This window comes from Adiantum capillus-veneris, chromosome 13 (assembly GCF_014529385.1).
Source record: "Adiantum capillus-veneris isolate H3 chromosome 13, ASM1452938v2, whole genome shotgun sequence".
In the NCBI taxonomy this organism is placed as follows: domain Eukaryota; kingdom Viridiplantae; phylum Streptophyta; class Polypodiopsida; order Polypodiales; family Pteridaceae; genus Adiantum; species Adiantum capillus-veneris.
Genome location: NC_140943.1, coordinates 34,132,008 through 34,276,186, shown reverse-complemented (window position 1 = coordinate 34,276,186; position 144,179 = coordinate 34,132,008).

Here is a 144,179-nt window from a genome sequence, read left to right as displayed (position 1 = left end):
TGGTCTCATCCGGCATGGTGCATACAATTGGCCGTTCTCCCGAGCGAGGAGCTCCTTGCTTCCCCACTCTATGTGCTCCATAGACCATAACTCCGGACATGCCAAAGTGGGTTTTGAAGAAATCTTCAATAACAATGGCAAGAGAAGGAGGTGTCTCTAACTTCTCTTCGGGAATTCCACGAATAACAATGTTCTTGGAACGTCGCTCCCGTTCCTTCAACTCCTCCACATCCACATTCTCAACATTCTTTGTTTGAACCATAGCTTGCATGAGTGAGGAATTAGAAACCACATTGCTACCACATACATCAGCCCAAGACTTGTTTGTGCATACATTTTTCATGTTGCATACATCCCGGCTCATAGTGTCAAATTTCTCCTCTTTCAATACATGGTCATGCTCTACTTTGCTCATCCGCTCCTTCAAAGCATTCAAGTCCACAAGAGAGCGTTTACATTCCTTGACTTCCTCTTCAAGTTGCATCAAACGTGTTGTTTGCATCTCAAGTGTCCTCTTGAGATTCTCATTCTCAACCACAAGTACCCTTAGTGTGCCATTCTCCATTGCAAGTGCTCGTAAGTCTTCGCCTTGTTTGTTTACGGTCTCTTGCAATGATACCAAGTATGCCATGATCATGGTTTCCGATGTCGTTGGTTGGGTGGTTGTGTTTCTATCTCCACACTTAGGAGATTTTGGATCATTTTCCACAATGGTTGTGGACCTTGTTGAAGAAGAAGAACCCTTGCGAGTGCCGGAAGACATTGTATGTAAAATAGGAGATGAGAATCAATTTTGTTGAACCTGTTCACTTTGGAAATGCTGCTACAGAAATGCCTTCCATAAATCTGAAAATTTCTATCTTTACATCAATGCGTAGAGGACTTTGTGCTCTTCAATTGAGGCTATAGATCACCCAAATCGGAGTTCGGATGAAGAAGTTATGATCAAAAGAGTGGACTGCTGTCTACTAGGTCAAAAAACGGCTGCCGTGAGAGATAGAGAGAGAGAGAGAGAGAGAGAGAGAGAGAGAGAGAGAGAGAGAGAGAGAGAGAGAGAGAGAGGGGGGGGGGGGGGGGGGGGGGGGGAGAGAGAGAGAGAGAGAGAGAGAGAGAGAGAGAGAGAGAGAGAGAGAGAGAGAGAGAGTCAATGTTCGCGGAAAATCAATTTTACAAACATGCAAAAAATTTCAAATAAGCGAAATTTTTTTACAATTTAACTTGAAATTTTGGATTTTCTTTTTCTTCCCTCCCTTTAACCAGCGAATTTGATTTTTCAACATCAGTGTTCACAAAATAAGTGATAAAATCGGCTCAAGGCTAAGCAGAGGTACACTGCCCAGACTGTTTCCAATAGTCTTTTTAAAAGTTTTTGGAACAGAGAGAGAGACATTTCTCGAGTTCTTAGGTCACCTGGAGGGTCCAGAGACGAGCATGCACGTGTGCATGAGAGAGAGAGAGAGAGAGAGAGAGAGAGAGAGAGAGAGAGAGAGAGAGAGAGAGAGAGAGAGAGAGAGAGAGAGAGAGAGAGAGAGAGAGAGAGAGAGAGAGAGAGGGCATCAATGTTTGCGGAAAATCAATTTTACAAACATACAAAAAATTTCAAATAATCGGCATTTTTTTACAATTTAACTTGAAATTTTGGATTTTATCCTTCTTCCCTCCCTTTAACCGTCGGATTTGATTTTTCAACATTAGTGCTCCCAAAATAAGTGATAAAATTGGCTCAAGGCTAAGCTGAGGTACACTTTTTTCAAACAGTGGTCCACATGGTAGAGAGAGAGAGAGAGAGAGAGAGAGAGAGAGAGAGAGATGGCATGGTGACGACATCAAGCTTCCAAAAACTAAGAAAACTCTTGAAACAATCCCTGTTAGCGTGGACTGTTTCAAGAGGTCCCTTCATCAGCTATGACTACAAAACATTTGATGTCTAAGGACATTCAACTGTAGACTTCTAAATAATCTTGTTAGAAGCTTCCTTAAGTCTCTTTAAGGACTACTTCCTTGGAAATCTAGAAGGGTCTTGGAGTTTTGTCTTTTATATTTAGTGTAGACCTCATCATCTCCATAAAAACTGAAGAGCCTGCTTATAACTTGGGTTGATCAAAATCAACCTACCCATTTCTACAAAATTTCAACTCTTTGTTCTGTAAACATATTTTATTCTTTGTGCCACAAGGTCCAATTGTGACACAAAGGATCTACACCTAACTACATACACTCAAATAAGCATTGATTATCTGTCTCAATCTAGATAGCACAAAAAAAAGTGGCTAATTAAGATAAGAATTGTGCAGTTTCATCAAAACCAGTTTCTATCCATATACCCTCTACCACAAAAGAAAAAGCCAAAGTTGCAACACAAAGAAAGGGGCAAACAAAAGAAAGAGAAAAAATGTTATAGCTCAATGCATGAGGCTTCTGGGCCTAGGTGTGTATTATAGCTGCTCTTTCTCATGGGCGACCATGAAGTTAACTTTTTGATCGATCCTATTTTGCAAAACTAGACTCAACAATTGGGGAGGCAACAAATAGAGTTCACAAGTGGTTGCAACGTTGATAGAATTTCACATGAGATGTTGCTAACAACAAAGCCCAATGCTTGTGAGAAGGTCACTCAGTTTTTTCTTTGCTCGAGAATGTTTGTTCGCCGTTTGGTGAGACTCGCTTTAGAGCACATGGAACTATCACCAAGGATAGAAAAATGGATGGTGCATTCACAAGAATTTGGCTATACACTGCAAGTGGATGACTCTAGGGCATTCTTAATAGATGTGCTACTGCATTGATGCTTTGAGATACCATAGATTGTGCAACCTAGTAAGGATCCACTCCTACTTTAGCTTGAGGCTCTATCAAAAGCTCACAATGTACTTTGATGGTGCCTACAAAAGGGTAAAAGAAAGAGCATCTTCACAAATTTCTATGTTAGATCCTTTGGGAGAAAGGATTTTTTGCAAAGGTTTCTAGTTGGAGGAGGCTCATTCTATTAAAGAGAGATGGAGTATCATGCTGCTCTGATCTTGGGATTTCCGTGGTTCCTCTATTGATTAATAGTGTAACAAATGGTAGGTGTATGGGCTTGTAAGAATGAAAAATAGCTACCAAAATGATGGAATTCAAGTCTTTGATGAGGAAGTTGAAGAGTGTGCAGTTTCACTTTGTGCCAAGAGATAAGAAGAAGCAAACAAATGCTTTACTTGTAGAGGAGTTACAAAGTGCTACAATAGGAGTAGTCATAGTCAAGGCCCCACTATTTCAAGGCTAGGAAGAACTACAAGATATTTTCTACTTCTAAGAAGATGCAAATGAGTTGAAATGAACAAAGATGGTTAGCTAGAACGGTCACCAAATATTGTATGGTGAATGATGATTTGTATTGCAAAGAAAAGGATGCATTATTTGAGAAAGTACCTTCTACTAAGAAGATTAAAGGAATTCTAGGCATTTTGCATGAGGGAGTATCTGGTGGAAATTTTGCTCAAGAAATTACTAGTGGGAAGATTCTCTAAGCTGGTTTTGTTTGGCCAAGTCTACATAGAGATGCGCAACACTGGTGTCTCACTTGTGAAGTCTTTCAAAAGGCTAGACCTAGGATGCTATCATATGAGAAATAGTGTCCCATCATTGCTTATGGCCCATTTTAGAAAAGGGGCATTGATGCAATAGAGATGGTATTGTGCACACATGCCAAAAAAGAATATTTCATCATGGGGATTGACTACATGATTAGGTGTGTTGAAGCATACTCCACTAGAAGGATCACTGCCAAAGATGTGGGTGACTTCATCTTTGAGTGCATTTGTTGTAGGTTTGCCTTTGGAGATCCTATTTGATTGAGGGCAGGGTTTCAAAAAGACCTAGCGGGAGAATTGATGAAGAAATTGAAGATTAAATGTAGGCACTCTAGTCCTTATTATCCTCAATTTGCAATGGGCTAGGTTAAAAGGTGAATGGTGTAATTTGTAAACCTAACACAAAACAAGTGAATATGAACCAAAAGTCTTGGTATAATGCCTAGATGCAACACTCTAGGCTTACAAGACATCTTTTAGAACATCTTTGCGGTACACTTTATTTTACTTAGTGTATTGACAAGAGGCTCTTATGCCCATAGAAATAGACATGGCAAACCTGCGAGTTTTGAAGGACTATCATGGGGATAGTCAAAAGAACAAGGTGGAGCAAGGAATCATTGATTTGGAGAGATTAGAACTAGACAAAGCATAAATTTTTTAGCACTATGCTACATAGGCAAAAAAGAGGCAAAGAAAGTTCAACACAACAAACTGACAAAGAAGAACATCAAGGAGGGCTCCCTTGTGCTATGGTATGACAATTGGTTTGCCCATAGAAAGGACAATAAGTTTTTTCTGAAATGGGAAGGGCATTTTGTGGTGGTACAAGAGTTTCTAAATGGAAGCTACAGGCTGGATGAATTGGATGGGAAGTTGCATCACATTCTAGCTAGCAGATGGTGGCTAAAACCCTACAATTGTAGATCAGAGCCACAGATTGAGGAGTTTGCTAACACTGCTTTATGTTTGGTACATGGCCATTTAGAATGGGACATAGGCTAGAGACATGAATGTCTCCAGACATCAAGGGAGGACTATATGATGCACGCTTTTTCACAACCTCCCTAGGAGCAGTCACTTGTGCATAACTAGGAGCCACATTTTAGAAAAAATAAAAATAAAAACTCTCTAGCTTGAATCTTGGAGTTTGTGGCACTATGCGAGATGCAAGTATGGGTATTAGAATTCATGATGTTTTAGGTAGTCAAGGGTTCTTGGGGGTAGGATTGCTTGGTGATGCTTTGGTTGATATGTATGGTAGATATGATGAATTAAGCAAGGCACAAAGGTTTTCTTGAGAAGTTCATTAGGAAGAGGATGGCGTCCAAGAGGGCTTCTTTATTATCCATGATATTATGGAGGTGGCTAATGTTTGATAGATATGTGCAAACCATGTCTCCAAGAATGGTGGGTGTGTAAGAGAGATGTAAGAGTGGTCAAAGGTGTACTTCCCCCCCAAAAGTGAAGTGGCTAATTTTTTGATTTTTGTACTTCCATAACTTGTATGTATGATCTCCAATTTGAGCAGAGATTTTAAATCCACAATCTACACGCTACATGATATGGTTTTACCTGCTAGCTTTTAAATTTCTTTTTTTTGGGGGGGGGGGGGTTGGAATTCAAATAAACTAGTTGTTTTGCCTATTTGAATTTTAAAACTATCATTTGATTGCTTTCTTAATACCAGAGGTTTAACTCCATTAAATTTCCAAATAAAGAGGTCCTCCTAGACCTCATCATCTTTCTAATGTTTCAATCCTAGAGGTTATCTTTTAGGAAACATTGATTTTGAAACATGCCATTTGCATGTAATAAGCGATCTGTAAACCCTCTTTTCATAGAACAAAGGAGAAACCTCCCTTTGAATTCAATCATTGTACTCGCATGGTGAAGATATATGGCACTGCATGAGCTTGATTGACATTGCAAAGATGTGAGAGAAACTCAACATTTCTTGACAACATGTACATCAAATGGGGTGTAGGGATCCAGAGCGCTTGACAAGGTTCTTGTTCAAGAGGCCATCTCTAAATTGCACCAATGGTGGGATCTATTCATCTACTCACTCTTTTTCCTTTCCTTTCCTTGATACATTTGAAGAGTTAGAAGGATTATCTCTCTCTCTCTCTCTCTCTCTCTCTCTCTCTCTCTCTCTCTCTCTCTCTCTCTCTCTCTCTCTCTCTCTGGAGCTATGGTCTATGGATCATATAGAGTGGGTAAGCAAGGAGCTCCTCGCTCGGGAGAACGGCCAATTGTATACACCATGCCGGATGAGACCAAGCAAAAGATTATCCTTGATAATAGTTGGATCTATTTGAGGGATAAATGTTTTGTATGTGAAGATCGCACTATTAAGCAACAAAATATGCATCGCAAGGCATATGAGGAAAAGAATAAGAAAAACAAGGAGATCTCTCATGAAGAAAATGTGCCCAAGGAGAAGGCAAATCCCTCAAGAAAATAGGGATGCGTGACCTATGAGACCGAGTTACAATTGAAAATATGCTTTTGGAATTGTAATGGATACCCATGGAATGCGGGGTTTGGCATGATGAACTAACAAGCAAAGCCAATGTTGTACTTCTTGTTGAAACTTGGGAGCATGATACACAAAGGATTAACGGCTTGGAGAATTACAATATACATTCATTGATGTGGTCAAAGAATCTAAAGCAACAAAGAGGACAAGGAGGGGTAGCATGTATGGTTAAGAAAGGATTGGAAGATTTTGTATCAATTGTGTAAGATGACAAATACAAACGTTATGTATGGCTGGAAATTATGATACCAAAAAGAGCACCAATTTTTGTAGCCGGTTGCTACATTCCTCATCATGATTCCCCCTTTTATGCTGGCATGGATAAAGATCAACCATTTTTTGATTTAGAAGAGGACATTCCTTATTTCAAAGGTGAAGGTGATGTTATTGTATTTGGGGATATGAATGCTCGTACAAAAACATTGCAACATGATACCCAACAATTTGATATGCCATAGATTTCAAGGGAATTGGAGGAAGTTCACTTGTATGATCGTTCTTCAATGGATGAGAAAGAGCCGGATCACTATGGAAAGTTACTTTTACACATGTGTAATAGCATGGGTATGCTCATTTCCAATGGTGTATCTTGGTGGAGTGGAACCAATGGATTTACATGTAGGAGACATAATGGGGACATTGTGATTGACTATATGCTACTCTTCGAAGCCATCATGTATTGCATAAAGAGTTTTATGTTTGGCCAATGGACCCCGGAATCTGACCATCTCACCTTATGTATTGACCTCTCATGTGGAGAAGCAACTAAGCATGATAATCTTAGCCAGAGGAAAGAGAAATTATCACTATGTATGAATTTCAAACGGGCACCAATGTACATTGAAATGGTTGAGCAAAAAATATGGATGAAGAAGCTTCAATATGATGCACCATTGGAAACTAAATGGGAAGCTTTCAAGAAAGTTATTTGTTCTTGTGCCAAAGAATGCTTTGCTATAAAGTATCTCCATGGTATCAACAAAGATAGATCACACAAAAGGTGGTTTTATAAAGAATGTCAAGATGCTCGAAAGTCCTTGATAAAGCTTGATGCAACTATGGATAAAGACAACTATCAAAGTCATTTGCGTAAATACAAGGCATTGATTCAAAAGAAGAGAAGAAGATGGAAAGTAAAGCACCAACTTTTTCAAGTTTAAGAGAAGGCACATGCATGTGGAAGATTTTGGAGAAACTTGAGGGGCAGGCAGGTTGAGAGTTTTGGTAACTTGAGTCTTTTCGATATGTACACACATTGTAGGCAATTATATGAGCAAGCAAATGCTGAAAAAATGCCATTTTATGTTTCACTCCCATATATGCCGTCTTTTTTTACTATTGAGGATGTATGCGGTGGGCTTGAAAAGTTGGCCACTCGCAAAGCTGGAGATCTTCAAGGTATCAAGCCAGAGATGATCAAATGGCCGGGAGATTTTACCCATGAGTGGATGTGTGATATGTTCAACCTTGCACTTCAACATGGTATGCCTTATGATTGGAGTAATAATTGGGTTAAACCTTTGCATAAAGGAGAGGATGTAAAGAATGTAAACAACTACCGGAATATAAAGATTGGGTCTCTTATGGCAAAGTTGTTTGGGTGCATAATGGAGATGAAATTGAGTGATTGGGCTGAAGAGAATGACAAGCGTGCAAAGGGACAATCGGGTTTTTGTCAATGCCTTAGCACCATTGATCATCTTGTCACTCTTCGTGTTCTCATGGAGAAAAAGCGGTTGAAAGGCAAGTGATTGTATTGTTGTTTTGTGGACTTTAAGAAAGCCTTTGATATGATTCCACATAACAATTTGTGGAGAAGGATGGAAGAACTACAAGTGTCAAGTGAGTTTATGCTTGCGGTTTCTCGAATCTATGAGAAGGTGATTTTGTCAATTACGCATGGGAAGAGAAATTTCAAAATTTTTTGTAAGCATTACTGGGGTTAAACTAGGATGTCCGTTGTCACCAACTCTCTTTGGTCTATGCATCAATGCATTGGAACAAATGGTACTTGACTTTATGCAAGAAAAAGGTATTGAAGAGGTCACTATTCGCAATGCGATTATCATGCTTTTGTTGTATGCGGATGATGTAGTGCTTCTAGCACACACTTTAAAAGATGCACAAAAGCTTATGGTTGTCCTTGAGAACTTTTTCTTGCATAGTGGGCTGATTGTGAATGAATCCAAAACAAAGGTTATGCTTGAGAAAACTAACCATAAGGAGAATCCATGCATTGTGTACAACAATGAGACACTTGAAGTTGTTGAGAGCTTTAAGTACCTTGGCCTCGAGGTTCCGTCCAATCACAAGTGGAATGAATGTGCTATGCATCATTTGGAAGCGGGAAAGAGAGAATATTATGCATTTGAGAACATGTGTAATGCGGGAAACATCAAGTGTTGGGTTCTCAAGAAGTATCTTTTTGATGCATTGGTGAACCCGATTGTTCTTTATGGAGTTGAAGTGTGGGGCGGGAGCATCTCAAAGTCTACTTTGAAAGGTTTGAGAATGTCCAAAAGTGTTTTCTTACAAACTCTCTCCAATTGAAGACACAAACACCATATATGCTCCTACTTCTTGAGTCAGGATGTCTTCCAATTGAGGTTATGGGCATGGAAAGTGTTGTGGAGTACATGATAAAGATGCGTCAAAACCCCTCACATCGACTTCCTACAATTGCATGTGAAGCAAGCAAAAAAAGTTTAAAAGACGCATAAAAGCAAGATCTCGAGCACGGGATGGATGCAAGACATAGAAAGAAGTGGTTTGGGAGATGGGATGCATTACACATGCTACATGATGCTTCAATTGAGTCCCAAGTGAATGAAGCTTTTCTACAACGCCAATGTATTACGGCTTGGGAGAAATCCGGTGGGTCATGCTTCATACATTACACCACCCATATTGCCCCCAACTACAAAACCTTGTTCTTCGCTGAAAGACGAAACCATACTCACACTTACATGCTTGAGCCTATCCCATCGTCGGTGATACGCACTATCGCAACCATTTGGCTTAGCTCCCATTTCCTTCAATGCGAGATAGGGCATTGGGGCAATGGAGAAGAGTCAAATTGACTTTGCACATTATGCTCACTGCAAGTTCAAGAGTCTGAGTACCACACACTACTAGAGTGCTCAGCTTTTGGTCACATCCGACCTTGCTTCTCTCACAGCCTTTGATTAATATTGTTTCCATTGTTGCTTCAAACATCTTTATCGTTGTGGTTGCAACTTTCCATCAATCATGTGTCGAGCGGCTCATCGAGGAATCCACGCATATTCTTGTAGGTGCATGTGCATGTGTGTGTATTTATGTATTGTAGAGGTGTATATATATATATATATATATATATATATATATATATATATATATATATAGAGAGAGAGAGAGAGAGAGAGAGAGAGAGAGAGAGAGAGAGAGAGATGACAATCTGACTAGTTTTTGACAGCCCAAAGAGAGAGAAATGCTACAAGAGAGAGAGAGAGAGAGAGAGAGAGAGAGAGAGAGAGAGAGAGAGAGAGAGAGAGAGAGAGAGAGAGAGAGAGAGAGATGACAATCTTACTGGTTTTTGACAACCCAAAGAGAGAGAAATGCTACGAGCAAGAGACATAGATAGATAGATTTTATTATCGCCCTCGAAGGTCAAATATGACCTATGGGACCAAAGTTACATGTGATGTAGTATGTGTATGGCTGATGAGTGACTCTCGATGCTCAGAAAACTTTGGTGATGAGAGTCGCAATGGAGAGCCCACACTTTGGCTAGGAGAGGAAAGTGTGTAGGTCTAAGTTATGGTTGAACAAAGATGAAGATGATGGTAGCACACAATTTTTTACAATGCTTAACGGATTTGCAATACCTCACAATTCAAAGCATCACTGTTTATCACAAGCTCTCAATGTTGGTGTGGACTCACCAAATTATTCTAGTAGTGGCAACGGCAATTTTAAGGAAATGATTTTTTCCCTTTCACTATCTGCAATGGGCGCCTATGCACATCTACACACATGTATATATAAGCATGCAATCCTATCTACAATATTCAAGCATTGAAGCCATTGTAAGAAACACATATATAAATTATCATACTGGTTTAGGCCCACTTGGTGAACTATTTAGAATTCTCTCTCTAGACTAGGAATTCGGTGCATGATTATGAGGGCCAACACTGTATTCAATGAAGTTTTTGCTATTGTAGGAGCTGACACCACCAAGTCTAGAAAATTCATCTTTTCCAATGCCTTCCACCTTCACTAAACCCTTGTAAATTCTACTCTCTCTCTCTCTCTCTCTTATCTCTCTCATAAGACTACTAATTCCACCCCTGCACACCTAGCTAGGCAAGGGCCACCCACAATCACACCCCAATCACAAGGCCTTTGTCTAGGCTTTTGAGAAAATGCTGAAAATACCACCCTCTACCACTTTATAAGAGGGGTCATTATCATTATAGAAAGGGAGACACCGATAGACAAAAGAGGTAGACTCAGGAGCACATCATATGCACGCAAGGGAGCACATGCACTCACACAAAAATTATGGAAGTAGTAGAAGTACTCCTGAGACACCCACAAAACACCACCACAAAGGCACCATGGCCACTCTAGGGCAAGGAGCACCAACGCCATCATATTCTTGAATTCTCCTAGCATTTGCCATTGCTCATGATACTTTGAGCGGCCACATTGTCATGGTGTTTCTCATGTTAATCTTGCTGCTAGCCCAATAATCCTAGAAACTCTGAAGATTTCCATGCACCATATGGTGGTCGCACCTCATCACTGGCATACCTTGCATTGGGAGCTGTCTCCTTTTGGATGTTTGTGTCATCTCATTATCATTTCTTTAAAGTATCACTAAGAAACAAAAAATTTATTATCTCATGAATTTGTATTGATTTTAACTCTCTCCCTAGCTCTCCTACTTGAGAACATGTTCACCGGTGACCATTTGCATTCTGGTGTAGCTAAAGTGAGTCTAGACTGGAAAGGCAAAAAGTAGGGCGATGCGTTTCTACACGTGCATTCCGAGGTGGTAAAGTAGGTACAAAGGTCAAGGGCACGTGGATGGAAGTGATGTGTGTGTATTATGGGGTTGTTTTGGCCAAGGTGCTTTGTTATAGGGCCTTTCAAAGGTGGCTCATCACAGGGTTCAAAGTGTTGAAAAATAGGTGTAGGTGGATGGTTAGAGCATGAGTGGAGTGATAGATCTAGAGTGATCAATTTATGGAGCATGTCAATCTTTTCAAATTGGCAATAAGAGCTCAAATGGCCAAGATACAAGCCTTCAAATTTTTATTCGGGGCTAGTTCTGCTCCATTTTGGTTGCCTTTGGAAGTGTACCCTCATGAGTTTTTTTGAGCTTGCAAGGGTTTTCAGAGATGGCAACATATGGAGCTAGCTAGAAGTGACAAGGCCTCAATCAAAGTTGTCAAGGATGAGATTCACTATTTGAGGCATGAATTTTGTCTAGAGTTCTTTATAGGAATAAATCCAAAGTGGATGTTATTTGAAGATGGCCTTCTACCAAAAAATTGAAAGAGCTTTAGAAAATTTTCAGATCTGTAGGTTTTTATTGATGTTACCGATTTGTGGATTTTTATTGATGTTTCGTTAAAAATTATGCACGTATTGTTGTTCCTATGATGGACCAATTGAAAGCCAAGGGGAAAAATTTTGAATGTAGAGAGGCTCGACAAATTTTTGATGATCTCAAGGTCGCATTAGCTATAGCTTCTAGACCCTATGAAATTGTTTGTGCTAGAAACACATGCTAGGAATTGTGCTATTGGAGCACTCCTGTAGCATGAGAGAAGCCCAATTCTTATTTGAAAGCAAGAAACTAGATTTTACAAAGTATAATTAATTTTCTTGCAAAAGAAAACTCTGTGTAATAGTGCTTTGAAAAAATGGCAACATTATTTATATGGGTCTCAATGTGTTTCTAGGATCTGTGCTATTGGAGCACCTTTTGCAGCATGAGGGAAGCCCAATTCTTATTTAAAAGCAAGAAACTTGATTTTTCAAGTATAATTAATTTTCTTGCAAAAGAAAACTCTATGTAATAGTGCTTTGAAAAAATGGCAACATTATTTATATGGGTCTCAATTTGAGATTGTGTTTGACCATGAAAATTTAAAATTTTGTACACAACAAAACTAATTTGGAAGGTCAAACGACCAGGTTGGTTGAGATTCTTCAAGAGTATGAAGCAAAGCTTTGGTGTCGTAAAGCACGATACAATGTGGTAGCTCAACACAATTCTATCTATAGAGACTTGAAGTGAGTTTTGGATATTCTTAAAGGGAAAACATGAGAATGACGAAACATACTCCAAAGTGTGGATCCATGTCCAAATGAGGGAACCTTCTCACTTTAATGCTGACAATGTCTTTTTTTTCCTCCACACCCAGTTCTCCTTTATTAAGTGATGAGATGCAGATATGGAAGAATTTTTCCATAGATGATGGCTACCTACTCCACAAGGGGAGAGTTTTTATACAAACCAACACACACACCTGGAACCAAATTCTTTACAAATGTCATGGTAGTCCTAGTACAAGGAACCCATGCACTCATACATTGACAATTTTACTGGCCAAGTTTATAGGTGTATGTTCAAGACGAGTTCAAGACTATGCCTTGCATTGACAAAAATGTCAAGTTAATAAAGGAAAGTGCTTGAAAGAATGAGTTCTCTTACACTCTCTGGAGATGCCCAATGGATAATGGGAAAGTATCTACATGGATTTTATTGTGGGTTGGGTTTACCAACCATTGTACGAGGTCATGACTCGATATAAGTGGGAGTAGATTGGTTGACTAAACTTTACAAATCTATTTCAACCAAGACATGCTAAAAGCATAGATTACCAAAATAAATCTAGTTGTGAAGATTATTTCCGTATTCTAGAGTTTTCTTATAACAATGTAAAGCATGTGATGCCTAGTTTTAGTACTTTCATGCTTATGTATAGTTTTCAACCTAGATCACTAGGTATGGTAGGGTTGGCAACTCAAAAACTTTAGTAGGTCAAGGAGTTTATCCAAGATTAATGGATATGTTGAAACTTGCTCCTCAAAATGTTTGACAAGCACAAGATATATAAAAAACAATGTAGGCAAGTAACCTTCATGAAAGGGAAAGAGGTATTTTTATGTGTGTCAAAACATTCAAAAAGTATACAAACCAATCCAACACCTAAATTATGTGCGAGATATTGTGGGCCTCTTAAGATACTCAAGCGAGTTGGAGATATGGCATACAAACTCTCTTTACCTTTGCACTCTAGTATTCATATGGTCTTTCATGTAAGTCATTTACATAAATGTTTGGATAGGGATCACAATGTTATTCATCAATAGATTTTGGTTGATTTCATTGAACTTTCAACCCAACTATATGAACAAGAGCACATTCATGACTATCATGATTTATATACTCGTCATCATGTGTGTTGTCAAGCATTCTTGAAGTTCTAATCAAGGTGCCACCTGGAAAAATATTAGTGTTTTTATGAAGAAACTGCCTACTTTTGTTTTTGAGGATAAAAACTATAAGGTGCTCAATGGGGTGATTGGGGTGACTTGATAGTTAGCCTTGCTTTATTCTCAAGTTCTATTGATGACACCATACTCCAATTCAATGAAGCAAGAATACGAGCATTAGAATAGAGGAATTTCTCTGTCCATCACGCTCATGGATGTAAGGGTCATACACCACAAGCCAAATCAATAAATCAAAGGCTATAATGGGAGCTAGTTCCTATATCGCAAAAATAAAATCGTGTTGACATACCTAGGATCTGTAAACAACGCCTCTTTTCCCACGCTTAAGAAGCATGGTGCCATTCATAAATTCCTAAATGTAATATGAGACTTATCCTTGACTAACAAATAGACTTGTAAAAAGTACCCAACTAATTGGATCCACCCATTTGTAGACATAGTTCAGTTTGAATACGACTCTCTCACTTTCCTCACCAATTCTCATGTTTTTTAACTACTACCACATTGTTTTACATGTACAATCAAGGTCTCTTCATTAATTACAGCCACAAGTTCTTTCCTACAACCCTTCAAAGATCACACAAACATTTCTTATTAACACGGTCTAATGAAGACAATCCTATATTTTTACAAAAAGAATTATCTAAATTTCATGAGTGTACCGCTACCTACAAACTTTCTCTATCCATCCAACAAAGCCTTTACAAAGGTTTTCTTGCTCGCTAATCATGAAGATAAAAATCAAGAGTTTTCCTATCGCTAACCGCTAGGGATACTCACTCACCGCGAGATGCAAACAAGTGATGTTAACCACAACTTATTCTCTACTAACCATGGTATTTCCTTGCTAATTGCGAGATTCATGTGGCAAGAGAATTCATTATAGATAACTTCCTTTGCTATGCATAACTTTCCACAGTGATCAAACAGTCTAACTTCAACTTAATTTATGATTTAAACACATGCTTGTCTCTTGTGATGATAATCAACACTTGGTCATCAAAAAGTACACCTAAATCGCAAAAAATACACCTCACCTTGAATTTGACCAAAAGTCCTCAAAAAAGATAAAAATACATCAATTTTTGGAGCAACTTAAAAGAATAACAGTAAACATTGTAAAAAAGACTTCAAATTTTTGAACTAAAGTCAATGTAGAAAGTTTTGTAAGACAAAAAAGTGTAAATATTCCTTAAAAAATTACACAACATTCCATTAAAAAAACAATCACATCCTTGAAAGCTTACAATTGAAGACTCAAGCCTTTCAACTACAATCCTTAAAATTTTTTCATCAAAATTTTTATGGTTTGTTGACAAAGATGACCAAACTTCTTCAAAGAGACCATAAACAAGAATTTTCATATCCTCCAAGTTTAGTTTATTGATACGTAGTTTTCTATTTTTTGTTTTCTTGTTCTTAGCCACCTTGATCACCTCAAGTAGTACTTAATTGTATTTGCATCTTCTCAAACTGCTTTGTTTCAATGAACATCAATTGAATACAAATTTGCAATACACTTATATCGTAGAATACACTAGTATGAAGATTTTTGTTCATTTGTTGTGTATAAGTATTTTAGGATTCAAGTTTTTTAAATTCTAGAAGACAAGAGTACTACAATCTTGTATTCCAAAATACAAGTTTTAGCATTTCTCTATTTTAGAAAACAAGATTGTAACAATTTTGTATTTTAGAATACAAAAGTACAACACAAGTGTATTCTACAATACAAGTTTGTAACCCATGTGTATTTTGGAATACAAGTTTGTAGACAAGTGTATTCTAGAATACAAGTTTGAAGTACAAGTGTATTTTGGAATACACGTTTGTAGCATAAGTATATTCTGGAGTACAAGTTTGTAGCATAGGTGTATTTTAGAATACAACTTTACTTAATCTTGTATTCCAAAACACAACGAGAAGGTTTTTCTCTTTCTAGAGGTCATATCTAGGTATGTCTTTTTCATCTCCATCTCCATCTTCATGTTCTCCATCTCCTTGTTCGCTGTGTGAGTTTGCTTTATCTTCACATGTGTACTTTGCATGGTTGTGTACAAATCGTTTTTGCGCCCGCACGTGAAGTTTAAAGGTAATTTTTGGGTCTAGAACTTGGATAAACACATCCAGCATTGCGAGAAATTCTCCGAAAGTGTCTTGGGGTTTTACGTCCCTTCTGGAGCTGTTATGCCCTCAGAATTTTGTTTTGAGCATCACAACAGAAGATAGTTTTTAGCCATACAAAAAAAACTTGCTGTGTATCTTACAGAAAACATGTATTGGTGTGGAGGTTATAATTACACGTGCATGATGGATTGTAGATACAAAGAGAGATATGTTTTGGCAATCTTGTGCAAAGAAAGTTTCCATTCGTTGTTTGATACATTGGTTGTGTAGATTTGTGTACACATGGTGCGGATTTATTGTTATATGCATAAGGACACAACAAGAAAGCAATTGTGATTCTTCTATTCTTGATGTACTTTTTAATGAGTATAGATTGGATGGTATAAACTAATCTCTTTGGCCTTCCTTGGTCAAACAAGTACTTGTTGTAAGAGATTTGTGAGATTATGTGGTTGGCTTGGAGATTGAACCGTTGAGTGTTGCTCTAGCCACTCCGCAAAGAGATAGTGTGAGTACTATTGTAGCACCTATTGTTGTTGAGACACTAGAGCAAGGGAGATGTAACTAGCATAATACACTTGCTTTTGGTATCATTTTGTTAACATAAAAAGATCTATGTGCCATAACTAAAGACATACTTTGATTTTCTCGCTTTAAATACACATAGATTCTTAATTTTCTACTTAAGAAAGCCTTGAAATATGAGGGATTTTTTAATCTTCTTTGTTTGATTTTTTTGCAAATTTTATATCCTTCTTGTTGTTTTTAAGTATATATTTTTGGTTTGGCATGCTTGATAGAAAGAATTTATGGTTCTTTTGTCGATGTTTGCAACTTCTTCTTTGTAAAGCCTTCTCCTTCTAGTGATGCTCATGTTTTTAAGAAGCAAAGAAGAGGTCAAAAATCTAATCTCGCTAATCATTATTCATATTCTATAATTGGTTTAGGTCATACAAGTTCACTCACTCCCTCACGTAGTAAACTTGCTCCCATCAGTCCTCACTTTCAAGCACTTAGGATGCGTGTGTCAACCGCTAGAGCAAATTCTAGAAGACAACTGCTTCCACCTCCTTTAGCTTTTGAAAGTGGTGCTCCTCGATGACATTTGTTAGTTGCTCATCAATTTCTAAAACAAGCTCAAGGTAATGACGAGACTTTACCGATGGTGCCTTTATAGAGAGTCATTGTTCTCCCTAGAGGTACGCTTGCTACCTCTCATAAACAAAAAAAAGCATCAACTCATGATGTTCAAATCCTTTGGGAGCATGCACGACACAAGAAGCCTGAAGGTCATGCTTGGTCAATTTGAGTAGGAGTTTTATGGGCACAATCAAACAATTATTGAACCTCTTATTTCTTTATGTCATTCATGATAAAGGTCCTAACGATGAGGAAAGCGTTTTCAAAGTGGTAGGTTATCTTGTTGATGTCAGAGAAAATACCTCGCACAATATTTTATATTGTCTTCTAGAAGGGAAAGAAAAACAAATTGTGAATGACAAAGAGAAGAAATATGCTTTCAAACTTGCTTCATAATTTTAGTTTTTTGTTTTGTTTATGAAGCTTTGTTGCAAAAATAGAGATAATGTTGTTGATTAACTTTTTGAAAAATTAGATGATCACAAAGTTTATGTTTTATTAATTGGTCAAATTTTGATGTGATTATGGGAATGTAATTTTTTTGAGTTAAACATGTGATTTTAAATTCGTCAATTCTCCATTGTTTTCAAAATCATTCATTGTTAAATGAAGCATGACATAGAAATTTTAAGATTTTTTAGCCATAATTTTTTTGTAAAAAAACTTGCGAGCTTAGCTGCTTATTTTTTGAGTTTTTTGGGCTATTTTTGGGTTTCTTTTGTGGTAATCAAAACTAGACCTCATGCCCTGTTGTAACTTTTGATGACCAAGTGCTAATCACATTCTTGGTTAGTTTCATCCTAAGAATCTTGTACTAAGGTTAATCTATGTATGAACAATGCAAAAACTTGAAAATTGACTTATCAAGTTAGGAGCAGGTGCAACAAAAACCTACAATTGAGGGTAGCCTCCAACAACCTTATTCTCTAGTGCCACAAATTACGGATTCACCAAAAGTTCTAGCATGTCAACATTAGAACTACACATAATATCTTCCTTGTTGGGGCCATCTCTCAAGCAATACACAAAGAAGATAAAAGGTATAATACTAGAATTAATCAAAACCACATGTATGCTAGTTACAACAAGGAGATATATTATAATCCATTCATAAGATTACATAATAATATGACTCTAATGCAAGTTTTATGCATCCATTTATCTTGAAACACCTCCTACTGCCTACATAACATTATGTTGGAAGAAAATCATGCTTCACAATCCACATCCAAGCTATCGGGAAGAGAGTATCTAGGGAGGAGTAATAACAACATGGAGGTGATTGTGGTAAAGAAAATCATACAGAAACAATGGTCTCTACTCCCTTATGACTAGTACATACACCCACATACATGCATGCTTCACTAATCCTAAATGTTCCTTCATATGCTTACTTTTATATGTTTTAGCTTAGGTAGAAAGAAAACTTAATCTTAACCTCATATTATTTTGAGGATATAGACAACAAGGAGATTTAATTGAATTGTTTATTAGCTTGTGGCTAGGTTCTCTCCTAATGAAGAGAAGTACTAGGATGGGTGACCTCCTGGGAAGTTTTTGCTGTTGGTAACTGTGTCTTGTGCACACAATGACAACAATGAAGCCTTCTTAGCCTCATTTCCAGGTATGCCAAAGACTATGCCTTGGTCATCACCTTAGTTTGTCTCCTTGGAGGGAGTTGAGGAGGGGGGAGATGAGGGACATGGTGTGATATCATTGCCGTCCATAAACTTTATTGCAAAGTTCTATTGCTCCTTCTCTTTTACTGTTCTATGACTACTTTCTATCTCTTTGTATAGGCTTTCCAAGGTGAATTATTCTTGGCGCACAGTTTAAGACCTTTTTCTCGTTCATGTACCACTAAATTTGGCTGGGGGCTTGTCATTTTTCAAGCTTAAACCCATGAGCTAACAAGCCAAGTATCAAAATTCATACACAATTTATACTTTAGTGATAGAAAATCTTGATCATAACGAAAATATTTTGAGTAGAAAATATGTTTGAAGAACAATAAATTTTAAGATTCCTATAATAAAATTTTATTTTAGTGCACACTTTAAGATCTTTTTCTAGCTCATGTACCACTACCTTTGGCTGGGGGACTTGCCATTTTTTGAGCTTAAACCCACGAGCTAACGAACCAAGTATCAAAATTCATACACAGTTTATCCTTTAGTGATAGAAAATCTTGATCATAACCTATTTTAAAATTTTATTACCTTTGAGCATAAAAGCTATTGTAGCAGCAATGAAGATTCCTATAATAAAATTTTGATGCCATTACCACAACAACGATAAACATTCATGTAGCAACTTCATTTGTGAGGTCTAGTATCTTTCTTTTGTTTTCTTCATCATCATTGTCTTCATGTGTTATAGATTTTGAAAGCTGGGTCTAGATCCTATGTGTTGTCCCTAAAATAAAGTAGTATGTTGTGCACCCTGTAGGCATGTAGCAATGATATCTGACACACATGCCTCATACAAGAACATATATTTCACACGAGTGTTTGTGGTCAAACAACTCCCATGAATAGATATAGATAGGTTACAACATGGAATCATATTTCTATCATCTTCCTCCATTTCTTGGAGCAAATGTAAGAATGTTTGAAAGGAACAAAAACACAAATAAAATTTTTATAGAAATAGTAAGCTACCTTTTGAATTTATTCTCCCTAGTCAAAAACTCTACCATGTCACCATGAAATTCAACTTTCTTTCATTCTTTCATGGTTTGATTTTGTAGATAGTGAAAACTATTTTTTGGCTATTCAAAATTGCCATAGAGAGCTACCTCACCCTATCAATTCACTCAAACAGTGTGGTTATCCTCACCCTTTCACTATACATAGGGGTGTGTGAGATAGGGGACTTTTCCCATATCTCCTTAAAAACCCTCAATTAGCTAGTCACTAGGATAAAATAAAAAAGAAAAGTATATTATGGCCTCTTTGTGTGTAAATATTTCATCGTATATAGGGCCTAAATATAAAGATTTTTCATAATCATTTTGGTATTTATTTAAATATTTCTACCTAAGTGTACGTTATTTGTCTATGTATGCTATGTACATTGACTCACCATTACCACAGTTTTTCTTACCATTTTGTATACTCTTTATTCCATATAGAAATATTTTCATGCAAGCTTCTCTTATTTTTGGTGTAACTCGATCTCAAAAAAAATCCAAAAAAACTAGTTTTATTTGTGTGTATATTTGTTTGCTATTGTGATATTTCCCTTCCTACACCTATTCTCTTTTACTCTCATACATTAGAATATAAAAAATATTCATCTTTTTATGGTAGCCTCATAATGAGAGAGATTTACTTTTAAAGTTGACCCCTTTATATTTTTCCACCTATATTATTTATATTTTGACATGTATATATTTTTTGGACCCCTCAATATTTGATTTCCTTAGTTATACTATTCACTTATATCATAATATCAACAATATCTTCAATTGTAGATCCATAAAATAAGGTCAAGGATATGTGGCATGCATGCATGCTTTATGGAGGGCTCACTCTTGGAGGCATTCAAAAGAATCATCCAAAAAGGGACCCCACAAGGACTTTGTGTAGTTGTAAAAAACTGTTGGGTTTTGCAAAAATTTTAAAGTTCACTTGATATCCAAATTTGAAAAGGTAATAAAGACAAGAATTGTAGCTCCTGAACTGAACTTTTGCCTCAAATTTTTCCATATTTTTTTGAGCTACGAACTGTGAGCTATGAATTTATTTGTGGACCCCAGTTTGCCCATGCCATGCAACCACACTCCCGCTTCCACTTTATCATTTTCCTCTTTCACACTCGCTTCTCCACTCATCATTCCCATCTCTCTCACCTTTCCTCTTTGCACCCTACACACCTTCTCCTTAATCTTAAAGAATAAGAGAAACCATGGTGAACCTATGCCTCCTACACACATGTCCATTCCAAAATTGACCACCTAGTCTCATTTTTCTTCCTCCAAATTACCCATATCTAAAAAAAAAACCACAAAACTCAGCCTCTTCTCTTGAAAGACATCAACATGGTGATTGACTACTCATCTTCAATTACCTTGGCTCCCAAGGAAGGTCAAGAGTGGAGAAAAAACGTACCGTCAAAGCTAGTGGACCGTCAACAAGCGTGGAAAATTGGCCCTACTCAAGACACTTGGAGCATCAACATTGTAAGAAATCCATCTTTTCTTACCTCTTAAGAAATTCTCTTCCTTATGTATCCTACATGGATACTCCCATTGTAAATATCCAATTCCATTTGTAAATTAATAAAAATACTAACTCTACTAATCTACTAACACTAACCCACTATGAAAAGTCCTATCACCTCCATTTCTCTCCTCTCTCGTTTATTCATCTATCCCCAGCAACTTCTTGATAATTCGAAGCAAAAAACATTAGATAAAGTGCTGAAAATCTAACCCAACCATGGTTAGAGGGGTTCTTAAAGGCCACTCTTCTTGTTGCGTGCCCCGGACCGCCTCAATTGGTGCCCTCACCACTGAGGAATCAACTTGTGTATGTTTTTGTGTAGGATCAATCTTTAGAATAGTCAAGTAGTTTGCATGAATCATGAGAATTTGTATGTTCTTTTATTCCCATTGCAAGGCAAAAGGTGCACATAATTGTTAGTACTAAGTTGCAATTTCAATGAGTAGTTTGTAGAATTTTGGGCCCTCTTAGGGTTGCCGAGATAAACGCTTCAGTAAATCCTTTTATTTTGCCTCTCATTAGGTATGACCTTAGTTTAGATGTCTATTATTTTGTTTTGGTTTAAGCATTGGGTCATGCATAGACCATGTATAATGGCCCAGGAATAGAGGTTTTCCCTTCCATTTCACTCTACACATTTAAAAAAACGTTGCAATTAGTAGAAAGATCCATTTTCAACAACGTATGGTGTTCATGTTTGGTGCTCAAAGAGTATGATGAATTCTTGCATCACCAAACCATTTCATCCTGCCTCTTGTTGATTATCATAGATCATTTGATGTGCATATTTTTATTTTGTTGTAGAACAAATTGCGATTTAGAAAACATTATTGTGTAAATATTTTCAAGAAAGAAAAACAAAAATGTGTTGTCACTTTGAAATTTATTCAATGGAGGCCCAACGCCAAATATCCTCTCTTTTTTGGAGAGCCTAGTGAGGATGCAGATTTTTTTAAAGCAAATTTCAAGATGTCTTGCCATATCAAGAGGATAGTAATTGATCAAGAACGTGTAAAAATGTTTGAGGTGGTCCTTAGGAAAGATGCTAGCACTTGGTTTGACTCTTTGCTTGAGAAAGTTAAGGGGAATTACACGAAAGTTGTGAATCATTTCAAGAGATACTTCTGTGATCCCCAAAACACTCAAAAACTATGGCAAGACATTGTTTCTCATAAGCAAAAAGATTTAGATGACTACTACTTGTACAAGTTTCTATGTTTTTGGGCTCTATGGATACGAAATATTACCAACCTTGGTGATGGCGCAGAGTTTCTAAAGAAGGAGAGGTTCATAGCTGGACTCTTTCCTAATCTTAAGGTAAAGGTGGAGGTGGATGCACCTGCCACCTATGATGCAACTGAAATTAGAGCTTCCAAGAAGTATAGGAAACTCAAGTGCCTAAGGGGAGAGGTAGGTCTTAGACCCAAAGGTAAGTCACAAGCATCGACATCTAGGGAGCTTTCTAAGGTAACGGTTGAAGTGATTGAGAAGTTAAATGAATCTTTAAGCAGCATGTCAATTCACCTTGCACAAGTTGTAGGTCCAAAGGCACAAGCAAAGAAGTCAGAAGAGAGAGAGCCACGACCTAGGAGTGTCTTGCAATGTTGGAATTCGGAGAGTCTAGACATGGGATGTATAATTGTCCTTGGCCCCGTGGGGAGCCAGGGAGACCTAATTTGAATTACCCAATGATGAATGTAGGTGAAGGAACTGGTCAACAACCAAGGCTTCTACAAACACCAAATGGAGCATGACCACCTCCACAAGGGATAGAAGGAGTTTCAACTTTTCCAGGTCCAAATGTACATGTGGTAGACATGACAGATTCAAATGAGGTTAACATGGAATCAAATGGAATTAAGCATGGTCGAGGAAAGGGTAAGGAGAAAGAAGGAGCTACATCATAAAGTGACCATGGACAAGAAAAGAAGGCGAAGGAGACCAAGGAAGCTAAGAGGACTCGATGTCGTATCAACCTCCAAGACTTCCCTCTTGGACATGGTATGGCTCCATACAACTTCTTGGAAGACATGAGAGGTAAGGGTCCTGATATCTCATGGCCTCAATTTTTTGCATTATGTCCACAAGTTAGGAGGGATTTAGCAAAGGCAATTAGCACTAGGAGAAAGGTAAAAGAGAGTGTGCTTGTTGTAAAAATTGCACAAGCTGAAATGAATGGGGATATTACACCTGTGCTAGATTGTTGCATCAAAGGAAGATTGGTTAGGAAAGGTCTAGTGGATGGGAGTGCACAAATTTGCATCATGACAAAGGGACTCATGCAAAGACTAGGCATGCACATCCATGAGACACCTGAAATCAAAGTGAAAATGGCAAACAATAGCAAGGCTAGGTGCACAAGCATTTGTAAAAATGTCTTTGTGGAGGCCTTTGGCAACAAGAAGGCAGTGTATTTTTAAGTTATGTCAACCAAGGGAAGTGGCTATCCATTTATCCTAGGAAGACCATGGCTAATGAAAATGCAAGCTTTGTAGGATTGGAAAAGTGGAAAGTTGCTTTGCAGGAATGACAATCATAGGAAGGTTGTCTTTGACATGGAGGAGCAACATCAAGAGGAGCTCCATGAAGAATCATCACAAAGTGAGATAGAGGAAGGCTGGACTGATAACACTTCAAAAGAAGAAGGTAGCGGTAGCACTACGGAAGAGGAGTCTTCCATCAAAGTCATGGGGGTAAGGTTTAAGCCAAGAAACCAAGAAACCTCTTGCCCATGCTTGGAGGAGGTAGGTACTCAAGAGAACCAAAATGTGGAAGATGAAGGAATGTTAGAAGGTATGTTGTTTACAGCACTTACAAAGGATGAAAGAGAGGAGTTCAAAGGTGTGTTAAGGAAATTTCCTAGGCTTTGTGCTAAAGACTACACTGATGTGTGTGGAGTAGATGTTGTTCAACACAAGATTGAGTTGAAGCCAGAGGCCACAACTAAGGCTCAGAAGCTACGAAGGCTAGGAGTCATCAAGGAGCAGGCTTTACTCAACGAGGTAAGAAAGCTTCTAGCATGAGGTTTCATTTATCTAGTGGAGAATTCAGAGTGGGTCTCTCCCGTTGTTGTCACTCCCAAGAAGAACGGCAAGTGGAGGGTGTGTGTGGATTATCGTCCACTCAATGAGGCAACAAAAAGAGATCACTTTCCCCTCCCATTTTAGGATGAGATACTAAATGAGGTAGATGGTCATGAGAAGTACACTATGTGTGATGGCTGCTCAGGTTACTTTCAAATAGGGATTGCATTGGAGGATCAATTGAAAACAATCTTCATCACTCCTTGGGGTTGTTATGCTTTTAAAGTCATGCCATTTGGCCTGACAAATGCTCTTGCAACTTTCCAACGCTTCATGAACATGGTATTTCAAGCATTCTTTGGAAAGTCCATTAGGGTTTAAAATTATTGCATCTACAAAAGGTAGAAGAGGGTTTGAAAAAAATCTACGACATGGGAGGTCACAACTCAATCTCGACAAATGTCACATAGGTGAGGATGAAGTGATCTTGCTAGGTCACAAGGTTTCCTATAACGGCATTGAGGTGGATTCTTCAAAGGCAAAGGCTCTTATTGAGTTACCATCACACAAGAGTCTTGAGGAGGTCATCTCATTCATTCAAAAGGTGAAGTATATGTCACGCTTCATTCACTTAGCTTCAGAGCTTCTTCACCCTTTGCAAAAGTTGACACAACAAGTAGAATTTGCATGATCTGATGAGCTTGAAGAGTACTTTTGTAACATTAAAGTCATTTTTTCAGAGCTACCTACACTCATGCCTCCTTACTGGGAGTACACATTCTTTGTTAGCTCCAATGTTGGGAAGGAAACAATTGGGGCTGTTTTATTACAACAAGATCCACACAGTACCAGAATGTGGGCCATGTACTTTGCTAGTAGGATCATGAATGCTTTGGAGAGAGGCTACACAATGGCAGAACTCATGATACTTTCTCTCATGTTTGTGGTTAGGAAGTTTAGATCCTACTTGCTACCAAAACCTTTTATAATTCTCACTGCAAAACATTTATTCCCTTGGGTGTCATCTCAAATGAATTGTAGTACTAGGATCTCAAAGTGGATTATGCAGTTGCAAGAGTTCCATTACTCTTTCAAGGTAGACGATAGTGTGCGTGTACAATTGGCAGGATTTCTCACTTATAGGGTACAACCGTACATGAGAAGGAGATTAAGGTGCCTGAAGTAAAGACCCTACCATTGCCACCACCAAAAAGTATTCCTAATGATTTTACCTTGTTCTTTGATGGATCTTTTTGACGAGCCACAGGAAAAGTAGGGGGAGGGCTAGTGTTTCTCAACCCCAATGGACAAGTGATCATGAAAGAGAAGGTCAATCTACCAAGTTCAACTAGCAAAAATGAGGCAGAATACGACACACTACTTCATGGTTTAAAGATATGCATTGGCCAAGGTATACAATGTCTCATGATAAAGGGGGATGCACTCCTCATTGTGAAGTAGACCTTAGGCATTTGAGCATGCAAAAATGAAAGCTTAAGGACAAAATTTCATTCCATTTGTAGGTTGTTTAATCAATTTGAAGAAGTGCGATTATATCATATTCCTAGGAAACAAAATGAAGATGCTAATTTACTTGCACAACAAGCAGTTGCATGTGTTGAGAAAGAAGTACATGTCATCATGGTGGCGGCTGCTGTGAAGCAACCGAGGTACCACAAATTGGAGTCATTGGCTCCCATTATTGGCTACATTTTGGAGGGTGAGTTTCCACAAGACTTCACAAAATCTCACAAGAGGAGACCCATGAAGAAGACAAGCATGTATCTCTTCCTAGAAGGCTCACTCTATCATAGAGGGAAGGATCAAGTGTGCAGAAGAGTACCAACTATCGAGGAAATTCCAGTCATTCTCAAAGGTTTGCATGAAGAGGCATGTGGTGGTCATTTTTCCCAAGAGTTAACTGTGAAGAAGATTTTGCTTGCGGGGTATGTTTGGCCAAGTCTGCATGTGGATGTCCAACATTGGTGTAAAAGTTGTCACAATTGTCAGGTAAATGGAAATAGAAGATTGGTCCAGGGTCCAAGGAAAATCGTGCTTGGAAATGGACCCTTTGTAAAGTGGGACATTGATGCTATATGTCCTCTGCCTATGACAAAAAATGGTAAACTCTACATTCTAGTGGCTGTAGACTATATGACTAGGGGGGTGGAAGCACAAAGTGTGGCAAAGGCCTAAATATAAGGATTTTTCATAATTATTTTGGTATTTGTAGTATGTGTTATTTGCCTATGTATGCTATGTACATTGACTCACCATTAGTAATTACCATAATTTTTTTTACCATTTTGCATACTCTTTATTCCATATGGAAATATTTTCATGCAAGATTCTCTTACTTTTGGTGTAACTCAGCCAAAACAAAAATCCAAAGAAACTAGTTTTATTTGTGTGTATATCTGTTCACTATTGCGATTTTTCCCTTCCTACACCTATTCTATTTTACTCTCATAAATTAGAACACAAAAAATATTCATCTTTCAATTATAGACCCACAAAATAAGGTCAAGGATATGTGGCACGCATGCATGCATTATGGAGGGCTCACTCTTGAAGGTATTCAAAAGAGTTATCCAGAAAGGGACCCACAAGGACTTTCTGCAGTGGAAAAAAACAGGCCGTTTTGCAAAATTGTCAAAGGTCACTTGCTCTTCGAATTTGAAAAGGTGATACATACAAGAATTGTAGCTCGTGAGCTAAACGTTGCCTCAAATGTTTTCATATTTTTTTGAGCTACAAGCTGTGAGCTATGATTTTATTGGTGGACCCCAGTTTACCCATGCCATGCAACCACACTCCCTCTTTCACTTTATCATTTTCCTCTTTCACACACACTTCTCCACTCATCATCCCCATCTCTCTCACCTCTTCTCTCTGTACCCTACTCACCTTCTCCTCAATCTTGAAGAATAAGAGAAACCATGCGGAACTCATGCCTCCTACACACATACCATTCCAAAATTGACCACCTAGTCTCATTTTTCCTCCTCCAAATTACCCATATCTATAAAAAAAACCACAAAATTCAGCCTCTTCTCTTGAAATACAGCATCATGGTGATTGATTACTCATCTTCAATTACCTTGGCTCCCAAGGAAGTTCAAGAGTGGATAAAAAAATTACCATCACACCTAGTGGACCGTCAACAAGCGTCAAAATTGGCCCTACTCAAGACACTTGGAGCATCAACGTTGTAAGAAATTCATCGTTTCTTCCCTCTTAAGAAATTTTCTTTCTTATTTGTATTCTACATGGATACTCTCATTGTAAATTTCCAATTTCATTTGTAATTAATAAAAATACTAACTCTAATAATCTACTAACACTAACCCACTATGAAAAGTCCTATCACCTCCATTTCTATCCTCTTTCTTTTCTTCATCTATCCCCACCAACTTCTTGATAATTCTAAGCAAAAAAATTTAGATAAAGTGCTGAAAATCTAACCCAACCATGGTTAGAGGAGTAACCCTAGCCCTCAAAATTGCTATAAAAGGAGGGTGTAGCTAGCACAAAAGGGGAGAAGCCATAAGCAAGAGCACTATGTTATAGCTTTAGAAGCCAAGCTCAATTTCTTGAGAAGGAGCTCTTGAGTGGAATCTCATTGGCTTATGCACATACATGTGTTGTATTAGGGGTGATTAGCAAGGGAGCTCTATACCATTGTAAGAGAGAGTGATCATTTAATTGAGAGTAGGAAGCCTATATTTCTCCTACAAGTGTAAGCCCAACATTTGCTGAATCAAGGAGGGTGGATTTGGACTAAGCACAGCTACTTTGTCTCTCTTCCAATGTGAAGTCATGGACCACAATAATGTGTAAGTGTCTTGGTGTTTTATTCAGGTTCTTGATAGGTTGTCTCTGGGTGTTGTTATTAATTTATCCATAAATCCCATAAGCTGTAAGAGGGCGACAGGGTGGAGAGGACTCCCCTGGCCTTAAGACAGTGATTGGGGTGGCTTGTCTTGTGATGTGTTGCGGTGTAATCTACTCAAACTATGTTGAACAAATGCTAATCTTAGTTTGATTAATCATGACAAATTTGTAAGAAGGTATTAGTGCAACAAGCACCCCCTTCCCCCTGTTAAGTATGGAGCCTGATTACCCTTGTAATTTTCTGTGGTAAAAGCGCACATTTGTAAGGCCCCCATTATGAGGAGAAGCCATCGTGCGTGAAGGAAAATCACTCACCGGAAACCAAAATTTTCACGGACAAGAATCAGGGGCAACTTTAAAGGCCTCGAGGGCAGAGGCCCCCGAGACTTTTTTTTTCCGTCGGAATATTCTTTTTCGCCGAAATATTATGGTTGGCCGGCGACCGGAAAGTGGTCGGAAAACAACCGGTCGGTTGGCCGGTGGCCGGTAGTCAATGGCCAACAGCCGGTGGTCGGAAGTCAATGACCGGTGGCCGGTGGCCGAATTCAAAAGCAAACTTGTCTTCTCAAGGGCGGCCACACATGGGCGGATTGGAGGGTCCGATTTGGACTTATTCGCACAAGGGCGGATACACATGGCTGTCTCTCATAAGAGAGGGCAGCCCTTTTGGCCTATAAAAGGAGGCCATTTTTACACACATTTCATAGTGTGAAGTTGATGCAACAAGGTGAGTGTGAGGTGGTGAGAGTGAAGCAAGGCGGGAGCTCCATTAAGGGTATAATCCCTTTGTAAACTAGTTCTTGTTTTGAAGTACTAAAGCCATTGAGTGGCTGCTTTCCCGTGGACGTAGCCCACATTGGGTGAACCACGTATATCGTGTGTACTCTCTCTCTTTCTCTCTCTACTCTATAATCTCGTGTATATAAATCTGTCTCTCTCCATTAAGTAATCTACTCAATTATCTATTTAGCTACGTCTTATTTCCTAACAACTGGTATCAGAGCAAGGTTTGCTCGTAGCTAAATTATCTCAAGGAAAGAATTCCTTGAATTGAGTGGGAGTTATGGCGGAGGAAGGGAAGCTCAAGATTGAGAAGTTCAACGGCAAAAACTACCAACATTGGAAGATGCAGATTGAAGACTATCTCTACCAGAAGGACCTCTATTTGCCACTAGGCGGTCTTGCGAAGAAGCCCGCAACAATGGCAGATGAAGCATGGATTGTCCTTGATGGAAAGGCACTGGGAACAATCCGGTTAAGCTTGGCCTCAACGGTGGCCTTCAATGTTTCGGAGATGAAGACCACGGAGGACTTGATGAAGTCACTTGACGACTTCTACGAGAAACCATCGGCATCCAATAAGGTATTTCTTATGAAGCGCTTGTTCAATCTAAAGATGGCAGAGAATGGTTCAGTTGCAGAACACCTAAATGACTTTAACACAAACATAAGACAACTTAGATCAGTGAAAATCAATTTCGATGACGAAGTGCGAGCTCTCCTTATACTATCATCTCTACCGAATAGTTGGGACAGCCTTGTGATGGCTGTAAGTAATTCTATCTCTGGCACAAATACTCTTAAGTTTGATGATGTTGTGGGTGTTCTCCTAAGTGAGGAAATGCGAAGGAGAAGCACAGGAGAATCATCAAGTGCTGCACTATCAGTGGAAACAAGAGGAAGGCCTAAGGAGAGGTTCAAAAACCAAAAGGGTCGTGATCGCTCAAGGCGGAGCAAGTCACGCACAAAGTCAGTTCTTGAATGTTGGAACTGCGGCAAGAAGGGCCACGTCAAGAAGGATTGCTGGTCCAAGAAGAAGAAGGAGACAGAGTCTCAAGACAACAAGCCAACATCGGAGGCGAATGTGGCAGGTAAAGTAGAGCAAGATGCTCTAATTCTCTCATTAGACAATGTGTCTAATTCCTGGATAGTAGATTCCGGGGCTTTATTCCATGCGACACCACACAAGCAACATTTCCAAGACTACACCAAAGGTAATTTTGGGTATGTATACTTGGGAGATGATGAAGCTTGTGAGATTGTCGGCAAAGGTACAGTTTCTGTCAAAACTGCTAACGGAAATGAATGGAAGCTTAAAGATGTTAGGCATGTTCCTTCTCTTCGCAAAAATTTGATCTCTACAGGACAATTGGACGATGAAGGTCACAACATTGCATTCGGAAGCAAACGGTGGAAGATCTCAAAGGGATCTTTGGTGGTTGCCAAGGGTGAAAAAGTCGGTACACTTTACTTGTGTACTGTTAGCACGCAACCTTCAGCTTGTGCAGCAACTACAGAAGTTGACAGTGCAGTGTGGCACTACCGACTTGGGCATATGAGTGCCAAAGGAATGCAAATCCTTCAAACAAAGAAGCTTCTTCTAAGTTTGAAAGAAGTGGACTTAGAGTTCTGTGAAGATTGTGTTTATGGTAAACAAAAGAGGGTAAAATTTCAAAAATTAGGAAATGAAAGAAAAAATAAAAAACTTGAGTTGGTTCATTCTGATGTGTGGGGTCCTGCAAGTACACCATCACTGGGTGGCTCATTGTACTATGTAACATTCATAGACGATGCGACTAGAAAAACATGGGTTTATGTCATGAAGAATAAATCCGATGTATTTTCCATATTTCAAAGGTGGAAAGCCTTTGTGGAGAATGAAACAGGTACCAAGGTTAAATGCCTCAGATCCGACAATGGAGGCGAATATTGCAGCCAAGCTTTTGAAAGCTTTTGTGCTAGCAATGGCATTTGGAGGCAAAGGACAACCCCAAGGACACCTCAACAAAATGGGATTTCGAAAAGGATGAACAGGACAATCATGGAACGAGCACGAAGCATGCGGCTACATGTAGGCCTACCGCTTGAGCTTTGGGCGGAAGCTGTAAGTACGTCTGTGTACTTAATCAATCGGTCACCCTCAACGGCATTGGATGGGGGAGTTCCACAAGAGGCATGGATAGGTAAACCGGTGAATTATGCATTTCTCAAAGTGTTTAGGTGTGAGGCTTTCATGCACATAGATAGAAGTCTAAGATCAAAGTTAGATGCAAAGTCCAAAAAGTGTTTCTTCATTGGCTATGGAGAAGGAGACTTTGGGTATCGCCTATGGAATCCTGAAGATGGTAAAATCTTAAGGAGTAGGGATGTAATTTTTAACGAACAAAATATGTACAAAGATTACTTGGAAAGAAAACAAACAAAAGAAACAGGTGATGAGTACATGGAGCTTGAGGACGGTGAAGACTCAAGGACTGCAAACGGTGACAATGTGCAACAACGTCAACCAAATGAGGAGCCTCAACCTATTCCCCGAAGATCTACAAGAGCAAGTAGACCTCCAGAAAGGTTTGTTCCTTCCTTCAACCATCTCTTGATCTCAGATTCTGGAGAGCCGGAATCATATGAAGAAGCTATGCAACATGAATCCAAAGAAGAATGGACGAAGAGCATGCAAGTGGAGATGGACTCACTACATCGCAACCAAACATGGGAGTTGGTTGAGTTGCCTAAAGGTAAGCGGGCACTTCAAAACAAATGGGTGTACAAGCTAAAGGAAGAAGAAGGTGGAAAGAAAAGGTACAAGTCTAGGCTTGTAGTAAAAGGTTTTTCTCAAAAGAAAGGTATTGACTTCAATGAAATATTTTCTCCTGTTGTAAAAATGAACTCAATTAGGCTTGTCTTAAGCCTTGGGTTGCTCATGATCTAAATCTCGAGCAAATGGATGTAAATATGGCATTCCCTCACGGTGACTTAGAGGAGGAAATCTACATGCTTCAATCAAAGGGGTATGAAGTAAAAGGTAAGGAGAAAATGGTTTGCAGATTAAAGAAGAGCTTGTATGGTTTAAAGCGAGCATCAAGACAATGGTACTTGAAGTTTGATCGATGGATATTGGATCATAGATTCACAAGATGCAACTCGGATCACTGCGTCTACACGAAGAATTTGGGAGATGGGAAATTCATCATCCTAATGTTGTATGTTGATGACATATTGATTGCAAGTGCTAACATGCAGGACATCAAAGACCTAAAAGAGGAGCTGTCCAAATCTTTTTCAATGAAAGATTTAGGTGCTGCAAAGAGGATACTTGGTATGAAAATATCAAGGGACAGGACGAAGAAGACAATAAAGCTATCTCAAGAAGATTACATCAAGAAGGTACTAGAAAGGTTTGCAATGCAAAATGCAAAACCAGTTTCTACACCTTTGGTTGGTCATTTTAAATTAACAAAGGATATGTGTCCAAAGACACAAGAGAAGATAGCCTATATGTCTAAAGTTCCATATGCTGCAGCGGTAGGTTCTCTAATGTATGCTATGGTCTGGACAAGGCCAGACATTGCACATGCAGTGGGAGTTGTGAGTAGGTTCATGGACAACCCAGGTAAAGAGCATTGGCAAGCTGTGAAGTGGATACTTAGGTATCTAAAAGGGACAACAACAAATGCTTTGTATTTTGGAGGAACTGATATTTTTCTAGAAGGGTATGCTGATGCGGATATGGCAGGTGACAAAGATACTCGAAGGAGCACTACTGGCTATGTGTTCACGGTTGGAGGCACAGCAGTAAGCTGGGCTTCAAAGCTGCAGAAAGTGGTTTCACTTCTGCCACGGAAGCAGAGTATGTAGCAATGACGGAGGCAAGCAAAGAAATTATGTGGCTTCACAGATTCTTAGAAGAGCTTGGATTCAAACAAGACAATTGTGTCTTGTACAGTGATAGCCAAAGCGCTATCCATCTTGCGAAGAACTCAGCCTTTCATTCAAGGACAAAGCACATTGAGGTGAGATATCACTTCATACGCACTCTTTTGGAAGAGGGACAACTAAAGCTAGGAAAGGTGCATACAAGTGAAAATCCTGCAGACATGTTTACAAAGGTGTTCAACAAGGAGAAGTTGAGCTTTTGCTCATCTTCAATCGGCATTCAAGGATAAGAAGCCAGAATGGAAAGCAGTCACAGGTTTGGTTTGGAGATCAGTCTCCAAGTGGGAGATTGTTAAGTATGGAGCCTGATTACCCTTGTAATTTTCTGTGGTAAAAGCGCACATTTGTAAGGTCCCCATTATGAGGAGAAGCCATCGTGCGTGAAGGAAAATCACTCACCGAAAACCAAAATTTTCACGGACAAGAATCAGGGGAAACTTTAAAGGCCTTGGGGGCGGAGGCCCCCGAGACTTTTTTTTTCGTCGGAATATTCTTTTTCGCCGGAATATTATGGCCGGCCAGCGACCGGAAAGTGGTCGGAAAACAACCGGTCGGTTGGCCGGTGGCCGGTAGTCAATGGCCGACGGCCGGTGGTCGGAATTCAATGACCGGTGGCCGGTGGCCAAATTCAATGGCCGGTGGCCGAATTCAAAAGCGGACTTGTCTTCTCAAGGGAGGCCACACATGGGCGGATTGGAGGGTCCGATTTGGACTTATTCGCACAAGGGCGGCTACACATGGCTGTCTCTCATAAGAGAGGGCAGCCCTTTTGGCCTATAAAAGGAGGCCATTTCTACACACATTTCATAGTGTGAAGTTGATGCAACAAGGTGAGTGTGAGGTGGTGAGAGTGAAGCAAGGCAGGAGCTCCATTAAGGGTATAATCCCTTTGTAAACTACTTCTTGTTTTGAAGTACTAAAGCCATTGAGTGGCTGCTTTCCCGTGGACGTAGCCCACATTGGGTGAACCACGTATATCGTGTGTACTCTCTCTCTTTCTCTCTCTACTTTATAATCTCGTGTATATAAATCTGTCTATAAAAGGAGGCCATTTCTACACACATTTCATAGTGTGAAGTTGATGCAACAAGGTGAGTGTGAGGTGGTGAGAGTGAAGCAAGGCAGGAGCTCCATTAAGGGTATAATCCCTTTGTAAACTACTTCTTGTTTTGAAGTACTAAAGCCATTGAGTGGCTGCTTTCCCGTGGACGTAGCCCACATTGGGTGAACCACGTATATCGTGTGTACTCTCTCTCTTTCTCTCTCTACTTTATAATCTCGTGTATATAAATCTGTCTCTCTCCATTAAGTAATCTACTCAATTATCTATTTAGCTATGTCTTATTTCCTAACACCCCCCCCTCTCTCTTTCTTACGTATATATTTCTGTTTTGCTTGATCACTGTCGATACATTATAAAGCAGCCCGAGCACTCTCTCTCTCTCTCTCTCTCTCTCTATGCGTCCTAGTTCCCATCCAAAACTAGGTGGTGTCCCAAATTTGTGTAGGGTTAGGTTGCGGGTTTGTGTGTGTGTTTGTTGTTTTCTTCCAACCCCAACCGAATTGAGCAACACGGGAGCCTAGAGGGGTGCTTAGAGGCCACTCTTCTTGTTGCCTACCCCGGACCGCTGCAATAGCACATCCTCCAAGAGGAAGGGTCTTGCGGTAGCTTCTTTTGCAAAGCTTTAGGTCTTGAACTTGTGCCTTGATGTAATATATCTTGTAGTCTTTGTTTCATATCAACCAGACCTTGTTTTGAAGGCCCTTCACTAACCCTATGCACATGATACCCCAAATGAATGACACATTGTGTTACAGGTCTAGTTGGTGTATCATTTGCAAGAAACAAGTATATCTTGCATCCACACAAATCCATACAAGAAGGAGGGCACTTGCAATAGAGACATTTTAGGGATCATGGAGCTGAGTCACTAGTGTTTAAGCCCTTCTTAACATGACCATCCCAATGATATTCATTCCTTGTCCTTGTCCTTGTCCTTCTCAAATAAGGACAAGGACCATTTATACAAAACATCTGACTAGCAGCCATTCTTAGCCTTATTGTCCCAATAAATCCTAAGATGTGTGTTGTGACATCTGGACTCCAAAGGTGCCCACTACATGTGGTCTCCATTTTCTTACTCTTTGTGCCATCAAAAGAAACTCTTTGCCATTATTACTTGCATGGATCAACACTTCAAATAGAACATCACCTCTATCCACCTACTAACATACAAAATGCTAAGGAACAACTCCACAATGCTTAACAAAAGATATTAACTCAAGTACTTGTTGAACTGTGTGAGTACTTGTCAAGATGCACATATTTCTTAGGTAATATGTGCATCTTGTAAGACTGTTAAGACTTGTAGAAAATATGGAGTTTTATAATTTGTAAGTTTAAATGGGGTTTGTGACTCATAATTTTTTTAGGATGTGGTCACACGAGGCATAGTTATCAGTTTCTTTCTATGATAACCATGGCCCTATTGTGGCCACACAAGAAATATCATGATGCTTAGAATAACTATGAAGAGCCTTTTGCAACTATGTTGATATCAACATAGTTACACAACATGGCCATCATCAAACTGATCAAAGTATTAAAATCGTTTAGATTTTGTGAATAGGTGTTGCTTGTAGTAACATGGCATCAGGCTAGTGGAATCTTCCATCTATTCTCTACTAAGCTTTTTGGGTACTGCTAAGCTCCATCCTAATCACTCACCACTAGTGTACCTATTATGATTTTTGTGCAAGTGCTGTGCATGATGCAACTAACCTCCATCTGCAAGTAAATCTTATGGACAACCTTTTGTGTGACCATTAAGAGAGTTTTTGTTGCTTGTTTATTATTGAAACCACCTTAGTTTGGATGGTTATGTGCTATTGATAGCTATGATCGTGTAACGTGACATGCACATTGATTTTGTGGCCTACCATTGATGTTAACAAGAGACTACCAGTGCAAATGACATGTATCAGTGAAACTTTTAGGGCCTTTACACACTTTTTAGCTACTCACCAAAACAGTCTGGAACACCCAATGAGACTGTGACACATGTGATTTGGGTGTTGTGCATGTTACACACTGCTCAACCAAACAGTCTGCAACGCCCAATAAGACCGTGACACATGTAATTTGGGTGTTGTGCATGTTACACACTCATTCCAAGTAGCCAAATTGTTGGTCTTCAAGCAAAGTGAAGAGGGAAAGAGCCAACTACATCCAAAGCAAGGAGAAGACTAGACCATGCACATACCAAGGCAATGTTTTTTTGTTATTTTTATGCTATTGCACTTGCTTGAAAGTGTTTTAATTTCATGCTTACATAAATTTATGCTTAAGCTCTCACATTTCCATAAGCAAGCCTTTTTCTTGGGAAGAAGAACTAACTTTTTAATTTTGTTGTTTCCTTCTAATTATGGTTCATCCATAACTAATCACTTTGCTAACAACTAACCACGATGTTATTTCAAGTTCTATTATTTCAAGTTTCTTAGACTACCAGACTAATATGTCATAGAGAGAGTAGAAAGCACTCTCTTTAACCATAGGTGATGGGAGATCATAATTATTTAAAGTTCCGTTATTTCAAGTTCTAAGTTATTATCTAATTTTCAAAAGGAAGTTGAGTTTTGAAGGGTAAGTTTATTATAACCAAAGAAGTTTTCTTTAAGAAAGAAGATTGTCATTCCAAATAAGGTCATTCCCTACCTTCCCTCTTGTCAATTGAAAAAATCTCAAATCTTTAAGCCTCTCGTAGATGTATGATTAATCCTCTCCACAGAAACAAGAGGTAAGCCTAAAAACCTATCCTAATTAGAATTTGTTGATCATTCGTACTTCATTGCAAGTGCATTTCCCACTAAAATAACATGTTTACTCTTAGGAATGTCGCATTTTCACTCTTACACTACCATTCTTTGAAGGGTTCTACTCTTACATAATCAAGCATCGACTCTTTCATAATAACTCAAAGAAAGATTACTATTGTAAGTTTGTGCACTCTAAAATTCTATGTTTGCAATTCAAGACCCACTCTAAAGCAAAGATCATATACATTGTTCTTTTCAAGTTTGTATTGTTTCAAATTTGTTTTGAAATTGAGATATGGAATGGAGTAAGGGGATAGCTCCATGGAAGTGCTGACCGCGTTGCTTGAACAAAAAACTCCCATCAGTTCAATGGAGATGCCCCATGGATGGAAAATGGTGCAGGGAAAACAAAAGGTAATCGCCCAAGATAGGGTTAGCTTGAAAATTACGCCAAGACAAAACCTTTAACTCCTTGACTCGTTGTATTTCTTAAGATCTTGTTTGAGTAGAAATCAAAAGGCAGTATGAACTAAGTGATTGTAACTCAAATGAATCTAATCCAAATCTCAACAAGGATTAAAAAAATTACTGGGAAGATTTGATGTGGATAGCCCTAGCATAACATAGAATATTTAAGTGTGAAATTTGTCTTAAATGTTCGGAAAAGGCCAGTGCAGGTGTTCACCTGTGGGATGCAATGGGAAATGGACCAAGGGTGACCTAGAGAACACCCACTAGTTGACCCTTGAAGGTTGAGTTCACATTAAGTTTGATGAATTCAACTTGAAGTTTCAAAGCGATAAGGAAAGATATTGGGGTTAAGGGTTTTGTAAGAGAAAAGTGAATGTTATCACCCCCTTGAGTTGGCATCCAAAAGCGGGAGGAGTCCTGTCTTGGTGTAGGTCTCAAGCGGGAGGGATGTCAAGAATCGTGGTGTATCCATTTGGAGATGGTACAGTCGACGGTTCCTGGAGCATGGCCCTCACAAGTGGTATCAGAGTGTAGTTTCTATCCTTGGCCAGACAAAGATTTTCAGTATGAATTTTGTAGGAAGAGAGTGAGGTATTGAAAAAAATGACATGGGAATATTATGAAGAGAAAGTTATCCACTTGTATAAGAATAAATGGAGATAGCAATTGTATAAAAGAATGAAGAAAAGAAAGAGGACATGATAAAGAACTTTGTCTACCTCATCTTTCCTACTAAAGAAAAGAATTAGGAAATTTGCGAATATGGACCATTACTATGATTGGATAATCTCTATCTAGAATTGGTGATAGAAAAATTGGGAGTAGGTCCCCGTATTCATGTTGGACCTTGTTCAAAACAAATTGGCATTGTAATTTGGGCTCACAAGTCATTTTTTTATCCAAGTCTATAATCTTATAATTTGCATTACGATGAACCTTAGAGATTTATGGACAATCCTTTGAAAAGCATGAAACGGGAAAACTAAGAAAAAAAATGTTAAAGAAGTGCTTCCCTTAATAGTTAGTTATTTCCAAAATGTAAATTTTGGATGAGATAAAGAGAGTTCATCTTTTGAAATGTTTGACTTCTAAATAATTTTAAATCCGCCCTTGAGTATTTGTGAATTTATCACTAAGAGAAAGTAGTTTTGTTTGCCACAACCATAAAATATGACACATAAACCCCCAAGAGATAGAGTTTCTCGGGACTCGTATGTAGCTAACACTTCATATTTGGTGCTTCATGATATTCAAGCGCCACTAGCACCTCAAGTTGTCCCTATACCAAATCATATGTCACTTACTACAACAGCTGTAGAAGATTTTGGGTGTGACAAGGATGTGAAGGCCCTTCTCAAATCTGTGCAACCACGTTCATTTTTAGGCATAGGTGATGATGTGCCTACCTAACTAGAAGAATGGATAATTCAGATGGATGACTACTTTGCTCTTGCCGGCTACAATGCAGTTGCTCAGGGAATAATGGGGAGAGTTAAGTTAGAAGGACCAGCAAAAACATGGTGGAAGCTCAACTGTCAATCTCACCAAGTATTTGAGGTGACTCAGAGTTGGGATGAGTTAAAGTATCATTTGAGAGAGAGATATCATCCGCTAGATTATTCCACCACTAAGATTAAAGAATTTATTTCTTGGAAGTTGGGGAATAGGTCTATTGAAGCCTACTATGAGGATTTTGTCGGACTTTCACAATAGGCCTTTCTCATGACAGAGGAAAAAAAGCTAAGTTGCTTCATCCTTGGGCTTGGAGAAGATTTGGCTCCTGAAGTAGAGTCCCTTCGACCTACCTCACTTGCAGATGCTCTAATATGAGACAAGTGAAAACATAAGAGCCTTTTTCAGAGAGGCACTACAATCAATAGGAAGCAAGAATTTTCTTCCTACCCTAGTCAACCCTGTCAAGAAATCAAAGTACCATTTATATCAAAGCTAGTTTTCCAACCCCAGTCTCTACCACGTTTTGTTTATGTGAACGCTCTTTCAATCACTCAAAGTGGAAGGTAAATTCTGTGCTACGAGTGCCTTGAATTTGGTCATAAGAAGTCCCAATGCCCTAGAGAAATGACCCTAGTAATTCAAGCCTCCCTATTAACCTTCAAAACCCACCCAATCAAGGGGGACAATTCAAAAAACTTGAAGCAAGAGGAAGAAATACAACCCAAGCAAGAACTCCCCCTACCACTCATTTTCATTCTCAAAGGCCAACCATCAATCCACCTAGATCAACAATAGTAAACTTTGTCTTAGTAATGGATGAGATAAATGAACAAGTTAATTTTTATGCTACCTTGGATACTAGTAACCGGGATTGGCAATTCCCCATTCTTGAGACTAAAGAAGAGTATGAGGATAGAGCTAGATAAACTTTTAAACATGAAGGAAACAAAACTGCTACATAGAGAATAGTTTAGGAGGTTTTGGTCCAGTGGGACGACTATCCTAGTGAAGGTACTTCCTAGGAAGACCACGCACATCTTATTTCTCAGTTTCCTCATCTTTTTATAATGAGATTTCTCCTTTTTTTATCATATTATTTTTTCCTAGCCGATGTAATCGATGAGAACAAGCTCCATCTTGTCACCTTTTATGTCACTCAAGAAATGCTACCTTTTGTAATACGATTGTTTTTGCTACATAATAATAAGATTAGTGTTATCCTTTGTAACTAAGCTAGGTACATTTGTATTTCTCTCAAGGGATTCTACAAAAACACCAGACATAGGAAGTTAAGAATGAATCTAATTGAATTTTTCAAGAGAAATCAGAGAAAGAAGGATTTAAGACAAGAACTAAGATCTTAATAAAGGACGAACTTTTTAAGAGATACAACGAAGATGGATTTTTTACAAATCAATAAGTCCATCCATCACATGATCACAAAAGCAACTATCACAAGCAGGTCACATATTAGGCATGTCATCCATAGGAAGAATTTGTTGTGAAATTGTTGCACTGATCTCTCGAGTATGAGGTGAAAAGTTAAAGGGCCCTCTAAGTGGGTAACCAAAGTGAGGGTAAAGATATATCTTTTGATGAGGAAGAAACTGTGCAAGAAAATAGACTTGCTCGGAGAACCCACAATACATCAATCTCATCACACAGTAGTATTGAGGACCCAAACCCATTGCTTCAATTACCATACCCAAGCGGACATTGTTGTGAAAGTGATCCCGATCCCAAAGTGTCACCCTTGTTATGTCTTGGAACGTCCATCATTTGGTTTGAGCTACTAAAGTTCTTAAGTGAGGGAAGAGCAATTGCTCATACAGTTTCACAAAATATCTCCTCACAGATTTGCTTGTTTGTTGCGGATGAGGAATAGCCACAGATAAAACCACCTCTTGCCACTGATCCATAAAGTAAGGTAATGACCAAAGAGACAACATAAAGTGTTAAAAGAAACAATCCTAAGAAGTTCTTGACAAGGAGAAAAGAGAAAGATGGATGTACGAATACTGTAAGAAAGAAGGAGACATGGCTCCTTATATAGGTGAACTAGCTAGCAAAGAAAAAATTAGTGTTGGTGCAGCCAAAGTGTGTCGACCCTAGCAGAGGGCGCAGACAGTGATGTGTCTGCTTACAGATGTATGCATGGGTGATAAAGCAAATACAAAGACCCATTACAAGCAAGGAGATCCAGGAAGTGTATGTTTTATGTGGTTATGAAGGCCTAAGTGTAGAAATTTCATGCTTGAAGAAAATGTTTTTACATGTAAAAAGGCTATTAGGACATGCAAGGCAACTTGGATAGGGGAAGACATGTAGTCAGTGGTAAAAAGGAAAGTGTGTGAGAGACTTCACACCTCTCCATGAGGGAGGCCAAAAAGTCTTAGTCTGTAAATTTTTTGTAAAATTGGTTTTTTGTAAAAACGGGCCTGTGAAGGAGAAGGAGAAGGCTGTTTTGAGCATTTTGGTGTCTCATGCACAGAGGCTAATTTTGCACCGATTAGGAGATATTTAAATTTTTGTACACCACTATGTTTAGGGAGCTACATATAGAATTAAGAAGAAGAGATATCTGAGACAGCTTTGGTTATTGTATGCTCCACCATAGCCCATCAATTGAAGAAGAAACAACCTCTGATTGCGTTGCTTTTGGTGTTGTTCCCCCTCCCCTTTCTTCTCTTCTGCTCTGTGTTGCGTGGTATTTTTGGGTGTGTGTAGGCATGTGTGCCCCCCCAAGGGTGTGATGTGCACACAAACACAGAGAGAGAGAGAGAGAGAGAGAGAGAGAGAGAGAGAGAGAGAGAGAGAGAGAGAGAGAGTTAACTGAGTCAACGTCAGTTTACAGAAGCTGCTAAAGACTGAAGACGTACGGATACACATCAAAGATCAAAGTGACGAAGCAGTAAAGATTGGAGTTACACATTTTTCACATTTTCTCAAAATGGTCATGTATTGTAAATTTCCGATTTATTTCAAGCCATTGTAATATTTTAATGTGTTACGGGCTTAATGGGAGTTCCAAGTTGTAAAGAACAGGTCAACTATTGTACCTAGGTTGCAGATACAATAAGTGTGGAGTCTCAAAGTTCTTGGGTGCCGGACATTACACATTTTAGACCTTGGCTCAGGTATAAATACCAACTTTGTAAAGATTTTATTAAGTTTTTGGTAAGAAATACATAGCGTGAGCTAACGGCTCTCACTCCTTTCCTTCTTGTGCTTCCTACTCCCTCTCCGGTTGTCACATTTTGAATGCGTTTGTTGCATTGCAACCGCAGGTAAGAGCTCTACGCATTGACGTAAGCCATTCACAGTATTTTGTAGCTTTTGGCATCGCCGACCCGCAGCCTAATTTCATCATAACTAGGAATTTACATGTTCAAATAAAAAACTAAGCATAGGCGGGGTATTGAGGCATCATTGCTAAGCATTTAGATGCATTGTGGATCGAAAACGACTAGGTCAAAAATCCACTGCTGTTAATAATCGCGATTTTGGAACTTGACCTAAAGTGGGATTTGAGACCATAAGCATGTGTGCTTAGGTCTTATAAACTTTTTCTAGAAGTTTCATTATGTTTGCATGTCATTTGATGCTGTAACGGATGTGATTTGCTTGCCGATGAGCGATTGGCTTTTGGTGATTTGAGTCACTTGAGTGTAGCCTGAGTTAGATGCGAGTTGTTAGTTGTTTTCCAAGAACTGGACAACCTCTTGTAGCCTCTATGCACTAGTCGAGTCAGCTTCGTCCCATGGTTTGACAATTTAATCGTGGTTCTGTCTAATACTGCAATATGATAGGATGGTGAGGTTAAACATGCGTCCCACATTTGGCGCCGCTGTCGGGGACAAATAGACCTAAACTAGAGAAAACATGAGCGTCTTGTGTAACTTTGTTCATTAACTTCCTCTAGGTTCACCTAGAGTAAAACTTTCTTTTAGAAACCGCATAGCTTAAGATTGTCGTCTTTTGCTGTGTAGAGGTAGCTTGGAAGTAATCGTACTTGCTGAGTGTCTTTAGGATTGTAGGATTGTAGATTTAGATTAGAATTTGAAGAATGATTGGTAGACGAGACAAGTTTTAAGATCAATGCTCAAGAAACCATAAAAAACAAGAAAACTAGTGTTTGTGGACACTTTCCACAACTCCATTGCATGAGAATCTAGGAGTAGGGTAAGTAGGATCCGAGGTGGATTTCAGAACATTGCTCACTACAAACGAGTCATCTGTGAGTTGTTTATGTAAAGTTGCAGAGTTTCAGATCTACGGCTAGAAATAGCACGAAAAGACTCCAAACCACTCAATCCAACTGGAGAGTAAGCCTAAAAGTTGTATGAACAAGTGGGTAAGATCAAGGATACTTTGAGGTAAAATTTTCAAAAGTTTGCCAAAACTCAGATTATTTACTTTTTTTCTTGACATTTTAAGCCAAATTAAGTTTTGACTTGATTTATAGGCTCAAAATAGATCATGAAAAGACTGTCCAGTGAAAAAGTTTAAAAAAGTGTTCATTTTGGGCCAAAAGTTAATAATCGTGATTATTAACTTTTAGCTCAAATTTGACCAAGGTTTATACCATTGACTCCTTGCATGTATAAAAACAACTTTTGTAAAGGCCCAAAAGATTTGGATCACTAAAATGACAAAAAACTGGGTAAAAACTAAAGTTTGTACTGACTTTTTGAGTCTTGAGTGTAAATTGGGGAAAAATTTGTCCAAACTTGATGAAACTTGATTCATAGGCTTATATTGATGTGATATACATGTGTATATGCTCAGTTGATCAAAAAGATAAAAAAAGTTACCAGTTGTAAATAATCACGATTATTTACGTCTGTCTCATTTTTTCAACTTTTTTGACCAAGTCAGCATACCACTAGTTTTACCATGTTGTAATAAGCCCACAAACCAAATTTGGTAAGATTTGGATCACTGAATTGAAAATTGTGACCAAATTTGCAAAGTCAGTCTGCAGACAGAAAACTGATGACCATTTGACCAAAAATAGTCCAAACTTGATGAAACTTGGCTAGAGACCTTAACTTGAGGTGCTTAACAGATCTGTGACAAGATTGGAACAAAAACTTGCAAAAACTTAGCAGAAGTAAATAATCACGATTATTTACATCTGCTCCAAAAATTGACAATCTTGCATATTTGGGCATACCACAAGGTCAAGCATAGCAAGTAGACCCCACAAATCAAATTTGGTAAAATTTGGATCGCAAAAGTGAGACTTAAGCCAGATTCTTGAAATCAGAGTCTGCGGACACGAAACAGTTGATAAACTTGATGAATCTTGTCCAAATTAAGTTTTAACTTGACTCAGAGACTCAAAAGAGATCATAAAAAGACTGTTTAGGGAAAAAGTTGTCATTTTAGGTCAAAAGTTAATAATCGCGATTATGAACTTTTGGCTCAAAACTGACCAAGGTTGATACCAGTGATTCATTACATATGTACAAACAACTTTTGTAAAGGCATAAAAGATTTGGATCACAAAACAGTCTAAAAACTTGGTAAAAATTGAATTTTGACTGATTGTCGAGAACTTGAGTCTGACTTGGTGAATCTTGTTCAAACTAAGTTTTAACTTGATTCAATAATTGCGATTATGAACTTTTGGCTCAAAACTGACCAAGGTTAATACCAGTTATTCATTACATGTGTACAAACAACTTTCTAAAGGCACAAAAGATTTGGATCACAAAACAGTCTAAAAACGTGGTAAAAACTGAATTTTGACTGATTGTTGAGAACTTGAGTCTGACTTGGTGAATCTTGTTCAAATTATTCATTACATGTGTACAAACAACTTTCTATAGGCACAAAAGATTTGGATCACAAAACAATCTAAAAACGTGGTAAAAACTGAATTTTGACTGATTGTCGAGAACTTGAGTATGACTTGGTGAATCTTGTTCAAATTAAGTTTTAACTTGATTCATAGGCTCAAAATAGATCATAAAAAGACTCTCCTTTGAAAAAGTTGAAAAAAGTTGTCATTTTAGGTCAAAAGTTAATAATCGCGATTATGAACTTTTGGCTCAAAACTGACCAAGGTTGATACCAATGATTCATTACATGTGTACAAACAACTTTTGTAAAAGCACAAAAGATTTGGATCACAAAACAGTCTAAAAACTTGGTAAAAATTGAATTTTGAATGATTGTCGAGAAATTGAGTCTGACTTGATGAATCTTGTCCAAATTAAGTTCTAACTTGATTCATAGGCTCAAAAGAGATCATAAAAAGGCTGTTTAGGGAAAAAGTTGAAAAAAGTTGTCATTTTAGGTCAAAAGTTAAAAATCGCGATTATGAACTTTTAGCTCAAAACTGATCAAGATTGATACCATAGACTCTAAGCATGATTTCAAACATCTTTTGTGAAGGCTCATGAAGTTTGGATCACAAAACATACCATAACCTTGATAAAAACTGAAATCTGTACTGGTTGTCGAGAACTTGAGTCTGACTTGGTGAATCTTGTTCAAATTCAGTGAAACTTGACTCATAGGCTTATCTTGATGTGTTAAACAAGTGTACATGCTCAGATGACCAAAAATCACCAAAAGTAAATAATCACGATTATTTACTTTTGAGGGAAAGAAAACTAAAAAAAAAACAGCAGTAAATAATCGCGATTATTTACTTTTGCTCCAGAATTGAGAAATTTTGCATAACTGAGTATACCATAGGGTCAAGCACATCAAGTAGAGTCCACAAATCAAATTTGATGAGATTTGGATCACAAATTTGAGACTTAAGCCATATTCTTGGAATCAGAGTCTACGGACACTAAACAGTTTATAACTTAAACAAATCTTGATCAAAATCAACCAAACTTGTCCAGAGACAACAACAAGGTAATTACTTGGCAAAACAAGCTTAAAAAGTGTAAAAACTGAGAAAAGTAAATAATCGGGATTATTTACTTTTGAGCCCCAGAAACAAGATTTTGGACCTTTGAGCTTGTGCAGTGCTAGAACAACATAATACAAGGCCACTAGTCAATTTTGGGTTCCATTGGATCCAAATTGGTACTTGTTAACTCAGTTTCAAGTTGTAGATTAGTCCTTTAGCTCCTTGCGAGGATAGAACTTGGAAATCTCATTTGTTGACTCATTAGCTTAGATTGAAGAACCAGGTTGCAGGGAAAAAACGGATAACAATATAATCTGCAGGTTAGGTTATTCAAGGCCTAGATTCTCATCATTTCAAAGGTTGCAATCAATTCTGACACTTTCGAGCTAGAGTTAATCAACTCTTGTGAGTCTAAGAGAAATCAACTACCAGAAGTACTTTGGCAAAAGGTTTTATCAAACCCAAGCAGAATTTGTTTTGCTAATCAATACCAAAATCTACTAGGAGACAGTTTTTACAGAACCAATCGACATGGACTCATCTCGAGCTAAGAGTTCAAGTACAGCAAAGCAAGCCAATAGCAGTGGTAACACAAGCACAAGTGCAACAGAGAAGATTTTACAGCTTTATGGCTACAATGGAGATAAAGTCTTGTATACAGATTCAAAAGGCCATAGATACTTGATGAACAACAAAAGCAGCACAGGAGCCAAGATCCTACTAATCAGAGTGAAGCCAGATTTAGAGAACTCCCAGATGTTCACAGACTTTAGTGGAACCAGATATTGCAAGCTCAAAGATGAAGTGCAGATAGAGGTGCAAAAAATCAACCCGAGTGTTTATCTAGAAATTTGCACAAGTTCACAAAGCATCCATTTAGTGCATATGCAATCAGGGTCATTGTACATGGATTACAGTGGTCAGATCTACAATCGAGCACCAAAAATGCAAGATCCAACAGATCAACCAATAGAAGCCAATCTAATTGGAGAACCAAGCCAAAGACGGTACAAAGGTCAAGATGGAGCAGTCTATAGCTTGATGCTCAGTGTTCTAAAAGAAGATGCCAACAATTTGGCAAGCATAGAAACAGAAACTTCTCAGAAAGAGCTTGACATGACAGAGCCAATATCACCAGTCATGGCGTATTGCTCAGATTGTGGTGGACATTTTTCTGAAGATTGTCCAAGAAATCTTGACAATAGGGATACATCAACCGCCAAGCAAGGTACAAGTCAAATTGGATATGCGAATTTTGATGTAAGTGCAACTAACTTGTTACTTTTAATGTAATCAGATGAATGTGCATTAACATCAGAAGCAACAGTGAAAGCATTGCAAGTTCAAAATCAACATAAAGATGCACAGGCACATGAAAATCTTAAAATTGATTCTTTGAACAACAAATTCTTGCATGAATTTAGTCAAGGTGTCGAGATATCATCAAAGGTTGAAAAGACTGTTAGGTTTGCTAGTGATTTTGCATCCACTGACACAAGTATGCAATCATTCAAGAGTCTACGAGACACATCAAACAGAATGACGTTAGCTTTGTATGGTACCCATAATTCATATGCACACTACCTGGAACAAAAAGGGCAAATGTACAAAAAGGATCAACCGGTGTTTGAACGGCCCACATACCGGCTCATAGAAGTGCGTCAAATGATAGATAAAAAAGGATGGTTCATTTCAGAGGAAAGAATCTATTATAGCACATCCTCTCTAGAGCTGAAGGATATTACCCGAGTGAACTTAGAAATTTGTTCAGAGCCAAACTCTCCTCCATAAAAAATCAAGCTTCGATGTTGTGACCAAATGAATATATAATTTGATCGAAATAGTCGTAGATATAGACGAGAGTCTAGCATCTATGATGCCTTGGGTCCTGAAACCACAGAAGCTCATACCATAGGAGACCCATGGGATAGGCAATATCAGGGCAAAGATAATGCTATCTACAGCTTGACTTGGGGAATACTTTGTCATGTTTCACGGAGATACGTAGGAAACTATGCAGAAGGTTTACAGATACCAAATGTCAACAGTGCTAGCCAAAGTGTACCTTCACAATCCCAAAAGGTGAGACTCAACCAGAGCCAGATAGTTTTGAGCTCTCATAATGAAGCAGGCTATAGTGATCACCCTAGGAAGGGGGGAGCTGCAAATTCATCAAGCTCAGCTCTAGTACCAAAAAATGTTATACCAGTTAGAAGCCCAAGAACTTCTAGCCAGTAGGCCCCTTCAAAGCAGAAACCATTGAAAGATCATATGGTTGTTGGAAGTTTTCCATTGACCCAGAAACCATCAAAATCTGCAGAAAAAATCTTCTATAAAGATCATCGGGGACAAAAGTTCCAGTTGATCTCCATGAGTCAAAGCCAAAAGATGACAAATCCCTAGTGGTCAAGCAATTGCATGAGACCAAGTTCGCATATGCATATCGAGATGCAAATGGCAATGACTCTCAGCAGGTTCATGACCTTATAGAAGCTACAGATGCTAAACCTGAAGTCAAGGACTATTTGAGGATGATGCAAAGCCTCAAGCTGCTAGAACAGGTGACAAAAAAGTCAAAACCAATGAGAGCTAAAGTTCAAAAGGCTACACAAAGGTCACCACCAAAATCTCCTCTAAAGAAACAGATTCTGCCAGAAAGCACAGTGGATCTTCTAAGATCAAAAGTTACTCAAATGCAGAAACACAATGCTCAAAAATTGCAAGAAAAAGGTGCAGTATTACAACAAAACAAGCCAACATCCACGGGAGCAGGCGGTCAAAGCAAAGAAAATGCAGATAAAGTTTAACCAAGTTCAATCAAGTGCAACATTGTTGGTGAAAACGAAGAAAAACTCTCAAGCAAAGTAAAGCTAGATTTTCAGTTAGACAAGAACCTCATGTCCTTTTGCACTTGGAAAAAATGTGGTCAACCACAACTGGAAGATGCTTCTGAATTTGTGAGCATATCAGGAAACAAACGAGCAGAATGGTGGAGAATCATCTCCACTACCATTGAAGTAGGTTCACAGATCATCATAGCTCAATTCCACGTGATCACAGCAAAGGATATGCCAGATGGCATCATAATGGGAATGTCAATGGCCCAGAAGATGTTAGAGATACAAAATGAAAACAGGATGAAGTCATCAAAGACAACAAAGAATGAAGACCAAGACTGGTCACCCGCGGACGACAGCACAAGGTCCTCAAGCACAGTTAAACTGGAGACTTATATCAAAGCAGATCTTATTGAAGATGATTCATCTCCATCAATTAGAACTTCAAAAGAGCTTAAAGAAAATCAGACAATAGTAAGTGCAGATCAAACAGAGCAAAAAGAAACCACGAAAGCTATTGAGCAAAGAATGCCACCGAGACAAGAGGTAAAGAATAAAAATCTTGCAGACAAAGGTAAAGCTAAAGTGGAACTTCCACCGATTAGCACAAAAGGTGTGACAACATATGCCTCTACATCAAAGAACCCTCATGGATCAGCTTCTTCAAGCAAGTCAGGCTTTCAAGACTTAAAGTCAATTGCTGACCCAACTAAAACCTCTAAGGATACACCGAGAAAAGCAAAGGTATATCAGCCAAAGTACTCAAGAAAGCAAAGGAAAGTCAAGCAAGTGTTTGTTCCGAGCAATTTAGTTAAAGTCAATGATCCAGTTTGGATTAAGGACAGGAAATCAACACATGAAGACCAACACATGGGATGGATAGCATCACAATGGAGCTTAAGAGAACAAGGATACTATGGAGGTAACAGACAGATATGGGTGCCAAAACCACAGGTTAGAGCATATGAAGTAACTTCAAGTCCCTCCCAAGAAAGAAGGCCCACAAGGTATCAACCTCGACAATATCCTAGGATACCTAAGAAGCAGGTATACAACAGAACAACATTGAATGATGCTGAAGTCTACCATGGCTCACAAAAGGATACAGAATAAATATGGATCTCAAAGAATTTTCTTCTTGGACACGGATTCTACACAGGGTATACAAAGATTTGGCTACCAGTCAACCACAAGCCAACTGCAACTACACCAAACTTGCATGAAGATCTCAACATCTCAGCAGGACCTAAAGCTCAACAAAGTCAACAAAGGAATTACAAAGGTCATCAAGACGTGCCCCAGGTAGCTTCATCACATATGGACCTCACCATCCTCTGGAAGGGCAGCTTTGGTATGCATAAATCTACACATTTCTATGCTTTTCTGATTTCTCTGAAAAGTCCCATACAGGTTTGTAACTTCTTCATCCTTGGCCCTTTCAGAATTTTATTTGGTTTTCCAGGTCTTTTCTTTGGGGTTGCAGATCTGCTACTTGCTTTAGATGCTAATCCTGGTCCCTTGCCTACCTTCCTTGCAGTGGTTTTTGTTCTAGCCATTTCACTGTACACAAAAAGAAGAGTCTCTCTCTCTTTCTCTCTCTCTCTCTCTCTCCTTTCTATAGCTTAGCATATTTAAATAGAGAGAGAGAGAGAGAGAGAGAGTGAGAGAGAGAGTGAGAGAGCCCATTACTAAAGGCACGCGTGGAGCACGTTTTTACCTCAACAAACACCTCCGCGCGCCGTTAGTATAAGGTAAAAGAAATACACACACACTCTCTCTCTCTATAACACTCAGACATACACTGGTCAATGCACAGTACTAACGGCGCGCATAGAGACATGCACACCGGTTATGCCTCTCTACGCACGCCTTTGGTATAGAGAGAGAGAGAGAGAGAGAGAGAGAGAGAGAGAGAGAGAGAGAGAGAGAGAGAGAGAGAGAGAGAGAGAGAGAGAGAGAGAGAGAGAGAGAGAGAGAGAGAGAGGGTATGTGTGTGTGTGTGTGCCTGTATTTGTGTGTGTGTGTGTGTGTAAGTTATATTTGTGTGTGTGTGTGTGTGTTTGTGATTTGTGATTTGTGTGTGTGTGTGTGTGTGTGTGTGTGTTGTGTTTGTGACTGTTTGTGTGGGTTGTTTGTTAGTATTGTGACAGAAACAGAGATAGAGAGATAGAGGCAAAGGCAGAGGGAGAGGCAGACCTTCGTTATGTCGATGGGTCGGCTTGCTGTCGGAGACACAGACGACGGCTCTTGCACTCTCTCTCTCTCTCTCTCTCTCTCTCTCTCTCTCTCTCTCTCTCTCTCTTTCACTCACTCTCTTTCACGAGGTGTGGTTTTTCTCTCTCTTGACCTCTATATATGACGTACAAAAGTATACGGTCTCAATAATGACCGCACGTGTGACACAGGCAAATATACTCTAATTTATAGTGACACGTGGGGCGCCGCCGTGTGTATCAGTTATAAGTGTGATTTTGAGAGAGAGAAAGAGAGAGAACAATAGAGAGAGAGAGAGGGAGAGGGAGAGAGAGAGAGAGAGAGAGAGAGAGAGAGAGAGAGAGAGAGAGAGAGAGAGAGAGAGAGAGAGAGAGAGAGAGAGCCATAGAAAGAGAGAGAGTGATAAAGAGAGAGAGAGTGATAGAGAGACAGAGAGAGAGAAAGAGAGAACAGATTGTGAGAGAGATAGAGAGAGGGAGAGACACAGATTGAGAGAGAGATAGAGAGAGGGACTCCTTACTCTCAGAGAGAGAGAGAGGGAGGGAGAGAGACAGAGTCAGTTTGACACACAAAAAGCAATGGAGGAGACACCTCCCTTGGAGTTCCTGCAAACCCCACCAACAAAAGGTGATCTCTCACTCTTTCTCTCTGTATTTCCAACAGTTGGTACAAATTGTGTGTGTGTGTGTGTGTCTAAACAAAGAAAAACCCAGACTGTTGTTCAACACACACACCTCAACACATACTTCCATAGACAGAGACACACACACAGATACACACAGACACACACAGAGATATACACATTCTCTCTCTCCCTCCCCTCTCTGTCCCCGTTACTAACGGCGCGCAGAGCCAACTAAACACTGGCTCCAGCTCTCTCCGCGCGCCTATAGTATAGTTATGACTCTCTCAAAAGGCACGTTTACATCTTTACGCATCTTTCCCTCAATTGCACTTAAGGCACGCGTAGAGAGTTGCAAAAAGCACGTTTTCGTCCTTGCGCGCCTTTAGTACAAATAGACACATACAGAGAGAGAGAGAGAGAGAGAGAGAGAGAGAGAGAGAGAGAGAGAGAGAGAGAGAGAGAGAGAGAGAGAGAGAGAGTCTATGTGTATTTTTTTAGTGTTCTTTGGAGAGAGAGAGAGAGAGAGAGAGAGAGAGAGAGAGAGAGAGAGAGAGAGAGAGAGAGAGAGACTATGTGTGTTTTTGTTTGTGCTTTGGTGAGAGACAGATATATATATATATATATATATATATATATATATATATATATATATTTATATCTATCTGGAGAGAGAGAGAGAGAGAGAGAGAGAGAGAGAGAGAGAGAGAGAGAGAGAGAGAGAGAGAGAGAGAGAGAGAGACTTGTCATGTTTCCTGATGAATAGGATTAAGGTCCAGTAGGCAGAAGAGGCTGAAACCAGATCCAGAGCTTGTGCCAGGATTTCAACCCTTGCAGGCTCAGTTGCTTAATGTATCTGCCAAAAGAACTATTGACTTTTGTCAGGACATATCTGAAGAAAAGTCAATTGGTGAAGATCAATCAGAGAGGTCACCAGGGCAAGAGGATCCCTCACCCTACAAGGCTGTGGTGCCCTGTACAGTACTTCTGAAGAAAAATACAAGAAAGAGGAATAGAGACTTCTCAGATGATGCAAATGTGCTAGAAAGTAGTCCCTGTGCAACTAAATGTAAAGACAAAGAGGATGTGTCTTCTCTGGAAGACCCAACTGCAACTGATGAGAGGCTGTTTGATTTTGCAGCATCTTGTGGTGCTGGGGACAAGTTTGATCTAGTTCATTCTATTTTTAATCCAAATTTTGACATTGAAGACCTGTTAGCTCAGCACAGTAATTTCTTGCAGTCCTACAGAGATAAGTTTGAAGTGATGGTGCAGGTAGGGAGGGTTGTTCTGCCTACTATGACTCTTGTGCATTTAAATGACTGTGGTGGAAAGGGACAGGGACTGAAGAAGTATAGGGAATTACCACCTTCTTGCCGACATTCAGCCTGCCCTTTGCATAAAAAAGAATGCAAACTCATTCAGGAAGCCTTTGGATTTATGATTTACGTGAACAGCCTGTTTGGATTCCTCATGCAGAATCCTGATGAGGTGTTAGAGGAGCAGGATGCAGCACCAGATGAAGAATACGAGGAGACAACTCATATACAAGAAGTCGAGGAGGTTGAAGACACAGTTGACCTTGAGGTTGAGGCAATTGAAGTACAAAGAAGTAAGATGCTCTCTGTGAAAACCACAGAAATCAAACTTCCATTGGATGTCAGTAACTTCACTGAGAAGCATGCTCAGATGATGTTGCCTGCTGTGCCTGACTTCAGGATTGGAGACAGGACCTATATCTTCTTACATGATGTGCAAAGTGTCTTTTATTTAAGGGAGGATTTCTCCCTGGCTATTATTTCCAGAGTCCACGAGGAGAGGAGTGGATTTGTTTCAGAGGATAGTAGTGATGATGAGGCAATGGAAACATCCAGCAATCCAATGGAATGCCTTCAAAGATACTTTGAGAAAGCTGAAAAATACAAGGAGACACTACCTGATGAAGCCACCTTCCAAGCAATAAGACAAAGCCTAAGACCATCAACAAGTAACAAAGAAGTGGAGGATTGGTTTAACCATTCAGGTTAGGGGTCAACTACATCTGTAGACCTGTGGCAAGAAAACCTCTTTCTGCAGGATGAGAGCTTCATGGTAACTCTCTCTCTCTCTCTCTCTCTCTCTCTCTCTCTCTCTCTTTGTGTCACTTCTGACATGGTATGTGCAGTCTTGGATTGCTGACAAGGATGACTTCCTTCGGCGCCGGACTCGAGAGTATCGAGGAAGGGATGCGGCCCTAGAGCAGTACCTTTCAAAGCTTTGCGAGTCGCCGATAGTAGTTTTTCACAATTCCATGTCACAAGAGGGTTCAATAGCAACTTACACATTCAAGACACTATCACGCTTCTTGGGTGGACCGGTGCTGCCCAAAAGTGCAGATAAAGTCATTCTTGTGGACAAAGTGTTTGCTAGAGATTGTTTTGGTTACTGCCCGGGCTATACAGGTGGTTGGGCAGCGTATTACTACACCTACACAGCAATGGCACTAGCTCTTGGTAGACAAAACCCAGATGAACTTTTAGAGTATGGCAAACATCTCATGATTCGTTACAAGGGTGACGTGCCAAAAAACAAAATTGAACCTTCAAAATCTTGATACACTTCAAGTAGCAATTGTATAAGATCATGTATTACATAAATTTTGTACAATGTCATCCACTCAGAGTATCTTTCTCCACTTGTGATTCACATACACCATTGTCTCTCTCCACCTTCGTTGACTTTCACGAGCTCCGGAGTTGTTGTATGCCATTGATCTTTTAACTTTTTGTTGTTGTAAATGTCTGATGGCTTGTGCTATTGCTGAATTTGCCAAGACTTCTTTTGCCTGCATTCGATGAATGATTCTACGATAGAACCATTCAGATAGTTCTCTCAAACTGTTAGCCTTGATTCGAGAGCCACCATGTCGTGTGTGCCTGAAATAAGCATTTCTCGCCATGTAATGAGACTTTTCCATCCCTTGGGTATTCCATATTGCCAGGTTCCCATACTTTTGTATAAAATATGGTAAATGATTGAAGATGATGTGCTGGATATGAAAACAGATTAGTTAGAATGTTTTACAGTCACATATTTGCACATAAGAGAGAAAGAAATACATGATAATACCATGTAGTGAGTAATCTGGGTGTCTGTCCATGCTGTCTTGAATGATTTTTTCAGAAGGTTGAGATTTTCCTCGAACTTGTTCATATCACCTTGTGACCAGTCATCTTTGTCGCACATCAAAAATAGGATGTCTATTGATCGCCAAACCTCAGCCTTCGCGTAGTTGGTTCGTGGTCGTTGATTGCAATATGTAGCTTTTTCCAGCTCTGATACTCTACCTTGCTAACATAAGATGTGTTATATATTTTTCCATGTTTTGTTAGCTTTGGATCTCTTCTACCTTGGGGCTTAGATAAATACCTCCGTGCCTTCACCCCACCGATGGATGGTTTGCATGGGACATCCTTCTCAGCAGTTGATCTCTTTTCATCTCGCTGGATTTTCACATTGCCACCATGAAGCCCCATATCCGACAGTACCATTTCTAAGCACTGCAGGGCTACTTGTTGTTCTACGGAGTTCTTAATCTTCCAAGCAAACCCGATGTATAAGTAGACCAATTTCTCCACAATTCTACAAAGGGCATGCATTGTACAAATGTGGACATTCACAAGTGGTATTTTCAAAACCGGTCGAAAAGCAGGATCCTCAATGTGACGTGTTGGAGCTTTTCTCCACCAATTTGGGTCCATGAACTTTGCAGGCTCCATGCAGAACAAACACGGTGACTTTGCCATTGCACCCATTCCACAATTATACATGCACTTTAATGTTTTGAGGTCACCTGCAAGATGCCACTGAACTTGAAAGTCTCCCCTTCCATCTAGACGTAGTACCTCTCCCTGGTTAGTCTGTCGATCAATTAGCTCCGGAATATTAGTTCGATGGAACACTCAATATAGAATCTCATGATCTTCTTTCTTTACCTGCAACACAAAATAAATGAGACTTAAGTAGATGTGAACATTTGAGCTTACCTGAGAATCTTGCTTACCTCAAACGCACCAAGCCACCATATGTTAGATTCTGATTGAACACTAAAATATAAAGGATCATCATTGGGACACTTTGAGAGGGCTCTATTCATTAAAGTAATAGTAACACGCTCTAGCTTTTTCCCTTTAACAAGCTCACACTCATCCAGTTTTAACACAAAATGTAATACCCCACGTGACTCTTCAAATGTGATGTTGTAAAACTCCACCATTCTCTTCTGTAATATCCGCAGGTCCATAAAAATATTGTTGAACTCATCATATGCCATGTTTGCTCCATGGCCACTGTAAGTTGCTTTAATATGAAAGGGCTGTCCAAGATAGTCTCCCTGTGCCTCGTTAAGCTGAAGCCTCTCTTTCCAAACACTTGAGGCTGATGGTAGAAGTTTGGATTTTATACCCTTCCTAACAAAGATGGATGAGATAGACTTTTGGATAGCCGAATATCCTCTTTTGCTTACACCAAGTGAATCAAGTGTGCCTTGTATCTCTTTTGCAGGCACTGAGTTCTCTGAAATAAAGCGGTCCACTACATTTCGTTGTAGGACCTTAAACTTCTTGTCATGTACTATATCTGCTGCCAGGCTTCTACTTATAAGTGGCTTCAATCTCTTTCCTATATTGGATTTGGGGTCAATGTTTTCCTTGTCAGGATAGATTAAATCTCTACATGAAGACAATGCATAAGTAAATAACAGAAAATTTGCTTCACTAACATTATTTAGGCACATGAAAACAATGCATAACAAGAAAAAACAAAAAGATTACTTAACTAAGACAATGTAGCCAACCAAGAAGCATCACCTTAATGCTCGGATTCTTTTCTTGAGACCTCCTGATGCAACCTGCAATGTTTCAAGATTGCGCAGTTTCTTCTTTCGGATACGACCACCCAAGATGGTGTCCTTCATTTGACAACTTCGCACCTTTCCTTTCAGTTCTTGTACCTCTGTTTTATGTTGCAAAATGGTAACCTGATCTGTAGAATGTAAATGTGAAAGGCGAACAATCTCACATTGTTGAGCTTGGAGAATGCTCTTGTAAGTTTCAGCTTCTCTTGTAAGAGATTTACAATAACCCAGAAGGCCCTTTTCTCCATCACCAGCAAAGGTCAATAAGCTTGTAGGATTGACAAACGGTGGAGACGCATTAGTCATTGGATTCTTAGGGTAGAGAGAGCCTCTCGTCCAGATATCTATGTGTTTAGCTCCCTGAGCTCTGAGCGTGTCTATGGAAGCGGAGGTATATGTGTGTTTGTTTTACTGCGCTTAATCAATGGTTGGTACTCATTGTCCAAATCAATGTGAAGGTGATATTTGGCTCGTTTCTGGGTAACATTTGTGCCATTTGAGGAGTGCGCCATTAGCCAAATGTGAAGGTTTAATGGAAAGTGAATAGCGGCTGCGCCTTCGTCCCTCCATGTTAGCCTCATTCCCTCCATATTGACGAGGTTCATTCAATGCAACTGAAAAGAGGATTATCCCTCAATCACTACGAACGAATGTTCAGAAGAGTAAGGAATCTACTTAAAGTACACTTTTTGAACTTTTACTATGAAAGACCCAGATCTTTTATTTGCCATTTTTTCTAGAGAGAGAGTGCAAAAAATACATTTTCTTAGAAGGCCCTTCAAATGACCTCCGAAATTTCCTAATGTACAGGTCAAAAATCCTCACGTGATAGACAAATGGGGGCTAGAAGTAAATACTATAATCCCAGACATGTCAGCAAAAGAAGGACCACCAACTTTGGAATTCGAGGGATACGATCAAATAGACTTGAAGCCTTTGAAATGGCTCGGTACGGATAATCCTAGGATCGGAGTTTATTGTTGGGAAGATAGAAACATAAAAGATCTTTTGTGGACTTCTCATGCCAAACCAGGACAATTAGCGGCCATGAAGATCATCTATATATTCAAGATCAAAGATAAGAGATCAGCAGACCTACCAACCTACCTGTTTAGGAATTGTTATAACAACAACTTTGTTATGATGACTCTTGAGGAGGTAGAACAAACCAAGTACCAAGGGTATTCCATACGGGATTGGATATTGGGGCAAGGACTAGACACAATTCCAAGGGATGAACACCATGAGAGATCATCTGAGAGTAATGTGAAGAAACCAGAAACCACCTCATCACGTAGAAAACTAGGTGACACTAAGGCCAGTCTAGGGCTACATGAGTCACTATTTCCAACAGGCTGGTTTGAAGGACTCCGAATAGGACCAACTCCCAGAAGACATGGAGTTGAACCAAACAGACGTGTCAGACCAGCAGATTTTCAAAAATGAGTCAGAAAATACAGTGGATCAGGGGATCCATATGACCACTTAGCAAGCTTTAAGCAAGTGCTAAGAGTAAAGCGTATATTCGATTTCCATACTCAATTCGAGGGGTTTGGAATGACATTAGAAGGAAAAGCATTGACATGGTTCCAAAACATCCCACCAAGGTCAATCATGGATAGCTCAAGGATTTGTAGCTGCTTGTTTCAAAATGGGTATTAAACATAATACGGTAGCTCAAATTTACAGCTTTAAACAAAAACATGGTGAGTTTGTTAGGGATTGTGCAACTCGAATGAAACAATACATTGCCAGATGCCCAGAGATGGAGATACCTGTAGAAGAACGACTTGTATCGTTGTTTCTGGAGGGACTGCTAAACAAAGAACTTCATGCTATACTCTACAGTAAAAAGCATACAACCCTAGAAGCGTGTGTGTCTGATGCGATTGACCTAGGAGACAATTGCGAGATCTTCAACGAAGAAGATGTCCCTAAGGATAACCAAAGCGAGAAAACAGCATCCACAAAACCAGCACAAGTGGGAACGGCTGCTGCGGCACCACTCTCAGCCATAGAAGATATGCTAAAAAGAATGAATGACATGATGAACAATATACAAAAAACACCTATAAGAGGACCAAGACAAGGGATACCTCCACAAGGACAACCAATTAGGCCACAAAAATGGTGTGCAATTGAGGGTAAATGGACCAACCATGAGACCCATGAGTGCTACTTCAGACCAAAGTATGATGGAAATGTTTCGTACGTGCCCATGAGGCCACAAGGACAACCCATGTACAGATATCAGCCTAATATGGCCCAAGCTCAAAGACCACCTATGGGCATGGAAAGACCTCAACCTGTGTTGGGACAACAGCGTCCGTATCCAGGACATAATGCAGTGCTTGTAAAGTACATGCACTCTGAAGGAATCGTAGATGAACAAGCATTAGTGCCTGTTACACCCTATGCAGAGCCTAGTCCATCTATGATTATGGTAGACGGAGATTGGTATAGTCCACATCCACCACCAATGGAAGAAACTATGACTTATGCTCCACCAGAGCTCACATTGATGTATTATGTAGCTAATCAAGGTGTCAGACCTCCCATGGGAAGACCCATGATGAAGCCTAGAGCAGGAAATTGTCATAACTGTGGTGTTGATGACCATTGGAAGAACGAATGTCCAGAGCCTGACAAAAACCTCAAACCAATTGAAACCTATTGCATACAATGTTGCAAAAAGGGAGGACACTTTTCGGAAGATTGTCCTAAGAATCCTTTGAACAAGGGAAAAACTGTCGTAAATGTAGTCCAAGTGATGCCTAGTAGCTTATCAGAGAGTGAACCGATTGTTCCAATCAAGGTAATCACTAGAGCCCAGGCAAAGAAAAAGAAACACAACTCCTCTGATAATTCAAAGAACATGAAAATTTCTTCTCAAAGAATCAAAAGGAGCAAAAGCAAAAGATATGAGATGAGAAAACAAAAACAACGGGTTGAAATCTAAGAGAAAGCAAAAATGCTAGCCCAGACAAGTTGAAAGAAACTGGCAGTGAATTCAAGGAAACAACCGTGAAATCTGGAGGATTCATTCTGGTTGATAAAATTTTTGAGCCTATTAATGATGCCTTGGAAGCCTACCAAGTAGAACTTAAAGCAGGGCAAAACATGGAAAACAAGTGGAAAAACTATCCATCTCCAAACATGGAAGCAGCAAAGCTGGAGGCTTATCAAAATTTGGTAAGAATCACGCAAGAAATGCTGGATAAACAAAAACCCAAGCTTGAAAGTATTGCAAAACCTGAAGTGCTTGTGGTAGAAGAAAAGAAAGCAAAATCAAATGTGGTGGTAGAACTCCACCTTGAAACAAATGAACCAGTGCTTATAGTGACTGACAGCGAAGATGCCTTAGATGGAATTCCATTCGTCGAGGAAGACTGGCTAGGCACTTATGGGAAAAAGTGAAAGAGATCAATGATGGAAGCCTAACTTTAAAGTCAGCTCCTATAGAGGAAGTCTGGTTGGATAACCTACGTTCTGATATGAACATGGATTTACAATCCTTGTATGGGGATTGCGGATCGGAAGCTTCAGGAATGTCTAAACCATTGACATTAAAAACATTACCATCTTACTTGGGAGATAACAAAGATGAATCCATCGTTTGCAAGACCTCTCAAGTAAAAAGAGCAGAACAGACCCTAGAAGTAGACAACATTCATTCAATCATGTCTGCACCTATCCAATGCACTCTTACTTTGAGAGAACTGTTGAAACTCAGACCATACTTATGGAATGAATTACAGAAAACCATAGAGAAGGTTTGGATAACAGGGTTAATCTCTAAGAATTTGGGAAAATTGAAAACTGAAATGGAAAACAAGGAGATTTGATCAGTTCCTATGAACAAGGTTGGAGAATATTATGAAGGGGAAGAAGGAAACACCACCCTCCCAGCAGTGAAATATAATGACATTGAAACCATGGCAATACTAGATAGTGGAGCTGGCATAGCCATAGCCACTAAAGCAGTATAGGAATCCTGGGGACAGCCAGCCATTAGACAAACACGAATGAAATTGCAGTTGGTTGACGGACACATTGAGAGACCACTTGGGCTACTTGAAAAAATGATAGTCAATTCCTGTGGAATTGAATATCAACACACTTTTGCCATAGTAGACTTTGGAAAAAAACTCAACTATGAAATCATTTTGGGAAGACCTTTCATGCGACAGGTACAGCTTATCCAAGATTGGGGAAACAACTATCTGTACTTGAAGCTAGTGGGATCTATAACAAGAGTCAATCTAAAAGATCACACTTATAGAGATATCTTGAAAACACCCATCCAAGAGTCTCTTCGGCTGAAACTAAACTCCCATCCTGGTTAAACAAAGACACTCCTATTTGGATGTGCGGAGCTTCAGAAAATGAAAGCTTAAGATGAGAAGAATGTATCCTAGAAAGGGACTGCACAGACGAAGCCTACGTATCTGAACCCTTTCCAGAGCATTTATTTGAGCCATTCGAGTGGACTCAAATTTTAGCAACAATGGATGTATGTGTGAATACGTCTATGCCTACTCAATTTTTCAATGAGGATGGCTACGACATAATTCCCATCCAAATGATGTCGGTCCTCAACATTGAAAACGAAGATGAGAAACCCAAGGACTTGATGAAAGCTCAACAAGTCTTTTTAGACCTCTATTATGATGCAATTGATGAGTTAGATGAACAGTTAGCTACCTCACAAGATTCAGGGTCAAAAAAAGAGCATACGAGAGCTAAGTTACTCTTAAAGGGAGGGGAGGAAAAGTTTTTGGACTTTCCAAACCAAAAATCAAGAAGACAAAAGTGGTATAGACGAAAGAGAAACACCAAAATTGTGAAAACACGACCTATGCCATCAGTCTCCAGTAAAACACAATTCTTGATGCAGATAGATGCTAATGATTGTGTCAAGGACAAAATAACTGGCAGATATCCTTCAAACAAAAACTTAGAAATGTCTCAGACATCGAGAAAAACAAGGAAGGGTACTCAAAAAAAATCTCAGGATAAGAAACCACTCATGACCAAAGTCAAGCAGAAAAAGAAATATCAAGAGTTGAAAAAAGCTCTAAAGGAGATATACACAACCGAAATGGAAACCACGGAAGAGGATGGTAAGGATGTAATGCATGTTCCATCCCATTACAAAAAGTATACTCTCCAAAATTGGAAAATCATAATTGAACAACCTGTTAGGGAACTACAAAAACAAGGCAAATCTTACGAAGGGCCTGAAAATGCTAAAAGGGTAGATTTGGTTGAACCAAGAGAAGAGCCTAGACCTGCTTACATTGCAAATGACCTAATAGAAGAAGAATAAATATTTTGTTGAGCTTGTTAAAGGGATACCGAGATATCTTCGTTTGGTCTTACAAGGATCTCAAGGGTGTTGATCCAAAAATCTGCAACATACTATACCCATGAGAGATGATACGAAACCAAGTAGACAGAGACCATACACTTATAACAAAAAATTTGCCAGGAAGATCAAAGAAGAGATTGAAAAGCTAAAAAAAGCTGAATTCATTTACAAAATTGAACACATAGATTGGGTGTCTCCAATTGTGGTAGTACCCAAGAAGAATGGGAAATTACGAGTGTGTGTTAATCTCCAAAAGGTGAATGCAGCTACCATTAGAGACAACTTTCCTCTTCCGATAACTGAGCATGTTTTAGAACGAGTTGCAGGAAAAGAAGCTTACAACTTCTTAGACGGTTTTTCGGGATACAATCAACTTTTGGTTGACCCAAAAGATCACCATAAAACTGCTTTTGCAACAGAATGGGGTATATTTGCCTATCGGGTTATGCCATTTGGGTTAACTAATGCTCCAACCATGTTTCAGAGGTTGATGAGCCATTCTTTTAAAGAGTATCTTCGGAAATTCATAGAAGTATATATGGATGATCTATGCGTACATTCGTCAATCCGGACTGATCATTTTGAACACCTCAAAAAGGTATTCGAGAAATGTAGACTTTATAGGGTTTTCTTAAATCCTGAAAAGTGCACATTCATGGGAAGACAAGGAAAAAATATTGGACATATAGTGTCTAAAAATGGCATAGCTACTGATATTGAGAAGATTCATGTCATTGCTGATTTTCCTAGACCAACAACAGTCAAGGAGTACAAGCCTTCATGGAACATTGTGGATATTACCGACGATTCATCTACATGTATGCTATAATTGCAAAACCCATGTATAGCTTGATTACACACTTTGAATGGACCGAGGCATGTGAAGAATCCTTCATGAAGATTAAGAAATCTCTCACCTCAGCTCCAATATTGAAATCACCAAATTGGGATAAGGTATTCCACGTACATGTAGATGCTTCAAACTTTGCTATTGGTTGTATACTAGCTCAACCAGGAGATGGGAAAATTGACTTTCCTATTTCTTATGCTAGACGACAATTGAACATGGTAGAAAAGAATTACACCACCACCGAAAGAGAAGGACTAGGAATGATCTATGCCGTCAAAAAGTATAGACATTACCTATTAGCCAACAAGTTTTTGTTCTTTGTGGACCACCAAGCTTTGTTGTATTTGGTCAACAAGCCATGCAACACAGGGAGAATAGTGAGATGGTTCATAATTCTTCTTGAATTTGATTTCACTGTGGTTGTAAAAAAAGGCACTACACATCAATGAGCATATCATTTGTCAAGGATTGTTTCAGGGGAATTACCTAAAGGGGTAGACGATGATTTACCAGATGCCTATTTGTTCTCCGTGGAAATGATATCTAGATGGTCAGAAAACATTTTGTCATTGATAACAATAGCTCAAGTGGATTCACAAATAACACTTCCTATCACAATCGGTTTAATGGAGCAATCGGCTATGTATCAATTACTAGTTGGAAGGCTATACAAAAGAGATCGGGACAGGATATTGCTTTTATGCATTAACCTTGAAGAAAAAAAACAATATCAAGTCAAGCACATTTTACCATAGTAGGACTTCACTTTGTGGAAGACCAAACTATGCAACGAATCTTGAGACTTGGAGTATTTTGGGCGACTATGAGGAGAGATGTTAGATTTTTTGTAAAATATTACCCTCAATGTCAAAAACAAACACCCATTCCTCATGTAACATTGTTTCAAATGTCACATGTTCCTAAGTGGAGTAATTATCTGGTTACGCACTTATCAAACTGAACATTTCTTGAGGATACGAGTAAACACCGTCAAAGAGCAATTGATACTATAGCAAGAGACTATGCTCTTATTGGAAACCAATTGTATCAGAGAGGTAAAGATCAACATTTGCGTCTTTGTGCAAATGAAAACGAGTATATTTTGAATGTAGAACAAGCACATGCTGGATTAGCTGGATGTCACTTTTCTAGTGAGATCACCGCAAGAGTAATATTGATGGCAGGCATATGGTGGCCAACACTTTTTGCAAATGCTAAAGAATATGTTCGAAGGTGTGATGCTTGTCAACGAGTTAAAATGCCAACATGAGTAGACAGCATGCCCTTAAGACCAATGATGGGGACTAGAGCTTTCGTAAAATGGGGTATAGATTTTGTTGGACCAATACAGCCACCTGCTTATAGAACCCAAGCTCAATATATCATTGTAGCTACGGACTATTTGACCAAGTGGGCTGAGGCTAAAGCAACCCAAAAGAATGATGCCAGAAACACTGCTGCATTCTTATTTGAGTATGTATTCACGAGATATGGACTGCCAATAGAGATTGTCAGTAATTGGGGAACTCATTTTCTCAATGAGGTAATAGAGTATTTGCTTAATGAGTTTATGGTCATCCATAATAAATCAACTCCCTATCACCCACAAGAAAATAGACAAGCTGAGCATACGAATAAAATTCTTAGCTCGGTGCTGACTAAAGTGGTTAGTTCAGGAAGGACAGGCTAGGAAATGAATCTCCATGCTGTTCTATGGGCTTATCGAGTTCCATTCAAAACATCTCTAAATGCTACACCCTCTAACCTTGTTTATGGTCTTGATGCCATACTACCAATAGAATTTCTATTGCAGACATTAAGGGTAGCACAGAATCTTGAGTGGATTGGACATGAATTGTCAAAAAGACTTGAAGATTTAGAAAAGCTAGACGAGCCAAGGCTAACTGCTGTAGCTCATATCTATGCACAAAAGCGGAAACAAAAATAGTTTTTTGATTCCCACTTAATCACAAAAATGTTCAAGAAAAGGGACTTAGTCCTACTCTATTCCCTTAAGCAACACATTCCCAAGTTTAAGAAAAAGGAAAACGGACCATTTATCATTGAAGATGTATCTCCAAGTGGAGTAGTAAAATTGTCCACTCTAGATGGTGAGCCAATGGCTAATTAGATTAGTGGATGTTGTTTAAATAAATATAATTTTCTACTAACCAATGAATTTCTAGAGAGAATGCATGCAGCCAAACAAAGGAAGATCAAGCGACATTAGGTTATTGATGAAGCCTAAGAGGAAGCTAGACTTCATGTACTCAAGCGTAAAGCTGCTCTCAAGAATCGATAGACACCGATTCCCATCAACACTTTGGAAATAGATGATTGACAATGGGAATTACCTAAAGACGCAATTTCAACAGATGACGACTGGTTGGATGGAATGGATCTGCGCATCAAAGTACATCTCAACAATCATAGCACCAATGCTTTGGTAGACACAAGAGCTAGAGTGAATGCATTCAGTTATTCCACATACAAGAAGGCAACAAAACAAGCATTGATAGCAGGAATAGCGACAATCAAAGGATACAACAATAATGCAACTCCAACATTGGGAGCAGTCAACTTGAACGTGGTAATACATGGATGTTCATGTCCTCATCAATTTGTATGCTTGCCAGATGAACACATGAATGCTACCAACAGCTCAAACAATCAGACTGCTAAAGCACCCTAATGGTACAATCAAGTAGAGAGCACAAAGCTACAAGATTTGCTCTTTGGAAGACATCAACAGCAAACCTCGACATCGAAAACCCTTGAGTTAATTACTCAAGACCCAGCTCTTGCACATCATATTGGTTTGAATTGCATTGATCTTCATATCATGGTAGAGCCAATCACGGCTATGCATAGACACAATTGTTCAACCCATGCACACAATCGTCCCAGAGTACGCCATCTAGGAGGGGTGGAAGGGCACTAAGTACTAAGTAATTTAAGGGCAATGTTTGAAGAGGGAGGAAAAGTTCTATGTTAACGTGTGATTTTTTGCAAAATTACCTAATAATGCCCTTATAATTCATCATCAAGGAAAAATTCACTGATTATATCTTCCCAATGAGTGTAAATAGTGTATATACTATCAGAAAATTATCAAAAATAGTATTTTTTGGGTATTTTTCATCATTTTGTTGATAAGGAGGCTTAAAAATGGACAAATCCAGCAAAAAAATAAAGCTATATTTTTCAAGGGATATTTTTAATTATTATATTTTCACTTTACTTTTTTTAACATTTTGCTATTTTCTTTGATTTTTTCAAATAAACATGTCAAAATTAATAATAAATAGCAGGGAAGCTCATATGGAAAAATGAAAGACACGATGGTGATCAGAAAGACAAGGTGGACAAGCACAAAAAAATTCAATGAAATCAGAAGATGAAAGCGGGAAGCCTAAATTAGCCGGCGAGGCCTACTTTTGCAAAATTCTTGCAGAATGAGCTACAGGAATCCGATCATGGAAATTTTTTAGTCTAACATAGATTTCACGGCCTAGTAGGACTAACGGGGAAATCTGGAGAAATTTGGTTCGGGAAGTCTAGGTATAGATATCCATGGTAGGCTAAGACCACCTCATTTCCACTTGGAGCCTTTGCAGAGAGAGATATCGGCCTCTTTCGCGCGACATTTTTGGAGCCCACAGTTGACCATTTTCAGTGCCGTCTCACATGATGCATGAGGGGTAAGTTCTTTACTCAATAATGATCCATTTTGTACGGCCGGTAGCTAGTCTAAAGCCTTAGAAAAAAACCCTAGAAACCGAGCAGTGCACGAAGACCTACGACCTAAAATTGACTGTAACGGCCTGCCAGCTTGACCTCGGATGAGATTTGAACCATAGCATGCCCTAGCATAATAGAAAATTTCTATACCATCAGATGACCATTCGGCTGGGGTCAAGGGGGTCTCCAATAGAAAAATTAGGTTTTTGGAAAATGCTAGAATTTTGACCTGACTCCATAGATGGCTTGCTAATGAGGTCCATATACAATGTGTATGATTGGTTTGGTGAAATCCATCAAGCAAAGCCCTCAAAAAATAGAAAACGGCTCGAAGGTTACAAAGCGTTAAATTCGACATACAAAGCCAAACTGACTCCAAATGAGCCAGAATTGGACAAGTTGCTTCACGACTATATTACGGACAAGTCCAAAGCCTCAAAGTTGACTAACCAACCCAACAGACAGAGTAGTCACAAAAAACGGTGATTTCAAAGTCGACGGAGCACAAAGTGATGCCAGCATGACCAAACTTGACCAAATTCAATTTAGGACTTGTATTAGGTGTATGAAACATGTCTAGGTCAAAATTTGTAGGTTTTGCAAAGTTTCTATCACTGTAGTTAATAATCGTGATTATTTACTTTTGCATCAGTTTTGATTGGAAATTGTCAAATCATCTCACCTATCATGTATACACACCTATTACATGCCAAAAATCAAGTATGAGCCAAAATGACCACCCATTACTTGTAAAATTGCCAAAAAATGCAAAGAAGTCTTTGCAAGCCAAAATTGGGATTAGAAACAATGATAGCCGATTTTTGAAAATCAAAGAAAAAAAAGAAGAAAAAAAAACTTATTTTTCCTCTGTTGGAGCCTTGGCGACACTGTTGGAAGGCTCGGCACCGCCTGGTCAATCCTCCCAACACCTCTACGGTCATGACACCCCCCCCCCCTTCGATTGGCCGGCCTTATCACCCTCAGGCCCCGTTGGTCTATACCCCAGCCTAGCCGGCCGCCCTCGGTTTTAGATACCCTTTCTCTCTTCCCCCGTAGTTTATTCCCCCCCCCCCCCCACCCTCTCTCTCTCTCTCTCTCTCTCTCTCTCTCTCTCTCTCTCTCTCTCTCTCTCTCTCTCTCTCTCTCATTTTCCCTACATACCTCTCTCTTTAATATCCTCTCTCCCTCTCTCCCAAACCTTACCCCCCCCCCCCTCCTACTGGCCACCCCCGGCCAGGCGCAAGCCTTGAGCACTCACCCCGGCCTCTCTCTCGTGCTCCCTCTGTGTTGAGCCGCATGGAACCCCCCCCCCCCCCCCCCCCCTCCGCTCTCTCGTATTCTTACACTCACCCTCTCCCCCTCTCACACTCTTTTTTCCCCCACTCTCATTACTCCCCCCCCTTGGCCCGCTAATATTCTTCCCCCCCCCCTCCCCCCCTTCTCACACACTCTCACCCTCCCCCCCACGGTGGGAACCTTCCCTATGGGATTACCCCTCCCTCTAGCGCCACCTCATCCTCTCTCTCTCTCTCTCTCTCTCTCTCTCTCTCTCTCTCTCTCTCTCTCTCTCTCTCTCTCTCTCTCTCTCTCTCTTCAGTTTCAGCCCGAAGGCACAGCGTGCGGAGCCATGGAGCCCATGCTTTCCCACACCACACACTCACCCCTCATCCTCACCCTCTCCCTCATCCTCACACTCACACACACACACCCCAATTCCTCTCCCTCTCTCGTGCTTTGTTTTGGCAGCAGCCGCCCGCCATCTCCCTCTCTCTCCCTCTGAGCCTGTACGGGCGCAACGCGTTTCTCTCTCTCTCAACACCACACACACACGCGTATACGCACCACAAATACAAAAAAAAAACGAAGGACTTCACAACTACGATAACCACAAAAAAAGAAGAAGGATCCAAAGCATGCGCCGCCAACAACAAAAAGAGAAAATGCGCCGAAGGCATGCCCTGTTTGACCCCGAAAAGAAGTACGCTCAACACCGACGCACCGACAACACACCATTCGCTGGCAACACACAACCACGACTCCATTCCAGTAATTTATAGGTTATTTTTATCATTTTCTTCAGTTTTCACCCGAGCCATTGTAAAATTCTCATTTTTTTGTAAATATCCTCTCTCTAGGTGATGGTCACAAAGGCCCACCTAGAGATTCTCATCTTTTAATAACCTCCCAAAACAAAGCAAGGGTCAACTACAGCGGGCCTACCACTTGCTTTGTCTCCCCGATTAAGCTTACCCTAATCACACTGGGATTACCATAATCTAAGCAGCCAACACCTATAAATTGGCACTGAGAGGTCACTATCGGGGCGAGGGGGGGGGGGCAGTTCATGAGGAGTCAAGCATTTAGTAGAGTGTAGTGGGAAGGATTGACTTTATCACCATCACAGGGAGGGGGCTTGTGTTTTGGGTTTGCCTTGGGAATTGCACCATGCGAAGGGAACCACATCCATCTCTTGACTCCAATGATCGATGCACACACGTATACACGCTCTTGGTAGCAAGTTTCACAATCATTGAGTCATCTTAGAGAACGCACCAAGTAGGTTGCACCACCTCCTCTCCCTACCTCTCTACCACCACGGCGTGCCATTTGTAAATACTGCAGAAATAATTCTCCCTCACACCCTCGAGGGTTTTCATCATTTGCAAATCTCTCTTTCTCTCTCTCTCTCTCTCTCTCTCTCTCTCTCTCTCTCTCTCCCTCTGTGTGTGTGTGTGTGTAAGTTTGCGGTGTTCATATCATCATGGTTTGCGTCCTAGCCGCTCAAAGCTAGGTGGTGCCCCCTGTTCGCTTTACCGTGGCAGGCTCGAGGCGTGCCATTCAACCCCCGGCGTTTTTAGAGGCCGTCGGGATTCGGGGTCTGCTTTGCATCCGTAAAAAACACTTCTTAATCCAAATCACCTCATGTCTCATACCCAAGATCTATACCATGCCTAGAACAAATTTGTGCCAAAAAATGTTAATTTTGGAAGAAAGGTTAATAATCGCGATTATTTAGTTTTTGGTCAAAATTGGGGAATTTTGATATTTTGCCATCATACATCCAAAGTACATGTTGTGACGTGTCCACTAGCCAATTTTGAATCAATTTGGAGTTCAAAATCTCAAATTTCCTTTATATCTACCGTTTCACAGACCTAAAGCCAAAATCTGGTACCATTTTCACCCTGTGCATCCAAATGAGCCCATAATTCACTCAAAGCATGTATTTGATATATACTTCAAGCCTATAAAGCCAAGTTTGCAAAAAGTTGAAAATTTTCCTCAGCTCTAAATAATCTCGATTATTTCCTTTGGTTGAAAATTTTTGTTTTAACCATACAGTTTTGTTGCTTGCATGATTTTATGCATCTTTGCTTGTTCAAAAATTGATTTGAAGCAATTTGGACCAAATTGTCAGCATTTCAGTTTAAAAGGACATTCCCGAGAAAAATACGACAAATCTGCTAACTTTGCACTCTATTCACTGAACAAGAGCAATAAAAGCAGCGGAGAGGGCCAAGAAGAAGCTAAACCAAAAAGAGAAACTACAAGAACTTCCTGCGTATCAACTAGACCCCGAGTCGGTCCAAGCAGCAAAGGCATCTTACCTTTCTAGAGAACAGCTGGAAGAACACCACACCACGGTCTTCACTGACAGGTTCAAGAGTGAAGAAAGGCATCAGGTGGAGTTGCAACTCCTGCCTAAAGATGTCTATGATGTAGCTGCCAAGCCAGAGACAAAAGAGGCTAACCACAGACATCAAGGAGGACGAACCCGCACAAATATCCGACACCCAAGGAAACAAGGTCGAGGTAGTAATCACAAAAGAGACAGTGGCAGAGGCACTCAGATTGGCCACTGAAGGAATGACCATGCAGGCAAGAGACAGGAAAACCGCAGGCATGTTTACCAAGGAGACAATCGCAACTACATTCGTCGATCTTATCCACAAACAGGTGGAAGAGCCATCTCGTTTGTACCATTGACGGGAGCAAAGCGAACCCCGAACCCCGACGGCCTCTAAAACACCAGGGACCGAATGGCGCGCCTCGAGCCTGTCATGGTAAAGCAAATAGGGGGCACCACCTAGCTTTAGCGGCTAGGACGCAAACAACACACCACCATAACAAAGTTTTCATCCAAGAGAGATGGATGCTTGGGAGTAATGATGAAAAGGAAAGGGAATGAGATCAAGTGAGAGAGAGAGAGAGAGTGAGGGAGTGGGTATAGCAGGCTTAGTACTTAGGCATCACAAAAGGATGGAGAATTCGCACACCCTTCACACATACACAAGCTCACTCCACAACACAAGACTAGGTGGCGATTCCGCACACCTCACATGGGAAAAACATTGCAAGAAAACATACTCACAAAACCTCAAGCTTTATTTAGAGAATTAGGCGATGAAATGGGGAGCATAGGGTAGGGGAATGAGAAGGGAGAGAGTGGTAGAGCACATGGCGGATAGGTGGGAGTTGATGGTGAAGACTCGCACGAGGATTATGGCCATCATTCTTCATTTAGTTGTCCTTCATCTTCCATAGCCAAGGGTGTAGAGGTCATGCTCAAGACAAATATGGTGATTGCGGTGATGGTGATGGTGTGGGTGTGTATGTGTGTGCACTAGGCACACACAGTGCATAGTGTGTTCTTTGGTGATGTTGTGTGTTTTTGTGTGATGGTGACCCCTCTTTATATAGGGGAGGAGGGGGGGGAGAAATTCTAGAATTTAGAAATGAAGAAATCATTATCTACATAGGCCATGTGACTGTGGGCCCCACTTGTCTGGCTGTGTGTATATGTGCCAGAACAGCAGTCTCATGAGAGAGAGACTAAGAGAGAGAGATGGGTTGATGAAAAAAAGTGAGAGGTGACATGGAGAATAAAGTAATTACAAGAGGGGAGAGAGAGGAGTGTGTTCAGAGGTGAATCTGTGTGCAGATGTGTGTGAACACAAGAAAAATAAGGTAACCACCGGGTGGGGATGGGTCTGTGGGCACCTTTTTTAGTGAAACTGAGTGTGTGTGAGTGTGGGGGAGGTTATTTAGCTACAAGACAAGAGACATGGCGCCCTTTAGAGAGAGGGGGGGATATTTGGGTCATGGGATATGATAGGAGAGAGAAAGGGGGGGTAGGGTATACTATTTTGGAAGATAGGATAAGTTGCATGTGAGTTAGGGTGCATTATTGGTGAGTTAGAATGCATTATTGGTGAGAGGTGGGGTAGCTTGAGGGGAGAGAGAAAGGAGAAAGGACAAGGGGAAGAGAGAGGGGGTTGACCTTTTGAGTGGAGGAGAGGAAAAGGGACACACGGCGGGGCAACAGTGAAGAAAAAGGAGGCAAGGTGGGGATGGGCTGCCCCGCAGGCATGAGGTGGCCTATTTTACCTTTCTCATATATTTACATAATCATACTTTATTTTTTTCTTACTTTTTCCAATGTCTTTTATCACTCCCTCCCTAAGAGGGGGTTTTCATGGGGTGGGGACGAGAGAAGAGGGGTATGGGAGCTTGGCTTGTGAAAAGCCCCCATCATTAGCCCTCCCCTTTTGGTTAGAGGCATTCATGTCTCTAGCTCATCTGTTTGATCATTATCGTGGGAGGTGGCGGCTGATGGTGTGTCCTCATCTGGAATGTCAATTGGTGGAGCCTGGTCAAATCGAAGAAAATAAGGTTTAAGTCGCCAACCATTTACCCTGGTTTTATGAAGTTTTCCATCAGCCTCCATAAGTTGGTAGCTTCCATTGGCATACTTTTTCCTGACAATGAAAGGACCTTCCCATCGGAGTAGGAGTTTCTTATCCTTGCGCGTGTTGAAGCGATTGTCGTAGCGGAGCACCAACATTCCTTTCTTCAATTCTTTTTTCCGGAGATGCTCGTTAAAGCTAAGCCGTCTATGCTCTGCTTGTGCTGCATAATAATTTATTGCTTCTTCTCTGTCCAGCTGCAGTCTTTCCAAGTTGATGATGTGATCTCCCAAATGCATGTTGGGTTGTTGAAGTTGGCTTGCCATTACTCTGAGACTTTGTAGTTGCACTTCAATGGGCAAGATTGCTTCCTTACCAAATACTATATGATACGGTGTGAATCCCAAGGATGTACAAAATGAAGTTCTGTAGGCCCATAAAGCTGGTAGTAGATACTTATCCCAGTCTCCAGGATGATTGTTTACCTGCTTGGTAATAATTTTAGAAACCATTCCATTTACCTTTTCAACTAGGCCATTACATTGAGGGTAATATGGTGAAGAGTGCCTCCTTGTAATGCCCAGTTTTTGTATTAATTCTCCTACCAAGTCTGCTCTGAAACCTAGCCCTCTATCAGAGATGATCTCTAAAGGTGTGCCAAACCTACAACATATGTGCTCGTAGATAAATTTAGCTACCTCTACCGCTGTGATTCTAGTGGTGGCTGTAACCTCTGCCCATCTAGTCATGTAGTCGACCCCCATGATAATGTAGAATTTTCCTGAGTTGGCCCTAGGTAATGGCCCAATGGCATCAATACCCCATTTTTCAAATGGGCCATATGAGAGAATAGGTGTCTGTGGTTCAGGCATAAGTAACCTAGTGCCGGCCTTTTGACACAACTTACACGTTTTGCACCAGTGGTGTACATCACGGTTGAGGCTAGGCCATATGAAGCCTGCCTGCAGGATTTTCCTACTTGTTATGTCTAGGGCAAAGTGACCACCACAAACCCCGTCGTGACAACTAGCAATTACTCCCGTGATTTCCTGAGAGAGAGGGACCTTCCTGAGTATTTGGTCCTTACCCTTACAGTACAAACCGTCATTGATGAGTCGATACCTTGTGGCCTTCCGCGTCAGCCATTGCTTCTGTCCCTTTGTTAAATCTGATGGGAATTCTCCTGTTTCCAAAAAATGCATGATGTCAGGCAAGGTATCACTGCCTTGAAATAGAGGGAGCTTTAGCTTTATTGCTCCAACCACCACTTCCTGTAGTCTTTCACTTGCTAGGGCATCTGCTTCTTGGTTTTGAGCCCTTGGGATATGGTGTATTTGAACTTCTTCAAACTTACCCAACAAGGTTTTTACACCACTTAAGTGAGTCCTTAAACTAGGATTCTTGCATGTCCATGCTCCATTTACTTGCCTTACCAGAAGTAGAGCATCCCCAAATACATTAAGGCATTGTACACCTTGTGAGACGCACCATTGTAGACCCTTGGTTAGTGCTGCATACTCAGCTTCATTGTTAGAATGTGAATCTAACAATTGGCCCAACGAAAATAACTTTGTCCCTTTGTCATCAAAGACCACTATGCCTGCAACTGCTTTGTTGGACGCTCGCTTGTAGGCTCCATCAAAGTAGAGAGAGTATGCTCCTTCTACCATCGGTGGTACTGGAGGTAATCGGACTTCTCCTTCCTTAGATTGCTTCTCCTTCCCTTCAAAGACTTGGTAGGTCATGAGTCCCCCCAAACTTGCCCTTGTCGTGCTTTCTACCTGTACCGTGTAGTCAAACTCTTGCAGACGAACTAGCCATTTAGTAATTCTAGCAGACACATCCATGTGTTGTACAACATAGGGAAATATTTCATCCGTGGTTAGAATCACAAATTGCTTAGGCAGCAAATATGACCTAAACTTTGTAGTTGCAAATCTAAGAGCTAGGACTAAGTGTTCCACATGGGTGAAACCTTTCTCTCCTGCTGTCATCATTCGACTAGAGAAGTAGATTGGCCTCATGAAAGATGTCATCGTATCCTTTTGGAGTAGCACAGCCCCCAATGAGTCATCACCAACACTTGAGGTGACATAGAATTTTTCATCCCACTTAGGTGGTGAGATAGTTGGCAGAGTGGCTAAGACCTCCTTTACCTTGTTGTAGTGATGTTCGCTTTCCTCGTCCCAAGTGAAAGTTGATCTTTGAGTGAGTTGTTGCAGTGGTAGAACAAGTTGTGATAGTAGATGTATGAATCTACTTAAGTACCTCACCTTCTGTAGAAAAGAGACCAGTTGACGTGCGGTCGTTGGTGAAGGTAGGGCTATGAGTGCGGACACCTTACTTGGGTCGGCGTTGATACCTTTTGCTGAAATTTCATGGCCTAGTAGAATGACTTTACTCTCCCCAATGTGGCATTTATCCACATTTAATTGCCCACCTAGGCTCTGCAACCTGGCCAAACCTTCAGTTACCTTTTCTAAATGTGAAATACGGGAGCTATATATACAAAAATCATCAATGAACACTCTTATGGATGTTCCAAAGAACGGTTGAAAAACATATGTGATATATCTTTGGAATGTGGCAGGTGCATTTGTGAGACCAAATGGCATAACCCTGTATGCAAAACAACCCCATGGCGTGATAAAAGTGGTTTTTAGCTGATCTTCCAAGGCTATGCGTATTTGAAAGTATCCAGAATAACCATCACAGACAGTATAGCATTCAAAACCCGCTACTTCATTCAGAATTTCATCCAAGAAAGGGAGAGGAAAGTGGTCTCTCTTTGTAGCTGCATTTAGTGGTTTGTAGTCAACACAGACCCTCCACTTACCATTCTTTTTAGGCGTCACCACTACGGGTGACACCCATTCTGAGTTTTCTACAGGATAGATGAATCCCGCCTCCAGCAGTTTCCTTACCTCGGCCAAGAGTGCCTTTTCTTGTATGACCCCCAATCGTCGTAGCTTTTGCACAACTGGTTTTACCCCTTCCTTCAGCTTAATATGATGTTCCACCAATGTAATTCCTGTGATTCTTTCATAGTTTTCAATGAACAGGTTAGGAAATCCCATCAACATTTGCAAAAAACTATCTTTCTCCTCAAGTGTTAATTCCGTAGACAACATACCCTTCAACCTACTTCCTCCTAGGCCAGGTGATTTTCTCTCCTCTTCATTGGGTTTCCCTTTTGGTGATGGATCACCAGTTGTGCTTACCCTTTGTGGATCCTTCATAATGATACCCATCACATCAATGGAACTGTCACTTTCGTCGGTGGATGTGGTCTCCCCCTCAGAACTAGAAGATTCGCTAGTGGTTTCATCTGCCGATGTTTCCACATTCATTTGCTTCTGCTTGCCAATCCTCATGTCGTAGTAGATTGTCTCCCCTTTATTACCGGTCATGCGTAGAAGGCCAGTACCCTAGTCCTGTTTTGCCTTCATGGCCATCAACCATGGCCTTCCCAAAATTAGTGGATAGCCCTCCCCCTTAGTAGGCATTACAAAAACATCTACCTCTACCTCAGTGTTGAAATCTTTGATTTTCACGGCACTTACCACACCCACACACTTTACTTTTGCGTTGTTTTCCATCTTTGCCTTGCATGGAGAAGGCCTGTCAACCTCGAGCCCTAATCGAAGCATCATAGCTTCGCTCATTACACAGATTTGTGCACCTCCATCAATGTAGGTGTTTCCAACCCTCTTTCCTTTTATGTTTACGTCGACAATTGGAAGGATGTCATCCATGTTGCATCCCGAAATTGCTCCGGCTACCTTTGTTTTGGAGCGTCTTGTACTTACCATTTTAGACCATTGTCGCCTTACTTTTGGTGCAAGATGTAGCAGTTGTGGCCATGTAATCTTCGGTCCTTGCTCTGCCACATCCAATGTTAGATCATAGGGCTTAGAACTTTCCCCTAGCTGGAAGTCGGTGATGCCCAATATCCGTCGTGGCCTGGATGGCCTCTTGCTAGTTTCTCCTCTCATGCTTCTCTCATCATCTGATTGTGTAGCTTTCTCCCTCCTAGCTCTTTCACAGTCATGGCTTCCAGTGGTTCTAAAAAGGTTACCTTCTCCTTACCCTTGTCCCTCTCCTTTGCTCTGGGTGGATCCACTACTATGGCTTTTCCTTTCTCTTCTAGCCTTATGATGTTTACAGGGCGATCAGGTGGTGGGGCTGGTGGAAGAGGTGGGATGGATGCTTGTAGTGGTGTCTGGGGTGGACGTAGAATTTTTGTTGGTGGGGGTGGTGCTTGGGGTGGGGGTGTTCTTTCTCTAGGGGGTGACAATTGGTTCCTCCTACCTCCTCTATTATAGTTTTGTCGTGGTTTGGGACAGTAGTACATACCGTGATCGTCTTCTCCGCAGTTGTAGCAATGATACTCCCTATTTTGTCGTCGTGCTCTTCCAGGGTCTTGATCTCTTTCTTGACTCCTCCCTTGTTGTATTAAGTGGACAGACAAATTCTGCAGTTGGTCAGTAATATGGGCCAACATATCTTGTTGGTCATCTCTTACCCCAAGAGCCGGTGGTGGTGGTGGAATGGTGGTTGTCATAGTTGTTGGTCGACGCGATGTTCCTGATTCTGTTGACTCGGTTTCTTTGGCTTTAATTCGCAGCTTCTTGTCCTTAAGCCGAGAAATCTCAACGGCTAACTCGTACGTAGCCGGGAATCTACCTTTCACCTTCTCCTTGAGAAGCGGCCATAAGCCATGTGTGAACCGATATTTTTTTAGGAAATCGGGTGCGGCTTCCGCCCTTGCCAGTGACTCAACCCACCGTTCCCACAAATCCACAAATTTGGACTCATAGGTAGCATATTCTAAAAGACCCTCCTGCTTCAAGTCTCTCAACTTGTCCCACAACTTTTCTGAAGTGGTACCTCCCCCAAAGCGCCTCTTAAAAGCGGTTTTTAAGGGTTCCCAGTCATCCTTGGTTGCTTGTGGAAGTGCATTGTACCATGATCTAGCTTCTCGCTTCATGAGATGCTTAAAGATTCTAACCCGGGATTCATCCGTATCTTTGTTGCTCACTACACATGCTACTTCAAAGTCATCTAGGAAGTCTGTTACCAAATCCTCCCCCTTCTTTCCTTTAAATGTTGGAAATGCTACACTTGCCATGATTACTGAGAGAGAGCTAGAAAGACACGCTGCTTAACTTGCAAAAGTTTTTTTTCTTCTTTACAAGGAGGCGTGTATACCCTTTTATACTAGGACATAGATTAAAACTTCAAACGGTACATTGCCTTGTACCAAAGGTAAGACAAATGGTTGATCTGATGCCAGAACCTCAAAAAACCGCTCCCCACCCGGCATGGTGTCAATGACGTGCTGGTAGTGAGCCTTCAAATCCAGTATTACCTTGATTGAGCGTACACGTGTTGGTATGTGTGATCTGTCTTGAGGTAGGTTGTACTGATTCATGTGAAGCTTAGAGGTGCTTAGTCACTGTCCAAGCTTGTGGGAGAGGGTGGTTTTCTTTCCTGAAACAAACTCAGTAGATCCCTAGTTTCTCTAGTGAGAGTGTGAGCCAATGCTTCCGTTATTTGTGCTGCAGCATCAGGTGCGACTTGAAAACTGACTGTGATAATTACGTCAGTGACTTGAGTTACCCGATTCTCAAAGTAGAATAGTGTTGATTCTCTATTGTGTAGAGCTCCTTCCATTTTGTTGTTGTGGGTTGTTGTAGGTTGCAGACATGGTTTCGACCTTCTCCTTCTTCCTCTTGGCACTTGGACTATGTATATCCACTGGGTTTGGCGTGTTGGTTGACTCTCCCACTGCAAATCGATTACCGTTACGCTTGGCACTCGAGCTTCGATGGAGATGCGGAGTTCGTCTAGTTGTGCTTGGAGCTCTTCTTCTTCTGTCGTCCAATTAGCAAATCCTGCTAGCCATTCATCCATTCACAATAGTTTAAGGGTTTCAGTATTGTAAAATGAAGGTCTGGAGTTCGATCCTCCGTGGGGGCTCCAAATCACGGGAGCAAAGCGAACCCCGAACCCCGACGGCCTCTAAAACACTGGGGACCGAATAGCGCGCCTCGAGCCTGTCATGGTAAAGCAAACAGGGGGCACCACCTAGCTTCAGCGGCTAGGACACAAACAACAAACCACCATAACAAAGTTTTCATCCAAGAGAGATGGATGCTTGGAGGTAATGATGAAAAGGAAAGGGAATGAGATCAAGTGAGAGAGAGAGAGAGAGTGAGGGAGGGGGTATAGCGGCTTAGTACTTAGGCATCACAAAAGGATGGCGAATCCGCACACCCTTCACACATACACAAGCTCACTCCACAACACAAGACTAGGTGGCGATTCCGCACACCTCACATGGGAAAAACATTGCAAGAAAACATACTCACAAAACCTCAAGCTTTATTTAGAGAATTAGGCGATGAAATGGGGAGCATAGGGTAGGGGAATGAGAAGGGAGAGAGTGGTAGAGCACATGGCGGATAGGTGGGAGTTGATGGCGAAGACTCGCACGAGGATTATGGCCATCATCCTTCATTTAGTTGTCCTTCATCTTCCATAGCCAAGGGTGTAGAGGTCATGCTCAAGACAAGCATGGTGATTGCGGTGATGGTGATGGTGTGGGTGTGTGTGTGTGTGCACTAGGCACACACAGTGCATAGTGTGTTCTTTGGTGATGTTGTGTGTTTTTGTGTGATGGTGACCCCTCTTTATATAGGGGAGGAGGGGGGGGAGAAATTCTAGAATTTAGAAATGAAGAAATCATTATCTACATAGGCCATGTGACTGTGGGCCCCACTTGTCTGGCTGTGTGTATATGTGCCAGAATAGCAGTCTTATGAGAGAGAGACTAAGAGAGAGAGATGGGTTGATGAAAAAAAGTGAGAGGTGACATGGAGAATAAAGTAATTACAAGAGGGGAGAGAGAGGAGTGTGTTCAGAGGTGAATCTGTGTGCAGATGTGTGTGAACACAAGAAAAATCAGGTAACCACCGGGTGGGGATGGGTCTGTGGACACCTTTTTTAGTGAAACTAAGTGTGTGTGAGTGTGGGGGAGGTTATTTAGCTACAAGACAAGAGACATGGCGCCCTTTATAGAGAGAGGGGGGTATTTGGGTCATGGGATATGATAGGAGAGAGAAAGGGGGGGTGGGGTATACTATTTTGGAAGATAGGGTAAGCTGCATGTGAGTTAGGGTGCATTATTGGTGAGTTAGAATGCATTATTGGTGAGAGGTGGGGTAGCTTGAGGGGAGAGAGAAAGGAGAAAGGACAAGGGGAAGAGAGAGGGGGTTGACCTTTTGAGTGGAGGAGAGGAAAAGGGACACACGGCGGGGCAACAGTGAAGAAAAAGGAGGCAAGGTGGGGATGGGCTGCCCCGCAGGCATGAGGTGGCCTATTTTACCTTTCTCATATATTTACATAATCATACTTTATTTTTTTCTTACTTTTTCCAATGTCTTTTATCACTCCCTCCCTAAGAGGGGGTTTTCATGGGGTGGGGACGAGAGAAGAGGGGTATGGGAGCTTGGCTTGTGAAAAGCCCCCATCACCATCAACACTTCCATTTTTTGGTAGAAAGGGCACCAAGGTACACTACACCAAATCACGTCGTGGCCACCACCTTCACTCAGGTTCTTAAGTCAACAACAAGGCAACATGGGACCACGCGCAGTATGTCTTGACAACCTTGAAGGACACCAAGAAGGAAGGAAAAATCACATACTTGGGTGCGCCAGTGGTGTTGACTAGAATAGTGTATCATGCCATCGGCGTGGTTGACAACCTACCACCTGCCCTTGTTTAGAATACATGGATTTTGATAGCACAACCCTCTCCACGAGCTACAAGGTCAGGTAAAAGGTCACAAAAATCAGTTGATGAGATCTGACAACGAAGAAAAGACAGCTAGGAGAGAAGAGATGAAAAGGAAAGCTGTGGTTTCACACCAAGAGGAGCCAGCTCAAAAACAAGCACATTTTGAAAGAGAAAAACAGGCTTATCAGCGCAGTAGGCAAGCACAAGGGAAGGACCCAAAAAAGTGGGTACCCACAAGACTGAAAGGACCTCGAACAAAGCATCATACCAGAAAAGAGGCAAATGATCCAATAGAATATTTAGAAAGAATGTACCATGAGGCCGAAGCCCTGAAGCTAAAAGAGGCAGAAGGAGCTACAAAGAAATCTAAGGAAATGGCTACACAAGAGCAAATCCATGGATCTCCCCGACCCGCCTCACTGCCTCCGGAACAACAAGACCATCCCATGCCTAGCCCACCACCATCACCAGCAGGCAAAGGTACCAATGAAGAAGCAGAGACTGAAAAAGAGAAAGATTCTGAGTCCACCCAACGAACAGAACCTACACAAGAAGCTGACCACCAAGAAAAACAAAAGGAAAAAGAAACCAAGACAGAACCGGAGCAGACAGCAGAAGAGACTCAAAATCCAGAAGAAGAAAAGACAAGTCAATCGGAAGAAGAAACTGATAAGGAAGCAGATACAGAAAAAGAGCCTACCACTACACATGAGACGGAGCCCGAGCCAGAGAAGGAAGAAAGGCCGGCACCTGAAGAGACAACAAGGGTTGAGACAACACCATCCACTTCTACTCAACCAGAAACTGCCTAGGCATCAAAGCCTCAGGATGACCAAGAAGAAGACCGACCATCTACCTCCACACAAGAACCACCAACAATTACAACGCAGCAAGAAGCAACACACAAGGTTGCAGGCACATCCCAGCTAGCACGACAGGAGGAGCGGCATACAAACGATGAAGCTATAATACAAGTCAATGAATATGCACGCCAGATGTAGGAAATGACGGAGAGAGTCCATTCAACAGCTTTAAATTGCAGCACAAAGGCCAAGGAACCGCAAATGGTGATCGATGCTCTTCAAGGAGAGCTAGAAGACAGGATGATTAGATCATCACTAATCTCCAAAGGCAAGTGCAACAGCTGAAGGTCTGATGCTTGCAAAGTAAAAGACGAGCAGCTGACAAAAGTTACAAATGAACTTCTTACAACCTCTCTGTCGGCTCAAAAAATTCAAGTGCAGTTAGATGTTGCCAATGCTTCTCTGCAATATTATGAACAGAGAATCAATGACCAGGCCATTTTCTTACGGCAAATCAGAGAAAACCTATCCGTGGCCTCGATCAAGGGAACTGATGAAGTATACAAGGCACTTGAAAAGAAAAACAAAGACCTAGAATTGGAATTAAAGCTTGAACAGTCACAGCGCAGGGACGTTGCACTGATGCGGGTTCAAAGAGAGGAGGAGCTCCTAAAGGAGATAGCAAAACTCAAGTGGATAAATCAACTCCTCAGAGATGGAAATCCAGACACGCAGGAAGAGGCAAGCACTTTAGAGCCACCACAAATAGACATACCCTCGGTCTCATTTGCTGAGTTTGAGATGCAATCCACAGCAGAGCTGAGTGGTGATGAAGATTTTCAGATTCACATCACAGATGTAGATACAGTGCCAATGGTCCAGCTGTCAAAAGTTGAAGAAGATGCACTGAAGAAGAAGATCACCTTAGAGATGGATGAGCAGTGGAAGGTTGCTATGGATTGGGAGTTGAGAGTTTTACACTCTGTCAACGTCACTCAACTCACTCCCAATAAGATCAACGCTCAATGGCACCAACAATCCTTGCTGTACCCTCTCATCAAAGTAGAACTTTTACAGGTAAAAGAAAGGCTGTACAAGGATATGTAAGAAGATGGCGCAGATAAAGACCACCCAAAGTGGAGATTAAGCTCGCTGAACAAGAATCCAAGATACCTGATTCTGTTCACAAGAGCACCTACAGCCCTACAAAAAGATCCAACATTCTATCTTGTACCCTGAGTAAGGACATGGCAAGCGCATGAAGCACTGCAGAAGAAGAGGCCAACTTGGCTCAACTTCCCTAGGTTGCTAGCTCCAGAGAGGCCAAGCGACAGAAGAATACATGGTGAAAACCCTAACGGTCATTCTTCAAAAGTCTGCCAAATCTCTCATGTGCAATGTTATATAAGATATGCAGGATGCTACTCACATGCATACAAGTTTTCAATGAGCCTGAGCAAACAGGAGCCCCATGGCTCTCATTCTTGGAAGGAATCAAAGGCTTATGCTACGATCTGAGTTGGCAACCTTCAGAAGAAATCCTTTACGGATTCTATGCCAGATGCACGTTCCTTCCCTCGAATAATATGCTAGCCTTTGAAGAAGCATTCTACACTGGATTCTTCACCTGAAAAACAAAGATATTTGTGTCGGTGATAAGCAACCTAACATCTAGGTTTGTAGGCTACTTAGTGATGGAGCTGAAGAGTCAAGTCACCATGCAATTTCTGCAAGTGTCTGACAAAGAACGAAGAATCAGATACCAGAAGGCACTGGATGCACTTAAAGACCGCCTCGTCCGTCGTCAACCTGAAGACTACTTCAGCCCATAAAGTTGTATCAAGGGACGACACAGAGGAAGAGGGGGGGAATGTTAACAGCAAGCTAATGCGTACACCATTTTTGCACTATTTTTCGGAGTTCTCCTTGTAAAACATTTATTATTTTGATAAATCGGGAATATTGTAACTCCTATTTTCTCGGATGAACCTTGTAATTAATGAGCCGGAGCTACAAGCTTTCAGATTGTATCAGCCATTGATTTCCCAGCTTTGGTAGAACTCCACATTATTAGTTTTGACCACCCAAAAACCTTGCATAAGGTATAAAAGCCAATTTTTGTAAGATTTTTTTCAAGTTTTTGGATAAGAAATACACAGCATGAGCTAACGGCGCTCACTTCTCTCCTTTTCGCGCTTCCTACTCCCTCTCTGGTTGTCACATTGCGAATGCTTTTGTTGCATTGCAACCGCAAGTAAGAGCTCTACGCATTGATGTAAGTCATTCACCGTATTTCGTAGCTTTTGGTGTCGTCGACCCGCGGCTTAATTTCATCATAACTAAGAATTTACATGTTCAAATAAAAAACTAATCATAAGCGGGATATTGGAGCCTCATTGCTAACCATTTATATGCATTCTGGGTCGAAAACGACTAGGTCAAAAATTCATTACTGTTGATAATCGCGATTTTGGAACTTGACCTAAAGTAGAGTTTGAGGCCATAGACAGGTGTGCTTAGATCTTATAAACCTGTCCTAGAAGTTTTGTTACGTTTGGATGTCATTTGATGCTGTAACGGATGTGATTTGCTTGCCGATGAGCGATTGACTTTTGGTGATTTCAGTCACTTGAGTTAAATGCGAGGTGTTAGTTGTTTTCCAAGATATTGACACCCTCTTGTATCCTTTATGCACTTGTCGAGTTAGTTTCGTCCCATGGTTTGACAAATTAATCGTGGTTCTCGTTAATACTACAATAAGATAGGATGGCGAGGTTAAACATGCATCCCACAATAACCTATGGCTTTAGGGCCAAAGGATGGCCTATGTGTTGATGTTGAAGCTCTCAAAGTGATTTTAAGCCATTCAAGGGCACCTACATGGGTAAACTCAACAAGACATGGATCCATGCTGGCTGCCAGGTTGACGCTATTTTGAGCAGGGTTTTGGACGTGGGTTCAGAGCGTCCAAATTTTGTCAATCACATGCAATGCTATTTTGTCACTAGTGTGTAGCGTATCTATCCAACCCTCCGTGCGGCATTGGAAAATGGATCGCCTTATTTTGGATGGACGCCCATTCTGTTTTTGGCAATGTGTAAAGGCCCCAATGTAATCTAGCTTCGATGTTGATTTGGTGACCAGCTGACGATGTTGATTCTATGGCTTTTGCTGAACTTCACCAGAAAAATTAGAAGTGAGGCTTGCCATTGACGTTCAATCTAAGGATTGTGCCAGGATGTGAGCTTGCCTTTTTGTTGAATTTCGCCAGCGAAATTAGATATGAGCGGAGTTTTTTTTTTTTTTTTTTGTAAAGAGTAGAACTTTGAAATTACAACACACACACCCAACTCCCGTAGGTGGAGGCAACCCGACTCTTAAGGTGAGTCATCCCAGTCGGGTTAGGGTGGCCAATCCATCATTTGGACTAAGGGTGCAGCCCTTAAGGGCTATATGTCATACGAGCTGTCAAGGGGGTTTGAACCCAAGACCTTTGACACAAGGGGCTCTTGCTCTACCAACTGAGCTAGCTTTCGTTGACGATATGAACGGAGTTATGCTGTTACGCTGAGGATAACCCCTTCTACAAATTTTGCCAACGAAATTGCTGAGTAGATTGAGGTACACGGGAGTGTTAAATGGGCCAGTCCTTTATATATACACACTCTGGAGATATTTCACCAGCAAAATTGAAACATGCAGTTGGATAGAACGTAAACGTGCAGGTAATTATCATCCCTCTTATTCAGAAAAAACGTAGATGGGTAGAGGCCCGAGTGGTTGGTACGGATTATGGGACCGTGAGTCACGGGATTGTGAAGCAACGTAATGCTTTAAAAGAAGATCAGGGTGCACAGTAGAGATTGCCGAGCTGGGTGCAATTTCAGAGATCCAGATGCAGGCTCAAAATGCGAAGCTTTGACACGAGTCCAAGCGTTCCGGGTGCAATGCGTACTGTGAAGACTCTTAGTACCAGCCAAGCCGATCAATCTACTCTGTGCACCACCTCTAGCTCGGAAAAAAAATTCTACAGAGCTTGCAAGTGTCCAAGACAGTAAGGAGCAAGCGGTGCACCCGCCCAGTATGTGGCAAGAGGCGGCTAGGGCGTCAATATGGCCGCTGGCCACTTGATCTTGGATGCCTAGTGGTAACGTGTTTGTAAAGACCTGGGGGCCGCCCTTGGACTTGGCAATCGACCGCCACTTTTTCCTTCCTCCTATGGTGGCGAGCAAAATGAGACCCATAGTGCCAACTGCTCCCAAAAAATTAATTTCACCTTATAAATAGAATTGCCGAGAAGTCTAACCTCTCTCTCATCGAGTGCCCACATGAGCACCATTCACTCAGATTTTGGCTCAAGACGGTATTGTTATTTTGTGCTCATCCCATCGTGAAGCGATTCCAAGGATCCAATCCTCAAGGAAGCTAAGGAAGTTCAATCCAATGTTAGAAAAAATACCGGGTTCCATGTATTTTAACTATTTGAAATTATAAAATCCCATTTAGATTTTGAGCTAACCTTGAAGAAAATCGGAAAATTTACAGAAGTTTTTGTGTAATTACTGACAAGAGCTTCAAATTTTGACCTAAAACCTGGGAGAATTTCAAGTTTGCCCTTTTTTTCTTTGGTTAGGGAGAATGTATTTTTCTGGCCCTGGTTCAATCCAAACGCCTCCATTTGGAATGGAGAGGAAGTGCTTTACTATTTGAAACTCTCTCTATGCAACATCCAATACCCTCAACAAAAGTTATCGTGTCAGCTTGACAATGTCGGTGGCGTCATGTGCACACTTCGACGTTTGTTCTCACAATCGCTCATCAATAGAGAGTCACCATCATATCGATTGCATCTCATGTGTGCACTATGTTAAAGTCTCTCTCTCTCTCTCTCTCTCTCTCTCTCTCTCTCTCTCTCTCTCTCTCTCTCTCTATTATAGAGTCCGATTGTAGACATGCCATGAAAATGAGAGAACTCCTTGTAGCTCGATGGCACTTTTGAGAAAAGGTAAAGTTCTTACCAAAAGAAGTGTCTTTGCTGGTAGACATGACTAGTACAATAATCCTCACTCATGAAGGCCTAGGCTTGATCGCGTCGATCGGTCAAGAACCCATATCCTCTGTGAGAAGCACTATGCCTATGATGGAATTAACATCCGTGGGACGTGCAAGGTGCTCGCTTAGAGATCTCCAAACCTTGTGGTAGATTCACTAGTGCTTGCAAAGTTGAGCTTAGCTATTGGCTTGAAGATATAATCTCACATGCCTATCAATCGCTTCGCAACAGGCTGAGAGAAGGTCTTGCAAGCAAAGCTTGTTGCGAAGATCACACACTAAGTAGCAAACAAGCAAAATTAAATGGGCTCTATCCTCGTTTAACTCATTATCTACAAACTCTTCTACAATTGGTTTGTATAGCTCATTGTTTCCAAACTTATGTTGGTTATGTTTTTGTATAAGCCAATGTTCTCCTAAAATGGAAGGCTTCCTTCAAAAGTGTATTTAATCATAAAATAAGAAAACTATGCGAATAATCCCCACCAGTGTAAATATGCATTAACATAGGAGGTGATACTCATAGGCACAATCATGTAAGTCACAACTATGGAAGATAGGATTCTATTCAGCTTCTATATATCATAATGTCATCTTAGACCTTTGATAGCTTCCTAGTTTATGGATATGGGAGCTTCTTCCTCATATAAGAATTGGAGTCCTTTGACTTTCAAGTTCCCATGGATTAGTATGTTTTCAATAAGCTACGATGGTTGACTTTTCAACTAACAATTTGTGACATTTCCAATCTATAGTCTTAAAAATAGGTCACTGCCATGCTATGCTGCTGCAATGGCAAGTTTCATGTGTAGTAGAGATGGCAGCTTTGATCAACCATTGGTGGAAAAGTGAAGGTGATCACGATTGGTTTTTGTTGATGACCTTCTTGGGCATAGCGATGATACTACAAGTAAGTCTTGATACTATTAATATTTTGGTATTGGACATTATGGGACAATGACGTTCTATTTTGCATTTGGCAACATTTTTTGTGCCAAATTTGCACGTGTTGCCTTTGCTTGATTGCATAGTTATGTTTTGGTATTAGATATAGAGTTTCTTTTGGCTATATAATAAGCGGAATATTTGCTTATTAGATTTTAATATTTCAATACTCATGTTTGGGTAAATGATAGTGTGGCTTCATTAGGCTTTGGTTCTTGTGTCTTGCATGATGATTAGAATGTTCAACTGGGGTATAAATATTCTCAATTCTTGTTATTGGACAATGTAGCTTTGTTTTGTTTGCATCATGGTTGAAGTGTTGTTTGCACATATTAGCTTAAATTACGTAAAGGCCCATGTTTTTATATTGAACATTGTAGGGGCATTTGGAATTTAGTATTTCTACTAACATAATGACAAGTATATGATTGGTGCAATGTCTTCATATACACATATTTAATATACACATATTCAGGTTTTGGTAATTGACATTGTGATTTTCGTTGACCTTGCTACACATATTTCACATTATTATTAGTGTGTATTACTTTCACATGTTAACTTTGATTCCAAAAATGGTATTGTTTTTGTATTGAGCATTGTAGTTTATCGGTCGTCATGGCTAATTTTTGATAGTGTTCATGGCTAATTTGATATTTGCTTAGTTTGATTAGATGCCATAATTTTGTGTTGGACATTATAGTTAGTGTGTGAAATTTGGACATTGCATAGAATATCATGTTTTTTGACATGCATCATTCTATACTTTCTTATGTTCGTTGCTCAAGTTATGCAGTTATGCAATAAATCCATCTACACAATCTTGCAAGCAATCTTTCCAACATGTATATTTCTAATGGAAATATATAAATAGATAAGATCATTATAAGGAAGCTCATAATTAGTAGCTTGGGTGTTTTGGCTCGCTGAACTATCATACCCCTTTGGTTGTAAGTCTCTCAGTCGCTACTTTTGATAGAGTCAACTATGGTCGACCTCTGTTTTTAGCTATGAGTTCACACCCGCCTCTCTTTTTGGATCCTCTCGGTTATCTGGGAGTAACAAAATATTCAACACCCACTTTCCTAAAAGTAAGGCCTTTGCAATCTTTTCTTTTTTCCTTAATCTATAAAACATAGAATTACCATAACTTGCAAATAGAATGTCCAATTTTGGAATTGCTTGTCTTGGACAATTTCCTAATTATTGATACACTTAAAAATTATCCAAAAATTAGAATAAGGACCTTGAGTGGAAGAAAATATTATTGACAAAGTTGAAGCACATTACAAACTTTCCATTTTAGGAATTGGAGATATCCTCATCTCAAGAATAAGTGAGGGCAGTCCTTCTCTAAGGTGGCTTTATCTTCCCATGTTGAGTATTCTTTAGGATAGTCTTGTTATTGAACAAGCTGAGAATTCTTTTCCAAAGGACTTTCTCTTGAGATTAAAAAATTCTAGAGGGTTGGAGCTCCACGATGTTTTGGGTGGGCATGATAATTTGTTCATTGTCGAGGAGCTCATCACATTTCAATAAGCTTACATGGAACACATTGTGGAATTTGATATGATTTGGCAGCTTCAACTTTCAATCTTGAGTACCTATACACTTGAATAGTTCATGAGAGCCAAAATAGCATGAGCTAAGCTTGTTGTAACTGATAATTGCCTTCTCTTTGGGCGAATCCAAAGAAAAACTTGTCTCCTTTCTTGAATCTTTTTTTAGATCTCTTACCATCATCATATTGGATCTGGCAATCTTGAGCTACTTGAATATCCTTCTGGATGGTCTTTATTTGTCTTTCAATCTCTTTGATCATCCTTTATTTGTCTTTCAAATTCTTTGATCATCCTCTTTGATGCTTCAACTTTTAGGGTCAAAGAGACACAATCTTGACAATGCAAGGCACAAAATGGGGTCATACCAATGCTTCAATGGTGCAAAGCATTATAGGCATAATCCACTTGAGGTAAAATTTGAATCCATTGCTTAGGCTTCCTAATGCAATAATCCATTGCTTAGGCTTCCTAATTCTATTTGCCCATCTGATTGGGGATGGTATGCAATACTAAAGTTTAACCATATGTTTCAATCGCCTTGAAGAGAGAGTTCCAAAAATTTGAAGTGAATTTCACATGCCAATCGATTACAATCTGTGTAACATGAAAATCTCTTTAACAAATAGTCGTGCAATGTCAGAGGTGATAAAGGTTATCTTGACTGGTATGAGATGTGACCTTAGTGCCTAGGTCAACGCCCACCATAATTAAATTGTACCTTCCTTGTACCGTAGGTAATCAGGTAATCCAATAAAAAATTGCATACTTATGCACTCCCACTTCACTGGGGAATGTCCAGTGGTTGAAGTTTACTGGGGAGCTTAACTCTCTCTGCTTTAATCCTTAGGCATGTCAAAGCATTGGAAAACATAGCGTACCAAATATGCCTTTTTCCCAATCCAATGGAAGCTTTTACACACCACGTTGAGGGTCTTTGCATACCCTAGGTGTCCTAAAGTAGGAATATCGTGGGCCTTGACCAAAATAGCCTTTTTAAAGTTAAGATCCTTTGGTACACATATCCTACCACTATAATAGAGATAAGGTTCATCATATGAGAATTGCTACATTGAACGTATATTCTTTGAATCGCTAGTTGTGAAAAAAGGTAAGATGCCTTTGATACTCTTTGTAATAATAATCAATATCTAATTCTCCTAAATGATTTTCTCATGTTAAACTGATCATTTAATATGGGGAAGTGCCAAGGGAGAAAAAGCTAGAATATTGGTTAAGCCAGCAGACTGGACACAGTAGGGATCCAAAGGAGGGAAAATAGGGATCCAAAGGGGGGGCCATCTTCAGAAGAACCATGTGCAACAATGGGCTGAAAAGACCCTAAGGTTCAGCCCATTAAGACTTCCAAAATGCTCAGGTTCCAAAATTCAAAGGTTGTGTCCAAAGGTCAACCTTAAGGGAATTGGATGCTTTGTGTGTGACCAAAAAAGTCTTTGAATATCCCTACATAGGAGGGGGCGAGCCTAGCAAGTAGGGATGAGAGAGAAGGCCACACACACACACACACACAAGCTCCCTTTACACGAAGGGAATGAGGGACACATGTCAGCTCCCTAGGCTAGATGCCCACAAGCTGTACCCAATTCCTATTGGATGACCCTTGAAGTGGACCAATGAGAATTAGGCTAGAGTAAATTTATCCTAATTAATTTTAAAACACTTAATAAAAAGAACCAATGAAGATTAACTCTCCTGGATGATTATTGGACAGCGCCTGAAGGGGTCCAATAGGAATTGAGCAGCCCAATGGGCTACTTAATTCCTATTGGTCAGAATGGGGAAAGGTCCAATGGGGATTTAATTCATTTAAATCAATTAAGTTTAATTGATTAAGCTCTCACAAAAGGAGAAATGGGGACACATGTCAGAAGGCTATCACTTATGCTGCTTAATAGCCATTGGATTGACTTGGGGAGGTCCAATGGGGAGACTGCAAGAGCAAATAGCAAGAGGGCTCTCCCAAGAGAGAGAGGGGGCTGATTTCTGCAAGGAATTATCACACACACACTCACACAATCTCATGTGTGAAGAAAGAGAAGACCATCTCTTCCCAAGCTTTAATGGAGAGCTCATCACCTACTCCAAGCTTGTGAGATAGAAGCCTACATCGACAGACTCTTGGCTTGTGGATGCAAATCCAACCAAAAGCCAAGATTCAATGCATGCTCATCTCCTCTACCAAGCTAATTACTAAGCTAATCTATGCTAATATGAGTGATTATGTGAGGAGATGTACATCTTTCTCGTAAGATACTCCTTCTTCCTCTCAATCTACTCTCATACCCTGCTAGCTCTCACCATCTTCGAAGGTGTGAGAGGTCTTGGGTTTGAGACCGGGGATAATTAAAGTTGTGTTTGCTAAGTGTTTTGCTTGGTGCATGAAGCTTTCATCTTCATAGCACTAGCTAGTCTTGAAGGAACACAAAGAATTGTATTGTACAATGTCTCTCTTGATGGGAGAAACCATAATACAAAGCCTTTTGGAGGGGGGACCGGCTCCATGCAAATCCGGTCCTCAACTATTGTCAATAGTTTAATTTCTCTCTCTTATGAAAGTATTGTTGATGCTATCTAACTAGGTGTTATGCTTTTTGTTGCTCTCTCCACCCAAGCACTCTTGTAATTCTCATTAGGAATCCATTCTAATGAAATGCCCACTATGTTCATGCTAATTTCCGCTACACATAATTTATTAGGCCATTAAATGTTACATTGGTATCAGACCCCAAGGTTTCTCTTTTCTTGCTCAAGAAGGGAGGTCCTCAAGCTAGCTATAAATGGTTGGTATTATTAATTGCCTGTGAATAAGTAGAATAGGGATTTTTCAGCGTTGCAGTGCGCCTGCCTTTGTGCAGTTAACGGGGCATCACCGTCGAGAGCTATGGTTTTAATAGTGGAGTCCTACGGGGCTTGCCTATGGCTTAACCACTATTGAGCTATTAGAAGCTTGACAGGAGCCGGTGTTGTTTTGGTGTCGAAAGACCCTCTCTTCTATTCCTTGCAATTAATGGTATTCGAGCCGCGGGTACAGTAGCTTGAGTGCTTTTTCTAAAGAGGTAAAGAGGAGTAGCAACTAGGGCTTGAAGTGCCAAAGTACACCTAAAAATTTTACACCTAAAAGTTGTTAGAATGGCTGACAATAGTAAAGAGAGTGAAATTAATGTTGATAACTTTGATTTTGCTCATGAGCAAGCTACTAATGATGCTTCAATGCTTGTTAACTATCTTGTTTCCAGGCTTCAACAAGCCATTAGGAAATTTCGGAGGTCATTTGGAGGGCCATATGAAGAGAGAGAAAAATAGAGCGCGTCCAATGAGCATGAAGGCTACGTTACGTAGGAAAGTACCTGGAAAGACTCAAAAAATAGGAAAATAGCATAAAACTTTCACGAAACTAGGATTGTAGCATAGTAATTTCCTTCCTTTTACCGAGCTTTTAGGTGCTTGCGTGTGGTCCCACTTCTGATATTCTCTCATGGTCATTAACGTACTGGAGGGTGACCATTAAGCCCGCACAAGATATTGGAATTTTAAAACACTTTCCCTCCATTAGAATGCTTTCAAAGTGAATCTCCCTCCACTAAAGCTTTTCTCTGAGAGTTATGGCATCCACGTCTTCTCGCCCAAGAGCCTCAAGGTGTTTACTGTCTCTCACACCAACAAACAACAACGGCACTTTGCCTAGAAGGCCAAGTAGTAGCATATCCTCAATTACAATACCAGCTTCAATAAGTGCAGACAACCAATGGGTTGGACAAAGGATAAACAAAGGTTCATGGGTCCTCATGCAACCAAGAAGACCCAAGAGGTCTAGTGGTATCAACGTTTACCGCTCAGCATGGAAGGCCAGGGTGTTGGATTTCAAAGTTGAGATCGACAAAAGATCTGTAAAGGAAGTTCTTGTTCAGCATGTGTTTACCCATCCAGAGGTGATAGCAAACGGTGGAAATGTATCAGATATACATCAACCACGTTGCAATTGTAAGTACTCTTGACATGTGAACTTACTGATACTCTCATTATAACTTTTCTTATATATTTTGCAATGTTTCTCCCGCTTGTTATGAGTAATGTCTCTACTCTTCACAACTCAATTACATTAGATTTGTCATTTGTACTTATTGATACTCTTAGTTTAACTCTTCTTATATATATTGCAGATGTTTATCCCTCTTCTTATGAGCAATGGGAGCCTGTGGAGTGCATAATAGGCCTTTTCCATGTTGTACATGCCCATATTGGTTCTCTACAGTACTCAGAGAGGAGCAGCAAAAGATTGGCTGATGAGGGAATCTTTTTTTATGACCACTTTTACCAACTTAGCTCAGGGAATAAGAATGGCATGTTGGTGAAAGTGCCTCTACCAACCGATTGGAACACTGTGGACTGGCCAGTTCCCGAGGAAACAATGGTGGAGGCAATGCGAAGTAAGCTCTACAAGGATATACAAAGGTCTCTACGTAGCTCTATTCCTACCAAACTGGTTAGAATTGCAAACTTTTGTCCTGTTGCACTCTTCATAGAGCTGTTTCATAGCTACAACATCAGAGTTACAAAAACTATGTTCATGTGCAAGTCATTTCAGCAGTCATCCTGTGACAAACTTCTTGACAAAGGATGGTATGCAAAGGAAGAGATTGGTTTACGGTGCGAGGTCGCGCTTGATACTCTAGTTGTCAAGTACATGATTGCAAGCCAATCACTGTTACTCTCATTTTGGTATATGCGATCACAAATGCTAAACGGTAAGTACATTCCTATGGACCAGGTTTCTGCAGGTTTGGAAGATAATCCTACTGTGGATGTGGAAGTGATTGATAAAGAGCATGGCCTACTATTGGTGGTTACAATAAGGGAGCTATGCAGTCTTCAGCATTTGCGAAATGACATCATTGAAGAGTCAATGGACAAGGAACTATCAGATTTTTCCTTTTTCTTAGCTGGCCGTAAGGTGATGCGGCGAAGAGAAAAAGATATTTTGTGCAAAGAGTTGGATGGTCGGGTTGAAGTAGTGTCAATGTAACAGATATTCTTGTAAACCCAAGTGTATACAAATGACTTTCAAGACATGAAGTTTATTGATCTCATTTTTCAATTGTGCCCTGTGAAAAAGTGTGCTTGAAATACATTTCTTTACCACGTCAAATCTCTCTCTCTGTCTCTCTCTCTCTCTCTCTCTATATATATATATATATATATATATATATATGTTAGACAAGACAAAGACAGATAGAAGAATCATCTTAATTCATTAGAAAGTACAAACTCGTCCGTGAACAATGGACTGAGATACAATTTCTGTAAGTATGGAATCAGAATGTCTTCAAGGTAAAAATCGAAGGAATGCCCCTCGAAAGAAGGTGGTGAGATAGTTGTTCCCGGTGGATTTAGTTCTCCCTTTTCAGGAGTATCATCAATTAGTAGTGTATTAGTTGCATCAAAGGGTACACCGATTTGGCTAAACGGTTTGTACAAAAGAGGTAATCCTGGTTTTTTAGGGTGGTAGTGGCCCTCAACGGTAACGCATTTTCTTTGATCATACAAAAAGGCAAAATCTGACGTGTGAGCTTGGCATACACTGCAAACTATTGCAACTAGTGGCGATAAGTTTTGCCTTTGCATTGAAGACCATATGCCAACTCTGAAGCGCGGAAGAAGAAACTCAATAAATTCCTTGGTTCCTGGACGAACCACGACTCGACAAGTTCCCATCTGAAACGTTTGCAAATCCTCAAAGGGTCCTCTGTCACCGAGAGGCACCCACATCAGCAGCAATCCATTGACGTCCAAGATAATCAACCTCTGTAAAAGTTGACAAGTACATATAAGTAGTTAGAAGCTGAACATATTTTGCCATACTTGAATAGACATTACCGGAATAACCGTATCTACAGGTAGCAAGGGTCCATACTGGGTCTCTGTAGTGTTCATGTCGTTGTTGCTCTCCTCCGCTTTATCTTCATAGTCATCATTCAAATCTTCATCAGGGGTCTCCCCCATGGCCCTTTCTGCCTGATTCAAGGTTGATCGGCTTGCCTCATACATCCTTCCCTGATCCATATCATTTTGCTCATCCCTAGGCCTGCTTTCCTCATCCATATCCTTTTGCTCATCTATAGGCCTTCTTTCCTCATCTTGGGTTTCAGCCATAGGCTCTTTTGGCTCTTCCACTGGCTGACTTGGCTCTTTCATTGTCTCCTCCGGTTGAACCTTAGCAGCTTCCATATGCTCATTTGTCCTTTCCTCATCCTCGACTCTTTGATCTTCTGCTGATATGACACCCTCGGCCCGATGCGATTCCATTGTATCGGATGTAGGGGTTTGTCGTGGTGGCACGTCATGTTTTGTAAGATCAATAGTGCGCTCATCCAAGCCGCTATCTTCAAGCTCTCTAGGGCTAGACATAGTAAGCAGGTGTTGTATTAAACTTACCCGGTATCTTTGCAAATAATCATATGTGTAGTTTTTTAAAGCACTCTGCAAAATTGAAAGACCACATGATGAGAATTCTTTTATAGACTAAACCAAAACTAACTGAATGCATTGCCAAATGGGTACCTTAGTCATGAAAGGTTTTAATGCAAAGTAGCTTTGCAGGACATATTCTGCATGGAGAAGACATCTCCAGCCGCAAGAATTCCCATCGGTTTGATTTGGGACAGGTACTTCTTTGATTGGGGCCTTGTATAGTTCATACCTTCCACATAGCTTGCCATAGGCAAGCAACAACCTCTTTATACAACTGCACAAAGCAATGTCAAGATGTTAGCATGAGGCTTCAAATTTACATGGATATCTATAATAAACACTTTCTGATACAAAACACTTACAGCCTAATTTCAGGGTGGGTTCCTTTTATTGAATTGAACACCCACACTGCTGGTTGGTCAACATCAAGGCATATGAGACTCCAGTGATGGTTGTTCTCATATGGGAAGATGATCACAGTAACTTCCAGCATAGCACAGTGGAGAAACCAGCTCTCAAAGGTCCCAGATGGACTATTCTTTTGTCTAATAATTACAGACATTTGTGGGTCAAGGAGAAACACCTCTGTGTGAGTGTGTAATGGGAGTTGACTTTTGATCAGGCTGCAGAGACTCTACCTGAGTTAGCAAACCTATTATCTGAGTTTTCAAAGCTAGCAAGATAGTAACACTTACTTAAGAAAAGCATAGATAATTGTGTCTGAAATCTGAGCATCTGGATTCTGCAATAAATCAATGTCCACCTTTTCCAGAGCTAGCTTTCTGGTTCCATCTACAAATGGTATCTCTGCAAGCAAACCATTCTTCATTGAAAGTAGAGTTTCTTGATTCATTGCCTCTATAGACAGGGTCACATTGCACTCTGTTTGTTTCTGGGACTCCACTGCTACTTTTGCTTTCTCCTTAAGCTCTGCTTCCCTCATTTCCTCTGTTTGGCGAGCAATAGTCTCTGCCCTTGCCCTTGTATTCACATCATGTGTGACATCTACAACTGTGAGCTGTGGCACTAGCTCCGGGGGGTATAACAAAATTTCCCTCATTTTCTTATCCTTGCAGACATTGGGGACCAGCAGTTTGTCATACCTCCACCTTATTCTTTTCAATGTCTCACTATCTTTCTCCATTATAGTAACCCTGTGGGCATGGGCTGCAACAATGGTCATGTCATTGAAGTACTCCAGTAGGAAGTCCTCTGCTGCTTCCTGTAGAGCCATTAATGCCACCACCTTCCACCTTTTGGTGCCCCAGGTAGCTTCATCACATATGGACCTCACCATCCTCTGGAAGGGCAGCTTTGGTATGCATAAATCTACACATTTTTGTGCTTTTTTGATTTCTCTGAAAAGTCCCATGCAGGTTTGCAGCTTCTTCATCCTTGGCCCTTTCAGAATTTTATTTGGTTTTCCAAGTCTTTTCTTTGGGGTTGCAGATCTACCACTTGCTTTCGATGCTAATCCTGGACCCTTGCCTGCCTTCCTTGCAGTGGCTTTTGTTCTAGCCATCTTACTGTACACCAAAAGAAGAGTCTCAATCCCCTTCTCTCTTTCTATGAATCTCTCTCTCTCTCTCTCTCTCTCTCTCTCTCTCTCTCTCTCTCTCTCTCCTTTCTATAGCTTAGCATATATAACTAGAGAGAGAGAGAGAGAGAGAGAGAGAAAGAGAGAATCCACATTACTAAAGGCGTGCACGGACCACTTTTTAAACCTCAACAAGCACGTCCGCGCGCCGTTAGTATAGGGTAAAATAACACACCCATACTCTCTCTCTCTCTCTACTCAATGGACAGTACTAACGGCGCGCATAGACACATGCACTACGGGTATGGCTCTCTACGCGCGCCTTTGGTATAGAGAGAGAGAGAGAGAGAGAGAGAGAGAGAGAGAGAGAGAGAGAGAGAGAGAGAGAGAGAGAGAGAGAGAGAGAGAGAGAGAATGTGTGTGTGTGTGTGTGTGTTTGTGTGTGTGTGTTTGTGTGTGTGTGTGTGTGTGTGTGTGTCTGTGTTTGTAAGTGTGTGGGTGTGTATGTGTGTGTCTGTGTGTGTGTGTGTTTGTATTTTAAAGATGTGTGTCTGTGTGTTTCTGTGTGGGTTACAGAAACAGAGATAGAGAGATTTAGGCAAAGGCAGAGGGAGAAGCAGACCTTCGTTATGTCGCTGCGTGGCCTTGCTGTCGGAGACGTAGGCGATGCTCTTGCACACTCTCTCTCTCACTCTCTCACTCACTCACTCTCTTTCACGAGGTGTGTTTTTTCTCTCTCTTGACCGCTTTATATGGCGTACAAAAAGTATACGGTCTCAATAATGACCACACGTGCGACAGCATGCAAATATATTTTAATTTATAGTGACACGTGGGGCGCCGCCGTGTGTATCCGTTATAAGTGTGATTTTGAGAGAGAGAAAGAGAGAGAACAAGAGAGAGAGAGAGAGAGAGAGAGAGAGAGAGAGAGAGAGAGAGAGAGAGAGAGAGAGAGAGAGAGAGTCTTAGAGAGACAGAGAGAGAGAGAGTGATCAGATTGTCACAGAGAGAGAGAGAGAGAGAGAGAGAGAGAGTCTCAGAGAGACAGGGAGAGAGAAAGCGTGATCAGATTGTCACATAGATAGGGAGAGGGAGAGACACAGATTGAGAGAGAGATAGAAAGAGGGAGTCCTTACTCTCAGTCAGAGAGAGAGAGAGAGAGAGAGAGAGAGAGAGAGAGAGAGAGAGAGAGAGAGAGAGAGAGAGAGAGAGAGGGAGGGAGAAAGACAGAGTCCGCTTGACATAGAGAAAAGAAATGGAGGAGACACCTCCCTTTGAGTTCCTGCAAACCCCACCAAAAAAAGGTGATCTCTCACTCTTTCTCTCTGTATTTCCAGCAGTTGGTACAAATTGTGTGTGTGTGTGTGTGTGTGTGTGTGTGTTGTTCAACACACACACACCTCAATACCCATAGTTCCATAGACAGAGACACAGACACAGCCTCTCTCTCTCTCTCTCTCTCTCTCTCTCTCTCTCTCTCTCTCTCTCTCTCTCTCTCTCTCTTTGCATTTGTCTATTGGACTAAAGGCGCACGAGGAAGGGAAAGTGCCTTTTGCAACTCTCTCCGCGCGCCGTTAGTATTGTTATTGCTCTCTCAGTTGTACTTAAGGCGCGCGGAGAGGTTTGCAAAAGGCACTTTTCCTTCCTCGCGCGCCTTTAGTCCAATAGACAAATGCAAAGAGAGAGAGAGAGAGAGATAGAGAGAGAGAGACTAGGTGTGTTTCTGTTTGTGCTTTGGTGGGAGACAGATATATATATATATATATATATATATATATATATATATATATATATGAATATATATATCTATATATATCTATATATATATATATATATATATATATTTATTTATATTTATAGATATATTTATATCTATCAGGAGAGAGAGAGAGATCATGATGGTTTGGTTTTGGCAGAATTGTCATGTTTCCTCATGGTTTTGACTTGTTATGTTTCTTGATGAATAGGATTAAGGTCCAGTAGGCAGAAGAGGCTGAAACCAGATCCAGAGCTTGTGCCAGGATTTCAAACCTTGCAGGCTCAGTTGCTTAATGTATCTGCCAAAAGAACTGTTGACTTTTGTCAGGACATATCTGAGGAAAAGTCGCTTGGTGAAGATCAATCAGAGAGGTCACCAGGGCAAGAAGATCCCTCACCCTACAAGGGTGTGGTGCCCTGTAAAGTACTTCTCAAGAAAAATACAAGAAAGAGAAATATAGACTTCTCAGATGATGCAGATGTGCTAGAAAGTACAAAATGTAAAGAAAAGGAGGATGTGTCTTCTCTAGAAGACCCAGCTGCAACTGATGAGAGGCTGTTTGATTTTGCAGCATCTTGTGGTGCTGGGGACAAGTATGATCTAGTTCATTCTATGTTTAATCCAAAGTTTGACATTGAAGACCTGTTAGCTCAGCACAGTAATTTCTTGCAGTCCTACAGAGATAAGTTTGAAGTGATGGTGCAGGTAGGAAGGGTTGTTCTGCCTACTATGACTCTTGTGCATTTAAATGACTGTGGTGGAAAGGGACAGGGAGTGAAGAAGTATAGGGAATTACCACCCTCTTGCCGACATTCAGTCTGCCCTTTGCACCAAAAATAATGCAAACTCATTCAGGAAGCCTTTGGCTTTATGATTTACCTCAACAGCCTGTTTGGATTCCTCATGCAGAATCCTGATGAGGTGTTAGAGGAGCAGGATGCAGCACCAGATGAGGAATGCGAGGAGACAACTCATATGCAAGAAGTCGAGGAAGTTGAAGACACAGTCGACCTTGAGGTTGAGGCAATTGAAGTACAAAGAAGTAAGATGCTCTCTGTGAAAACCACAGAAATCAAACTTCCATTGGATGTCAGTAACTTCACTGAGAAGCATGCTCAGATGATGTTGCCAGCTGTACCTGACTTCAGGATTGGAGACAGGACCTATATCTTCTTACATGATGTGCAAAGTGTGTTTTATTTAAGGGAGGATTTCTCCCTAGCTATTATTTCCAGAGTCCAAGAGGAGAGGAGTGGATTTGTTTCAGAGGATAGTAGTGATGATGAGGCAATGGAAACATCCAGCAATCCAATGGAATGCCTTCAAAGATGCTTTGAGAAAGCTGAAAAATACAAGGAGACACTACCTGATGAAGCCACCTTCCAAGCAATAAGACAAAGCCTAAGACCATCGAAAAGTAACAAAGAAGTGGAGGATTGGTTTAACCATTCAGGTCAGGGGTCAACTACATCTGTAGACCTGTGGCAAGAAAACCTCTTTCTGCAGGATGAGAGCTTCATGGTAACTCTCTCTCTCTCTCTCTCTCTCTCTCTCTCTCTCTCTCTCTCTCTCTCTCTCTCTCTCTCTCTCTCTCTCTCTCTCTCTGTTTGTGTCATTTCTGACATTGTATGTGCAGTCTTGGATTGCTGACAAGGATGACTTCCTTCGGCGCCGGACAAGAGAGTATCGAGGAAGGGATGCGGCCCTAGCACAATACCTTTCAAAGCTCTGCGAGTCGCTGATAGTAGTTTTTCACAATTCCATGTCACAAGAGGGTTCAATAGCAACTTACACATTCAAGACACTATCACGCTTCTTGGGTGGACCGGTGCTGCCCAAAAGTGCAGATAAAGTCATTCTTGTGGACAAAGTGTTTGCTAGAGATTGTTTTGGTTACTGCCCAGGCTATACAGGTGGTCGGGCAGCGTATTACTACACCTACACAGCAATGGCACTAGCTCTTGGTAGACAAAACCCAGATGAACTTTTAGAGTATGGCAAACATCTCATGATTCGTTACAAGGGTGACGTGCCAAAAAACAAAATTGAACCTGCAAAATCTTGATACACTTCAAGTACCAATTGTATAAGATCATGTATTACATAAATTTTGTACAATGTCATCCACTCAGAGTATCTTTCTCCACTTGTGATTCACATACACCATTGTCTCTCTCCACCTTCGTTGACTTTCACGAGCTCCGGAGTTGTTGTATGCCATTGATCTTTTAGCTTTTTGTTGTTGTAAATGTCTGATGGCTTGTGCTGTTGCTGAATTTTCCAAGACTTCTTTTGCCTGCATTCGATGAATGATTCTACGATAGAACCATTCAAATAGTTCTCTCAAACTGTTAGCCTTGATTCGAGAGCCACCATGTCGTGTGTGCCTGAAATAAGCATTTCTCGCCATGTAATGAGACTTTTCCATCCCTTGGGTATTCCATATTTCCTGGTTCCCATACTTCTGTATAAAATATGGCAAATGATTGAAGATGATGTGCTGGATATGAAAACAGATTAGTTAGAATGTTTTACAGTCACATATTTGCACATAAGAGAGTAAGAATACATTATAATACCATGTAGTGAGTAATCTGGGTGTCTGTCCATGCTGTCTTGAATGATTTTTTCAGAAGGTTGAGATTTTCCTTGAACTTGTTCATATCACCTTGTGACCAGTCATCTTTGGCGCACATCAAAAATAGGATGTCTATTGATCGCCAAACCTCAGCCTTCGCGTTACGAGTAGTTGGTTCGTGGTCTTTGACTGCAATATGTAGCTTTTTCCAGCTCTGATACTCTACCTTGCTAACATAAGATGTGTTATATATTTTTCCATGTTTTGTTAGCTTTGGATCTCTTGTACCTTGGGGCTTAGATAAAAACCTCCGTGCCTTCACCCCACCGATGGATGGTTTGCATGGGACATCCTTCTCAGCAGTTGATCTCTTTTCATCCCGCTGGATTTTCACATTGCCACCATGAAGCCCCATATCCGACAGTACCATTTCTAAGCACTGCAAGGCTACTTGTCGTTTTGCAGAGTTCTTAATCTTCCAAGCAAACCCGATGTATAAGTAGACCAATTTCTCTACAATTCTACAAAGGGCATGCATTGTACAAATGTGGACATTCACAAGTGGTATTTTCAAAACTGGTCGAAAAGCAGGATCCTCAATGTGACGTGTTGGAGCTTTTCTCCACCACTTTGGGTCCATGAACTTTGCAGGCTCCATGCAGAACAAACACGGTGACTTTGCCATTGCACCCATTCCACAATTATACATGCACTTTAATGTTTTAAGGTCACCTGCAAGATGCCACTGAACTTGAAAGTCTCCCCTTCCATCTAGACGTAGTACCTCTCCCTGGTTAGTCTGTCGATCAATCAGCTCCGGAATATTAGTTCGATGGAACACCCAATATAGAATCTCATGATCTTCTTTCTTTACCTGCAACACAAAATAAATGAGACTTAAGTAGATCTGAACATTTGAGCTTACTTGAGAATATCGCTTACCTCAAACGCACCAAGCCACCATATGTTAGATTCTGATTGAACACTAAAATATAAAGGATCATCACTGGGACACTTTGAGAGGGCTCTATTCATTAAAGTAATAGTAACACGCTCTAGCTTTTTCTCTTTAACAAGCTCACACTCATCCAATTTTAACACAAAATGTAATAGTCCACGTGACTCTTCAAATGTGATGTTGTAAAACTCCACCATTCTCTTCTGTAGTATCCGCAGGTCCATAAAAATATTGTTGAACTCATCATATGCCATGTTCGCTCCATGGCCACTGTAAGTTGCTTTAATATGAAAGGGCTGTCCAAGATAGTCTCCCTGTGCCTCGTTAAGCTGAAGCCTCTCTTTCCAAACACTTGAGGCTGATGGTAGAAGTTTGGATTTTATACCCTTCCTAACAAAGATGGATGAGACAGACTTTTGGATAGCCGAATATCCTCTTTTGCTTACACCAAGTGAATCAAGTGTGCCTTGTATCTCTTTTGCAGGCACTGAGTTCTCTGAAATAAAGCGGTCCACTACATTTCTTTGTAGAACCTTAAACTTCTTGTCATGTACTATATCTGCTGCTAGGCTTCTACTTATAAGTGGCTTCAATCTCTTTCCTATATTGGCTTTGGGGTCAATGTTTTCCTTGTCAGGATAGATTGAATCTCTACATGAAGACAATGCATAAGTAAATAACAGAAAATTTGCTTCACTAACACTATTTAGGCACATGAAAACAATGCATAACAAGAAAAAACAAAGAGATTACTTAACTAAGACAATGTAGCCAACCAAGAAGCATCACCTTAATGCTCGGATTCTTTTCTTGAGACCTCCTGATGCAACCTGCAATGTTTCAAGATTGCGCAATTTCTTATTTCGGATACAACCACCCAAGATGGTGTCCTTCATTTGACAACTTCGCACCTTTCCTTTCAGTTCTTGTACCTCTGTTTTATGTTGCAAAATGGTAACCTGATCTGTAGAATGTAAATGTGAAAGGAGAACAATCTCACATTGTTGAGCTTGGAGAATGCTCTTGTAAGTTTCAGCTTCTCTTGTAAGTGATTTACAATAACCCAGAAGGCCGTTTTCTCCATCACCAGCAAAGGTCAATAAGCTTGTAGGATTGACAAACCGTGGAGACGCATTAGTTATTGGATTCTTAGGGTAGAGAGAGCCTCTCGTCCAGATATCTATGTGTTTAGCTCCTTGAGCTCTGAGCGTGTCTATGGAGGTGGGAGGTATATGTGTGTTTGTTTTACTGCGCTTAATCAATGGTTGGTACTCATTGTACAAATCAATGTGAAGGTGATATTTGGCTCGTTTCTGGGTAACATTTGTGCCATTTGAGGAGTGCGCCATTAGCCAAATGTGCAGGTTTAATGGAAAGTGAATAGCGGCTGCGGATTCGTCCCTCCATGTTAGCCTCATTCCCTCCGTATTGACGTTGTTCATTCAATGCAACTGAAAAGAGGATTATCCCTCAATCACTACGAACGAATGTTCAGAGGAGTAAGGAATCTACTTAAAGTACACTTTTTGAAGTTTTACTATGAAAGACCTAGCTCTTTTATTTGCCATTTTTTCTAGAGAGAGAGTGCAAAAAATACATTTTCTTAGAAGGCCCTCCAAATGACCTCTGAAATTTCCTAATGCATGGGCAATCCATCTCTCCAAAGTGAAGTGCAACGGCAGCTCCGTGCTCACGGGATTCTCCAAGCTCATCACCATGACGAGAGAACACCTAGGAAGCCTCCTTGTGAGACTCCCAAAAGAAGTCTCTCTCCGATTCGGGAAGAAGAAGAGAATCCATATGAAGGGCTCAAGTATTTACTTCTTGATGATGCATCTCCTTCCCAAAGGAGAACTCAAGAGCCTCTATCGAAGGAACGAGAAAGAAGTGACTCTCCTGCCACCTCGGCGGAGATGGCTCCACGAAGACGGCGGGCTAAACGCTCTCCATCACCACCAAAGCGGAGAAGACCATCACACTCTTCTCCACGCTATAATTCAAAGAGGGATGATAAAAAGCAAGAGAAGAAAAAGGCAAGAAAGAGGAAACCCTCTTCTCCATCTTCTTCATCCTCTTCCTCTTATGAAAGTGATGGTAAAGACGACGAAGATCAAGACAAGAAAAAGGCGAGAAAGAGGTCACCCTCTTCTCCACCTTCTTCAAATTCTTCACCTTGTGAAGAAAGTGATGGTGCAACCTTTGAATCATCAAAAAGAAGAGGCCATAGGAAATCCTATGCCGCATGGAAGAGGTCATCCAAGTTGAAGAAATTCAAAGAGGGAGGGAAGAGCATCTCTTTCCTTACCTATGATGGTACCTTTGGTGCTACGGACAAAGTCTTGGCCTTTATCCAACAGTTCGATGCGGCGTTTGGAGATGAGGGCTTCACGGAGTCCTCTAAGCTACGCCATGTAGCTATGCACTTTCAAAAGTCCGCCAGGAAATGGTGGTCTAGCCTACAAGCCAATGGTGAAGCTCCACGAACATGGAAAGCTTTAAGAGCTTCCATTATGAAGCAGTTTTTGGCCACCGATGCCAAAGACAAAGTACTTACCGAATGGCGAAGCTTAAAGCTCTCTCCCAATGAATCCATCCACAAATATGTAGACAAGTTTTGGGACCTACAACTCAAAGCCATTGTCTTTAAAAAGTTGGATTTTGGAGAGCAAAAGCAACAATTTTGTGCAGGCTTAACCGAAGAAATGGCGGAGTATGTCAACTCCCAAAGGCCACGTACCATATCGGCGGTAATACACCATACTATGGTGGCCTCACGAATCAATTTCCAAACGGAGGCTAAAAGAAATAATAAGCCCCCGGAAAACAAGGGTTCCAATGAGCCTAAGGGGAAGGACAATGTCCAAAAGTCTCATAAGGGCAACTCCAACAAAGCTAAAGAGAAGGGAGTTTACAAAGGTAAGAACAAACTCTCTCCTGAAGAGCTTGAGCGTTATCGCAAGGATAACCGGTGTTTCAAGTGCGGCGAACAAGGGCATGCGTACCGCGCTTGTCCCCAAAAGAACAACCGCCAAGATCCTCCTAGAGCTTCCTTGGTTGAAATCCAAGAGGAGGAGAATCACCAAACTCATCACAAAGGATCTCCTCTATGCCATGCTTGGGGAAAGGTAAGAGAACATGATGCTTTTATTCTCTTTGACCCTGGTTCTACTCACAATTTTATATCTATAGAGTTGGCCACCAAGCTAGGCATACAATCATATGAGATGGGAGATGTCCTACCCGCAGACAGTGCCTTCAAGGGGCAAGAAGCTTCAGTCACTCCCTTAATTGGGAAATTGAGGCTTCATGTCCAAGGCTATGTGGACAAAGAGGAATTCTTTATCTCTCCTCTCAAGCATGAGGATGTAATCCTAGGGGCACCATGGTTTGACCGCCTGACTGCCGATGTTAAATTTCCTGAAAGGAGAATCTCCTTTAAGTTCAGGGAAAAAGACATGTATATAGATGCTAAGGAAATGGGTAACACTATCCCCATTGTACATACACCAGCTTTCAACAAGTCAATAAAGAGCTCTATTTCCGTGTACATGATTTTTGTTAAAGATTCTCAAAATGGACCTAATGCTTTAACAAAATAAAATAAAAGCAACCAAAAGGAATTAGAGTTATCCAATTTTCTCAAGAGGTTTCAAGATGTTTTTATTGATGACATCCCTTGTGAGCTACCTCCTAAACGAGGTAATGATGACCATGCAATTGAACTTCTTCCAGGAAGTTCACCGCCTAACAAACCTCCTTATAGAGTTTCTCAAGCTCAACAAGAGGAGATTATGCGGCAAGTGCATGAGTTAGTTGAGAAGTGCATGGTTAGGCCTAGCTCATCTCCATTTTGCTCACATGTGCTATTAGTGTAAAAGAAAGACGACACATATCGTATGTGTGTCGACTATAGAGCACTAAATAGGATCACTATCAAGAATAGGTTTTCCGTTCCACGGGTAGAAGAACTATTTGATAAGCTACAAGGATCGACCTACTTCAGTAGGATTGACCTAAAAAGTGGCTATCATCAAATAAGGATAGTTGATCAAGACATTGTAAAGACCGCATTTCGCACCACATTTGGTCTTTACGAATACATTGTCATGCCTTTTGGCTTGACCAATGCACTAGCCACATTCAATCGCTTGATGGAGGATCTATTCAGGCCTCATCGAACCTTCACTCGAGTGTTCTTTGATGATATTATCATCTACTCTAATTCATTAGACGAACACAAGCAACACCTCCAGGTAATATTTCAAGTTTTAAGAGAGAATAAACTTTATGTTAATCGAAAGAAAAGTGAATTTTTCTTGCAAGAGATTCAGTATTTAGGTCACATTATCTCTCAAGATGGCATCCAAATGGATCCATCCAAGTTAGAGGTAATAAAAGAATGGCCTAAACCAAGGAATCTTCATGAACTAAGAAGCTTTATAGGTATGTGTGCATACTATAGACGCTTCATAGAAAAGTTCTCACAAATTGCGGGACCATTACATGACCTAACAAAGAAAAGCGTTAGGTATACATGGTCTACTAAGGAGAACAATTCTTTCGAAAAGCTTAAAGAAAAGCTTATCTCTCAACCTGTGCTTACACTACCGGATCTCTCAAAACCATTTGAGGTCCAATGTGATGCTTGTGGTGATTTCCTCGGAGCTGTTTTTCTCCAAGAAGGGCACGCCATAGGCTATGCGAGTCAAAGGCTCAACCCTGTTGAGCAAGATCTAGGCATATATGAAAAGGAACTCCTTGCAGTTCTACATGCCTTAGACTCATGGAAGCACTATTTACTAGGGACTCCTTTCATTCTGCGAACGGATCACCAAAGTCTTAAGTACTTCATGACGCAGACCAAGCTCTCCGACAAACAAATGAGGTGGGAAAATTTCCTTTCGCAATTTCATTTTCATATTGCTCACATTGCTGGCAAGCATAATCAAGTAGCTGATGCACTCTCAAGACGGCCGAGAGTGAATGCGGTTTCCATAGCAACTCACAATGATCTATCTTCAATGATAGATGAGTATGCTATTGATCCCGATTTTAGAGATGTGATTTCAGCCCTTGCATTAGGGAAGAAAGAAGCACCATTTACTTTACAAGATGGTTATCTTCTCTATGGCAATAGACTATGCGTTACTAACTCACTACGTAAGAAAAAAATGTATGAATCTCATGCTCCACCATATGCGGGGCATAGAGGGATTCAGTCTACCTTAAAGGGAATTGAAACATATTTCTATTGGCCTACCATGAAAAAGAACATACAAGAGTATGTTTCTAAATGTGTGGTATGCCAAAAGAAAAAATTTGATAGAGGGAAGCAACTTGGATTGCTTCAACCCTTGCCAATCCCTAATTCACCATGGGAGAGCACATCCATGGATTTTATCTTTGGATTGCCTAAGTCTATCCATGGGAATATGGGAATATGGACGATAATAGACAGGTTCAGTAAACAAGCTCATTTTATACCTGTCAAAAAGACTATCAAAGCCCATCAAATGGCAATCCTCTTCATTTCACAAATTTTCAAGTACCATGGCTTGCCAATGTCCATAGTGTCGGATAGAGATCCTAGAATGACCAATAATTTCTGGAAGGGTCTCTTTGAGAATTTAGGAAAAAGGCTAAACTTCTCTTCGGCCTATCATCCACAAACGGATGGCCAAAGTGAAATAGCTAACCTAACAATTCTCGATCTACTAAAAGCCTATGTAACAGAAGTAGATCAAAGATCCCAATGGGAGAAGTACTTACCCTTAGTGGAGTATGCTTACAATAACACTGTACATACTTCCACGGGAAAAGCACCTTTCGAGGTAATTGAGGGGAGATCAAAAAGTCCCTTGCTACTTAAGGTACATGGGAAGATCTTCGCTGCAGATGCGTATAGCCGAGACCTACAAGAATCTTTTCAAAAGATTAAGGATGCTATCTCTATCTCACAGCAAAGGCAAAAGGCTGCTACTGACAAGCACATAAGAGCCCAAACCTTTAAAGAAAATGATTGGGTCTTATTAAAGTTTCCCAAGGCTCGATTAAGGCACACGACGGGCAAGAATCCTACGGGCCACCAAAAGTACTATGCTAAACTAGCAAAAAGGTACTATGGTCCCTTCCAGATTCTTAGGCCAATCAATGAGATGTCCTATCAACTCAAGTCCATTTGGCGCTTGAGAGCCTGAGGCTTCTGCCGCAAGCATGTTTGCACATTAGCCCTATCAGTCTTCCATAGTAGAGTGACAAGCTCTACTTGGTGTTTGGGAGACGTCGTCTCCGCAAACATGATCTAAGCATGCATACTACCTCATTTTTGTGCACAATAAAGAAAAATAGAGTCTTATAAGACAAAAAACTTTGTTCATTTTTAACATTTTGTACATTTTCTTACTCTTGGGAAGCATTGCAAGCATTGACAAGGTTTAGGTTATCCTTTAATTGTATGCCTTGCATCCATCTAGCATCTTCAAAAGGATAATTATTAAACTTAATAAGATATCGTCGGATAGTCTTACCGCCTCTTAGTACCTTGTCTTCATGTTGGAGAATGGACTCGGGCTGCAGCACCTCCTCTTGGTCCTCAATCTCCGGTGGGTCTTCAATAGTTGGTTCTTGAGGTGGCTCTCCTTTGTAAGGCTTTAATAGGCTCACATGGAAAGCATTCATCCATTGTGGAATGATGTCGTAGGGTAACATAGGGATCTTCTACCCGCTAAGAAAAGGACTCATGAATATGCTTTATCTTCTCTACACCATAGTCGAGGACGATTATGATTTTAAGAGAGAGGTAATGTAATAATAATCAATATCTAATTCTCCTAAATGATTTTCTCATGTTAAACTGATCATTTAATATGGGGAAGTGCATGGGAGAAAAAGCTAGAATATTGGTTAAGCTAGCAGACTGGCCACAGTAGGGATCGAAAGGAGGGAAAATAGGGATCCAAAGGGGGGGCCATCTGCAGAAGAACCATGTGCAACAATGGGCTAAAAAGACCCTAAGGTTCAGCCCATTAAGACTTCCAAAATGCTCAGGCTCCAAAATTCAAAGGTTGTGTCCAAAGGTCAACCTTAAGGGAATTGGATCCTTTGTGTGTGACCAAAAAAGTCTTTGAATATCCCTACATAGGAGGGGGCGATCCTAGCAAGTAGGGGATGAGAGAAAAGGCCACACGCACACACACACAAGCTCCCTTTACACAAAGGGAATGAGGGACACATGTCAGCTCCCTAGGCCAGATGCCCACAAGGTGTACCCAATTCCTATTGGATGACCCTTGAAGTGGACCAATCAGAATTAGGCTAGAGTAAATTTAGCCTAATTAATTTTAAAACACTTAATAAAAAGAACCAATGAAAATTAAGTCTCCTGGATGATTATTGGGAAGTCCAATAGGAATTGAGCAGCCCAATGGGCTACTTAATTCCTATTGGTCAGAATGGGGAAAGGTCCAATGGGGATTTAATTCATTTAAATCAATTAAGTTTAATTGATTAAGCTCTCACAAAAGGGGAAAGGGGGACACATGTCAGAAGGCTATCACTTATGCTGCTTAATAGCCATTGGCTTGACTTGGGGAGGTCCAATGGGGAGCCTGCAAGAGCAAATAGCAAGAGGGATCGCCCAAGAGAGAGAGGGGGCTGATTTTTGCAAGGCATTATCACACACACACTCACACAATCTCATTTGTGAAGAAAGAGAAGACTATCTCTTCCCAAGCTTTAATGGAGAGCTCATCACCTACTCCAAGCTTGTGAGATAGAAGCCTACATCGACACACTCTTGGCTTGTGGATGCAAATCCAACCAAGAGCCAAGCTTCAATGCATGCTCATCTCCTCTACCAAGCTAATTACTAAGCTAATCTATGCTAATATGAGTGATTATGTGAGGAGATGTACATCTTTCTCGTAAGATACTCCTTCTTCCTCTCAATCTACTCTCATACCCTGCTAGCTCTCACCATCTTCGAAGTTGTGTGTGGTCTTGGGTCTGAGACCGGGGATAATTAAAGTTTTGTTTGCTAAGTGTTTTGCTTGGTGCATGAAGCTTTCATCTTCATAGCACTAGCTAGTCTTGAAGGAACACAAAGAATTGTATTTTACAATGTCTCTCTTGATGGGAGAAACCATAATACAAAGCCTTTTGGAGGGGGGACCGGCTCCATGCAAATCCGGTCCTCAACTGTTGTCAATAGTTTAATTTCTCTCTCTTATGAAAGTATTGTTGATGCTATCTAACTAGGTGTTATGCTTTTTGTTGCTCTCTCCACCCAAGCACTCTTGTAATTCTCATTAGGAATCCATTCGAATGAAATTCCCACTATGTTCATGCTAATTTCCGCTACACATAAGTAATTAGGCCATTAAATGTTACACTCTTAATGAAATGATAGAGATTCATTAGTTCTTTGGATGATTGGGTTGTTGGGCATCATGATTCAAAAAGGGTGTTCAACTGAGTGAATCTACGAACATTTTTTTCTTTCCAAGGTGATAGATAATGTCAGTCATATTCTTGAAAAAAATCTACCCAACACCTTTGTCACATATTTAGGGTTACTTGACTGAAGATCCACTTCCTTCCCAATAAACAATGCATCTATTGTTTCAAAGCATGAATCACTGCCAATAGTCTGAGATCATGGGTTGGTTATTTATTTTCATGAATCTTAAGCTTACTGAGGTAAAAGCTATTGGTTTTCCTTCTTGAACTAATATTCCTCCAAATTCTATCATCTAACATTAATGTGATGAAAAATCTGGTAACTTTAGGCAAGGTGCAATAGGATATTGCGTAAGTTTCTCAAACCTTTCTTAGTGTTGTGGTTTCTAAATTATCTTTATCCCTTTGTTGAGAAGGTTGGTCAAGGGCGAAGAAATCATCGCACAATCTTTTATAAAGATTATATACCAACTTTTGATTCCCAAGAAGCCTCTAAACTTGCTTACAATACATGGCTATGTACATTCAACAATGTCTTTAAATTTAGCAAGGTTCATCGAGATGCCTTCTTGCAAAACAATAAATCACATGTATTTAATCCTTGGAAAGAAGAATGAACACTTGCTCATCTTTACATATATCTTGTGTTTAGATGAATATCCTAGCACTTTTCTCAGGTGGGATTCGTATTCTTCTTCATCCCTTTAGTAGATTAGAATATCATCAAAGAAGACAAGGAAAAGATCATCTAGATAGGGCTTAAAGATATCCATATCAATCTTAAGAATGTAGTTGGTACATTAGTCAAACTAAATGATATTACTATAAACTCAAACTGACCATATTGAGTGTTGAAGTTTGTATTTGGGAATTTTGATTCCTTTTTTCTTATCTTAGATCTATCTTTGACAAGACCATCCTTCTTCACTGATACCTGGTTTAGTCCTCTATAGTCAATGCAGAGTCAAAGAGTCCCATCTTTCTTTGTTTGGATTGCTTGATTTTGAATCGGTCTTATTCAGCTTGACCACAAATATAATTTTTTAGCTCTCATACCCTTGAGTATACGGTTTTATTTAACTAAACAAATCCTTGGAATCCCATTCTTTACCTGCACTTTAACTTGCCTTGTCTCGTTATCTCTGAATCTCAAACTCCCTTGGCCACAGTGGATGCTAGACCAGTTTCTAGATAAGGGTGAAAGCATGTTAACCTGACATGATTTTTGTTGTCTTGGATAGTGCTAGTTAGCACAATTTTGATACATGCTAATCAGTACAATAACACGAGCTAGATCTCTAGGATCTATGGCGTATGATATATCAATAGAAAGCTCTTGAAACAAGGAATCCAAATTTAAAAACTCCAACAAGTTTTGATATTATTTGTAAATTTTTTACTGTGTGCCCAATTTTATTTAGATATGCTAACTAGCACAAAAAGCGTGTCACGTTAACATGCTTTTACCCATAACCAATCCATCCCAAAAAATTCCATCATACATCCCAATTGGGAGGGTTCTAAAGAAACCTAAGGTAGTGCATTCCCCTAGTTCAACATAAAGGGTCCCCATAGAATGTTGAGATACCACAATTTTTACATTAGCCAATTCTACAATCATAGGTCTAGCATCCTTTTGATTCAAGTTCAACTTTTGCAAGCATTTTGGGGATAGAAAGGAATGAGTACTGCCATAATCAATGAGGAGATTTAAATATTTATCTTGATGGGTGGCTGATGTTTCAATAGCATAAATTTTTTTTTGAATGCTAGGGTTGTCAAGAGCTGCATAAATAGTTTCTCTCTCTTCTTCTTCACCAATAGTAGGCTCTCCTATGGCTGCATGTGCATGGGCATTCCTACCTTGACCTCTTTCAAAGGCCTTTGTTTCTCTTCCTCAGCATCTACCTCATCCACAATTTTGTCCACCATTACATCCAGAAGGGTGGTGGCTCTGGGTTGCCTCAATTTCCACTGCTACTCTATTGGATAGATGTAGACACCTTTTTTGATAATGTACAAACACCTCACATTCAAAGCATCAAAGATCTAAGCATGGAGGATTCCGGCTAGTAGTGGCATAAGCTCTTTCTGGTTGTCTATCATTGGGAATATTCTTGATTGTCTAGCACCATTAAAGCTCTTATTCTATTCAGCTTTGCTTCTAATCCCTTGCTCCAACTTTATTAAGGGCTTAGCTCATAGGCATCTTGTAGAGTGGTAAGTTTTATGGCCTCTAGTCACCCAAAATACTCCCATGTCATGAAAATGTAAGTTGCCCCCATAATTTGCTCCTCTTGAGAGGAAACAAATTCCAAGAATTGCTTGGTTCGCCGGAGAAGTCTATGCAGCAAAGAAGTAATCATCCATGTCTTCAATCCATACTTCTGCGTCCTTCTCAATATCATTGCCCTCTCCCATAAAAGAGGTTGGTTGCATTTGTTTGAGAAACAATTTTTTGTCCTAAAGTTTTGTGTATATGGCATCATTTTGAGGGTTTTCCAATATAGGAGTGATTTGAGGGTTTCCTTGGAGCATACACATATATTAACATATTATAATAGCTTCAATGTTTGTAGTAGCTAAAAACACTAAGATGTTTTTTAGACTTAGACTTATCCATTCAACTAAAATCTCAATTTATGACTTAACCAGTCAAAGAATTTATTTTTTTAAAAATCAACTTGCTATTGTACTCATAAAATCATCAGAAATTCATGTAGAGTAGATTACAATGATATCTACTCAAGTGAACATATTAGAGATTTCAGTCATAATTGTGGTACACATTAGTTGGCATGTCATAACATTTCGATGGGTTAGCCATGTGTGTAGAAATTGATACACACACAAGGAAGCTTCGGGTAGGCAATCAAAACTCTTTTCTTGAAGGTTAGTCAAGTGTGATTACCGGTAAGAACTCTATTGGCAGGGGCTATTGATATTACTTTATCATTTAAAAGCCATCAATTTGGATCATGACTCCATTAGGGTCCATGACGGTTGGTTGGGCTTCTTGAAATTGGAAGTATCATGTCAGCTTTAAATCTTCAACCCACTTGATTTAGTGTAGATCAATTTCCTAGTGTTCATTGTGACATTCTTGGATGGAAAATGTTGATCCATGAACCCAACAACTTGTATATAACCAGGAGTTAGGTGGGTCAGAATTTACATGAGGTGCAAAAATCTTGTCAATAATTAGAAACACTTTCTATCAAAAATTGAAGCTTGATTGGCGAGCATTGTGGTACATTATTTTGAAGACAATTTAACAACTAGTGTCCATAAATTTGTGCTACAAAAAAAACAGAACAACAATGTCAAACTATGTATTTGTGCATTCAACCCCAAGAATAGTGTACACTATTGAGAATCCAAAAAATTAACACCTCGAGCTTTGATACCAACTGTAAGGTCTCCAACCAAGTGATTTAAGCGATTTGATAGTTGGTCTTCCTTTATTCTCAAGTTCCATTGACAACACCTTATTCCAATTCAATGAAGCAAGGATACGAGCATTAGAAGAGAGGAAGTACTATAACCATCACGGTCGTGGATATAAGGGTCATATACCACAAGCCAGGTTGATAAATCAAAGGCTTTAGTGAGAGATAATTCCTATATCGCAAAAATTAAATCTCATTGACATACCTAGGATCTATAAACAATGCCCTTTTCCCCCCATTTAAGATGCAAGGCCGCCATTCATAAATTCCTAAATGTGAAATGATACTTATCCTTAACAAACAAGTAGACTTTTGAATAGTACGTGACCAATTGGGTCCACCCATCCGTAGACATAGTTTTGTTTGGTGGATACTAGTCTCCCACTTTTCACACCGTACTCACCCATTCCTTGTGTTTTTTAATAACTACCATATTGATTTATTAATTTGAGGCACAAGTTCATTCATAAAGCCCTTCAAACATCACCCAAACATTTCCTTATCAAACAAGGTCTAATGCTCAAAGAGTTGTGTATTTTAACAAAAAGAATTTTCCAATTTTATGAGTTTGTCCCTACCCATGGACTTTTTTTTTCTAACCAACAAAGTCTTTGCAAAGGTTTTCTTATTTGCAATCCATAGAGCTCACAATCAAAACTTTCATATTGCTAACCATCATGGATACTCAATCATCTTGACATGCAAGTGGTGCTAACCACAACCTATTCTCCACTAATCATGGTATTTCATTACTAACCGTGAGCTTTATCTAGCAAGAGTATGCCACATTGGTAACTTCCTTTTCTAGGGATAAATTTCCATAGTGATCAATTTTTTAAATCTAGATCAAACAATTATTTCAAATTAATTTATGAAAATAGATGCTTGTCTCTGGTGATGATAATTACATTCTTGGTTAGTTTAGCACATCCTAGGCTTCTTTTACTAAGGACAATTTATGTATAAAATATGCAAGATCTTGAAATTTGACTTACTCAGTTAGGATGTGAGGTCCCCACCCCGCCATATCAAACAGCGGATCTGATGGTGAACCTGGTGGCCACTAGATCTATAGCGGAAGCAAACAAAGTGGTTCAGGGTTCAGCTAGCGGACGATCTCTCATCACAAAGTGAGTCGAGCTCAAGCCTACTAGCAATGGAGTCTTACCACGCACCGAGCGAGTTTTTTCGAGAAAAGACAAACCCGAGAAAGTGTTTGTACGCGATAACATCTGTAAGAGTACCATTAACTGGAATTCTAGCTGACATATTCCCAAAAATAATGTGAAAAATAATCTGTCCAAACCCATATCATATAGACTTTGAAGTATGAACTTCCATTCAATTCTATCATAGGCCTTATCATATGCTCTGTGGCCGATTGTTTGTGAGAAGATCTTTTAGAAGAGAGTTTTTTGCAATTTTGCAGTGCAATGATCAACATCATATCTAATAAAAGCAATGAATTAGCATCAACATAAAAATGTGTTGACAAGTAGGGACTCAAGTACTTGAGCACTTCTGACACCTTAACATTATCTCGCCCAAACGCCTTCTTAAGGGGAGGATCACATTAGATTTGCAATTTCTTAGTACTACTTTGGAGCTTGTGAGCCTTGATGTAGTCCCATACTCTCTTGAGGGAATCAGGCCTCGTGGTCTCCGAGGTTCGCAAGATGGGAGCGAGAGGCTGGAGGAGATCCTATAGAGGATTTGAGCGCCACCTCTTGGCTCGGGCTCGGGAGTGGTTTTGAGTTTGACATTGGGCACTTTCTTTCTCATCTATTCATCAACTCATGCAAAACGCAGTGCAGTCACACACTAGACTAGGGGCAAGATTCCAAACGATGGGAAGACAAAGGGTCGCGATCGATGGCAAGAAGACAATGAGCGATCAAAGCTGGCACCTGCACATACAATACCCATACTATAGCAGCAAGGCTGCAGGATACAGCCGAGAGCACTGGACAGCCTGTACCAAAAAGCACCTACATGGACCAAAAGAGAGAGGTAGAGGTGATGGCGAGGCAAATTTACACAGCTTGCCAGCGAGAGAGAAAAGTGCTGACGAGATGAGATGACTGCAATAGCACACATAGAAACCCTCTCTTCTCCTCTCTCTCTCTCTCTCTCTCTCTCTCTCTCTCTCTCTCTCTCTCTCTCTCTCTCTCTCTCTCTCTCTCTCTCTCTCGAGGCGTGCCAATTTCCTGCATGAGTTGCAATGGGCTTAAAAGTTCAATAGTATGACAAAAATCCACAACCATCAAGTATCAATCTTTCTAAATAAAGACAAGATCAGATGACTCAAATTCTTGAGAGGCCACATTGAACTACAAGCATTCTATAATATATTGGGTACTTTAATGTGTAAATTTTACACAAAACTCATGAAGGTTTTACCAATTATGAGAGCTCTGCCTTCAGCTCATTGCTTGCTTTTAGCTCCCGAATGATGTCGCACCCTCCTATTATAATAGTTCACCATTGTGATAGAGTTGTGGATAAGTTGGCCAATTGGCATACTTCTTAAGACCTTCTCGAACTTCATTGTCACTAAGAATATCAAAGGTACCAAAAGATATACCCTCCTCATGTAGTATGCTTACCACCTTGGAATTGAATCCACAACGCGGCGATCAGGAGAACCTTTCATGAAAAGCGTAGTGGGCAATGAATTTATCAAACTCTTCAGTCTACTTTCAAGACTTTCTTTATGGACCACACCTTTCTCCATCAGTAATTCCTTTAGTTCCCTGCTCTTATACATCTCAGTGTGACAATATCACAGCCACCAATGAATTCACCAACAATATACAACTAAGGGTACCAATTAGAGAAATATTTGAGACCTTGCGTGACTGCCTCATTCTCTGCAAATGACTCAGAGGCAGGCAGGGGTGAGCTTTTGCGCAGAGAGAGAATGAGAGAGAGAGAGAGAGAGAGAGAACGCTGAGAGAGATGAGGTGATAACACTGAGATAAAGTCCAGTACCCTCGGTGCTAAGGCGATCATCCACAAGGGCAAGCTCAGGATGGGCAACAGCCATGATGGAAGTTGCAAGTGCACCTGCTCTGCCGCTGGCTCAACCTTCCTTGACTCATGTTCCTCCTTCAAAGAGCAAGAAACCTTCATCTTCCTCAGAGCCGGTAGACCTGCAGCGGGCCTAGCACTGAAGGAAGTGGAGGAGCTGAGAGACTTCGACACGTAGGTGTTTGAAACGAGGGCCGGTGTAACAAAGGTTGACACGGCTTCCATGGTGCCTTCCAAGTACTCTCTGCGTGAGGGAAAAAGATCTCTGTGTGTGTGTGTGTGTGTGTGTCTGAAAAACCGGTTTAGCTTCTTATATCTTCCTAGAGATAGTTTCTTTTCTTTGGTCGGACTAGCAATGAGATCTAGCTCCACCTCGCAGGGGAAGCGTACTTAAACTATCTAGGAATCCTAAGACCCACCTTCCAAGAGGAGAGAAACCCCGAGTGCCTTTTTCCCCATGTTTCAGAGGCACGTACTCTCAAGATTTCACCGCTCTAGGGGCAATGAGTATTACTAATATCGAATTGAACACTATGGGGAGAGAGAGTTCCCGACCAATCGGGACCACCCATCTCATAGGCATTGGCAACCTGAGCCAAGCCCCCACTTTCCACCCCCACACTCACACTTCCTTGTGTGACCTAATTACTACCACAATGATTGTTCAACATAAACATTCCTTGATTAATTCCGAATCACATTGTTCGTTAAGACAGCCCTTCAACCAGTATTGCAAAGAACACCAAGACATTATTCTAGTAAAAATTCTACTCAAACTTATTCATTAAAATGCCAATGTTCTCGAGGTACAACATTCCCCCTCCAGCAAGAGCTTACTCCTCCCGTTGTCGCCTAGCTGTCCATACAACTAGGTATGTCCACCGCATAGAAAGCCCTCCCATGGACACTCCCACCGCATAGAAAGCAAAACGTGGGTTCCCACCGCATAGAAAGCAAGTCGTGGGTATCCACCGCATAAAAATCAAGTCGTGGATTCAAGAGCCCTTTAACGAGGAACTCTGCCCCTTGTGATCAGTAGGGGGGTCAGGACTGATTCAACATTGGAAATAAAATGAACATGTCGAGCTAAATTTTTTCTGCAGACATTCTTTTCTATTGCAAACAGCATACCCATCAATAATTTCTTTCCTACTTTAGACTTTAATGTACAAATGAGTTCAGTGCCGAGGTTTCCGTCGGATTTCTCCAACATGTTTTGGGGATATGTTCATTCCTAACTAAATGTGTGCAATGTTAATTCAAACGACTTGAATAAAATTATGACCTACCTCTTCCATTTCTTCGTCAATGGCCCGTGAGATGGCCAGTATTTGTTCTTCCATGAGAGCTTTTCACTTTCCATTGACATTGCTTGTTCCCGCCTCGCGGTCGTGGGAACCACCGAAGCGAGTTCTCTTAACCGGGGCCATTTTACTCACTACTTTAAATGATAAACTTGAAAAAGAGCTAAAGTCCGAGAGCATCATAACAAACCAATTGACAGATTAGATTTATTACCGAATCCTCCTTATGCAAGAGTTTAGATTTCCCCTTCGAGACCTAGCAATTTTATAGGCAGTTTCTTACTTGTCCTATGGGAAATGGCTCTAAAGTTAATCACTTGGCTTAGATGATTAAGAAATTCATAATTTTACTAATTGATTTACAAAAGAGATGAAGTAAGCAAGTTCAATCATTTTCCTAGAGCACTTGAAGATGCAGAATTACCGTAGGCATGTGTGATAGAAATCCTTTTTCCTAATGGCCTAATGACGGTTTAATTTTTCAGCCTTAATCACATTTTAATGTGGGATAAGATTGGGTCTAATTACAATACTATTGAATGATAAGAGAGTGAATTCCATCAAATCTACATTATTACTAGCTGACAATTTATTAACTAAGCTGCCTAGAGATATAATCTTTCCTAATCATGTATTAAACCTTGATTAAGGATGATGAATGGCTACATAATTTATCTAATTGAATGATGATTATGTAATGGAGTATAGCTATGTAAACTTAGAGAGCAGCTATTGGGAATTATAGCTACAAGTAGGCATAATAGACGAAGAATATGAGAGAGTAATGATGAGAATAAAGAAGAGCCGTAATTTAACCATAATTACCGTGATTAGGGGCTGAGAATCCTCTGATTTTTTTGATCCAATGAATCCTCAAGAGGAGAATTTCGGCAGCACCTCCCTGCTTGCTTCTCCTTCAAAAAACTGTGTGTGTACCGGCAGCACCTTTCCAAGGTGTGTGTGTGTGTATATTGGGTGTGTGTGTGAGCATGTGTGTGTGTGAGCACACCTTTAAATAGGCCTCCTCAAGCTGAAAATCGATATGGGTTGCTATTTGCATCTGGGAGCCTCTCTAGTTAAGCATGGCAAGTCCAGTTGCCTACCCACCAAGTGTCCAGTTGGCTTGGTTAACTGACTCTCACACTTAGTAGCAAGCTTAAAAACTCTCCCAAAACTCCCACAACGCAAGAGGGCACCCCCTAGCTGCTAAAGCTGACCTGGAGTGGCCTGGAACATGCTCCCACACAGCCTCGAGCCCTCGGTGCCTCCCCGGACAATTTTGGGAAAAATGGATTTTAGGCTAAAATGGGTCATACGAGTCGGATTTTGATGCCGAAAATTGCTATAGCAAGCTCTAACTAAGGCGTACCGGCCCGAGTAGCTGCCATATTTAGCAGCCCCCGGGGTCCGAAAATGCATTTTTTTTCAAATTCGGGGTATGGGTGCAGTTTTTCAAGACGGTCAAAACTGGACGGGTCGGGTGACCAAAAACTTACTATTTTTGGAATTTTTTTACAAAAATTATTTTAATTCACATTTTGAAGCTTTAAAACATTCTAAACATCATGGCACTGACAGAATTCAAAAAACTGCTAAAAACGTAACTTTTTCCATTATATTCATTTCAAGGTACAATGGTGCTCTTTTGATCGGGGTCAGAGACCTTACATAGGAGTGGATGCAACAACAAGGTGGAAGGTGGTGGCATTAATGGCTCTACAAGAAGCAGCAGAGGACTTCCTACTGGAGTACTTTAGTGACATGACCATTGTTGCAGCCCATGCCCACAGGGTTACTATAATGGACAAAGATAGTGAGACACTGAAAAGAATAAGGTGGAGGTATGACAAACTACTGGTCCCCAATGTCTGCAAGGATAATAAAATGAGGGAAATTTTGTTATACCCCCCGGAGCTAGTGCCACAACTCACAGTTGTAGATGTCACACATGATGTGAATACAAGGGCAAGGGCAGAGACTATTGCTCGCCAAACAGAGGACATGAGGGAAGCAGAACTTAAGGAGAAATCAAAAGTAGCAGTGGAGTCCCAGAGGCAAACAGAATGCAATGTGACCCTGTCCATAGAGGCAAGCAATCAAGAAACTCTACTTTCAATGAAGGATGGTTTGCTTGCAGAGATACCGTTTGTAGATGGAGCCAGAAAGCTAGCTCTGGAAAAAGTGGACATTAATTTATTGCAGAATCCGGATGCTCAGATTTCAGACACAATAATCTATGCTTGTCTTAAGTAAGTGTTACTATCTTGCTAGCTTTGAAAACTCAGATAATAGGTTTGCTAACTCAGGTAGAGTCTCTGCAGCCTGATCAAAAGTCAACTCCCACTGCACACCCACACAGAGGTGTTTCTTCTTGATCCACAAATGTCAGTGATTATTAGACAAAAGAACAGTCCATCTGGGACCTTTGAGAGTTGGTTTCTCCACTGTGCTATGCTGGAAGTTACTGTCATCATCTTTCCATATGAGAACAACCATCACTGGAGTCTCATATGCCTTGATGTTGACCAACCAGCAGTGTGGGTGTTCAATTCAATAAAAGGAACCCACCCTGAAATTAGGCTGTAAGTGTTTTGTATTAGAAAGTGTTTCTTATAGATATCCATGTAAATTTGAAGCCTCATGCTAACATCTTGACATTGCTTTGTGCAGTTGTATAAAGAGGTTGTTGCTTGCCTATGGCAAGCTATGTGGAAGGTATGAACTATACAAGGCCCCAATCAAAGATGTACCTGTCCCAAATCAAACCGATGGAAATTCTTGCGGCTGGAGATGTCTTCTCCATGCAGAATATGTCCTGCAAAGCTACTTTGCATTAAAACCTTTCATGACTAAGGTACCCATTTGGCAATGCATTCAGTTAGTTTTGGTTTAGTCTATAAAAGAATTCTCACCATGTGGTCTTTCAATTTTGCAGAGTGCTTTAAAAAACTACACATATGATTATTTGCAAAGATACCGGGTAAGTTTAATACAACACCTGCTTACTATGTCTAGCCCCAGAGAGCTTGAAGATAGCGGCTTGGATGAGCGCACTATTGATCTAACAAAACATGACGTGCCACCACGACAAACCCCTGCATCCGATACAGTGGAATCACAACGGGCCGAGGGGGTCATATCAGCAGAAGATGAAAGAGCCGAGGATGAGGAAAGGTCAAATGAGCATATGGAAGGTGCTAGTGTACAACCAGAGGAGACAATGAAAGAGCCAAGTCAGCCAGTGGAGGAGCCAAAAGAGCCTATGGCTGAAACCCAAGATGAGGAAAGCAGGCTTATAGATGAGCAAAAGGATATGGATGAGGAAAGTAGGCCTAGGGATGAGCAAACTGATATGGATCAGGCAAGGATGTATGAGGCAAGCCGATCAACCGAGGGAGAGGAAAAGACCTTGGAGGAAACCTTGAATGAGGCAGAAAGAGCCATGGGGGAGACCCGTGATGAAGATGTGAATGATGACTATGAAGATAAAGCAGAGGAGAGCAACAACGACATGAACACTACAGAGACCCAGTATGGACCCTTGCTACCTGTAGATACGGTTGTTCCGGTAATGTCTATTCAAGTATGGAAAAATATGTTCAGCTTCTAACTACTTATATGTACTTGTCAACTTTTACAGAGGTTGATTATCTTGGACGTCAATGGATTGTTGTTGATGCGGGTGCCTCTCGGTGACAGAGAACCCTTTGAGGATTTGCAAACGTTTCGGATGGGAACTTGTCGAGTCGTGGTTCGTCCAGGAACCAAGGAATTTATTCAGTTTCTTCTTCCGCGCTTCAGAGTTTCCATATGGTCTTCAATGCAAAGGCAAAACTTGTCGCCACTAGTTGCAATAGTTTGCAGTGTATGCCACGCTCACACGTCAGATTTTGCCTTTTTGTATGATCAAAGAAAATGCGTTACCGTTGAGGGCCACTACCACCCTAAAAAACCACACTTACCTCTTTTGTACAAACCGTTTAGCCAAATCGGTGTACCCTTTGATGCAACTAATACACTACTGATTGATGATACTCCTGAAAAGGGAGAACTAAATCCGCCGGGAACAACTGTCTCACCACCTTCTTTCGAGGGGCATTCCTTCGATTTTTACCTTGAAGACATTCTGATTCCATACTTATAGAAATTGTATCTCAGTCCATTGTTCACGGACGAGTTTGTACTTTTTAATGAATTAAGATGACTCTTCTATCATGTCTTTGTCTTGTCTAACATTGAGAGAGAGAGAGAGAGAGAGAGAGAGAGAGAGAGAGAGATTTGACATGGTAAAGAAATGTATTTCAAGCACACTTTTTGACAAGGCACAATTGAAAAATGAGCTCAATAAACTTCATGTCTTGAAAGTCATTTGTATACACTTGGGTTCACAAGAATATCTGTTACATTGACACTACTTCAACCCGGCCATCCAACTCTTTGCACAAAATATCTTTTTCCCTTCGCCGCATCACCTTACGGCCAGCTAGGAAAAAGGAAAAATCTGATAGGTCCTTGTCCATTGACTCTTCAATTATGTCATGCCGCAAATGCTGAAGAGTGCATAGCTCCCTTATTGTAACCACCAACAGTAGGCCATGCTCTTTATCAATCACTTCCACATCCACAGCAGGATTATCTTCCAAACCTGCAGAAACATGGTCCATAGGAATGTACTTACCGTTGAGCATTTGTGATCGCATATACCAAAACGAGAGTAACAGTGATTGGCTTGCAATCATGTACTTGACAACTAGAGTATCAAGCGCGACCTCGCACCGTAAACCAATCTCTTCCTTTGCATACCATCCTTTGTCAAGGAGTTTGTCACAGGATGACTACTGAAATGACTTGCACATGAACATAGTTTTCGTAACTCGGATGTTGTAGCTATGAAACAGCTCTATGAAGAGTGCAACATGACAGAAGTTTGCAATTCTAACCAGTTTGGTGGGAATAGAGCTACGTAGAGACCTTTGTATATCCTTGTAGAGCTTACTTCGCATTGCCTCCACCATTGTTTCCTCGGGAACTGGCCAGTCCACAGTGTTCCAATCGGTTGGTAGAGGCACTTTCACCAACATGCCATTCTTATTCCCTGAGCTGAGGTGGTAAAAGTGGTCATAAAAAAAGATTCCCTCATCAGACAGTCTTTTGCTGCTCCTCCCTGAATACTGTAGAGAACCAATGTGGGCATGAACAACATGGAAGAGGCCTATTATGCACTCCACAGGCTCCCATTGCTCATAAGAAGAGGGATAAACATCTGCAATATATATTAGAAGAGTTAAACTAAGAGTATCAATAAGTACAAATGACAAATCTAATGTAATTGAGCTATGAAGAATGGAGACATTGCTCATAACAAGCGGGAGAAACATTGCAAAATATATAAGAAAAGTTATAATGAGAGTATCAGTAAGTTCACATGTCAAGAGTACTTACAATTGCAACGTGGTTGATGTATATCTGATACATTTCCACCGTTTGCTATCACCTCTGGATGGGTAAAAACATGCTGAACAAGAACTTCCTTTACAGATCTTTTGCCGATTTCAACTTTGAAATCCAACACTCTGGCCTTCCATGCTGAGCGGTAAACGTTGATACCACTAGACCTCTTGGGTCTTCTTGGTTGCATGAGGACCCATGAACCTTTGTTTATCCTTTGTCCAACCCATTGGTTCTCGGCACTTATTGAAGCTGGTATTGTAATTGAGGATATGCTACTACTTGGCCTTCTAGGCAAAGTGCAGTTGTTGGTTGTTGGTGTGAGAGACAGTAAACACCTGGAGCCTCTTGGGCGAGAAGACGTGGACGCCATAGCTCTCAGAGAAAAGCTTTAGTGGAGGGAGATTCACTTTGAAAGCATTCTAATGGAGAGAAAGTGTTTTAGAATTCCAATATCTTGTGCGGGCTTAATGGTCACCCTCCAGTACGTTAATGACCATAAGAGAATATCAAAAGTGGGACCACATGCAAGCACCTAAAAGCTCGGTAAAAGGAAGGAAATTACGATGCTACAATCCTAGATTCGTGAAAGTTTTATGCTATTTTCCTATTTTTTGAGTCTTTCCACGTACTTTCCTACGTAACGTAGCCTTCGTGCTCATTGGACGTGCTCTATTATTCTCTCTCTTCATATGGCCCTCCAAATGACCTCTGAAATTTCCTAATGAATACTGTGTTCCGTTTCGGTCCATGTACATTTTTCCTTGTTTGTTTGCCCTAACCTCTTCTTTGAACTCAATACCATGGTCATCAATGCGAATAGCATACTCCTCGTTAGGGTCCAAGTAAACCTGGGCTCCATGACGGTTAGTCTTGTAAAATGATAGTATATGCTTATAGTGCATTGTCGTTCCGGTTTTCGAGTGAGTCGAGTAAGAAGACATTTTGGATGTTGAATCTGAAAAAGTGTATAAGACTTCTTTAGGAATTGTGTGCAAGGAATTGCCTTGATTCATGCTTTCTTCGGTAGATACTCTACTGGAGGTTTCTCCAAGTATGCCCTGATTTCCTAGTACACGACCAGATCTAAGGTTCATATAGACTTATGAAGCCCTGGATAGAGTACTCACCTTTGGATTGACTTGTCTTCAATTTCCACTTGATTCAATTGTGACTTTTTGCCAAGCCACTGATTCCTCGTCTCCAACCTAATACCTATACAAATTTAATCAAGTTAGCTATTCTTCTATAAAGATAGTAGAGCTCTTGAGAACTCTTGTGATTGTTACCATATACATGTGGTAGTGATATGTGTGAACACATTAGGACCACCGGGGCATTTTTTCCATCTTTAGGAGGTTTTTTCCCCCGTGCATTCTATATACGCCCATCACTCTAGGGCTATCTATCTTTCCATTGCATACTAAGAAACACACTCTCTATTGTGTGCCTTGAGCTTCCTTTGTCTCCAAGATGTGTGCATTTCTCTGCAACCCTAATTCCAACAATTGATATCAGAGCAGGTCACGTCCTCCCGGGCTTAGTCGCCAGCTGCTCTAGCACACACCTGCTCACTTTCTCCGATTTCAATGAGCTTTGGCGAGCGTTCGCAGGTTTGCTAAATTTTTTGATTTGGGCTCATTTCGGCCTTCGTTTTCACTACAGGCAAGTATTGCACACGCTATTTTGTCATTTTGTGCAGAATTTTTGGTAGTGCCGTTTTCTGCATAACAAGTGCCTTATAGTCTTCTACGGTTTGTGCTATATAGCACAGGTTGTTCCTGCTCTGTTTCTCCAATTTTCGGGCAGTTTTCGCATCAGGTGCAGCATTTACCATGGCTGACAACAACAACACAGATGTGTTCAAGATGTTTGCTGCTGAGGAAAGGTTGGATAAGGACAACTACCCTATGTAGGCTTATATGATGCAACATGTTCTTGTGTCAAAGGGTGTCTGGAACATTGTGCAGGGCATTGATGTATGTCCTGGTTCTGAGGATGTAGGCGATGTTGAGGATGTTGCAGGTCTTGGTGCAAGGATTGCAGCTATTAGAGTTGTTTTGCCTACGGCAGAACAAGCTCGTTGGGATGTTAAGGATGCACAGGCTCATGCATTGATTGTGTTGTGTGTAAAGCGAACCATTGTTCCTCACATCCGTTCAACAAAATCTGCAAAATAGGCTTGGGATATTCTAGCAGGTCTTTATGCAAGCCGCAATGAGGCTAAAATTTCTTTGCTGCGTAAAGACCTGGAGTCGAAGATTATGATTGAGAAAGATAATATGGACACTTTCCTCGCTAGTGTCAAGGATATCAATGAGCAACTTATTTTTGCAGGTGAAGTTATTTCAGACAGTTCCCTTGTGCAGACTGTTCTTGATGCCTTACCAGATTCTTACCAGACTTTTGCTAGTACTTGGAGACTTATGACCCAAGGAAATCCATAAGTTGTCAAGTTTGATACATTATGCACATTGTTGTTGCAAGAGTCACTTTCTAAGAAAAACAGGACTAGACAGCGTGCAGTAGAACAGGCTTTTATTGCTTCTCAAAGAAAGGGTGGTAACAGCAATGCAGCCACTTCTTAGGGAAAAATTTTGTTCCTAATGCTTTTGCTGGCAGCAATTCATCTGGAAATTCTAGTGATAAGGGCAAAAAGAAGATGCGTTGCCATTATTGTAAAGCCAATGATCACTTGATCAAGTCATGTCCTAAGTTGAAGGCCAAAGAGGCTAAGAAGAAAGAGGGTGGTTGCACTGCAAATGCTCGTTCCACTACAAATGCAGCCATTGTTGAGTCTTCAGTGAAAGGAGACTGTGTTGCTGATGTTGATGCAGACTGGGATTTTAGCGCAGAGTGCACTTACAATCCTTCTGTACATGATGCATGCTTGTCAGTTGCTGCAGATTCACATGTGTGGTATTTCGAGAGTGGTGCTACAAAGCCCATTACCTCACATCGTGAATTGCTTACCTCTCTCGAGTCTGTCCCTCATGGGAATTCAGTCACTTGTGCCAACAACGCCTCTTATCCAGTTCAGGGAGTTGGAAAGATTGTGCTCACTACTGCTAATGGCAGTTCCTTTACACTTGTTGATGCACTTTATGTACCTGGGATCAAGAAGAATATCTCAGTTTTGGTGATGAAATTGTTGCATCTCGGATTTTGTGTCGTGGGCTATATAAGCTCACTTTGTATGACAAGTGTGGACAAAATTTTGCAAATGCTATTGCAGATTCAAGTGCTATTTCAGATGCAAAACTTTGGCATGCACGTTTTGCTCATCTGAATTTTTCCAGTTTGTTGCGTTTGCAGAGATCTGATATGGTTGCTTCTTTGTCGCCTCTTGATGCACCTGTCAAACATGTTTGTGAAGGCTGTATTTTGGGTAAGATACAGCGTTCTAAATTTCCAAAGGATGGTTCAGTTCGGGCCACATGCAGGTTGTAGCTTATACATAGTGATGTTTGTGGGCCCATGCAAACTCCGTCCTTGGGCAATTACCTGTACTTCGTGACTTTCATTGATGATTACTCCAGGCATGCATGGGTATTTCCACTTAAGTGAAGTCCGAAGTTTTTATGTCTTCAAACAATTTCTGGCTATGGCTGAAAATGTCTCGAAATGTACTATGGGCACCATCCGTTCCGATCGAGGGGGGGAGTATATGTCTCATGAATTTAATGCATTTTTGGCTAGTTGTGGGATAAAACACCAATGTACAGTGCCTTATACACCTCAGCAAAATGGTGTTGCTGAGAGGAAAAACAGGTCATTGACGGAAATGGCAGGATGTATGGTCAAAAGTCAAGCTTTGCCTCATTCTTTTTGGCTTGAGGCCATCATGTGTGCCACTTATGTACTTAACAGGTGTCCTACGAAAGCTTTGCAGTCTATTAATCCATATGAAGTATGGCATGATAGAAAGCCTTCTATTGAGCACATGCGTGTTTTTGGCTGTTTGGCATATGCTTTGGTGCCACAAGTGCAGCGCAGAAAATTGGATGATGAGGCTCTCGAATGTATTTTTGTTGGTTATAATGCTGAAAGCAAAGGTTACAAGTTGTATCATCCGCAAACAAAACGTATTCTGATTTCTCGGGATGAAGTCTTTGTGGAAGATTTTGTTCAGCCCTTGCTGTCATGTACTAGAGACAGTAATGTAAGCTCACAAGACATTTATGACACTTTGTTGCCTCTTTTCAGTGGTGGAAATACGAATGTAAGTTCCAATGAGGCAAATGTACAACCTATGGGAATGTTTCAGATCAGCCTATTACTGAGGAAGATGTACATGATGTACTTGATAAGGAAAGGGCTGAAAATGAGCAGGCTAGAGGTATGCCAAAATGGCTGGTGCACACTTTGCGTGACAGTAAATGGGATGCACCTTTGTCTAGTCATACTCGTTCAGGCTCTCGCCATGCATCTTATGCATCAGATTGTTATGCCTTGGCTGTGTCTAGCTTACATGATGTTGAGGAGCCTCTGTCTTTTGATGAAGGACATAATTCAGAAAATTGGATGGCTGCCATGCAATCAAAATATGATGCACTTATAAAAATGACACATGGACTTTATGTGATTTGCCTCCTGGCCAAAAGGCCATTGATACAAAGTGGGTTTACAAGTTAAAACGCAAGCCGGATGGTGAGATCGATTGCCATAAGGCTCTACTTGTTGCAAAGGGTTATGCACAGCAAAAAGGCATTGATTATGAAGAGACTTTTCTCCCACTTGTCGTATGACTACTGTGCATTTTCTATGTGCATTGGCAACTCATTTTGGTTGGGATGTACATCAATCAGACATTGTTACTGCTTTCTTGAATGGTGACATATTTGAGGAAGTTTATGTAACGCAGCCTCGCGGTTTTGTCATAAAAGGACAAGACGACAAAGTGTGCAAATGTAAGAAGTCTTTGTATGGGTTGAAGCAATCTCCTCGTGCTTGGTATGAGAAAGCTGACACTCATTTGGAGAAACGAGGCTTTTGTAATAGTCCAACAGAAAGCATATTGTATGTAAAGAGTGAGGATGATGTATTTCTCATTGTGGTTCTTTACGTTGATGATTTGCTGATCACTGGACCAAATGAGAGACATATTGCTGAATTTAAGGCTGATTTGAATGCTACTTTCAAGATGAAAGATTTGGGGATGTTGCATCATTACTTGGGTATACAGTTTAAGCAGTGTGATGGTGGTATTACTTTGTGTCAGAAAAGTTACATAGAAATATTGCTATGTAAGTTTGGACTTGAGGATTGCAAAGCTATTGCCACTGCCATGGAAACAAGTTTGAAGTTGAGTCTATATGATGTTGGCGATCCTACTGATGTCACTCTTTACCAAACTGCTGTTGGCTACCTCATTTATGTATGCAACACTAGGCCAGATATTCAGTTTGCAGTCTCACAGGTCAACAAATTTATGCATATCCTAGGGTCTAATTATTGGCAGGCTGTCAAGAGGATTTTACATTCCACTACCTTAGTGGCACTTTACATCTTGGCTTGTTTTATCCCAAGGTGGGATCATTGCCGCCAGACTTACATGCTTTTTCGGACTCAGATTGGGCTGGTTGTTTTGACACGCGAGTGTCCACAAGTGGTTTTTGTTTCATGCTTGGCAGTTCATGTATATCATGGTCGAGCAAGAAGCAAACTACTGTGGCCACTTCGAGTTGTGAGGCTGAGTACATGGCAGTCTTCACAGCTACGGTTAAGTGTGTATGGCTCAGACGCCTTATGACTGATTTGGGTGTTGGACAAGACATTGCCAACACTATCTACACTGACAGCCAGAGCGCATTGGCAGTTGCGAGGAACCCAATTTTTCATGCTCGCACAAAGCACATTGAGGTGCATTACCACTATGTCAGGGAGAGGCTCTCAGCAGGAGAGATCATCTTGGCTGCATGTGCCAACACAGGACAACCTTGCAGATCTTTTCACAAAGGCATTGTCTCGTGAGAAGCTTGAAGCTTTCCGCAAAGCTTTGGGCTTACTCCCCTTTGTGGACTGATCATGTCCTCAGGGCATGGAACTTCCCTTTACTCATGTGCCAGTTCTCGTTCACCGCATCACTCCAGGGGGGATTTGTTACCATATACATGTGGTAGTGATGTGTGTGAACACATTAAGACCGCTGGGGCATTTTTTTCCTCTTTAGGAGGTTTTTTCCCCCGTGCATTGTATATACGCCCATCACTCTAGGGCTATCTATCTTTCCATTGCATACTAAAAAACACACTCTCTATTGTGTGCCTTGAGCTTCCTTCGTCTTCTCCAAGCTGTGTGCGTTTCTCTGCAACCCTAATTCCAACAGTGATTGGTCTCTGTGTATCACTTCAAATCGAGCTATGGGAGTCAAAATTTGACTTTCAGATTTGACTTTAGCAGAATTCAAAGGTTTGATCTGCAATTTGGAAAGTGAGTGTATCTGTACCAATTTTGATCTGATTGAACCCAAAATTTTCCTGTGGCTTTACATTATGTTGGTCTATCACTGTATAAGTTCAAAAGTAAAAAATGATGTCTCTGGATAGTAGAGTAAATAATCGCGATTATTTACTTTTGACAGTTTTTTGCACTTTTTTGATAGGTTTGGCAAGTATAGAACTTGTTAGTCTCTGGGAAAATCTCAACAAGTTTGGACCGATTCTGATCAAGTTTATCACCTGTTTGGTGTCCGCAGACTCTGATTTCGAGAATCTGCCCTAAGTCTCACTTTTGGGATCCAAATTTCACCAAAATTGATTTGTGAGGTCTACTTGATGTACTCAAATTTGCAAAATCATCAAATTTTGAAGCAAATGTATATTTTTGCAAGTTTTTGTCCCAACTTTGACACAGATCTGTTAAGAACCTTAAGTTAAGGTCCCTAGGCAAGTTTGAACAAGTTTGGGCAATTTTTGGTCAAATGGTCATCAATTATATGTCCGCAGACTAACTCTACAATTTTAGTCACAAATTTCACTCCAGTGGTCCAAATTTTACCAAATTTGGTTTGTGAGATTATTACAACATGGTGAAGCTAGCGATATGCAGACTTGGTCAAGAAGCTAGTGATATGCAGACTTGGTCAAAAAATTTGAAAAATAGGGCAGATGTAAATAATCGCGATTATTTACTTCTGACAAATTTTTGTAACTTTTTGGTCAATTGAGCATATCCACATGTTTATCACATCAACATAAGCCCGTGAAACAATTTTCAACAAGTTTGGACAAAGTTTTCCCAAATTTATACTCAAGATTCAAAAAGTCAGTACAAACTTTAGTTTTGCTAGTTTAGTGATCCAAATCTTTTGGGCCTTTACAAAAGTTGTTTATACACATGCAATGAGTCAATGGTATGAACCTTGGCCAATTTAGAGCAGAAAGTTAATAATCGTGATTATTAACTTTAGGCTTAAAATGAGCACTTTTTTGCAATTTTCTCAAAGACAGTCTTTACATGATGTATTTTAAGCCTATGAATCAACTCAAAACTTGATTTGGCCTAAAATGTCAAGAAAAAGTAAATAATCTGAGTTTTGGCCAACTCTTGAAATTTTTACCTCGAAGTGTCTTTGAGCTTACCCACTAGTTCGGACAACTCTTAGGCTTACTCTTCAGTCGGGTTGAGTAGATTCGAGTCTTTTCAAGCTATTTCTAGCCGTAGACCTGAAATTTTGAAACTTCCAATAACAACTCACACTTGATTCTTTTAGAGAGAGCAATGTTCTGAAATCCACCTCGGGTCCTACTTACCCTACTCCTAGATTCTCATGCAATGGGGTTGTGGAAAGTGTCCACAAACACTCTTTTTCTTGTGCTTTTTATGTTTTTCAAAGTCTTGATCTTAAGACTTGTCTCGTCTACCAATCATTCTCCAAATCCTAATCTAAATCCACAATCCTACAGTCCTAAAGGTACTCAGCAAGTACGATTACTTCCAAGCTACCTCTACACAGCAAAAGACGACAATCTTAAGCTATGCGGTTTCTAAAAGAAAGTTTTGAACTCTAGGCGAACCTAGAGGGAGTTAAAGAATAACTACACAAGACGCTCGTGTTTTTTCCTCGTTTAGGTCTCTTCGATCCCCGACAACGATGTTGAATGTGGGACGCATGTCTAACCTCACCATCCTATCTTATTGCAGTATTAGCGAGAATCATGATTAGTATGTCAAACCATGGGACGAAGCTGACTCGACTAGTGTATAGAGGCTACAAGAGGGTGTCAATCTCTTGGAAAACAACTAACAACTCGCATCTAACTCAAGCTACACTCAAGTGACTGAAATCACCAAAAGCCAATCCCCATCGGCAAGCAAATCACATCCATTACAGCATCAAATGACATCCAAATGTAACAAAACTTCTAGGACAAGTTTATAAGACCTAAGCACACCTGCCTATGGCCTCAAACCCCACTTTAGATCAAGTTCCAAAATCGCGATTATTAACAGCAGTGGATTTTTGACCTAGTTGTTTTCCACCCAGAATGCATCTAAATTCTTAGCAGTGATGCCCCAATACCCCGCCTATGCTTAGTTTTTGATTTGAACGTGTAGATTCCTGGTTATAATGAAATTAGGCCGCGGATCGATGACGCCAAAAGCTACAAGATACGGTGAATGTTTTACATCAATGTGTAGAGCTCTTACCTGCGGTTGCAACGCAACAAACGCATTCAAAATGTGACAATCGGAGAGGGAGTAGGAAGCGCGAGAAGGAGAGAAGTGAGCGTTGTTAGCTCACATTGTGTATTTCTTATCCAAAAACTTATAAAAAATTTACAAAAATTGGCTTTTATACCTTCGGCAAGGTTTTTGGGTGGTCAAAACTAATAATCTAGAATTCTATCAAAGCTGGGAAATGACTGGCTGATACAATTTGGAAGCTTGTAGCCCCAGCTCATTAATTACAAGGTTTATCCGAGAAAATAGGAGTTATAATATTCTCGATTTATCAAAATAATAAATGTTTTACAAGGAGAACACCGAAAAATGGTGCAAAAATGGTGTCCGCGTTAGCTTGCTGCTAACAGTTACCCTCTATCGTTATGAGAGATCTTGTGGCCACCCTTTAGGGCCATAGGGTGCAAATGCATAAGATCAAGGGCCATACATTGTTGCCAATGCATGAGGTCATGTAGATGCCCTTGGGGAATTTGATTTAAGTGCGCTGCTAGAGCTTGTTTCTTGGCACATTATGGGCCTTATGGCATAGTGCGGCCAATGTGTCTCTTTTGGTCATGTAGGTGCCTCTATGGAGATTTTATTTGGGTGCTGTGCCAGAGCTTCTTTCTTGGCACCCTACGGCCCTTTGGACATAGGGTGTGCTCATGATAGCTACTATATTTCAATAAAATCGTGCCATCTCAGCATACCCTGAACCATGGTGAAGAAGGTCCCAGTGAGCCAGAGTTGAAGAAAAGCCTGTCTACACTCCTGCATGCGGTTGGAGCTGCCTTGGAGTCTCTCGAACTGTCTTTTGAGAGTATGGATTAGCTCTAGCCAAAGATCTCAATCAGTCTTTGCTAGTGGTAGACGGTGAGCCTCAAAGATGCAGAAGCAGCAAGCCTACCAGATGAACCAAAGTGTCACGCCGCAAATGAGCTCCGAACACTCCTCTCTCTCACTGCACCACTCTTGTGGAGTGAGATCTGTAGCAGCTGAAGTGTAGGTCGATCCCCCTACATACTACCATCCTGGTAGTGGAGGATAGCTCAATTTGTAGTGCCAAGCCCGTGAGAGTGGATCAAGCAGCTACCCCCCAAGTGTACTGCTGGGTACCGTGGGTAAAGCTGGAATCAACCGAAGGACACAAAGCCAAACCTACTGTGCCAAAGGACAATCCCAGAGACAATGGTGTTGATTCTCCATAGGATGGTCACAAGCTTCACATACTGCCGAGAGACCACTATGTACTAGCCAGCTCCCAACTGATGTAGCTCGATGTGCAACCAGCAACAAAAACAAAGTGACTCAGCGTGGCTATCTGGAGTCCCACAAACTCTCCCAAAAAGCTAACAAGAACTCAACTGTGAACCCTCCTCCTACAAATGAGGTGCTACAGTAGGACGAGCCTCTCTCGTGCTGCCAGTATGTGATGTCCCAGTCGAACATTGTATTGGAAAAAAGGAACACCTGGATGGTCGACTCGGGAGAATGGGTCCCTCCAAAACCACTCTCCAAGATCCCACTGCACTCGTGCCAGTGGACAGCTCTCCCAAGCCCACAACCTCCAATGGCCGGTCTTTAGAGCTGCAGGATCTATGACACAAGTCCTCCCATAGATGCCCACAACTTGGATCCAAAAAATACAACACTGTGCCACCTATGGGGCCTCTACTGCAACTTGATGTAAGTTCCCCTCACCCTATAACTTGAAAAACAGGGAGGGTATAGTCTCTGAACAAGCCCGAACTGCAATGAGAACCTCCAATCACGTGAAGGCCCCCATCCATCTGGGGTGTGATCCACTCAGTTGGTACTACCTTTGCAATGTCTTGACACATGCTCTACACCCCTCTCATCCCCTATGGATGGATGCTCTAAATCTCCTCTGATGAGCCTAAAAAATATAGCCAATCACCTAAAGTGCATGCTAGACCCTCTACCATGGGACTCCAAGAAACATGAGGCCTACTACCAACCAAGTGGCCTCTCTGAGTGCTAACCATGGGGTTCCAAACCAGGGGCTATCTCAGGCGCTCCTCCATGCAAGTAGGTTGATGCTGCTCTAGTCCTCTCCGTAGCTACTCCTAGGAATGGAGCAGACTCACAGCAAAACGGTTCTCCAGTCTCCTACTCAGGACAACTCTACGCATCTCCCTGAGGTACTCTAGCACTAGTCCACTGAAGCAAAAACTCCTTCCACGGCTCCTCCCATGGAAAGAATCCTCTGACAACAAACTTCACAAGAAGGGCTCTGCTCTGCTGTGCTAGGTCTATGATCCCCAACCCTCCCTGAGAACAAGGAAGAATGATGACCTGCCATGCCACTTTGGCCGGTGCTATCTGAATGTCATGCCCTAATGAAAGGAAGTTGTTGATCAGCCTCTCTACCTGACTGATGTAGGAACTCAAGAAGATCCAACAAGAAGTGATGTACCACATAGTAGCCAACAACACTTGGTTGGCCACTACAACTCTGCCTGCCAGAAAGTCGTGCGGAACTCCAATGTACTGAGGCGGTCCGGGGCGGGCAACAAGAAGAGCAACCTCTAGACACCCTTCAAGGCTCCCGTGCTGCTCAATGGGGCTGGGGCACAACACAACACAAACCAAAACAACAAACCCACAGCCAAATCCCAACTACACAAGGGGCACCACCTAGTTTAAGAGCGAACTAGGACGCAAAAGAGGAGAATCGTTAGAGCAACCCACAAACAAGCAAGGAATTTACACTAACCCTAACACCAATGGAACACTCTCACACACTAAAGCACGAGAGAGAGAGAGAGAGAGAGAGAGAGAGAGAGAGAGAGAGAGAGAGAGAGAGAGAGAGAGAGAGAGAGAGAGAGAGAGAGAGAGATATTGCTTGGGCTGCTTTGAAACGTATCGGCAATGATCAAGCAAACACAACTATATATTTAAGAAAGAGAGAGAAAGGGGGAGGGGGTGCTTGTTGCATTAATACCTTCTTACAAATCTATCATGACAAATCAAAGTGAGATTAGTATTTGTTCAACATAGCTTGCGTAAATTTCACCACAACACATCACAAGAAAAGCCACCCCAATCAATGTCTTAAGGCCAGGGGAGTCCTCTCCACCCTGTCGCCTTCTTACAGTATGTGGGATTTATGGCTAGATTGATGACAACACCATGAGACAAGCTATCAAGAACTTAACAAAAAACACCAAGACACTTACGCATCATTGTTGTCCATTACTTCACGTTGGAAAGGAGACAAAGTATCCAAGCTTAGTCCAAATCCACCCTCCTTGATTCAACAAATGTTGGGCTTACACTAGTAGGAGAAATGATAGATTTCCTACTCTCAATTGAATGATCACTCTCTCTCTTACAATGGCATAGAGTTCCCTTGCTAATCCCCTATTACAACACATGCACAAGCATAGACAATGAGCTTCCACTCAAGAGCTCCTTCTAAAGAGGTTGAGCTTGGCTTCTCAAGCTATAGCATAGTGCTCTTGCTTATGGCTCCCTCTTTTTGTGCTAGCTACACCCTCCTTTTATAGCAATTTTGAAGGCTAGGGTTACTCCTCTAACCATGGTTGGGTTAGATTTTCAGCAATTTATCTAATTTCTTTTGCTTGGAATTATCAAGAAGTTGGTGGGGAAAGAGAGAGGAGAGAAATGGAGGTGATAGGACTTTTCATAGTGGGTTAGTGTTAGTAGAGTTAGTATTAATTTACAAATGGAATTGGATATTTACAATGGGAGTATCCATGTATGATACAAATAAGGAAGAAAAACTCTTAAGAGGTAAGAAAAGGTGGATTTCTTACAAGGTTGATGCTCCAAGTGTCTTGAGTAGGGCCAATTTTGACGCTTGTTGACGGTCCACTAGCTTTGACAGTACATTTTTTCTCCACTCTTGACCTTCCTTGAGAGACAAGGTAATTGAAGCTGAGTAATCAACCACCATGATGCCGTCTTTTAAGAGAAGAGGCTGAATTTTGTGGTTTTTTTGATAGATATGGGTAAATTGGAGGAGTAAAAATGAGACTAGGTGGTCAATTTTGGAATGGAATTGTGTGTGGGAGGTATGAGTTCACCATGGTTTCTCTTATTCTTCAAGGTTGAGGAGAAGGTGAGTAGGGTGCAGAGAGGAGGGGTGAGAGAGGTGGGGATGATGAGTGGAGAAGTGTGTGTGAAAGAGGAAAATGATAAAGTGGAAGAGAGAGTGTGGCTGCATAACATGGGAAAATTGGGGTCCACTAATAAAATCATAGCTCACAGCTCGTAGCTCAAAAAAATATGAAAAAATTTGAGGCAAAATTTCAGCCCACGAGCTACAACTTTTGTTTGTATCACCTTTTCAAATTCAGAGAGCAAGTGAACTTTAAAAATTCAGCAAAACCGACCGTTTTTTTCCACTTCACAAGGTCCTTGTGGGGTCCTTCTTTGGATGATTCTTCTGAATACCTCCAAGAGTGAGCCCTCCATAGTGCATGTATGCATGCCACCTACCCTTGACCTTATTTGGTAGGTCTATAATTGAAGATATTGTTGAGATCATGATATAAGTGAATAGTACAACTAAGAAAATCAAAGATTGAGGGGTCTAAAAAATATGTACATGTCAAATATAAATAATATAGGTGGAAAAATATAAAGGGGTCAAAATAAATCTCTCTCATTATAAGTCTACCATAAAAAGATGAATATTTTTGGTGGTCTAATTTATGAGAGTAATAGAGAATATATGTAGGAAGGAAAAAGTCACAATAGTGAGAAAAATATACACATAAATAGAACTAGTTTTTTTGGATTTTTGTTGGGATGGAGTTACACCAAAAATAAGAGAAGCTTGCATGAAATTCTTTTTATATGGAATAAAGAGTATGAAAAATGGTAAAAAAAAATTGTGGTAATGGTGAGGCAATGTACAGAGCATAAATAACACACACCTAGGTAGAAATATTTAAATAAATACCAAAATAATTATGAAAAATCTTTTATTTAGGCCCTATATACAAAGAAATATTTATATACGCATGGGCCATAATATACTTATATATTTTTTTTTTTTGGCTCAACTAGTCCAATGACTAGCTAATTGAGGGTTTTTTATTTCAGTAAGGAGATATGGGAAAAGTCCCCTAACTCACACGCACCTATGTACAGTGAAATGGTAGGGATAGCCACAGTGTTTGGGTGATTTTGGTAGGGTGAGGTAACTCACTATGGCAATTATGGAGAGCTGAAAAACGACTATCATTAGCCCTCCCCCAGGATGATGGTATATTCATGTACCATCATAGAGCATCTTTTCCAAAGAGAGTGCTTCAGAGTCCTTGACGAGATCTTTATTGTTTGGCCCCTCAGAATTTTGGCTGGAGTTACACTCATGCTTCATGTAACAATACTTACATGAGACAGCGGCCTTTGGACAGATCTTTGGTAGATCCTTTGGTAGAAGGCGACTCAAATAGGGCTTCAAGCGATACCCGTTTACCTTCCTAGAGTGCTCTTTACCATTCAAGTCCATAAGCTGATAGTAACTAGAATTGAAAGCCTTATTGACTATGTATGGACCTTGCCATCTAGTTTCAAACTTGGTATCAAAACGATTATCGAGTCGATTGTCATACCTTAGCACAAGATCTCCTTCATTGATGCCTTTGTCCTTCAGTTTCTTGTCGATTTTTTCTTTTTTCTGTGTGGCTTTCCTCTTGTAGCACTCATATGCTGCTTCTCTTTTCCACTCAAGCTCCACTAACGTAAGAAGTCGATCCATCCATACCTCTTGATCATCTTGTGCTCCTTTGCCATGAAGTCGCATTGTTGGAATGTTGAGCTCGATAGGCTGCAAACCCTCTTGACCATAGACCAAGTGAAATGGTGTGAACTCCGTGGCTTCCCTATATGTGGTTCGATATGCCCACAAGGCACCATCCAAGAAGTCATCCCACAACTTTGTCTTGTTTTTCACCATCTTTCTAATGATGCCTGCAATGACACCATTAGCTTTTTCTACCAAACCATTTGATTGGGGATAGTAGGGTGTACTGTGACGATGTAGAATGTGAAGTTCTTCACAGACTTCTGTGAGCAATCCCTTTCTAAACCCTGGACCATTATCAGAAACAATCTCCAAAGGTGTGCCAAATCTACAACAAATGTGAGTGTAGACGAATTTGCTCACTGTCTTCTCATTTACCTTTGCCACACTTTGTGCTTCCACCCACCTAGTCATATAGTCTACAGCCACTAGAATGTAGAGTTTACCATTTTTTGTCCTAGACAGAGGACCCATAGCATCAATGCCCCACTTTTCAAACGGTCCATTTGCAAGCACGATTTGCCTTGGACCATAAACCAATCTTCTATTCCCATTTACCTGACAATTGTGACAACTTTTACACCAATGTTGGACATCCACATGCAGACTTGGCCAAACATACCTCGCAAGCAAAATCTTCTTCACAGTTAATTCTTGGGCAAAATGACCACCACATGCTTCTTCATGCAAACCTTTTAGAATGGCTGGAATTTCCTCAATAGTTGGTACTCTTCTGCATACTTGATCCCTCCCTCTTTGATAGAGGGAGCCTTCTAGGAAGAGATATGCGCTTGCCTTCTTCATGAGTCTCCTCTTCTGAGCCTTCGTGAAGTCTTGTGGAAACTCGCCCTCCAAAATGTAGCTAATAATGGGAGTCAATGACTCCAATCCCTGGTATCTCGGTTGCTTGACAGTTGCTGCCACCATGATGACCTGCACTTCTTTCTCAACACATGTAACTACTTGCTGTGCAAGTAAATCGGCATCTTCATTCTGTTTCCTAGGAATATGATATAGTTGCACTTCTTCAAATTGATTAAACAATCTACGAATGGCATGAACTTTTGTCCGTAAGCTTTCATTCTTGCATGCCCAAATACCTAAAATCTGTTTAACAATGAGAAGTGCATCTCCCTTTACCATGAGGCGTTGTATCCCTTGGCCAATGCACATCTTCAAACCATGAATTAGTGTGTCGTATTCTACTTCATTGTTGCTAGCTGAACTTGGTAGATTGAACTTCTCTTTCATGACCACCTCTCCACTTGGGTTGAGCAACACTAGCCCTCCCCCTGCTTTTCCTGTGGCTCGTCGAAAAGCTCCATCAAAGAATAAGGTAAAAGCATTGGGAATACTTTTTGGTGGTGGCAATGGTAGGGACTTTACTTGAGGCACCTTAATTTCTTTCTCATGTACCCTATAAGTGAGAATCCCTGCCAATTGTGCACGCACACTATCTTCTACCTTGAAAGAGTATTGAAACTCTTGCAACTCCATAATCCACTTTGAGATCCTAGTACTAAGATTCATTTGAGATGACACTCAAGGGAACAAATTTTCTATAGTGAGAATTACAAAAGGTTTTGGTAGCAGGTAGGATCTAAACTTTCTCACCGCAAACATGAGAGAAAGCATCATGAGTTCTGCTTCTGTGTAGTCTCTCTCCAAAGCATTCATGACCCTACTAGCAAAGTAGATGGGTCGCATCCTTGTACTGTGGGGATCTTGTTGTAGCAACACAACACCAATTGTTTCCCTTCCAACACTAGAGCTAACAAAGAATGTGTACTCCCAACAAGGAGGCATGAGTGTTGGTAGCTCTGACAAAATGACTTTAATGTTACAAAAATACTCTTCAAGCTCATCAGACCATGAAAATTCTACTTGTTGTGTCAACTTTTTCAAAGGATGAAGCAACTTCGAGGCTAAGTGAATGAAGCGTGACATATAATTCACCTTTTGAATGAATGAGATGACCTCCTTAAGACTCTTGGGTGATGGTAGCTCAATAAGAGCCTTTGCCTTTGAAGGATCCACTTCAATGCCTTTGTAAGAAACTTTATGACCAAGCAAGATTACTTCATCCTCACCTATATGGCACTTATCGGGGTTGAGTTGACCTCCCATGTCGTAGAGCTTCTTTAAACCTTCTTCTACCCTTTGTAGATGCAATGATTTTGAGCTATAAATACAGAAATCATCAATGAACACCCTAATTGACTTTCCAAAGAATGCTTGAAACACCATATTCATGAAACGTTGGAATGTTGTAGGAGCATTTGTCAGACCAAATGGCATGACTCTAAAAGCATAACAACCCCAAGGAGTGATAAAGGTTGTTTTCAATTGATCCTCCAATGCAATCCCTATTTGAAAGTAACCTGAGTAACCATCGCACACAGTGTACTTCTCATGACCAGCTACCTCATTTAGTATCTCATCCTGGAATGGGAGGGAAAAGTGATCTCTTTTTGTTGCCTCATTGAGGGGACGGTAATCCACACACACCCTCCACTTTCCATTTTTCTTAGGAGTGACAACAACAGGAGAGACCCACTCTGAATTCTCCACTGGATAAATGAAACCTGCTGCTAGAAGCTTTCTTACCTCCTTGAGTAGAGCCTGCTCCTTAATGACTCCTAGCCTTCGTAGCTTTTGAGCCTTAGGTGTGGCCTCTGGCTTCAACTCAATCTTGTGTTGAACAACATCTACTCCACGCACATCGGTGTAGTCTTTAGCAAAAAGCCTCGGAAATTTCCTTAGCACACATTTGAACTCCTCTCTTTCATCCTTTGTAAGTGTTGTAGACAACATACCTTCTAACATTCCTTCATCTTTCACCTTTTGGTTCTCTTGGGAACCTACCTCTTCCAAACCTCGAGAAGAGGTCTCCTGGTTGTTTGGCTTAAACCTTACCCCCATGACTTCAATGGAGGACTCCTCTTCAGTAATGCTGCCGCTACTTTCTTCTTCTGAAGTGTTTTCAGTCCAATCTTCTTCCGTCTCACTTCGAGATGATTCTTCATGGAGCTCCTCTTGGCGTTGCTCCTTCATGTCAAAGACAACCTTCTTGTGATTGTCATTCCTGCAAATTAGCTTTCCACTCTCCCAATCCTGCAAAGCTCACATTTTCATTAGCCATGGTCTTCCTAGGATAAATGGGTAACCATTTCCCTTGGTAGACATGACATAGAAATCCACTGCCTTCTTAATGCCAAAGGCCTCCACAAAAACATTTTTACAAATGCCTACGCACCTAGCCTTGCTATTGTTTGCCATTTTCACTTTGATTTCAGGTGTCTCATGGATGTGCATGCTTAGTCTTTGCATGAGCCCTTCTGTCATGATGCAAATTTGTGCACCCCCATCCACTAGACCTTTCCTACCCAATCTTCCTTTTATGTAACAATCTAGCACAGGTGTAGTATCCTCGTTCATTTCAGCATGTGCAATTTTTACAACAGGAAAACTCTCTTTTACCTTTCTCCTAGTGCTAACTACCTTTGTTAAATCCCTCCTAACTTGTGGGCATAATGCAAGAAACTGAGGCCATGAGATATCAGGACCCTTACCTCGCATGTCTTCCAACAGGTTGTATGAAGCCATACCATGTCCAAGAGGGAAGTCTTGGAGATTGATACGACGTCGAGTCCTCTTAGCTTTCTTGGTCTCCTTTGCCTTCTTGCCTTGTCCATGGTCACTCTGTGATGGGACACCCTCTTTCTCTTTACCTTTTCCTCGGCCACGCTTAATGCCATTTGCTTCCATGTCAACCTCATTTGAGTTTGTCACCTCTACCACATTCACATTTGCATCTGGCAAAGGTGGAACTCTTTCTACCCCTTGTGGAGGTGGTCTTGGTCCATTTGGCCTTTGTAGAAGCCTTGGTTGTTGACCAGCTCCTTCTCCTGCATTCATCACTGGGTAATTCAAGTTAGGTCTCCCTGGCTCTCCACTGGGCCAAGGACAATTATACATCCCATGTCCAGACTCTCCGCAATTCCAACATTGCAAGACTCTCCTAGTTCGTGGTGGATCTCGCTCTTCTGACTTCTTTGCTTGTCCCTTTGGACCTACAGCTTGTGCAAGGTGAATTGACAGGCTGCTTAAAGATTCATTTAACTTCTCAATCACTTCAGCCGTTACCTCAGGAAGCTCCCTAGATGTTGATGCTTGTGACTTACCTTTGGGTCTAAGACCTTCTATTGGAACCTCTCCCCTTAAGCACTTGAGTTTCCTATATTTCTCAGCAGCCCTAGTTTCAGCTGCATCAAAGGTAGCAGGTGCATCCGCCTCAACTTTTACCTTAAGGTCAGGAAAGAGTCCGGCTATGAACCTCTCCTTCTTTAGAAATTCTGCACCATCACCAGGGTTAGCAACATTTCGTATCCATAGAGCCCAAAGACGTAGAAACTCTTGCTTGTACAAGTAGTAGTCATCTAAGTCTTTTTGCTTATGAGAAACAATGTCTTGCCATAATTTTTGAGTGTTTTGGGGATCAAAGAAGTATTTCTTGAAACGATTCAAAACTTCTGTGCAATTCCCCTTAACTTCCTCAGGCAAAGAGTCAAACCAAGTGCTAGCATCTTTCCTAAGGACCACCTCAAACATTTCTACACGTTCTTGATCAGTTATTATCCTCTTGATACGGCAATACATCTTGAAATTTGCTAAAAATAATTCAGCATCCTCTCCAGGCTCTCCAAAGAAAAGAGGATACCCAGACATTTGGCGTTGGCTTTCCATTGAATTGATTTCAAAGTGACACCCGTTTTTGTTTTTCTTTCTTAAAAAAATTTACACAATAATGTATCTAGCTTGCAATCTATTCTACAACAAAATAAAGATATTCACATCAAACGACCTATGATAATCAATAAGAGGTAGGATGACAGGGTTTGGTGATGCGAGAATTTCTCCTACTCTTTGGGCACAAAACATGAACACCATACGTTGTTGAAAATGGATTTTCCTACTAATTGCAATGTTTATTCTAATGTGTGGAGTGAAATGGAAGGGGAAAACCTCTATTCCTGGGCCATTATCCATGGTCTATGCATGACCTAATGCTTAAAACAAAACAAAAATATAGACGTCCAAACTAAGGTCGTACCTAATGAGAGGCAAAATAAAAGGATTTACTAAAGCGTTTATCTCGGCCAACCTAAGAGGACCTAAAATTCTACGAATAACACGTTGAAATTGCAACTTAGTACTAACAATTATGTGTACCTTTTGCCTTGCAATGGGAATGAAGGGATCATACAAATTTTCGTGATTCATGCAAACTACTTGACTATGCTAAAGGTTGATTCTACACAAAAATACACAAGCCGTCCTCCGTGGGGGCACCAATTTGAGGCGGTCCGGGGCGGGCAACAAGAAGAGCAACCTCTAGACACCCTTCAAGGCTCCCGTGCTGCTCAATGGGGCTGGGGCACAACACAACACAAACCAAAAAAACAAACCCACAGCCAAATCCCAACTACACAAGGGGCACCACCTAGTTTAAGAGCGAACTAGGACGCAAAAGAGGAGAATCGTTAGAGCAACCCACAAACAAGCAAGGAATTTACACTAACCCTAACACCAATGGAACACTCTCCACACTAAAGCACGAGAGAGAGAGAGAGAGAGAGAGAGAGAGAGAGAGAGAGAGAGAGAGAGAGAGAGAGAGAGAGAGAGAGAGAGAGAGAGATATTGCTCGGGCTGCTTTGAAACGTATCGGCAATGATCAAGCAAACACAACTATATATTTAAGAAAGAGAGAGAAAGGGGGAGGGGGTTCTTGTTGCATTAATACCTTCTTACAAATCTATCATGACAAATCAAAGTGAGATTAGTATTTGTTCAACATAGCTTGCATAAATTTCACCACAACACATCACAAGAAAATCCACCCCAATCAATGTCTTAAGGCCAGGGGAGTCCTCTCCACCCTGTCGCCTTCTTACAGTATGTGGGATTTATGGCTAGATTGATGACAACACCATGAGACAAGCTATCAAGAACTTAACAAAAAACACCAAGACACTTACGCATCATTGTTGTCCATTACTTCACGTTGGAAAGGAGACAAAGTATCCAAGCTTAGTCCAAATCCACCCTCCTTGATTCAACAAATGTTGGGCTTACACTAGTAGGAGAAATGATAGATTTCCTACTCTCAATTGAATGATCACTCTCTCTCTTACAATGGCATAGAGTTCCCTTGCTAATCCCCTATTACAACACATGCACAAGCATAGACAATGAGCTTCCACTCAAGAGCTCCTTCTAGAGAGGTTGAGCTTGGCTTCTCAAGCTATAGCATAGTGCTCTTGCTTATGGCTCCCTCTTTTTGTGCTAGCTACACTCTCCTTTTATAGCAATTTTGAAGGCTAGGGTTACTCCTCTAACCATGGTTGGGTTAGATTTTCAACAATTTATCTAATTTCTTTTGCTTGGAATTATCAAGAAGTTGGTGGGGAAAGAGAGAGGAGAGAAATGGAGGTGATAGGACTTTTCATAGTGGGTTAGTGTTAGTAGAGTTAGTATTAATTTACAAATGGAATTGGATATTTACAATGGGAGTATCCATGTAGGATACAAATAAGGAAGAAAAACTCTTAAGAGGTAAGAAAAGGTGGATTTCTTACAAGGTTGATGCTCCAAGTGTCTTGAGTAGGGCCAATTTTGACGCTTGTTGACGGTCCACTAGCTTTGACGGTACATTTTTTCTCCACTCTTGACCTTCCTTGAGAGACAAGGTAATTGAAGCTGAGTAATCAACCACCATGATGCTGTCTTTTAAGAGAAGAGGCTGAATTTTGTGGTTTTTTTGATAGATATGGGTAAATTGGAGGAGGAAAAATGAGACTAGGTGGTCAATTTTGGAATGGAATTGTGTGTGGGAGGTATGAGTTCACCATGATTTCTCTTATTCTTCAAGGTTGAGGAGAAGGTGAGTAGGGT